At 39.2% G+C, this 144,179-nt stretch overlaps 1 long non-coding RNA gene across 1 annotated transcript; it reads right to left on the bottom strand.

Annotated features, from left to right (window-relative positions):
* Nucleotides 1-73,195: 73,195 nt before the first annotated feature.
* LOC116653426 lies at nt 73,196-136,619 on the bottom strand. The gene is made up of 4 exons (XR_004307242.1): nt 136,580-136,619; nt 125,892-126,012; nt 73,414-73,510; nt 73,196-73,330 (listed from the first exon to the last, which is right to left on the bottom strand). It is a non-coding gene; the product is annotated as an uncharacterized LOC116653426 (long non-coding RNA).
* Nucleotides 136,620-144,179: the final 7,560 nt, after the last annotated feature.

Here is a 144,179-nt window from a genome sequence, read left to right as displayed (position 1 = left end):
GTTATCTCCACAGTGCAATTCCACTCAGGAATGCTTTTGTGGGTACCACTTAGCCATGATCCCAGCTCCACAAGCTGAACACAATATTATTCTCTTCTGCTGCCTAGAAAAGCTGGTAATGAACCAGAAACTGGGCTGACGCAAATCACACAGGATTCTGCCATGTGGAAATAGCAAACATTAATTAGATCACAATAGCTTAAATATTCCTTTTACAAGACTGTAAATTTGTTTATTATTTATTACAGGCAATTTGTTGAGAGAAAATTCAATCACTGAATGTTCAGTGAACCTTGTGTGGCCAATTATGATTATCTGCTATTTCCTCTCATTACTGTCCATTGCATTTTGTTTGCCTTGTCTTCAAAATAAACACCTCTAATAAAATAACTGTTTATTTTTTAAAAACACACACGCACACAAAAAAAACTCCCACCCTAACCACTCAGATTGTTATGACTTTAAAACAGCCTGAAAAATCTCAACTGCATGAATCCTACAACAGGACCCGCAGGTTAAGACTCATAAGGCACATTACACGTTCAGGGATCTAGCTCCAGTCAGAACATAATGCATGATAGAATGTATGAAGTTTATTAATATAGCTATTAATATAGTTACCCCCCTTACAGATAACTGGAAGGAATTGTGGGATCTCTAGATGTCTTGCTTGCTGAGCTCCAGTACTTTAATGGCTTGCAATGAAATCTACAAGTACTTGTTTCCTGGTTCAGAGGTTTTAAGGATTGAAGAAATATAAAAAAAAATAATCCTTCCCTGTAGGAAAATTATGATAATGCCATCATTCTGCTTATGTGCTAAAAGGCTGATGTCATGAGCTTATTTTGTACATGTGTTCCCTGCGCCTGAATTCTGAATTTGTTAGGATCTGCCAACAACTGAAACACATCTATGGAGCTCTGATGAGTATTTCTAGACTCATTCACAGAAAACCAGAAATGTCTCCTAGCTAAGAACAAGGTTTTGTTTGTTTCATGAAAGATTTTACATTTCCAGAGCCCACTTTATGGTGGTTCGCTGCAAGACAAATAGCAACACTGTAAATTTAAGAAGTCCTTTTTTTTTTTTAATCTGTAGTTCCACATTTAGAAATCTTATCAAGGTCACATTGGTTAAATTATACATGACTGACAAGAAAAACATAAATAGCAAACCACAATAACTCAAAAATTAAGAAACTTAACATAGACAAGGGCTTCAGGATCCCAGATGACAGAGAAACAATACGGTCTGAATACACTCAACACAATAGAAACTGGCATGTGACACCAACTTTATTATAGGAGCTATTAATTTGGATCCAGCACTGTCAATGAGCATTATACTAATGAAACCGTCCTCCAAAATGTCCAACTCAGTTAAGGATTTGTGTACAATCTTGTAAGCTGCCCTAATGCTTGCAGCTTGATTTGTTTTACAGTTCCACAGAATTTCAGATACCTTTCTAATGATTCCCTTCTGCAAGAGAATAACATACAGAGTCAAAATCACACATTTTTCCTTATATTTTGAATCATATACAAAACAGCAGTGTAGTTAAAAAACAATTCCTCAACAGTTGAAGGTCACCGAGAGCCAAAACAGCACATCTTTGCACAGCAGTTCAGGGGCATAGCTGAAAACGTGTAATATGCACACAAGAATTCAGCATTTGTGTTTCAAAGAACAAACCGTCAGTTTAGGCGCTGGACAGCACTGTATCTCAGTAGGATTGTTTTACATGCTCAAGATTCACATGGTTTTCCCTGTAAGCATCCCTGAAGTCAGTGTAAATCTTTGCTTTTTAACTCAGAGGGACAACATATAATGCTGCAAGATATACAATTTATAAAGTGTAACAGAACTCTGGTAGTAATAATAGATGTTGAAACTCCTTTTTTATGGATAAAAATACTGAAACCATTTTACAGTGCCAACACTACCTCACTGTTTAACACTCTCTTGTTTTCCAGTAGGATTATCACATGATGACTATGAGGAAAATAAAGACCCATCACTGAGATGGAATGGTTTCCAAGTCACTGTTACAATAAATCTTCCACTGATGGGAGAATCAGGGAATGGATGAATCATTTCTTGGAACTTGTAAACTGCATCTCAGGCAGGAATATGCACAAAACACATATATGGCTGCTGTGGAGAACCCTTTGCTGACAGCCATGTTTTAGAAAAGAGATGGGCTCAGCTGTATCTAACTGCTTCTCACTGACGTTCACTACAGACAGACCTACATCAAACTGGGGAAGTCCTACTGTTCTTGCACAAGCATGCCTTGTTCACAACACATATATTCAATTTATTTACCTTATTTGTTCATTTTGTTCTGCATTGTTTCAACCCTGATTTACTTTCTATTGACACCCAATCTATGTCCAAGAGAGAGGAAAAAAAAGTTTCTCTAAGAATTTAAGCCTACCCACATCAGATGTCAAGTGACTTTTGGAATGAATTGAGTAAATCAGTCCATGATCAGTCTAATCAAAATATGGGTTTCACATAAGAATGAGACTATTGTGATCCTTGGGTCATCAGCGTAGTTTGACTGAAATCTCCCATGTACTTTTCACTGAAAGTTAAGGTTTGATTCCCTTTCACTACATCACCTCCCTATCTCCCTTTCTCTTTTGGTTTCTCTATAGGCTACTTACAATCAAAACAGAAAACAAAAAATGGGAAGGAAGAATGGAATGGAAAGCCCAGCTCTTGGTCTAGAGAGAGCACGTTTCTCTAACTCCACTTCCTCAACAGTATCTCACAGTAAAGATATGTATTATGTGACATTTGGAAAACAACAGAATTCAACTTCACAAACCAAGCAGCTTTGAAACCAACCATTTAAAGCCTGTTGAAACCTGTGGAATCTAGATGGATTATTGGAAGATGTTCTGGCCTCACACGAGATTAGGGATTCTTATTTTACAGTTCCATAAATAAAGGAAGAAACTTTCTCTGCTCCATATAGCAGGTACAGCCACTAAAGGAGTGATAAAGCATGGGTCAATTGCCCAACTCCTGGAAACGCCTTCCTGCTTATTTGTGTCAGCTCCTTCATGGCTCAGGCCACCTCCTGCAGGAACTCTGCTAGTCCAGCTTTCAGAGACCAGGAGCTTTGGTTTATTTAATTAGCAGGAAAAGTGAATTAGTATAAACAGTTGTGGCAAGCCCTCAGGCTCTGGGCCTGAGCAAGAGCCCATGTGATATACCTGAAATCAGCCCTGCTGCTGCTACTACTAACGCTTCTTCACTGAGAAGCCCTTGTTTGCTGGTGACAGGCTGGACCCAGTCAACCACAAATTCCCAAGCAAAACATTGCCATATAAATGAAGCTGATAGCATTTCCTCGTGGCTTGTCACATACTGCTGCATTTCCCTAGCACAGCCAGCTTCCTTGTGTGCTGGATCTCAGCACACATTTGGACCACAGAATGAGGGAGTCTGTACCCTACCCACATTGTGGTATGATGGGGAGTAGCCAGGTGCAACCCAGAAGCCTCCCTGCCCTGGGAGAGGCAGGTCCTGGGCACTTTCTTGGGCAACTGGGAGGCCCATGCATCATTCCACAATATCTCCCTGTGCAAGTCCATGTTCCTGGACCCTATAATCTTGGCTATGCTTCCAGCTCTAACTCATGTCTTCACCTTGCAAATACAATACTCTTACTAGTGCCTCAGGAATAGCGGAGTCTAGGATCATTTCTGACCCATGTTCATTTGTCTTCAGGGAGATGCTGGAGCATAAACATCATTCAACAAGGGTAGCCTTTTCTTCCCTTTCCACAAAGAGGCATTTAGCTAGGCTTGGCAGAAGGAGGTAAGCCTCTGGGAAGACATTATCCTGACAGCAAACACTGGTGACTGGCTTTGTATGTATGAATGTGTATGTTTGGCAGGCTCAAGATGCTAAATAAATATGGGTTATTAATAAAGCGCTAGCTGGAGATGGAAAATAAGATTGAATGCTTCATCTTCCCAGAGCCGTTTCAGGATCTTAGGGGAGAAATAAAGAAAAAAGACAATGGAAAATGGAGAGCCATGGGGGAAGGGCTCGGGGGAAGGGAAACCAATAAAGAAGAAAATAGCAACAAGGAGGAGGCAGTAAATTTGGTTGGCTGTAAAAGAGACTCAAGAAAACAAAGGATAACAAAATAGCACTGGTAGAAACAACACAAACCACCTCTTGACCCCCAAGACTGAAGTCAAGATGTGAAAGATCACTACCTGTAGTGATAGTAGTGTAGTAAAAATACACCATCTTAGCTAAGAACACTTAGAATAGACTAAGAAGGATTGAAAGAGAAGTAATCTGAATATGGAAAAACAAAATGCAAAAGTAAATTCAAGCCTAACACATGCACATAGGAGACCACACCAGAGGAATTCTGAAGTGTTGAGAGCCTCTACAGAAATGGCATTGAGATTGAGGGGTTCTGCTCTATGTTCACCTATCTTGATATCCTTGCCAGCACAACTGTAGGCTGCAGTTGCTGTCCTGTACCACAAGTGAAAGCCTGTACTTAGAAGCATGACAGCATATTTACTTTTCATCTTGCCACTTTCATAGCTCACAAAGTAAACATACCTTGCAACCATGTTTTTGTCACCTTCTGTTAACTTACCATTCACCACATGCATTACTTCTTTGTCAGTACTGTAATGGCACATAGTGACACTAATAATCCAGCTTGCCAAAAATCTAGCATTGCATTAGTCTTAAAACTTCGTCTACATGTATTTCATGCTATGAAGTCTTTACACCCTTGTACCTCCAAGTTAACAGAGGGCTACATTTCTGGGTCAAATAGCAAAGTGCTACACCTGCCTTTATACAGCTGTAAGTCATTGATTTTCACCAAAAAACAAAGCATTTCATCAATTAACTCTCTTGGGCCTAGTTCTCTCCTACTGGTGCTACAATATTCCTAAAACATAAAGACTAAGATCTTAAGAGTTACTGTCATATGTTTGACCAATGCTATAAAGTACTTAAAATTGGAGTGAGTGGACTTAATGGTCCAATTCTATATGCAAATGACTGATTATATGCAGTCTGATTTCCAGAGAGAACAGCCACATTTCCACTGGTTTTAGTGGCAAGCTTATCCATTGTAAGAGATTCAGAATTCTGGTGCTCTACATTTCTTCTTTGCAGTAGAGTCCCTTACTCCAGGGCTTCTGAAGCCTAATCCACTGTTTCTTTTTCTCTCTCACACACACACAGACACAAACGTTTCTGAAAAGCATACCCTTCTTGTGTTTTGACTTGTCTCACCTGGGCTTTGATACATCATCTCCATGCTCCAAAATGAGTAGGAATCTTTCAGGACATCAGCATAAGAAAAATACCACGTCATGAAACTACCTAGCTATTTCCATGTGCTCTTTTCAACATGACTCAGTACCCACATAATACGGGTGTGTTCACTATCTCTTTTTACAGAAATGCAGCCATACTGTTCAATGTGTCTATGTACAGATGATGCACGTGTGTGCATCTGCTACAAGAAAGCACACTGGTCTGACAGTCAATGAAAAATTGATAGATACACACACAGAGAGGCCAGAACACTTGGGAGGCATTGTTTTTGCCTTGCACATTCAGTTATGCATGAGAAAAAAATGCAGCAAACCTACTGCTACTACTATTCACCAGCACCCAGCAAGGACTTGCAAGGGAACCCTACCCAGTATGTAGGATAGCTGGACACTGATTAGCTGTCAGTCTTATTGCGGAGCACTATTACCAGAAGCAGCTTATTGAAAAACAGTTCACACTCCTACCGTGCTGTTCAGACAGAAACAATGTATAATTCCTTTGTCTTCCTCCTCACAGCAGGAATACACGATACTCCTGGAAGGTCAACGTGCGATGTTCAATATGAGGCATATGAGATGGCTTTCAACTTTCGAACTTATTTTAGCATTCATTTCTACTTCTACTACTGATACTTTCTACTCAGGTCACTAACTCAACCTTTTGTGAGAACACTTTAATTAAACTGAAAGCACTGCATGATGCTGCACGTATGGACCTTCACATGGTTCTTAACTGAAAATATATGAATGGATGTTTCTGGTATGGCTTTACAAGCAGAGAAAAATGAGCTGATTTTACAGAATTGAGTGACTTTTTATGTCTTATTATAAGTATTCAGATGGAAATAAAATGTACTGGTATGATATAGCTAGCACTCATTATCTACAGCCAGCTAATTAAGTGGAGGTCATTTGTATCTTCAAATAGTTGTGTATATACTATGTATCACTCAGAAATGTGTTTTTTTCTTAACAACCCCCTTTTGAAGGTGACTTCAAAAGCCAGAAATCAAGACACTGCTCTACACAGTGTGAAGGCAACAATGACAATTTTGCTTTGCTTTATCATTCAAAGAAGGAATTGCCAAAAAAAAAAAAAAAAAAAAAAGCCACTGGAGACTAAAACACTATTAGAGATGTCTAGTAAATTAAAAGCTCAATCCAGCGTATGCTAAGCAAGAGCCTCTGAAGAAGTTACTGCAAGCTGCAAAACTGGCTTGAATTTTTCAGGCAGAACATTTGAAATGTTTCTTCTATAGAAAACAAAACTAGAAAGTCACAGCGCACACAAGCAACAACAAAATCTTGTGACAAAGAGCAAACTACACACTCACTTTCCTCTTTCCTTTCTCAAAAAGACTAATTCTCTCTTCAGCAGGATCAGCTCAAGGCCTCAACACAACTTCGCTAATCTGGCTACTACCAAAGACAAGCATATCCCACAACGTGACATGCAAAGAAAAATTAAGACGACTGCTGATGAATCCCCTGCAACACCTTTCTGCGAGGTATTCCACCCTCCTATAAGCCCAAATTTCAGAAACCTTGTAGCAGATGCTGCCTGCAGTACAATCAAATAATATGTGGCTGGGGATTTCTAGCTGCCACAACTTGTCATGGGATTGCTTGGAGGAGCTTGTAAGTTTGATAAAGACAATAAATACTTCCCTAAATCCATCTCTTTCACATAATTTATACTTAGATTTCATGAGCAGCAGAATCTACAGCCAACAGAACCCAAACCGAACAAAACTCTGAATGCACTTTAATAGAAGTTGTCTAGCTACTGGAATTGAAAACAAGGTGATAAAACTTGGTAGTAGCTGGTCTGTGTTGAATGGGGTTGAATTCATTTCTCAAATCCACGCAGGCTAATACACTGTGGTGTAACACTGTTCTTAGTTACCACTATATTTCCTTATAACATGTTCCAATGTTAAAAATCTATACCTGTTGATATAGATTTCAGATGACATGATGGTGGTGAAGGAAGCATGGTGAGACAAAGAAAAACTTGTGAGAGAATCCTGGCATGGGTGTCAAGCACAGCACAGAAACACCAATCCAGCTAAACTAAGTCTGTGATTGAATTTCTACTCTGCAAGACATTCCACTGAGATCGAAAGGTTACTGTAGGATTTTTACTGGCATGAATTCATTGGTCAGAAGCTCATCTATCCGAAAGACGAAGTATATTAGTGATAATTTTCAGGCAAAATGGAAAAACATAAAGACTTGAATTATGTAATTTCTATCTATCCTATTTTTGACAATTTTCAGATAATTTATTCTGTCCTACAGAGTCAAATTGATGCGTAATAGATTTGAGCACTCATTACAGGCTCTTTGTTCACAGTGCGAATAAAGCATCAGCAGAAATAGTCAACTTTAAAAAAAACAGGGCTTTTCACCCAAAGAAACAGTGCAGGGAGACTCCTGTACATAAACTTACCACCACTCACAGTGGCAACTAATGCAGTAGTGCACAGGACTCCAAGACTGAACCACCAATAGCAACGGAGTGACAACCAACACTGGAAAACCAAAAAGCCCTTAAACCCTGTCCTAAACAGCCAGCAAGTACATTTCTTTCCATGTCTGTATGCAAGCTCCTCTCTGCTACACACCATCAACCAGACCAATGCTCTCAGCCCTTCCTACTCTATCCCACATAGACCCTTATCAGGGCTATACCCCAAACTCCCAAACACACCAATTCAGATTGTTTATGTCAGTATCTCAGTGCCACCTACCCTTCTGCTCTGACATGAAATATATCTGCTCAGCTTGGGCTCCTGATACTGAAAACCTCATCAAACCAGGTCCCTGTCATAGCAGTTTTCCACATGAAGGGTCAAAAAAAGGTAGGATGCAAAAGTGAACCAAAAGATCTTGGAGACAGTGCCTGTGCACTGTTATGGAGAAGGGTGTTAGCTTACTGCGCCAGCAAATATACATCAAGCAACAGAGACTCAGCAGGAAGTGTGCCAAATGTACTCACTCTCACATCAACAACACTGGTAATTTGTACATGAAGTCAGATAAGTTCAAAGACTGCATTCACTGCTCATCGTCCTGATCTTAGTCTCTGGTCTTATATTTACAGTGTCTGATTAAGTGACTGTTAAATAGCCCAAGCTGACTACATAGGCTCAGGAGAACTCTTTCTTAATCTGGAAGCATTAAAGTAATCTCTGCATATGAATTCAAACAATGAAGGGCACGTGCCCAGTACAAACCTATTAAAGCATTGACAGATCCCTTCGCTAAATTATGTCTACTTACATCTGATAAATGATAGGGAAAAACACTTCAGAGGAATATGAAGCAAAGTGACTCTTTCTTTACTGCAGTAATTAAAGTAGTTAACAAAATACATCCCAATCTCTGCTACCAATGAAGGAAATACAAATATAAGGAAGAGAAAATTGTTCGTAAGCAGGAAAAGAAATTGGATCTAAGTCACCCACGGTCAGCTGCTTTTTCCACTAGGATGCTCCTCTTCCTAGGGAAAGCACACCTCTACATGTGATGTTGTCTTCTGACACAGAAATAAAGAAGAAACATTCCCAAGCTCTCTGTAAGAATATCAAAAATATCTTCATAGCATTATTCAAAATATTTTTGTTATCCAAACAAATGAAATCGCTTTTGAATGAACATGAAATGATAAAAGGTTATTAAAAATATTAACAGGGCACCATTCTGGCAATCATTTTTACAAGGTAGGAGAAAGGTCTCATGAAAAAGAAATGAAGGTTTCTGCTAGTAATTGCATCACAAAGGGAACTTGAAGAACAGCTGAGTAACTGGTTTTGGAAACAAATGCTCCACATCTTGCTTTAAGTCCCCACCTGTGAAGACGTGGGGAAGTATTTGTTCTGTTCGTGGAACTGGGTGTTTGATTGTACAATGATTTCCATATGTTTATCACATCTAAACAAGAACGAGTTGGTATGGTACCAAGTGGTTCTGTTTACAATATAATTTAGCCACTACATTTGTTTTTTGGAAAGGACGCTTGCCAGAGGCAAACTAATGCTTTTCAAAATACCTTTCATTCTGACACTGAAAACAAAGGCCCTGCCAGTAGGGAAGGGAAAAATCTAGATTCCTTTTAAAAAATAAAGTAAGGTCAGAACAGCATGAAAAGAATGCTCAATAATGTAAATGGAACTGGCAGTAACTCCAATGCTTAAAGTAGTCTGACACGTCTTGTTATAAGATCTTGCTTTCAATTACTCAAAGCTTTGCCACATTAGCTGGTTTGCCAGAAATTCCTTTGCTGGGTGTCTAACTCAGGCTGTTTGTTTTTGTTGTTTTTCTTCAGGTGGGGCTTCAAAAATAATATGCCATTGTTTCTGAAAATTGGAAACAGATTTTATTACGAAAGCCATGTCTGTTTCCCCCTTTTAAAAGTAAGTAAAGAGACAGATTTGAACAACTTTTTCAATGAGTGACAGTAATATTCTGGAATGAAGCTCAATTTCACATTGATGGCTCAGAAGATAAAATGTTTCCATTGTCTTTACAGGAAAAAACAAGCAAACAAACTCCTCAATGCAACACACTTGGTTAAATCATATAGAGAAATTAGCAACTGTATGGCAGTATCTTCTGAAAGTGTGGAATCAACAGTGAGATTCATTCCTGATAGGTTAAGGAGGCTGTAAAAATGAAAGCTGAAACCCTGATTAGCAGCAAGGGACTAGGACTGAGCATCTGAAAAGAGGAAGTGATGGTTGCAAAAGCTGAAGGTAGATGAGAAGCTTTCAGAAAACTGGTGCAAACAGCCGTAAATGAAAAACTCAAAAGAGCAGAAAAACAGGTGAACCGAAAAACCAGCTTAGGATGGAGAGAAGAAACCAAGGGGCTGGGAGAGAAAACTGCTACAAACATTGCATCACTTCAAAAAATAACTGGGAGTAAACTAACTCTGAGGATCCCAATAGGTCTGAACCAGGAATTGGGTCTGCATTTCGGAGTCTGAATTTATCAGCTATGACAGCCAAATGGTCTCTGCTGTTCATTCAGAAATGTCTGTATAGCACTGAGTCACAGAACTTCAGCTATTTTACAGTGCTACAAGTAATCAAAGCTGTAGAAATGACAAATACTTCTGTTAAAGTCAAGCACTCAAAATCTAGGCAATGCACCCTTAAAGTCATCCATACAGTCTTGATATTTCCCTTTTGTGACTCTACCTTTGCTGAGTAAGGTAGTATTAGCCAGTTTATGTTCTGCAGGTCTTCATGAATCACCACTAGGGACATTCGTCACTGCTATGGCAAACACTGGGGACTTCAGTGAATCCAGGTGACAAGCTTTAAGAAGAAACAGGAACACTAACAACTACAGCTTGATGACAACCACAATACCTCAGTTCCAGAAAGACTCATTTCAAACTAACCCAAAATAAAGTCTTTTCTTTTGATTTTTCACTAACAAAAATATAATCTAAAAGGATGTTTTCCTCATTGAATATACTTGCAAAGTCATGCTGCTCAGCAAAAGTCTGATTCTTGGCACTAACAAGAATGTAATTATGATTGCCCAAGACCTTGAAGAACCAAATCTAAAAGTAAAAGCAGAACCAGGAGCAGATAAGTGTTTAGGTTTGGCAGGTGACAACACGGGATATGCTAAGGAAGCATATCTGTCTCAAAGCCACAATTACTATCAAACAGAGAAAAACAACAACAACAAAAAAGAAACAGGTACAGGACAAGAAGTATTAGTTATCACAAACAACTGTGGTATTGAAGTTACTGCAGACAATGCTGGCATGGCCATTGCACCTTGGAGAGTCCACTAGATATATTCCTTACATAAATCCATGTGACCCTGACTAAAGAACATATCCTCACCTCCCACCCCCTATAATAAACTTGAGACCTCTAACAAAACAGATCAGCATCCACAGAAACCATAACATGCTTTTTGCAGGAAGGTAAGACTAAATATATCACCAGATTCCTAGGGCTGGGCAACAGCAGTAGACTTCTTACACTTTATCCTCTAATCATTTCAAGCTAACATAGTTTATAACAAAGAGCACTTAAGAGTGATTTTGGCACTTAAGTAAATCTGGCATAATGTTTGGAGAGATTCTAAGCATTGTCATGTTTTCTCCAGCTCTTATCCAGCTGGAATGGCCATAGCAGCACATCATATTTGCTGCTGGCTCAGCACAACTAGATGTGGCAGAACTGGAGGTCAATACCAGCAATCAGACACAGCTGCAAATAAACTCCCTACCTATGCTCTGTTCTCTTGGCATCACCAGCAAGAATTTCTGGAAAAGATTATGCAAAATGTTTTACACATATTGGCACGGCGTTTTTGCAGCAGCCCCTGAGCTACAAGAAGAAATAAGCATATATCCGAAATACCGTTCATCACTTGCCACAGTTTCTCTGTGAAAGCCCCAGTTTGAAAGGGGAATATCATGTCACTGGAAACACAATACACATTTTCTCTTATAAAGGGCTGCCCACACTCCTGAGGCAGCTCTCACCCACTGCACATGAAGAAGCAGGTTGATTCCAGCACTGCTGTTGTTGGGAACTATGCAAACATTTAGGCTTCTTTTCTCTCAAGCAAAAATGCTTAATTATTGCAGCGGAAGTAAAGAATAAAATAAAGCCTATTATCAGACAGCTGACATTTACTTAACTGGAGTGCACACCTGCACTGGAAAAAATTCCAGAGATCTGTGAATTGTGAAGGCTGAAACTCAATGGTCTAGAAAAAACACCGGCATAGAAAAAAAGAACAATCTTTCTAAAAGCTATAGTAAATAATCAGAGAGCAGCAAAAAAAGTCTAGGTGACAGAGGGCAGAAGCGTAAGAAGAGAGGAGCACTGGCCAGTAGCAGACCTCAAGAGATATGGTTTAGTGGTTTGCTGTAGCTACGGTAACGGGAGGACAGTTGAACTAGATGATCTCGTAGGTCCTTTCAAACCTTATGATTCTATGATCATTGAGTCCAGCCCCCCGGTAAAGCAGGTTCCCCACAATAGGTCATAGAGGTAGGCATCCAGATGGGTCTTGAGTATCTCCATAGAAGGAAATTCTACAACTTCTCTGGGCAACCAGTGCTGTTACCCTTACTCTATTCCAGGGCTCCATAACCTCAACAGTAAAGAAGTTCTTCCACATGGAGGTTCCTATGTTCAAGTTTTAGGCCACTGCTTCTTGTTCTATCACCACACACCACTGAGAAGAGCCTGGCCACATCCATTTGCCTCTCATGTCACCTTAAATACATATAAACATTAATCAGATCCCCCCTCACTCTTCTTTTCCCCAGGTTGAACAGATCCAGGTTTACTCAGCCTTCCCTCACGCAGGAGATGCTTCTTGCCCTCTTTATCATCTCTGTGGCCCTCTGCTAGACTCCTTCTAGGAGATCATCCTGTTTATTATCTTCATTGATGACCTACATGAGGAGATTGAGCGTACCCTCATTAAGTTTGTAGATGACACCAAGTTGGGAGGTAGTGTGGATCTGCCTAAGGGTAGGGAAGCCCTTCAGAGGGATCTGGATAGGCTGGATCTCTGGGATGAGTTGAATAGGATGAGGTTCAATGAGGCCAAGTTCCAGATCCTGCACTTTGGTCACAATTAACCCCATGCAGCGCTATAGGCTTGGGGTTGAGTGGCTGGATGACTGTGAAGAGGAAAGGGACCTAATTTGCTCATGTTTTAATAATGATGTTGCATAAAAGAGAGAAATCTAGATGAAAACATAAATACAGCTTTCTCTTATTAGAAAAGATACAACAGATGTAGAACTTCTTGATCTGGTTGATTTTTGGACTTCGTGATCTTGAAGGTCTTTATCAATATAAATGGTTCTATCTCTCTGTGATCATCTGGTCAAACCCAGAAATCCTGCTCAGTATTTATAGTTTGTTTGTTTTTTAAAAACTTTTCAACGTATGGTCAAACAATGAATAGAACATGAACCTTCAGCAATTTTTAGAGGAAACATTGTCTGCACCTCCCACAGAACTCTTGCGGTATGCAGAAATAGTAATATTCAACATCCTATTTAGTAAGAGCAGCATCCAGAAAACTAAGGGTAAATAACTAACATTTCATTCATTTACTCATTTTCTTTTAGAAATCGTGTTCCAATGAGAAAACATGCAATAAATTTTAAGTGGAATATATTACACCTTCTAGGACAATAAAATCAAGCACTACATTGTTCAGATTCCTGTTGATTCCCATTCCCACTGGAATACTCACTTTCACTTTTATTTTACACAAAAGAGAATTTATCCAGTAGTTCCACTCACCAACACATAAAGTACTGTTAAGCTCTACCAAAGAAACAAGAACACGCACTGAAGTACAAAATGAAATACAAATCTCATACTGACAGCTGACACACTCAATACAGGACTTTTCATTTCAGAAGCGAAGAAAATAAACAAGGGACATAGTTGCCACATCCTTCCTGCTGATGAAAGGTTTACTTACTGTATGGCTTGTGTCAAACTCTGACCAGCCAAGAGGCAAGCCCAAGGGGATCAGCTGAACTGAACCTCAACTAAAACATGTTCTTTGAATTTTGAGATTTTTTTTGTGATTTTTTTTTTTTTAACATCCAGATTTTAGGCTATTTAATTCTTATTAAAAGAGGAACGATTCTTACATATCCTAATAGCAAAAGAATAACAGAAGAAATCAAACAAGAGAAAAACAGTCAAAGACTGGAAACGATCATTTAAACATAGCATGTCCATGATCCTAAAAACCAAAACAGCTCAACTTTGTCAGCACAAACCTCAGTGACAGCTACATTCTGTTTGACCACAAACTCCTAGAGAAGCAAACACAGATGATGCTACGAAGTTAGTTCTTAAGAAATTTCATTTCAGAAGAAACCTGATGCAGGGTGAGAAGAGGCAAGAAATAGTGAGGTTCAACTTGCTTCTCACCAAGAACTTTCTTTCCTAGCCAAACTTCACTGGGAAGTACACAAAGAAACTCCGTTGCCAGCTAGAGAGGAGGTCTAGCTCTGCTAGACATACATTGTGACCCAAGCCCACAATCCCTCCTCCTGATCCCACTGCCCTCAGAATTACACTTTACACTGCTTGGATGACCATGGTTGAAGCTAACACTCCCTGTTCAGCGTTAGATATTCTGTTGCTTTCATAACCAGCTAGTCTTCTTAGTGTCCCACGTAGAGATCATGAATGTAAGCTTCTCCTGAAGGAGGTCTGGAGTATAAATACACAAGGTGCTTTGCAGTGCTCCCTGTAATTTGGGCATAGTTTAGAAAGATCAGTTTCTCTTACTGAAGCTGAAAGTAGCATCATTTTGAGGTTAAGTATAACTAAAATAGCCTCTGTGGGCTCCACCAGCCCCCCTTTTCATATTTAAAGCTCTAAATAGCTTTAATTCATACAGGAAAATGTAGCATTTTATAAAGACATACAGTTTAGTACCTAGCTAATTTTGCTAGATTTCAAAGAAAATAAGCAAAAGAGCCAAATGGCTTTCAATTCTTTAAGATTTAAAGAAACTAGCAAAACAGACTGCTAAAGTCAACAGGAGTGATGATCACAGGGATTGAGATGTGAAAGAATTTATTTCTATTAAGATGCCTCTCAGGCAAGGCAGAAAATACGCAGGAGTAGGTGCAGCCTTGAGCAGATTTGAATGTATTAAAAAAGAAAGTAGTATACCTAGAGAAAGAAAAAAAACTGACTGATAAGCAAAGTGTAGGGCTTATATGAATATTACCAATGCTCAAGTCAAGCTAGATCTTGAACAAATACTGAAGAAAAACAGTAAGAATACATTAGGTTGCAGAAAGCATGAGAAAGGAGGAAGAAGGCTTTTATCCTGAGAAGGCTGAGTCAAGAATAAACATTGCTCCCAAAACTAAGCAATTACTAGCCTCATTTTCAGAAAGAACACTTGGTCCCAAATGAAGAAAAGAAGATGAGGAAGACAAAAACCTGATTTATAGACCTGATTCAGGTGTGGGGGACAAAGTGGTGAGGCCAAACTCTTTTCAGCAGTGTGTGGAGACAGGACAAGGGGAAATGGTCAGAAACTGGAGCATCGAAAGTACCACACAAACATGTGCAAGAACTTCTTTACGGAGAGGGTGACGGAGCACTGGAACAAGCTGCCCAGAGGAGTTGTGGAGCCTTCTTCTCTGGAGATATTCAAGACCTGTCTGGACACCTACCGGTGCAGCCTGGTATAGGGAACCTGCTTTGGCAGGGGGGTTGGACTCAATGATCTCTAGAGGTCCCATCCAACCCCTACAATTCTGTGATTCTGTGAGGAACTAGCAATGTGCCTTCATAACCCAGAAAACCAACTTCATCCTGGGCTGCATCAAAAGAAGCGCGACGAATTCTTAAGTCTCTGAAAGTTACTGCACAGGTTGAGCCCAGATTTAGTAATGAATAGGAACATAGGATCATGTTTTCCATGATCCTTTAAAACCCCGATCTTGTTACCATACTGGCAAATCCATACAAGAGCCGCAATTAAGTAACATGGATTTTTATCTTGAGAGCTAAATAATACCATTCCAGGTAAAAAGAAATATACATATTTGACTGAAATGGTAAAATCTGCACCACTGATACTCAAAAACAAATGCAACATTACTACATGGGGAAAATAAGACCTTAGATATTGTAGTAGGTGAGAGACACTGTTGTCAATCTCAGTAGCTTTGTTGGGAAAGAGGGAAAAACTGCATACCCTTTTGAGTGTTCTGGAAGGACTGGGGTCTCTAAGTAGACATGTCTGGTGCTTCTGAGGCCCCCTCCAAAGTGGTGCTTTCTGTGAGTGTACTTCAGGCACCATTTATTTAGACATTGTTTGATGATGCCAAATGAACTGTTAGCTGGACAAGTCTTGATTTACACAGATGAACAGAACAGTCTTTCCACTGAGATTTTTGTTGGGTTTACCTGTATTTTTCCTGTTCCAACCCTAAAAAATGATCTTGTCTTATATGTGCCAGTCTCTTAGATTAAGTCCTTTGAAGAGATTACAGAGAAACCAAGTGAATTCAGCCTCTTGTCCTCCTACAGAAACTAATTTAAATAGATGAGATTTCCTTCTCTCTCATCTCTGATGGTGACAGTAGTCTAAAATTCCCTTCTAGGTTCAATGTTTCAAAACCTTGTGAAGGTTTTTTCAGCAGATGCTCATTTTTTTATGATAAAATCTTGGATAACTGCATTTTCTTACAATCACTGAAATGCAGGCATTCTTAAAATTGTACCATTGTAAAACTTACAAATTTTTTTTATTATTTCAAGAAAATTTGACACTAAGTGGAGAGAGGTGGAAGTCTAATCCTGCCGCAGCATGAAAAGAGTGTTATGGCTTTTCTCCTTAACACTGGTACACATGCATAAACAGTGAAACAGCATAAACAAGCGAAACTCTCCTAATTTGGACTATATCCTAGGAACATCATTATTTCCTTTGTGAAAGGTTACTTCTCTCTCTGATTTTTGAGACTTAGCTGTATCCTGTTTTTTTGTTTTTTTTTAAGAAATAATGTTCAACATTTTTAGGGTTTCTCAGAAGAGACAGAGCAAGACTTGGCATCCATAATAACTATCTGACATTGGAAATATCTATGGTTTTTAGCCATGTAACTAACATTGCTTCATTTTCAGACAGTTCTTAATATAAAAGCTAATTTATCAAACTAGGTAACCCATTCAGCTTTACAAGACAAAAAGAAAACTCTACAAACAGACAAATACAAATTCCAGTGTTTTTCCAGTTCAGTAAAAAAAAAAATAATTTAAAAGAAGATATTTTTCATACAATATGCCTTTTGTTTCTTGCAGTTCTCATAACTGAGGAGTATTTCAGTGACCACAAAAAACCCCAAAGCTCCAAAGAAACAAGTAGTAGTCCCACCTCAGCCAACATTGTGCAACTTGCTGTTAGAGGTCCATGCATTTAAATAACCAGGCCTACACACAGAACTTCTGAGATAATGCACTATCATAGAATCATATAATTAGTCCAGTTGGAAAAGACCTTAAAGATTATCGAGTCCAATCACAACCTATCCATACTACCCCAACTCTAGCAACTCTCTGCTAAATCATGCCATGTAGAAATGAATGGGATTTTAAATTTCTGTTTCTTCCCAGCTGGTACATATCATTGCATAACAATTTCCGATTTTCTGGTCTATATACAAGATCATGAATAGTGTGTTAGCATACCTGAAAAAACATCCTGTACTTATAAAGTAATACATCTGGCTTTCAGCTATTCATTTTTCTCACACAACTTGAGATGTCTTTGAAGTGCCCAATAATTTTCAGATCATATACGAGCAAAGGTAATTTCAAATCTGACTGTATTCTGAACTCTGCTTGTCCCAAGTCCCGCTGCCCCTGAAGATACTTTTAATTCTTCAACTCTTTGGCATTTCATATGGCTGCAAGTAACTAAGCTTTTGTAAACAGCCTTTACAAACCAGCAAGACCAGGCACAGGAATGAGTGTCGTCTAGCACAAAATGATCAATTAATACAACTGATTATTTCCAAGTGTGTTGTTCACTGAAGTTTCAATGGTTGAGTATTTTAATTGCAGTTAAGTATATTACAGGAAGTTCAACAAAATACAATAAATAATTTTGCACATCGTTTGATGTTTTGAAAGATTGCACATTGGATCAGCCATGGCATAAATTATATAGCCATAAAACTTGACAGGACACACATTTGGGAATGTCAGTTACACTTCCATGACTTCAGATATGCTTTCAAGGTAAATTTTCTAAGTTGCAAAAAGTCAAAATGCAACAACAGAAAAATTGTGTGCCTATGACCAATGTTTAGACATCTCTGAAATCACAGAAAGACAGAATGGCTTGGGTTGAAAGGGAACATATAGATCATCCAGTTCCAAACCCCTGCTGTAGGCAGGGTTGCCACTCACTAGATCAGGCTATTCAAAACCTGTTCTTCAGCTTCCACATTTCCCTACAGAAAACTGCTTAGTGTCCTTCATTGTCATTTTTCACCCAAACTGACAGAATATCAAGAAGAGTCCCAGAAAGGTGTTACCTGCTCCAGCATTATTCAGCATAATTACTGACAGCATGAACAGAAGGAAACAAAGCACTCTTCTGAAATTCATAGATGATCTCCATGCAGGTAGGGCACAAGCACCCAGAATGACAAAATATAGATCAAAACAACCTAAACAAATAAAAAAGGGACCTTCAATGTATAACATTCAGTTTGCATGGGAAGGCTTCTGTGCACAACACCAGGGGGCTATCAGGTAGAATCTGTGACTGTGAATTATCTCTAAGCAAGTCAGAACAAGCTGCCACAAATAAGACAATCACTGCAGAGAGATGTGAGGAGGTAGTAACCTAAGTAATAACAGAGTGCTCCTAGTCTCAACAAGAAGCATACAGAAGAATAGCTCAGCAGTGTTTGCCTATTCAGACAGGATATGGGCAAGGCAGGAGAATGCCAAAGGAAGACAACAAAAATAACTATGAAAGATGTGAGGAAGGCTTAGCAGGCTCTATATGAAGCATAAGGCCACAGCTAGAGAGAAAGGGTGTTGAAAATATGAAAGGTTACTGCAAAGGGAATTGCCTGTTTACCACCACCATGAGAAAAAGACTGGGGAGTCATGGTCTTACACTGTGTAGATGCATCACACTTCATGGGAAAATTTCCATCTGTAGGTGAGTTAGAATTGCTTAATAAGGATGCCAGAGTTTCAATTCCTGCAGTTTGGAAGGGTGACTTAGGCATATAACAACCAGGAGAGATGCACAGTCCTGTTGAGACAGCTGTACAGAAGAAGCAGGTAACTTGGGCCCATACTTTAGTTCCGTAGCATTTTAACTATGGGCAAATAGGAGCAGAGCTTCAGCAAGAAAGTGGAGGTGAATGCACTCAAAATGACCACACCATAAAACGTGTGAAATTATCTTCTGTTGCTTGCTACGATCTTTAAACTAATACAACTGAGATAAGTAGTCCTACTGAACATCCCTTATTATACAGTCAAACGCTTGCCTAGTTGAGACCACAGCCTTAGTTTATTCTGTTAAATATTTGATCTTTGATAGGATTGAACTGCTGGATCCTTCAAAATTTCTCAAGTTCAGCATGAAAGTGAATTATTCTGGGATGCCTGAGGAAACACAAATACTCAGCTGGAAATAAGCTATCTCAGACAATGCATGGTACTGTTTGCTGTGCCTTATTTGAAAGGCTTTTTAATTAGAACATGATTGTACATGGCATTTCCAATCTATAAGCACCATTTTCTGTCATATGCAACATTTCAGTACTAGCCACTCGATTATTATGCAAAGCCCCATGACTTTTCATCTAGCATGCTTTTAGTTCCACCATTCCACAGTACTGCTCAAATTTTACTTTATATATTTATTTTTCTTTTCTGTTAAGGTTTTCCTAGCTAGATTCTTGTTAAAAAAAAAAGATGAAGGATAACAATGTGAGATATTCAATTTTTTGCTAGTGGTCTGCCTAGTGTTAGGAAATGAAGGTGTCAGTTGAGCTCAGCTAAGGAACCTTGATTCATGACAGTGAGCTCTTAGATACAACTTGGTAAATCCAAGCCGAAGGACCTACCTCAGTAAGATGATGAAAGCTTTCAACTGTCAAACATATAAGGAGCGAGTCCAATGCAGACAACAGAACATGGCTATAGAAATAAATTTGAGCTTTTCATGAGAAAAATATCGTATCTCTTAAGCTAAGTGGGTAATCAGACTGTGCTGAAGTAATCCAGATTCAGCTTTGAACAGGAGTACAGCATCTTTTGAAATACACCCTAAGAGAAAACAGCTTTTATTTTGGATAATATCACTTAAACATCAGTTTCCTGTTCTGTCAGCTGGGCAAGCCACATTATAAAGCAAATATAAAACCTGAGAGTGTTTAATGGCTCATGCTCAGCAACATGTTCCATTTCCCTTTCCACCACTGCATTCCCACCAGGACAACATTCCCCACATTGGTAACAAAGACAAGGCCAGGTTGTCTAAGAGGAGTCCTAATGAATGTCTGTGAAAAGCTGACATAAACCTGGTAAATATCAAAATCCTCTATCTGTAGCTTTCTCTGAAATACAGCACACTCCTCATTCCTTTACCTACAAAGAATTCCTCACAGAGACTTACGTAATGCCTGTACATACAATGCTATACTTCCTTGCTCCTTCGCATCACAGGAATAAATACGTGTCTTACACCAAGATTACACCTTCTTTTTCCATCAGCTTACGAGCCAAGGATCAAATGTCTACATCTGAAAACACCACAATTCTGTCAGTTCAGCCAGCACCTGCTTAGTTCACCTCATCTACTTTACATTTCATTATGCTAATGGACACCCAAACCTTTCCAAGGTGTGCAGTATCTTAAAATACTATTACTCAAATGAATAGTATTAGCATACACAAAACATTTTGCAGAACACGGGGCATAAATTCTGGCAAGTTAGAGTATGTCATTTTAGCTTAACGACATGGACATTTCAGACTCTAGTTTTCAGTAATGGTAGCACCTAGTAGAATACACAAAATATTGATATAATGTTCCCAGATACTGAGAAATCCAGAAGATTAAGGAGTAATTCAAACAGTGTTCTGAATCACTTGACGGGATACAAATATGAGGATGAGTCTTTCATGATGAAGGAACCCCTACCTAATTACATGGTTTCAAACTTAGACTGATCAGAGCGACACAGAAGTGCTCCCAGACAGATGTCACCATAATGGTATTTGCCAGATAGGGGAAAAAGAACATATCAGGGAATTCAGGTAACACATAGCTTCTCTTGCTGGAGCAATGTAAATGGCAGTGGTGGGGTGTGAGAAGGATCGAGGCATAGGTCCACAAGCTTGGCAATACACATAGCTTCCTCCATCTCTACTGTGAACAAACAAACACTTCTCTTTTTTCAAACTCTTTACACAATGGGAGGATTTGGCAAAGAACCAGTTAGGATGATTCAGATTTGTCAGCCAACTACATATTTCTCTCAGAAACATTATTTTTAAGAGCTCAAAACATCTCTAAAAACAGGTTTATTTACAAGTGTGTATTAGACATGAAGATCCAAACTGGGGCCTTGAAAGATGTTTTTCACGTCCTACTTATGTTTCTGGAAATATATCTCTAAGACTGACTCCAGGTCGCTTTCTGTTCAGTAGCTTGCTTAAATCCTCAGACTCGTTCCACCAAAGCCTACAGAGGCATCAAGTTTCCTTTACTGACCATGCTAAAGGTAATCAGCCTACCTAAATACAGTCCCTAGCTTTCAAGCCTTGGCCTCCTTTCTTATTTGGTGATGGGAAAAAGGAACATACCAAAACCAAGTTTCCTGTAACATACAGTGGCGTGCCTAAAGAACAACCAAAACAATGAAAAACATCTCATTCGGTGAACAAAGAGCTATTTGTAACTCAGGTATGTTCTCTTCAGTAGCATCTGATTTTTACCCATAATAAAACATACTGCTTTTTACTTACCGCTGTTTTTTTCCTTCCACCAAGGCATGCCCAGACAAACAGTCCAAATCACTGCATCATGTTATGAAAAGATTACTCAGAAATCTAGTAGCACTTATGTTGTAAGGGTCATTTCTTTACATACAACAAGTATTAATCACCAGCTTCATTGTGTTCAGGAAAAAAAACAACACAGCTAGGTAAACGCTGAGCTGCTAAAGCTCTTATATATAACAAGATGTTAAATACTTCATTTTGTTGAGGGGTGAGAGCTTAATTATTATGGATTTGTAACCCCCCGTGTTTGGCACTTTGGAACAGAATTTATAGCATTTCTTTCACTCACCAAGGAGCCAGTCTGTATCACACACAAGTGTGATACAGAATTACGCCAGTTTATGCCCTCCTCAGCTCTGATCCAAACGTATGAAAAGCCACCTGCACTTTAGCTTATAAAACATTCTCTCGTCATCTATCTAAACATCCTCTAGAAGAACACAGAAGGAAACTACCTTATTCCAAAAACCTAATTCCTTCTGGACTTATCTGCCTGTCCTCTTCAGTATAGTCATTAATGTCTTGGATGAGGACACTAAGTGCACACTCAGTAAGTTTGTAGATGACACCAAGTTGGGAGGAGTGTTGTCAATCTGTCTGGGGATAGGAAGGCCCTACAGAGTGATCCAGACAGGTTGGATAGCTGGGCTGAAGCCAGTGGGATGAAGTTAATCTCGACCAAGTGCCAGGTCCTGCACTTTGGCCACAACAACCCCAAGGAATATTATAGATTTGAGGTAGATGTTGAGAGAGAGATGTTGAGGCCCTGGCGCATGTTCAGAGAAGGACAAGAAGATGGTGAGGGGTCTGGAGCACAACCTTACAATGAGTGGCTGAGAGAAATGGGATTGTTTAGTCTGGAGAAGAAAACATTCAGGGAGACCTTATCAGTCTCTACAATTACCTGAAATGAGGTTGTGGTGAGGTGGGAGTCAGCCTCTTCTCCCATGAAACCAGCAATAGGATTAGAGGGAATGGCTTCAAGTAGCACCCACAGAGGTTTAGGATGTTAGGAAATAATTCTCTAAGAAAGTAGCCAGGAACTTGAATGGGCTTCATGGTAAAATGGTAGAGACACCATCCCCATTTTCCAACTGTGGCAATTCTGTGGTTCTACAACTGGGGGGAATGGCCTTCAGTTTCACCAGAAGAAGTTCAGGTTGTATATTAGGAAAAACGTATTCTCAGACAGAGCCATCAGGCACTGCAATGGGCTGCCTGAGGGGGTGGTTGAGTCTCTGTCCCTGGAAGTGCAAGAAATGTTTAGATGTTTTACTAAGGGACATGGTTTAGCAGGGAAATATTGGTGGTAGCTGGTTGGTTGGACTGGATAATCTTGGTCTTTCCCATCCTTGGTGATTCTATGATTCATTTTGTTGTCTTCACATGTTGAGTATAAGCTCATTTTCAAACATAAGGAGATTAGAGCTATAAGGAAAAAAAAGCACAGAAGGTAAAGTTGCTCTTCAGCTTCCAAGTGAAAAATTTCCACGTAAGGCATGCATCTCAAGATTAAAAACAAACAAAACAAACAAACAAACAACAAAAAAAACCAGTTACTGGCAAAACTACTTGTAAATATTTTTGTTCCCATCTTTTCCTGTGCAACCTCAAGATCCTCAAGTTGTTTCACTGCCCAGCCACAAGATCAATATCATGGCTAATGCTGCTGCTATGGAATCCTGGGTCACGTGCATCTAAGAACACAGCTGTGTTACAATCCACAGAGCTTAACAATGCCAGATATACTTATTTTTGTCAGATAAACTTGCTAATGGTCTTTTCAGAATCAGTAGCAGTTTCTCCTCATCTTCAGTGCTAAATTTCCTATGTTTAATTTTATTTTAATTTCCTATTTCACAGCCTAAGGGCTTCTGCTCCTCCACAGCATTCTCCATACGGGAAAGCTATGCTATACTTGAAAAGGATGAGCAGAGAACTGAATACAGATACCAGTCCACACAAAAGAGGCAGCATTATTTCCTGCGATTGTCAGCTGCCACATCACAAGTTCATACTCTAAATGAGTCTTTAGTATGAAGAGAAGGGAGAAGAATTTCCCTTCCCATCACAACTTAACTCTAGTAAATGGGGCAAAAGACATTGAAAGAAGAGAAAGCAGCACTAGCCTGAATGCTCTCCGCATTCTAGTCTAAATGATTTAATACATGGTTCCTTATCACTCACTTGGAAGACTAATGAACCTCACTACTAGGAAAGGAAGGCAAGAGGTAGGCATGGCTGAACCAGAATCTGCAGGTCAAAATGAAGAGCTAGAGGAAAAAAATATACATATATATACAGGCAGTTGAAGCAGGGACACTTCCCCCACAACGACAGGTTGAGAGAGTTGGGACTGTTCAGCCAGGAGAAGAGGTGGCTCTAAAAGATTTGATAGCAGCTTTCTTTTAAGTTACTCTGCTGCAGCACAGCCAAGGAAAACAATTTTTGACCCTTCCTCCACTTGAAACTCTTGAATTCTGTCTTAGAAACACATTTTCAGATGAAATTTGATATGTCAAAGATGCAGGCAAAAATCTTAAATTCAAATACAAATCATTTGATGTGAAAATATGGTATGGAGCTGACTGTGGCTTCAGATTGCCAAACCTCTATTCTCACCAACAGTCCGGGTTCCTTGAGACACCTCAGTCTTTCCCTATGTGAAGTCCTGGCAGCACACTGGGGGGTAGCTCTTGTCCATTCAGGTTTTCACTCACTGGAACCCCCAAAGGCTGCTCACAATGTTTCCATCACCCAATCCTATACATATATGAGACTGTTCCAACTCAAGTGCAACTCCTTGCACGTGGCCTTGTTGAACCTCATTATGTTCTCATGAGACCACTTCTCAAGCTTATCTACATCTCCAAAATGAGCTGGTCTCTTTTAGGGTTCTTTTTTGTCAAGTCTTTTTTCCTTTCTTTGTGAGAGACAATTTATCACATTTACCAAATGAGCTGTACCACAAGGTAGCAAATGCAGCTCAACTACTTCCAAATGTGACCTTTCGTATACTGATACAATTTACCATCCATATGCAATTTTAAAATCCTTGTGGAACTCCTGCTTCAAAAAGCAAAAGTAAAAAGCATTACCATGACTAGCAATTTGGATGTTCTTTATGGATATACTTCCTACAACAAATACATTCCAGCCTGACTGAATCTGGACCAGCTCCAGATTTACCAAGGAGTCTACACTTACAGATATTTAAAGAGAGAAGAAAAAAAAGTACCTTAAAACATCATGCATTTCCTAGGACTCTTGTTTTGAATCATCAGTGCTTTAGGATGAAGTCTGCCCCTTTTGTCATGTGTTCACACACAGTACCTGCTAAAAGGCATCCCTCTCACCAGTCAGGTTTCCTAAACACTATGGTAATAGAAGCAGTGAAAAACTTCATAAAATTCCAGTCCCTTATGTAGGCATAGCAACTGCTTTGAGACAGATTCTGAAAATCTCTTTTTAATGAGCTTTCATATTTCTGTTTAAAAGTTAAATTACTAGATTGGTGAAGGTTAATGTGTGGATTTAATCCCTGTGGAAAAATGGTCACTGTGGGATGCTACTTCCAAGTAGTACGGGCATATATTATGAGCAGTACTGCTTGGGGATGGCATCAAGACTTTCCTCCTGACGTGTCCAGATGAGTAGTTAATTCAGAGAATAAGTAACTGAGCTCAAAATGCTTTCTTGCTATCACTCTCCATATACCCCATAAAAGTTCCTCTTACTGTTGTAGTTCATCCTCATGGGCTCTGATCTATGTATCTCACAACTACTGCAGCTAGCCATATTGATTGGTTGATACAATGGCTTTAACAAGGTTTCCTCTCCACTTCCAAAGCAAATTTTAATCAATAAAGATCTGCAATTATACTTCACTTCCTGCACCGTATACTTTCCTTAAGAGTGTAACTCCATTTTCAAGGAGCTACCGACTTTATAATTTCTATAGATGTTGTACTCCAAAACAGCAGTGTTCCATTTTCAGAATAGATGTTCTACCATCATCTCCAATTATGACAGACATTCCTATTTGTCCTGACTAGTTCAAGTGTTCTCAGAAGGGCTTCGCACATTTTGGATCAGTCTAGATGTCTCCATGCCCTGACAAATTTAGACTTCATATTTTCCAACTTGCTCTTGTTGCTATTTCCTATCTTAGTCTTACCAACTCTTGTCCCACTTATTTTCTTTTAAAATACTTTCTTAACTTCTCCCTAAAATAACACTTCTCCCATCAGTATCTCCTCTCAGTGTGTCTGTATTTCTTAGCTTTTATCTACCCGCCTGTTTAAAACTCATTTGGGCCTTCTTTTCAGTTCCAAACGTCACCTGCAACATCAGTTCCACGTCAGTTCTCTCTCCTCATACAATCTCCATCTACTCCAGTTTCCTCCTTTTTTTCCTAACAGATATGATGTCCTTCTCCTATGTTATTTGCTTTTACACCATGACCTGAGACTCCCCAGTTCCATCTGTCCCTGCATGTGGCACTGGCAGCATTTCAGAGAATGCTACCACACACTTTCACCTCAAATCTACTACCAGAGTACCTGAGGCCTTACTACTGCATTCAGTAACTTGCCTTTTTCTTTTGCACATGATGAGTACGTGCATGCTGAGAGCACAAGCAGCAGCTGCATTACAACATAACAGCTGTACCTGCCATACAATTCACACATTCAGCTAGTCCTCACAGAGGCATGATTATCTACACATATTATAGTTAAATTCCCAGTTCAATAACCTCCCTCGTAACAGCTGAGATACATGTTCCTGGGCATATACACACAGTGCATTCTCTTCTTCCTAAGCAGAGGAGAATGCACACTCCGGTAGTTGAGACACTGTATTACTTTGTGGGCCATGAGCTACTGAACACTTAATGTAAATATCATCTACTCAGAAGGCAGAGAGCACTAGCACTCAGGATTGTAGCAGTCACACAATGCTCTGCATGAATCAAACACACAACCTGTTAACTTCCCACATGCTATTGGCTCTGCTCCCTGCTCAAAGAATTTGGTTTCCACGTTGGTGCTGCTTTTCTTACAACCACTGCTATTAAGGAATGCCACATGGCCTTGAAACCAGAACTGACATGAAGTGAATATCTCTGAGCCACACATATTTCTAGTCTCCAAGCAACAGAGTAATCAAATCCATGCCCCCCTGCTGTATTTCAAAAGCAGGACATAAATACTGCTTAAATAATACAGGGCTGTGGAAGCAACAACCACATACTCTTTTAGTTTGAAATCAACAGTCCCTTTATCTTCTTTCTTCAAAATAATTAGTCTTTCTAGTGGTGATACCTAAAACTAGACGTCCTCCAGCTTTGCTTTTCCTTTCGTTTAACAGCTGCTCTATTCAGACCCTCTCTGAGGTATGAATATGATTCTTATGTGAAGCGTAACATGCAGAAGGAACACAAGCCTCTCAACTCTGTCAGGGCTTTCCAAAGAAGAAAGAGCTTTTGAAGTCCAGCTCATATCCCCTAATGTTTTCAAACATATACATACAGTAACATTAGCAATTAAATTAGAAAGTATGTCATAGATCAGGTAATATAAAGAAAATATGAACTTCTGAGGCTGATATGGCACTGGGTTCTTACGACAGACCAACATTTAATTCACCAGAGAGAAGTTTGATGAGATTCTTGCTTAATCTTCCTTATCTGCCGAACCAGTAGAATTAAATACTTTGCAGTAGGAACATAACAAAACAAAGCAAACAACAACAACAAAAAAAGCACACAATCATAAATCATGAGATATTGGTTACAGTGGTGGATAGAATCAAAGCAGTGTAAAAAGATGAACTATTTGAATAGCATTCACATGGGGAGATGGAAATGAATCAATTTTCTTGAATGGAGTATTTAGTTCTCAGAAATGTGGGATTATTATATTTAAGGTTTCTCATGTCAGTTAATCAAACAATAAAGGGACGCAAAATCAATAGTCCCTCTACCGATGCAGATTTAAAATACTAAATGTATGTCAACAGTAACAGGGAAGAAATTATGAGTGTAAGATGGCTGATTCAGAAGTTAATAGACAAACAAAAAACTTTTGATGTGATGAGGAACACTTCTTAATTTACCCCTTTTAGACATTAATAGCACTACTGCAGAGCCTTGATAATTTCTTCCAGACAAAATAACAGTCACCTACTTTAGATCATTGCAATTATCACTGGTACCAGATGTTCATTTACACCTTCAGAGACAGAGATTTGTAAACTGAACACTTCTGTGTTATGCTAATCTGATTTTAACACCCTCAACAGGATTCTTATTTCTTTATCTTCCCTATCTTGAAACCTAACGATAATTTTAATCTAGGAATATCACACCAAAAGATCTAGAATAAATTTCAATCTTGGTGTCATTTGCTTGGGTGAGTCAAGTCCCCCAGGGGGCTATATACTAATGCATCAAGGACACCTATACACAGCTGACAAATATAACACTATGTAAAACTTGCAACTTTCTGGATTACAAAGGGTACTAAAATAACACAAAATTTATCTATTACATACCTCAAATGCTTATCCAAAATCTTTGATAACCATAAGGCATAATGGCATTAATTTTTCAAGTAACAGCTAGGAAGCTTAAACCTTAGCTCAAAGACAGAAGTACGTTCTGCAGAGCACTTAAGAATTCAGATTTCCAGGTTTCCCACAGTCTTTGTGTGCTGCAGCACTTCTGAACATTTCATGTTAACCTCCTTTCTGTATGTATAAGTCCTACTCTATTCAGGAACTGTAATCTTGACTGATATCCATACATTCCAAAATCCATCTGATCCTAAATCCATTCAAAACTAAGACCTATGTCATCTTTAATTAATTAATTCCTGGACAGGTACTGAGGCTGCAGTATGCCCTGATGGCCACCCCATTCCAGTGATGACTGTTCTAGAGTTTCTCCATCAGCAAGTTTACAGAATGAGCACTTCAGATTAAGCTCTACTGGAAATGAAGGACACTACCTTCAGAGCTCTCAACAAAATCTTCTTACAAAATCCAGTGTACCACTTCAACACTTTAAAATAAATAAATAATGTTTTCCCCCCTTCACTTATAGAAGTCTGGGGAGGTCTCTTTCTCTGGAGACATTCAAAACCTTCCTGGACACATTCCTGTGTTACCTATCTAAATGCTCCTGCTTCAGCAGGGATTTTGAACTAGATGACCTTTCACGGTCCCTTCCAATCCCTGATATTCTGTGATTCTATGTTACCAATCTTTAAGGATAGAGACCAAATAAGAAACTTTAGAATGGAGTATTTCCAACTTAAAAAAGAAAAGAAAAAAGGAGAGACAAAAACGCAAAAGGAGGAGAGGGATGATGATCAACAGCACCGTCTGAAAGGTACAAGTGCTTGATAACTAAAGAAATAGTTTAATGTAATGTGAAGAATTTCACTACAAATAATGAGGGATATTAAAGTATAGAAAATATAAGCTGAACATCACAGTTGAAAACTAATGCTATGTAACAATCACACAAAGGAAACAGAAGTTTCTCAACTGGCACACCTATTATTAGATCGGATCAAACTTTACAAAGGATAACTCTTCTAACAAGCTCAGCACCCAGCAGCTCCCAGCTCATCTCCTGAAAGCCAGAGAAGCCAATTCTGAAAAATCTATCACTTTATTTACTCAGTGCCTCAGCAGGAACTACAGTAGAGAGACCTGGCCCCAAAACTTACATTACCCTACCCAGATAAGATTCCCTATTCCACCCAGTGTTTTACCTCAAGCGCGATTAAAAATAAAAATGAAACACTCAGTGAATCGCAGCATCTATTTTTTTCTTCCTGTAAAGATGTCAATGAAGGTTGGTAAAAGTAATCAAAAGGAGTGTGATGGACAAAAACAGCTGCTGCTGATTTAGATTAGCTTTACAAAAACATGGTTTTTGCCCCTGTACTCATCATTGGTGAGGCCTCACCTCGAGTACTATGCTCAGTTTTGGGCACCTCAGTACAGAAAAGACATGGAGGTACTGGAGCAGGTCCAGAGAAGGGAAACAAGGCTCCTTAAGGACTTGAAAAATCAGCGCTATGAGGAGAGTCTGAGGGAGCTGGGGCTGTTTAGTCTAGGGAAAACGAGGCTGAGGGGAGACCTTATCGCCCTCTTCCAGTATCTGAAAGGTGCTTACAATGAGAGCGGGGCAGGTCTCTTCTCACTGGTAACAAGTGACAGGACGATGGGAAATGGCCTCAAATTGTGCCAGGGTAAGTTTAGGTTGGGTGTTAGGAAACACTTCTTTACAGAAAGGGTAGATACTGGAATAGGCTCCCCAGGAGGGTGGTTGAATCACCATCCCTGGATGTGTTTAAGAGCCGTTTGGATGTGGTGCTCAGGGTAGTTAGGGCACTATGGTTAGGCTGCAGTTGGACTTGATGATCTTTGAGGTCTTTTCCAACCTGGGTAATTCTATGATTCTATGTTTAGTCAGAACACCATTACAATAGACAATTAAACTGCACTGAAGTTATAATTGCAAATATTTTTTCAATTACAGCAATCCCCAAATATGTATTCCATGTACTTCCTGTACTTCCATGGTTTAAACTAATGTGGATATCTAATATATGACTTCCTAGAGAGCTGTTTAGATGTTTAGATGTGTAAGACATTGTCCTTTTGGCTACATATACAAAGGCAAAGAATCATAGAAAAGATTTTTACTGTAACCAACACATCCCAAAGGCTTCTGTAAAATTATCAACCACTGTAAAGGGTTGAAACCATGAGCACCAAGTCTCACATCCAACCTCTAACAGCAATTAATGCCAGGTACCTCAAAAGAAGATGCACAGAAGACTGCTGGACCAAGATACAAAATGGCATCCTCCCAGCTTGCAATGGACAGATGGTGATTCCTGATAAGATCTTTTTTTTTATCTCTTCCAAAAGTCTGTTTTGTTTAGTATTTTCTCTTGCCAGTATGTAATCTAGTTACCCCTGCAATATCCAAGTTTATTTTTAATTCTATTTACATTTTTCACCAGAAATGTGCTGCACAGGTGAATGCAGAAGAAAAAATGATGCCTTTATGCAGGTTTTCACTATGTTACTGTGGTCCCTTCATCAAGAATTCTTTTGGCCTACCCACAAACTTATGATATAGGGGGAAAAAATATATATTTCCAGAGGTAGACAGAACCTTTCAGAGGAAATCATGAGTGTTTCAGCAGTGAGCTGTCAACTACCATGTATTGCCATCCTAGGGCCCTAACAAGTCTCTGAGAAGAAGAAACTGGGATGCAGGATTCCTTCTGGGTGTCTGCTGGCCTTAGAGAAAGCTGAAACTGAGCAGTTCCTGAAGTCACCAGGCTTATTTAGAGGGGAGGTCTCTGCACAGATGGGGAAGCAAGGTGCTTTCATTTATAACCAAACCTCATGATGCTGAACCATGAGATGGTTTCAACAGCTTGCTACTTCACATTCATTAGGAGTGCACTGAACATGTATCACGCAGGTGCTAATCAAAAAGAGAAGCCAAAGTCCAGTCATTCTTCAGATAAATAGTCATTTAAAATTAAAAAACAAAGAAACAATTAAAAGGCTTTGGCAATAAACGCTTAGCAGATGACGCACTGACAAACCACTACAATTACAAAAATGTATTTTCAGCATAATATGGTTAGCATAATGTTATCCACATGCATTAATGTATTATCAGGGCAGCTGTAAATCACTTTTTATCAATCATTGAACTGTAATAAAATATTCATAAATGGGTTCTTAATATCAAATGCAACTGTGCTAATTTTAAACTGTGGCAAATGCATGGGAATGTGCTTATCTTTTCATTAACAAAAACTTGTGGAGTGTTAATAAATGGCTTTGTTTTAGTTCATGTTCTGCATGCTTCCATTTTCAGTAGTTCTGACTTTTAATGAAATGTTAGTGAACAGTCACTGCATTTTGCTATTGAGTATGCAACAAAGCAGCCCATTTATAAAAGTACTTTAATATTACCATGAATTAGAGCCACCTCTAGGTAAACAGAATACCTGTTTTAAGAGGGTAAAACTCTAAGATCTTGTATGACTGCTCTTTCTACTTGCTCCTCACAATAAGAACCAGTCTGAAACCAATGCATTTTGGGGGAACCACACAAATATTTTTGATGAAATGTGTATGTGCAGAAATACTGTTTTGGCTCTCTCTGCTTTCTCCCACCCACTTTCTGAAAGAAGAACAAGTATGCAAGAACAAAAAATAATCAGTGTAAAATCTGAACAATCACTCTAAAGAGGTGATGTGGCCAAAAATCCATCACCCAAAATGTCTTTTCAAAGGTTCTGTACGATTTCCCATGAAAAGGGACATCTCTATTGAAACCTCAGGAGTCATTGCCCTGATACACTCAAAGAAAAGAGGAAGTTAAGAGACAATTATAATAGCAGCATCTAATAAGGCCTCCCCCGCATCTCTGAATGAAAATCATATAATTGCTTTATAATTTTACAAGGTTAAAATTTCCAGGATATCATTCAATATCAAACAAGAACAAAGCAACCAGACTACTATTAAATGTCCTGTTGGAGGTGCACAACAGTACAAAGATGAATTAAATTAGAGTGAGAACTTCCACATTAAGCTATGACTAACTGCATTCTCCTGTAGAAACCTGCTTAGGTGTAAACAACAGGAGACATGACAGGGTTTTTCTTGTCCTGCCCTCAGCCCAGAAATCTATCCAGGGTTCATAAAGGGTACAAAAGAAAAGAGGACTTAACTGCTATTTACGATGGACTTTATGCAGATGCAAAACTGACCAACTCCCACAGTCACAGAAAGATTGCACAAGACAAAGCATTCAGCCCACTGCACAAATACTTCTATCAAGCCTTCTAGATCAGACACTCATAGCAAAATCACAGTCAGAAAATGAGTTGCCGAGAACTGTCTTTGTTCCTGCCACTATAGCCACAAAACTGCAGCTCTCAGAGTGATTCTGTGCAGTAAACCATCTAATCACAACTTGATTGCAGAGTCCAAACATCATCTAAAAACCTTAAAGTGTTGCAGAGAGCATCATTTTACTTTATAAAACAAATTGCTAAATATCGGTATACTTGATGGGGTGAAACTACTATGCTGGAGAAGTCTGTATTAAACTAGTACTGCTCTCCTAAATGTCAGGTGAAAAACAATCTCATCTCACCATGCAGGCTCAGGAAACTCTCAGCAAGATTGGATATGCTCTGTTGCTAATTTATGTGCATCTGAGTCAACAAAACCATTAGTACTTGCTGGAATTAGGAATTTTTAGTGATTTCTTCAGAGAAGAAAACCTTCCAAAACCACAGCGGATAAAAGGGGATATATATAATGTTGATCTCAATCTAGATCCCTATGGAGAAATGTAGTTTTTGAGACACTCACAGCAGGTTCTTAGAATTCACTGTATCAGCAGCCACATCTCAGGGCCTGACAATGAAGCCTTAGCTGAGGAAGGCACACAAAAAGAGACCCTGCAGCCTGAAGGAAAACTGTTTCTGAAAGAGAACAGGAGGCTGTTGGCAGCCTCCAAACCAGCTGACACGAGACGTTACAGACCTGTGCTCCTCACACAGCCACAGCAGCCCATTCAGCACAACTGAGAGTCTGTCTCTCAGGTTATCAACCATTCCTATTCTGAAGGCCTTCCTTGGTTCATCTTGCTGTGATCAAACTGAACTTGGAGAAAAGGAGACAAGATCATGCTGACAACACTGTCACTGTGTTTCCTTCAGGGACAGCAGCAGTGTGTCACAAAGCCTGCAGATGATGACTGCTTAAATGAAGCCCAGCTCAAACTGTGTAGTCCTGGCAAAATCCACTAGTCTGTTTTGCCTGCCAGCTTCTGGAAGCGTGTCCAATCAACCAGGTATGTCTTACACTGGGCAGTAACAAAATTTGCTGAGCAGATCAAATCTCCTTGTATTTTGCCCTCTGGGGAAGCTTCTCCTATTCTTTTTCATGTCAGCCTCCAGTCATTTCCAAAGGAGGTAGGCAAGGAAAGAATAGATAACATTTATAGCCACCTCATCTGGTTCTCTTGTACTAACTCACCATTCCTTTTTCTTATGCCAGGCAACAATGTTTAGTTATGGTTTTGTTTTTTGTTTGTTTGTTTTTTGTTTTGCTTTTTTTTTGTAACACTGATGAAAAGATGGAGGTGATAAAGAGAACTAACTGTTCCTAGATAAGTTGCTCAACAAGAATTTACATGCAAATGTAATTAACTATACTTAGCTTTGACATCCAGCCCCTGAACTCTTATGAAATGTGAACAGCACTTTGAAAACCTGCAGTAAAGAATCAACTTTGCTTCCCTGTGAAATTAATCCTGATCCTAGAAGACTACACAGCCATGCTCCTCTTGCTCCCGTGCTACACATAAATTATACTCTCCTCAACACTGAGCTGACTGCTTTACTGCACATGACTTTCTAGTTAACCATGAAAAGCATTTCAAGTTTCTTAGCTTTCCTTTGCCGTATATCAAATACACAACCACAGCAAATTCAGCAGGGGTGATGGAGTGAGTTAGATGCTGCTGGTATCTGTAACAGTTGCAGTCCTGCGGCCACTCCCACAGATTACTTCTTCAGAGAAGCTCCACAATGATTTACAGCCCATGGTATTAGTGTAAACCAAAAGCTGTACTGATTGCTTTAATGCAGCAAACAGTGAAAACCCAAACTTTTCAGGCAGCTTCCCAAGAGCTGTAGCTTCTCTGCAGTTGCACAGCATCCTCAAGGTGAGAGACATAATAGCTGGGGACAGCCAGACACACATAATACAAATGTGTTGCAAGCCCAGATGTGCTGTGCCACACTGAACAACTTTCATACAAGCAACCTTACAGCTGAGCAGTTCTAAGAGAAGTCCAGTTTGCCCATGTTCAGTACCTGGTTGGTTGCAATAAACACACAGAAGACACTGAAATGTCAGTGTCAGTATGCATGTGAAAAGCACTAAGAAGGATGTCTGACAGACTTCTTTTTCAGTTACTTTGTCATGATTTTCCTTAGCAACACAAGATAATTGTCTGGGGAAAAAACAGTTGGGCAGAGTCAAGGACATCCTGATCATAAGCCCCAGTAAAAGCCTGATTCACCCCAGAGATTTTTTGACAGCTAACTCAATGCTTCACCATCTTCATGCTTGTTGCGGGGAATGGACAGGAACGATGGGCAGGGAATATACTGTCTACAGCTAAAACATCAGCAGCCATTCATCTTGCAACCAGGAAATTCCCTTTAGAAGCCAAGGAGCGGGAAAATAACTAGTCTTACAATTCATTCTTTTATTACTATTTATTTCTAGTCTGAGATCCTGTTTGTTTGGTTTTTTTTCTAATAGAGTATTATTGTTTTGCTAGAATCACAGAAGTAACTGTCTTCAATTTCCTAAGCAGAACAAAGGGATATTCAGTTTTCCTTTATCCATTTCTGCAGCCTTTGTTAAAGAACTCATTATAGAAACACATCTGAATGAATGACAGTACCTAATGATGTTCTCCATTTAGCAGCAATACACAAGTGAGATTACTTCATTTAATATTTCTGCAGTGGCAGAGCACCCCTGCCACAAAGTTATGCTAACTCAGGCTGCTCTGGTCTTCCCTTGTTATTACAGTGACACTTAAAATGCAAGTCTTAAGTAGACCCTGTAATTATCTGGGGTTTACCTAACTCTATGATAGTTACTCTACTCAGCAAAGATTGCACACCCTTTACATCGCAGAACAGTTTCTACCTCATAGGACAATAAATGACTTGGGAAAAGGTCCCTGTGTACTAAATCAAAGTATAGGGGAAAAAAACAAAACACGAGTCAAACTTAGTATTAAAATAACCCCAAAAATTTGTGACTGATGTTCAGCCACAAATAGTAGTTTTACAGGATAGATTGTATGTTCCAACATTCAGCACTCAAAAACAACTGCAAACAGCTAGTTCATAAGTCTGAGCTAGCAAAATTGTTGCGCATTTTCTGTTTTTTATCTACTGCCAAAGACCTCCTTGCTGATTTGGGCTGGTAACTCCTCTCACTTCTTTTGCCACACTCAGACCTGCATTTCTGCTCAAAAGTAATGCTCCTGCCCAATAGAAAATACCTGCAGATTTTGTAAGCTATTTTATAAATGTGACTTTATGTACTGAACTGCCACCAGCATTTGGAAATCAGAGTGTACAGTCCCTTATGTCTTAGTATATCCAAATACTTTATTCATTAATCTTCCCAGTACATTCCAAAAGCTTCAGAATACAAGAAAAGTGTTCTGAATTTCTCAAGACACTCCTCAACAATGCTGCCACTCTAATGGATTAAACAAGTACCAATATACAAATGTATAATTCTCAGTAATCAAAATAGTTAACAAGTTGGCTTATGAGGAAAGGAGCTTTGAGAAAATGTAGCTTTCGTTTAGTGTTAAGAACAAGTCTGCGCAAATACATACAGAATTCTTCAGAGAAAACAGCATGTTACTGGAAAGGAAGCAAACAGCTGACATATCGTGAGGAATCATACCCTACTTTTCCTGCTTGGATTGTGTCTCACAGCTGGAGTGAAGTCTTGTGCTATAAAGATAATTGCCCACCAGCAAAGAAGTAAGACATATGTAGGCAGCCTCCACTAGCCTTAAACAAATAACCACTGATTTTCCCTTCTCATGATGGAAATACAATGAATTTGCCAAAACTGAGTTTAAAGAAGGTGACAGGAAAGGAGAGGAAAGCAAGACTTCATAGAAAGCCTTGGACATGTTAATGTATTAACCTTCGAAAATTCAAGCTGCTTTTGTTTCTAAAAAGCCCAGAGCTCTGAACACAAGTTATTAGAAACAGAGCAGAGCCAGATCAAGCCGAGTTACACTTACAGTGTGGTAATTTCAGAGCTATTTTCTCACTCAACTAAATATACAGCTTGATTCTCCTCACTCACCTGTTAAGCCATAATCTGCCCCAGGCTAATGCACATGTCACTTGCAAACATACAGGCTCACAGTCCTGGACATGCAAAGGTCACCTTGGGACAACTGGGACAGAGACAGCTGCGCAATTAGAGGCTGGGATGCTACTAGAGGTTATAAGAGATGAGCTCCATGGAAGTCTTCTAGAAAGTCTTCATGGAAAAGATGACATTTAAGAGAAAAATTATCTTCCATAAAAGTCATGTAGACTATTTCCAGTATTGCATTAATTGCATGCTGCGGCACCAGCATTATCACTGTTTCAGTAATTGCCACTTCGCATTTTTCACTTTGACAGAGAACCCCACTTCTCACTCAAGATCACCCCCAGACAAACACTGCCTTATTAACCATACAAATAACAAAATACAGAAGTCGTATGTAACTACTTCATTATATCTGAGCTCACATAGATCTTTAGATCTACTTTCCAGAGATGCAGATCCTGTCTCAAATAACAGAAATGTAACAGCCCCTGTTTTGTACTGGTTCCTTCTACCTTCCTTTCAGAGAAGGGTATGAAAAAAAATGAAATCCAGTCCTCTCTCTTATATGCTGAGCATCACTGCAGTACTCTGGAATCTCTTTTCAATTTAATGTAAAAAAACTGATGAAGTAATATGATTTTCCCTGATTTATGGAGTGGTCAAATAATGGAGGAATACAGATCTAAGAGACACCTTCAATTTCTTTAGAATGAAACAAAGTCACACAGTTATTGTAGCTACACCAAGGTGCATGGTAATGCGCACTCTCCTAAGCCACTTGCCCCAAATCACAGGCAGTTGCAATGACGATAAACACAGCTCCAGGTCATCCGGGTCGCTGTTCCTGTCAGGAGATGTGAAAACATGAGATGGAAGCACTCCTAGAAATTACCCTTCAGGTCTGGTCTTTCAGGCAGTTTAGACTATCTCTAAAACAAGGACAAAGCTAACAGGATCACTAAGGCTCTTGCTGTGAATCCTGTAAGACAGCAACAGTGCGCCACTATAAATGGGTAAACACCTTTTTCCTCAAGTAACTGAATAGTAGACCAATCAATTATCATCTGCTATGGAAATGAAGTTGACACAGGATATGAAACAACGCTGCTAAAAAAAAAGGATAAAGATCTTCCCTATGCTGTGACAGTCTTTTAAGAATCTGCAGGGGGTCGGGGCAAAATCTACTGAACTAAACTTGAGGATTTAATGTTTTCTAAACTCATGTAATATGGCAATTCCAGAGACTACTGCTTCAAAGATAACTTGACAGACTTCAGTAGAAGATAAATGCTGGCATTCAGAAGAAAGGAGATAACTGAAGAGTAACCTGAAAAATAACTTAGGAGCAAGACAAGAATAAAAGAAAGGGTGTGGGCATAAAGAAAATTTCCTGCAACATCCTGTCACTGACAAGTAAAAACTCTCAACAATCTCAAGAGAACCTGCCATGTGTACTCTCTGATTGAGAATGCCAAAAAAGAAAAAAAAAAAAAGGAAAGGAAAGAAAAAAGCCAAGAGTGATTCCAGTAGGACTGGACTCCTGGTACTCACCCAATTGGACAAGATAGACCTTTCTTGCTTTTATCCTTTAAAAAAAATTGAATTTAAATTAAAAGCAAATAAAAAACACCCATATCTCTAGAGATATTGTTTCACTCACAAGGCTCTCTTTAAACTATCCTGTGATCTCACAGCACAGTTTGTTTTAATTCAAAATAAAGCACTTGTGATGATGGAAAGGGCATTAATTTCTGAATAGCATCCAGTACTGTTTCAAATTGTAAACAAATAATATATAAACATGAAGGAAGTATCGCATCATTTTGCTACTACTCATGAGCTAGATTCTCCTTGAAGATAAACAGACTCAAATTTACCAAGGCAGTGAAGCTGAACCCACTTACACTGCATGATACTCAGCTCCTTGTATGGACCTTAACCATCCACAATTTAAAATGCATGCTTTCAAGCAGTACTTGGGAGGAAACACGATGCTGTGTTAAAGCCTGATTTGCCACAGCAGTAGTACTCCTTACTAATAAACCTTTGAGAGACATGCTGAGGACTCCCAGACAACGTCACCTATTCAAACTGACATCTATAATGCCAACCATTTTCCTGAATCATAAACATGGCAGAGAGCCAGTGAACTTGGAACACTAGGAGATTGAGCTTATTGATTTTTAAGCACCAAGGGTTGCAAACACTACCAAACAGAAATGTTTGCAACAAAGAAATTGTTTTGGGGAAGACACAGGAAGCTGAGCAAACAGATCTGCCAAACTAGCACGTATAAGAGAAAACTGGGGAAACAGTACCCAGACAGTAGGCTGTAACAAGTACAAGGTTGTACAAGGCAGCTTCAAACTCCTGAAGGTGAATACAAGACACTTGGCTGCCATTTACTGTCATCTAAGCATACATATGCAGTTCCCATAAGCTGGTTGAAGCGCCACAGTCTGATGAGGATATCAGAATATAACTGCTGATCCAGTTGACTGTAACTGGGGCAGTTCTTTTTCCCTGCATATTTCAGAAAGAAATGAGCCGTAAATAACTCTAGTCATTGTTCTGCACGAGATGTCTTTCAAGCAAAACATAGGTGTGAGCACAGCAGAGTTCCTTTACTACCCTAACAAACCATTTCTTTTTGTCATATCTTTCCAAAGGAAGGAGAAAATTGCAATACATCAGCAGAATCCACAAAACCAAGAAACGTTCTTTGCTTACTGTAATAAGAACAGGATTAATCTGTGTCAAAAGAGAAGATTTATAATTCATAAATTCTCACAAAAAATCATCATCCCCTAATAGTTGTTAGCTTACAGATGACAAGTCTTATTGCTCAAAACTCTCCTGAAATGAGGAATAAGTTGATAGTTAGATCAAGATCTGTTCTGTTTTGCATGCATTGTTTTATACATTAAATAACTACATTTGCTGACAGTATTCTCACAAGAATCGGTCTTTGCACTTCACAGAATGTTGCACCTGTTTTATATAAACACCATGTAATTTTTATTTACTTCTGTTCTCACACACACTCTATTCTTGGCTCAAACCGATTATGTGATATACACTCGAATCTTTCCTGCTAGGTCGATCAATATTTTATTTACAAGTTAACTACCTTATTTACATTGTGGCAGAAGTAAGATGTTTGCTGATACACTGGTGCATAAATAATATGTTGAAGAAGAAGCCTGAATAGGAAATTTTAACTAAAACACTGTCTGTCCCACATAGAGTGCAACTGGTACCTTGAGTAAACAAAATCACAGCGCTAGCATTACTTCACATTGTAACATCTGCTTTAGGGGCCTCACAGACAGCAGCATGCATTAGAAATACTGTAAGCTTTCTACTCTAATTACTGCTCAAGAATAAGCATGCAGAGCTACCCTGGCATTTTCGCTAGCTGTGAAGGGAACAGTTTCCCCATCTTCAGACTCTTATGTTCACAGATCTTCGGTCCTGTATCTGGACAGAGAGGGTATTTTTTGAACAGGTGCTTTTACAAGATGTTATTAATGGGGAAATCTGCTCCCCAGATCAGTAGGTATCTCAGCTGATGAAGAACTCACTTTCATCATGTCTCAAGATAACTCCTGTGAATTACATTCCTCCATGACAGCATATAACTTTGCTTCCCACACCCCACACAATTATTCTTCTTCTGTTGGCCTTCCTGAAGACTTTTGGCTCAAAACTATATCCAGAGCTTGAGAAACCTTCCTCATAAAAACTATTCCCCAAAAGGGTACCTTCTGGTTTCAATTCAAAACTATCTCATTGGAAAATTCCTACTCAGTTGCAATTCTACCACCTGAGAAGACACATAATATAGATATTACTCATATCAGTTCAGTGAGATTACAGAGTCCTTTTACTCCCCAGCTTCCTTCTACTGTAAAGGTCCTTCAACTGCAATTAGGTCACCTCCCAGTCTTCTTTTTGATAAGATAAACAGCTGGAGAGCTATGAAATCTCTGACCTACCAGGCATTTCCTCTAGCCCTTAATCTATTTTTATGGTTGTTTCCAATATCTGCACCAATTTTCCTATTATATATTTAATATACAAATAATATATATATAGTATATATAAAATATGTACTACAAATATTATATATATATTTAGGTATCTAAATAAGAACATAAAACATACCTTCTAAGCAAGTCTTATTACATCAACAGAAATCTAAGGTAAGATTTGTTCAAGCACTCTCATGTTCTAGCTAAACCACTTCCAGTTAAGCATAAAGCAAGGGATGGAATAAGCCTCAGCATGCTGCCCCGTACTCCACAGGCACCCCAGTATGAGGTAATACACCGCTACAGCAGTCTGGATACACATATCATAAATTACTTCTGAAGCATGGAGGACTTGAGCAACAGGGTCTATAAGGTTCAAAAGTATCAGCCTTAGAACTTGGGGGGGGGGGGGGGGGGGGGGGGGGGGAAGGGAGGGCCACGACACACAAAGAAACCCAAGATTCTCATGGGAAGATGTACATTCTCAGAGTAGCCTCACAATATGATAGGGGGTCAAAGAAGCTGTGAAAAATTAAGCACAAATGGCAAGTTCCTCTTCTGGACTTAATTAACTGAAGGCCATCTCTCTTTACGAAGAGAGTTTCTTTCAGGCAACTGCAGTCAGAAGCATTTGCATCTTTTTCTGTCATTCACAAGATGAAGTACCCTGTAATATTTAAATAAGCTGAAAATGAACATCACTATTAACATCCTGTCTTTAAGCATGGAGGAAAATGCAGGCCACAGCACCACGGTGAAATGACCTTTAAAAATCATCTTATGCTGCAGTGGATATGGGCACAATGTCCCAAGGCAGAGCTAAGAATCCTCAGCATTTAAAAGTTAACTGTGGCAAAAGCAATAGGGGAAGAAGAGGAATGTAAGGATAAAAAGCCTCCTGATGGATGAGTTATAAGTGGATTTCCCCAATGCAATTACTTCCCTGCAAATTGGAAAACGTATCTGTATTATGTTCTTGGCTCACAAGACTTTTTATATAAAAGATTATTTAATTAAAGTTAATGTTTGTTTCAACAAAACACTTGTAATGCGATGGAAAGCACAGCAATGACAGCAGAGCAGCAAGGTCCTAGCCTTCAGCAAGTGTGGAATTGCTCAAATGTAACAGCTGTAGGCATAGAAATAAAGGAAATATGTTGTTTACCTTCATAACACCTCAGGTACGCAGGGATCTCCAGCAAGATACCCCTACCTCCACTACCAACCCTTAAATGAGATCTGGGAAGGAGGGAATCCTGGCTCCACTCCCTTCCAGTCATTCAGGTTCACTACATGCACCTGAGGTTTCCTGGGTTGGTACTGCCTTCCCACCAGGTGCTCAACCACTCTTTCAAGCCATTATTTAGCATTTCTGCTACAACACTGTTTTAAATTATAAGAAAAATGTGTCTGAAAAGATGAGGAAAAAAATGTTAGGAACATTTTTATACAACTACAGTAACTTGAATACCCCAGAAGTTTTTCATCAAGTATTTTGTTGGTATAAAATTGCAAGTATGGGCGAAATCCACTGAAGAATTCCATCTGGCTTTTACAGAGGAGGAATAATGGAGCATCAGAACCTGGCTGCAGGCAGGTATAGTAAAGGAGTACGTGGAGGGGAAGATGGCAGGAATGCCAGGAAATGTGATCTAGCAAAGATCAGTAAAACAACAGAGGGAAGCAGCTCTGTGTTTGGACAGTTAAGCAACTCTTGCTGTCCTATAGAAGGTTGAAGAAGAGAGCTGTATAATATCCTCACAAGGATCTAAGGTCCATGCCCTCTCCAGTGCTTCTATTCTATGTCTGCCTGAACTTGTACCCTTCTCAGATGTGAAGGGCCTTCCATTCCCTCACAGACTACTACTGTAAAGGAGAACCTATGTATCTTTTCTTCCAAGCAGTGAGTAAGGCTATAGTTTCAAAGCACAGTAACCAAAACAACTCTGATCCACATCACTTTGAGTCTCTTACAGACTCATCCTCCCCTTTACTCTTACTGATTGTCAGCCACTCTTGTTTTCTTTCTGCATGACGGAAGGTGAAGAAACTTCAGACAATATTTTAGTCTTCTTATTTAGTGCATTAACACAATATCCAGAGTGGCAAAATCAGGGATTAAAATCTCCCTTAAGCTGAGGAAGAATTGACTGGATGTCTCCCAGCCACCTAGCAAGTGTTCTGCACATGAAACCCTCGGGGAAAGTTGGAAAGAATCTAATAGAGCTATGTGTGAAGCAAAAGCAATTACTTGAACTGGGTCAGTCTTGGACACGAGACAAGTCCCAGTTTTACTTCTCTTAAGGCCCTAGGGAAAAAGAAAGCCAATACTTACAGAAGCAGCACCTTTGGTTGCTTGCATTCAGCTTGCAGCTTTTTCTAATGATATTTTTGGGCTCTGATCCCTGAATTGCTGTGAAGTTTTGCTTTCAGCACCTAAAGATATTAGGAGGCTATTTCAGAGACACAAGGAAGCTCAAGGCTCCATGAAGGACATCAGGACTTCAGATTGCTTGGTGCAAAAATCTCTTTTCAAAATAGGGCACAGGCTTCTACAAAGCTCTGGGCAATCAGAAAGTTTTAGCCATCGCAGATCTCTTCTGTACCAAGACCTCAGCAAAGGTAAAAGTCAGCAGAAACCAAAGTTCAATGAATGGCTGAGCCAAATGTCTAGTCCTTTAAATAGTCAATTTAGTGCTATGAAAGATGGCATCTAGTGAACGCCTATTTCTATCCAACGAATCCTGTGATGCTTGAATCTTAATCCATTGTTCAGCAGCTGATTGGAACAAGCTTGAAATGAAATGTTTGAATAAAGCAGAAAAATCAGTCAAAATCTGCTTTCAAGCTTTCTGGCAGTCGGTGCAACCAGAATAAAGCAGAGGGTTACATGAAATTACACTGGAACACCTAAGGAAATTTGCTGCAGCCATGCCAGTTGTAAGCAGATTTCACTAAAGAGACCTCAGCAGGAATAAATGTGCAGGTTTTTTCAGCCTAATGTGGATGGTTTCTGAGTATTGCTGCAAAAAAGTAGCCTTCGTTCCCTTCCTTTCTGTAAAACCCAATTCATACGAGGCAAGCTTAGGGGCTACCACGGCATTTTTTCAGTGAGAATTGTCCAGTGCCTTCAGTTCCCTGAAAACAATAGAAGTTGTTTTTCAACCAACTCTGAGTGCCCAACAAAAGAAATGAACAAACAGAAAAAAAAGCAGCAGCAAAAAACAAAAAAAAACAAACAAAAAACCCAAAAAAACCAACCAAAAAAACAACCCTAAGCAACAAATCCTAAACAGCAATTACACAACAGCTATAGCACAAAAGGAGAACAAATTACAGGAATTTAGGAGGTCCTGTTGCAGCATTCAACAGCTTCTCAACTACAGCACATCTATACTATTTATTGTACAGCGGCATCATATATCCTTCATATGTCCTTTATACTGTTCTTGCCAAACAGCTTTAGGGTCAAATTCACATGTTATTCACACAGTGCCACCAGAATCACAGACCCATAAAGCTGGAAGACCGGGAGAGATTCCTACAGATCATATAGTGAATCCCATAATAAACATAACAAGTTAATTTTACATTCCTTTCTGTTCCAGTTTACCTATCACACCCTCCAAACCTGCCAGTGGTGCTTAGAACTGTTGGCCAAACTCCCATACAGCACCATAGGTGGTGCTAACAGGACAACAGCACCCAGAGGCTGAGTCCTGGACAAGCAATATGTTATTCTGCTAACCTTGATAGTTTCATAGGCCAAAACACAGCCTCTGTCCCTCTACTGCTTGGGGCAGACACCATCACCTAGAGCAAAGCAGTGAATTCTCTGCTAAAAAGATTGGAGAGAGAGAGAGAGATTTAGTTGTGATATTGCAGGCACATTGAAGGGTTGTAAAAGGACTCTGAGACATGGACCTTCCCAGACTCAGCACTCAGGAATCCCAAAAAGAGCAACACCTGTGTGAGACACCACACTTTGGTACAAGAAGGATGCCACAGACCTACTGATGGTACAACATGTATTATTCCAGGACAGCAGACTTGGATAAGCAAAAATTGGCAGCGGCTACCAGCCTGGATACAGTCAGTAGAGGTAACTGACTGACCAACACACCAAATGGCACACATGCATCTTTACCAATCACACAGGAAGATGAGAAAGTAATAGTCCCATTTTCAGGAGTGCCAACAACAGTAACCCACTTGACATCAGTGACAAATCAGACTCTTGAATTTTAAAGGCAGTACCACTTACACAACTCTTTTGTGTATCATTAACAACCTGGAAGCTATTCATCTACATAATTGCAACAGTAGCTCTGTGTCTGAGGATGGGACTTCATCTTTTAGTATCTGACAGTCACAGTTTTCAAATTACTATGTTTTGGGGTTAAATGTAAGTGCTGAAAATTGACAGGAAACCTTGGAGCTATTTCCATCACAGCCTAAGCTCTTTCCACCTTCCACTCAATACACCTGCTCCTGTTTCTTATCCCAGAACAGCACCCCGGCACTAATCTAGCATGAGATCAATATTCCAGTAATCACTCTCAGAAATATTCTTGCTTTTCAACTGCAAAAATACTAATAAAAACGTTAAACCCCAGTATCACAAAATATACCTAGGATAAATAAAATTCAATGTTTCAAACTCCAGATGGTATGAAATTTCAGCATAGATATGAAGTGAGATTAAAATTGAAGTACAATGTAAATCTGAATTAACAACGAATCAGTTAACAGGAGAATAGTGAAGTGATAAATTGTGAGCAGGTGCTAATAGAATCAATCAGCCTTACATGAACATAAGGGAAGAAGTCACAGCAGACCAACAGTGATCACAGAGTAGCCTGTGAGATTCATCTAGAGATACGAAGGAGCAAAAAAATAATCATAGATCAGAATAACATACAAATGTACTTTTGAACTCCCCAAGACTGTAGTTCTAACAGGGGAAGAACAAGTTAAAATTTGATATTCTGATGAACAGCTAGATTTCACATAGGAAGTTTTCATAGGAAATATGAGAATCTACTGTAAATATGCAGCCTACTGTAGGGAACTTGCTGTAGCAGAGGATTTGGATTTGATGATCACCAGAGGTCCCTTCCAAACACTACAATTCTGTGACTCTATGAAATAAAATGGAGGTCTGAAGCCAAGCTGCAGAAGTCAGCAGCAGGACCAGAATGCAAATGTAAGGGCTACGTTCTACAATATATTATATAGTATATAGAATCATAGAATCACCAAGTTTGGAAAAGAGCTAAAAGATCATCCAGTCCAACCATTCACCTATTACCGACAGCTCCCATTAAACCATGTCCCTCAACACAATATCCAATTGCTCCTTGAACACCCCTAGGTTCGGTGACTCCACGACCTCCCCAAGCAGCCCATTCCAGTGCCTCACCACCCTTTCTGAGAAGTAATGTTTCCTAATGTCCAGCTTGAATCTCCCCTGCTGCAGCTTGAAATCGTTCCCTCTAGTCCTAATAGTATAGTATTTATACTACAGATATATACATATATGTACACATACAAACACATTATTTTTAGGAATGTCGCCTACATACTTAAGAGTTAGAGTGCACTCCTTTCCAATAACCATCAGAAGATCACTAAAGGTGATGCAACTCTGAGTTTTATTTTCTTTTTCTGAGTGTAATGGCCACCTGACTTCCAACTTGATTGAAAGAACCATTATTTTCTGCACTTATTATCACATAGCTGCACACATAATTAAGGATTTAAATAATGAATAGATATTAGCAACATGTAAATCATCATCATAGTTTTCCACGAATGGAATCTGGCGGTAACTTCTTGTGAGCCAGAAGCATTAGAAATCAGAGTCATACATTTCTAAATTTCAGACTATCTGCCTCTTACAAATTACTATCAAAACAGTTCTTTTGACTGCTCTTTGATTGTTCTCAATTCAATCTGTTGCACATCTGTTAGCAAAACTTTGTGTCCAAGGGCCTTAAGAGAATATGGGATATATTAGTGCTCGGAATGGTTGAATCATGATTATCCCAACCAAAATTAAATCCCGAGTTAACAATATGTATGTCTATTTCAATTACATTTAGCCAAGGTTAGTTATGAAAAACAATTGCCATCTCAACACTTACTGCTCTCATCCATCTTTTTAAATAAATTCATTACTGAGATATAATTGGAGAGGTTTGCTTAGGCTAGCAATGTAAAGCATTGCATGTCTTAATTCTTTTTGCACTCTTTGCTCTGTTTCCTCCATGGCTTGGAGCTTAGAACAACTGACACCCCAAAAACACTTGCAACAACCAGGCAAGACAACAGAAACTATTCTAAACAGTACACTGCAAAATTTTCTTGTTCTACATTTATAAGTTTTAACACCAGTTTCAGTGAAAGATACTAAATCAGCAGCAAAGGCTAACAGATGCTCTTCTATGTCATTCTGAAATGCTTGGGAATCTGCGATGAGGTTCATAGTGCTACCTTCACAGCTAACTTCATGCACACCTTATCACTTACGAGGAATTAGGTCCTTAAAACTGTGACATACATGACATACCTCTTTTCACAGGTTACACAAAAAGACTAGAAAATCCAGTGCTAGCACAGTAGATCAAGAGAAGATTTGAAGAAGAAGGTCTGAAACTGGAATCTCAGGATTTAATCTACTCTCCCTTTTCTCAGTGCTCCTATTCTGCAGTGTAGGACTGGCTGTGGAGAAGTCTGCTTGGAGAAATTCTACATGACATCCATTTGCATATGTACAGATTCTGTCATTGCCACTGTGTTTCCTTTAACAACCATACTGTCTCAAATTCTGTCTAATCGTTCACATCCAAAGCCTGGATGTAAATCTTTTCCAAAAGCCACATTTCTTATATGTGAGATTATGAAATTTATTTCGGGGAGGGGTGGGGGGGAAAGAACATCAAGTAGACTAGCAATACTTAGAAATTTCTGATCAAGTAATTCAAAATTCAAATAAATTAGTGAGACTTTGAAGTAAGTAGAAGATCTGAATAACTTGGAGTGGAAAGGCGATTCAGTTGTACTGCTTATGGGTGCATGGTCAGTCGAAGACTTTAATATGAAAAAAAGAATTCAGGTACTATAAATAGTTGTTTAAACACATATGGATGTTCTGTGCTTAGCTTTGTTTGCTGTTGTTTTGTCATACTCTTCTGTGAAAACCCCAAACTATGAGTGTAAAGACTTTAAACATAATGAACTTGGAATACCAGAACTACAAGAATGTCCAGAGTACACATAAAACAGTACATATTCTGCAGCACTGGGGGAGGGGGATTTGTCTACAGTGGAGAAAGAACGGGGCAATCAAATGGTAGTATTTCCTCCAAATACTTCCTCAGCTGCCAGCTGGTTTTGGTTCATTGTACTTCCTGACTTTGAGTCACGCTGCCAGCTTTGTAATAACCAAAGGTTCCCTTTTACAAATGCTCACCTAGTCTCCTCAAAACCTTGTGAACATCTTGCATCCACAACACCCTTTGGCAAGCAATTCAAAAGCTGTGCATGCTGCACAAAAAACCTCCTCTCATTAGATGTACCTGAATCCAACAACTGTAAGCTTCATTTGGTTAGATTCTTACAATAGAAGAAACAAAATAAAAGCATCTATATCCACCCTTAAGCTACTTATCATAGCTCCTATTTTGCAAAAATACGTTTTGCAGAAACAAAACCAGCTTAGCAAACTACTCCTTATTCAGAATCTTATCCATACCTCTGATCTTTGCTGTCTTTCTCTGAAACTTTTCTAGCTCTACACAATTGCTTCTGAGAAAGGATGACAAAAACTGCAAATATTTCTCAAGGTATGATGTTGTTACTTCTTTTTGCATAGCACTCAACTATTTTTGCCCTCCTCACTTCACAGCTCTGAGTTGGATGTTTTCATCAAATAGTTTTCAGAGCTGCAAGACTGATGCTTGTCAGTAATGATTCTCTCAGAGACCACTATTGTATATAAGGCATTGTTGTCCTCCAGTGAATCCCTTTACATTTGTCCACGCTGAATTTCATCTGCCATTCTAATACCCATTCACTCCGTTTTGTAAAATCATTCTGTAGATCTTTACGAAGCCTATGCCTCTGCAAACACAAGTAACTTCACATCAGAAGCCACATTTATCACTTGAATGCTTATACCCTTTTCAGAATTGTTTATGAGCGTAACGAGCACCATAGACTTTGCACAGAATCCAGTGATTGCTAAACTTTCATCAAAAGAACCATGAATTTACAGACTCTTTACCTTGCCAACACACACACATGCACAGAGTGCATTCCAAGGATTAACCTCAAATGACAGGGATGCAGTTGGTTTATGCAACTTAGAGCCCTAGCACAAACATCCTGAATAAGGCAACAGTTTTAATTACCATGGCTTATAATGTTTGTAGCTTGTATGCAAGATCACTACTCAAGGAATGGTTTCACCAGTAGTAATGAAACTTCTTAATTAAGTCTCTGTGTGCTTTTCAGAGTGATCTTAAGCTGTTTGGGTTCCAAGATCAACTTCCTAACTATTCTAAGAAATACTGGCATGTGCACTACAGTAGATCAAGACTATCCAAAATGTATTGTAACCATTCTTCATACAAATGTTCATATTCATGTCTCAAGTTGGTCTGGAAAATCATGAGAGGTTCACATTTGGTACATGTGTCCTGTAAAGCTGATCTGCACAGGTGCAGAGAACACACTTGTTCTAATTCTATCAGGGAGGAATCCATTTAAACCACCCCAAACTGCACAGCATCCATGAGTGCTTGGCAAATAATCTGAAGCTCTCTCATCCTCACCAACACAAAATTTCTTGGGGAGACACACAAGAGGTTTGCAGGAAACTAGACACTATAGCGCTACACTCAAATGGTGACTACCCAATTACTTTATATTAATCCCATGAGGTCTTGCCTCTTCTCAGAGCTGGGATAGAATTCTTGAATAAAGTACAGTGACATTTTGTAATGAAGCCCATGAGAACTGATAAAACAGCCCTGAATGTTGTCTGTATTACTTGCTCATACAAAAGTCCTGCCCATCAGTCCAGTAACCCAATGCTACTACTGGCAGTATTACAATTTGGCTTTATATTCTAATGGATGAGCTCAGCTACACAACATCAGAAAAGGAAATAACACCCAGATAAACTATCAGGCTGAGCTAAAGAAAGGAAGACATTAGACACAGGATCACAGTTCATACTGCTTCTTTCCCTGGCACAACTCCCGTAGATGATACACAACAAAATACCAGAGGGAAGTTACGTGATCACGCTCCAAATGTGACACAGGGTTGCTTGCCAATAATATGCTAATTTTAATTAGAAATATCAAAACAAACACTTGCAAAATGTCATTCAATGAGCCAATACTCCATAAGTCCCTGCTGCTAGTTTGGAACTAGGGAGTTAAAAAAAAAATCAAGCCTTTCCAATTCACAGTTAGCTTGTCCTGATTTAGCTAATATTACCACTCTGTTGAGTTTCCGTACATCAAAAAAAGCACACAAGTTGTTGATAGATAACTTCAGATATTCTTTAAAAACAACTGCAAGAATCTACTGATTTTCAAAACACAAGCAAACCTGAATTTTTAGAACAAGGAAATTTGTCTGTAATATAGTCTGTTGTGTTTCTCAGCTTCTACACAGACAAGTCCACCTTCCCCTCTCTGTAAACCCTTCTTAGGTACAGTAGGCATGAGTAGCATCTATACAACCTACTATTTCCTTGTCCCCACACATGCATACCTACTAGAGACAGCAGGACAAATCAAAACATATCTCCTCTATAATCAGGGAGTCTTGGTTGGTATATTATTGTGTTAATGTTATTGGTGCAATGTCATGGCAGCAAATGGCACCTGCTGTAAAAAAACCTCAGCAGCCCCAAAACAGAAGGGTCCTAGCAGAGATCAGTCAAGTCATACAGCTGTTTAATGTCCTCAGACTCCAAGGCACCAATACCAAAAACCTACCAGTACCCTTTTCGGTCCCTGAAGTACCCTCTCCTCACAGTCTATGCCAAAAATGCTTATAGCCTCTGTGCTAGTCACAAAACAGACAGGTGACATTGTACTCACCTAGGCAATGGCTGAAATCTTTCCACATATCTCCCAGCTCAAAGAGTAAAAGAGGTTAAAACACAGAGGAGCAGTTAAACGAAAGTGCCTGAACAATCACAACAATCCGTCTCAAATACCACTAGACAGACAAAAGAAAAAGTTTGGACCATCATTCAGTAAAGATGCTTAGAATATTGAAAGGGTGTAACAGCTTTCTGTATGAATTTTTATTATTCCCTTTGAGTATTCAAAGAATAAATATGAGGTTTCATTTCATTTCAGTGATTTTCACAACGAGGAAGAAAAAAAAAAAATCACAACACACAAAAAAAAAGGTTAGATATTTCAGTTTGTACTATCAAACTGCCTCTAATCCCCAGTTCTGGATGAGGAGCTCTTCATTTGGAGAAAGAAAGGGTCTGCCTTGCATGTAATCTGTTAGATAAAAAACAGACAGGAAACAAAATAGAAGGAAACAAAATTGTCAGCAGCATTTGGTGGACTGAGCATACCAAAGGGAATAATTTGACTACTTAATTTTAAAGTGCTTAGTTAAGAGCTTTAGATAAGTACAGTGGGAAAGGTAATGGTATTTAAGTGCTTTAGAGCAATAAAATTAGGATATAACTAGACATGAAATGAACTGATGTGGAGAATTTTCCTTCCACTGCCCAAGCACTGCAAGACTACTAAAATGAGCACATGGCCAGATTCTAACAGAAATTGTAACTTCCTGGTTTAAAATATATTTATCATAGCTATTTATGAGGTCTAAGCTTAAAAAAATTCTAAATGTCTTAATGATGGATGAACATTTGTTACATGCACCCCCAGATGGCATTCAATCAGGTGAGTAAAACCCCTGTCTTCTCCGTGATCTCCTTACAGACCACAGACAGTGGAGAATAGGAAGTAAGTGAAATTGAGAACATCCCCCACTTCCTATTTTAACTGTTCCGCACCTGCTGTTCCCGCTGATGAGACAAAAATTGAGTGTGAAAAACATAACATTCAAGGAAGGGTAACAGTGCTAATGGTCGCCATTTTCAGAAGTTAGGAACATGGGAGTCGATTTGAAGATTCAGTAGATCTATGAAGAGCTTACTCCTTCAACTGAGTTGACAGAAACCAACAAACAGGTCATGTATTTCATCTCTCTGACAGAATAAGATTGCTCCATTTATTACAAAGGTTGGAAAGTGACCTGGTTAAGTGGCTTGGTTAACGGCTAAGCGTCTTCTAAAGGTGAAACACTGCCTAAAGCAAAACATCATTTAATTTTAATTAGCTTCCAGAATTGTGTTTAATTCTCCTACAAGCTCAGCATTCTCTCTGTACCTGCTTAGCTCTAGTAAAAGAAAAAAAGGTATCACTGTGTTTGGAGAGAAATCTAGTGGTCTGGAAACTGTTTGGCCAGTAACCAGGCTAAGCAGCTCTGCAGACCCACTGATGAAGGAGCCCATCATCGCCTTGCCAAAGGTCTGAAGGATAGGAAACAGACAGAAACTGTGCCAGGGGAGGTTAAGATTGGATATTAAGATTTCCTTCATGGAGGGGGTGATCAAGAATTGGAATGTGCTGTCCAGGGCAGTGGTAGAATCCCAGCCCCTGGATCCAGTTAAGAGACCTGTGGATGTGGTACTATGGGACATGGTTTAGTAATGGTACTCAGTAGGTCAGCTTCATGGTTGGACTTAGTGATCTTGAAATTCTTTTCAAACCTAAGCGATTCCATGATTCTATAACTTATGAAGGATGAGCATGGCCCAGCCTCAGTTCCCTGCTAAGCCTAACTCAGATTTTAGGTCACTTTAATTACAGATATATGGTTCATTTTTTGGGTTGCCTTTTGTGGAGCCAGGAGTTGGGCTTGATGATCCCTCACAACTCATAGTGATATACACATTGTATTCTCAACTAAAATCTTACCTAAAACAAGCTGTAGTTTGCTATTCTTTTTCACTAAGAAAATACAGTTCTTACAGCTGGCATACTTAAATGACTATAATTTCTGAAGAAGTGCAGTCCTGAAACCTCACAGAACCTTGTCATCAATTTGCATGAAGCAAGGAGCATTTAATACCCCACAATACATAAACAAACAATCTTATCTGGATAATTAGCATCTCAGTGACTACTTGCTCAGGTTCAGACAAGATTATTTCCCTGATCATGTCAGGCCACACAAATCCATGAAATAAGCAGAGGCAACACTTTGTCTAAAAACTGCAGTCAGATCACTGCTCAGTTGCAAACCTGTGATTAAAGATGTCCAAGACACATCCTTATCATTACTTGTATTCAGTTTTAAGCATTTTCCTATAAGCAGACCTTCTCTCTCTTATTTTAATTAAAGCTTTTCTTTAAGACATTTCCTCAGATGACTGAAGGAGTATTCCCCAAAGATATTATACTGTTGAACAATAAACTACTTTTGGTACTTTCCCACATTTCTTGCCAATGTAACCATGGAGACCTTGCCAGCTGCTACAACATCCTGAGGAATTTTGCCTCTCACTAGCTTTCCCAATGGCAAAAAAAATCATGCAAAAATGCAGCCACAATGGCTGCAGAATTATTAAGTTATTATTATTAAGTAACAGCATTTGCTATTTGCATAAGAACAGCGTGTAAAGGAAATACACAGATGTGTATTACACCACTGGGTGTATACACCACTGGGTAAATGCACGTACTCTGTCAAAGGTACAAGGCTCAAACCCAAATAATGACATAAAATCATACTTAAATTTTAAAATATTCAATTAGCTGAAACAAAAAACTGTTCACCTGCCTTCAGATGGTGTTACAACGTAACTACTGAAATACAACAACATGGACTTTCAAGTCAAGAAATCTAGAAGCATATTCTAGGATTACACATGACTGATGAAACTATGAACATGAAACACGTTCTGTTTATCATCACCTCCTTCCAGCACCCTTCCTGCAGAATAGGTCAAAAAGCGTAATTCAAGCATGATACCAAGAGAAAAACTAGGAGTGGGAAGCACAGTTTCTACCATTTTCTTTGACTTCATGATGTTTTTCCATTCCTGCTGTTTCCAGTGCTTGAGTAAAGTTCTGATTCGTTAACAAGTTAGAGAAAAAGACTTCTTGAAGTCCTTTCCTTCCCCTCCAATCCTCATTTCTTTGTTTTCTTATCACTTTTTTCTTTCCTCCACGCATTAAGTCTGTGGCCTGTGTAAACAAGAAAGAACTTTCTGCACTACTTGTATAAATCAACAGGAAAAAGCACAGTGGAGATCAAAGCCCTTAGCATTCCAAAACAAGCCAGTCCAGAACAAGCTAGCCATAATGGACAACGAACTGTGTCCATTTCCATAGTACCTCAGCTAAGGCAAACAGCCAACAGTCCATTTATTTTGATGTTGTTTTGTCAACTCTCTGAGAAGAATTTGTTTTCAGCTCCTTTCAGGGAAACCTTATCACATTTCAAGAACAAGAACTCCAGCAGTTTTAACCCATCTTGTTGATTTCACACTCTATTTCAATCTTTAATACTAAAGCCCTCAAAAGCATTCTTCTCAATCACTTCTAAGGACAAAAAAAATAAACAATAGTGGCTGAATACATCTTCCCCTTTATCCCTTTATATTTCAACTGCTACAGTCATTTTTTAGCTTTTCATATTACATTTAGAAGTGAAACGTGGTATTACTGCCTATACACTAAAAGTTCAAATACATACAAGGTTCCTCTATGTCTTCCTGACTCCAATTAATCCATCAGTGCTGTGTCCACACAGCAACAGACAGCCTCTATCATGAACACCTTACACAAGCTAGAGACAAATAGACAAGGTTTATGGAGAAAATGAACCTTTCCCCCCAGACTCCCCACGAAATTGTCTCACCTACATCTCATAGATTCAGTCTTTGACTAGGCACATTTGCTAGCATGATGTGGGGCAACTAATCCTGCTTGGCCTGTGGTGTGTGGTTGAAGAGAACACTCACAACTTCAGACCAATTTAAAACATGTAAGAGTGTCAGAAAAGGGAAAGATCACTATTAACGCCATGAACTTGTCTGAGGCCAATGGCAAACTACAACCTGGCATTGCTGTGCCGTGGATATTGCTGGAGACTAAGGGAAGAGGAGGGCTGCACAGACTGTAAAGAAAAGACTTGTCACAATATGTTGACCCTGCTGAAGAGTCAGTCAGACAACTGTACAGCCTAGGAAAAAAAAATAGGATAGTCTGCCCAACTGAGCCCTACTCCTACCTGCTTTCCATCATTAGCTACAGTGAGCTAGGTCATCGAATATACTGGAATGGCAAAACACTCCTGATAATGCAAGACACTCAACCTTCTAGATTTTCCCCCATTCACACTGAGACTGAGTAGGAGCTACACTGATCCTGGGACCTTAACAGCAAGGGCAAGTCGTTCCCATACAATGCTATCCATGGAATAGCATTGCTTCTTCATTAAGAAGATAGGGCTTGGGATCTATTGCAGGTAGCAAAGTATTTTCTGGAGACCTAGCTTTACTTTCACAGTGACACAGAACTGTCCAGCTTGACAGCAACTCTTCTACTTCAAAGCTCTACAAGGAAGCTGAAGCATATCTGTTAAGTGCACAGTAGCTTGTTTTGTATGGGTGATATTCGGTGAGGATTTTTTGTTGCATTTGACTAAGACATATTTGTCAGACAAGAAAAGGGAGAAGACTACACCTTTCCAAAAACTTGTAAGGAGAAAAAGCCAAACAACAGAACTCAGAAAGGTTCATATCTCAACTAACCATCAGCTTGACTGATGCATTTGCCAACAGGTTTTACACTATGTTAGCAGGCCCTTCACATGAATTGATCAATGTACTCCACTCACAAATTTTGAGTTAGTTCTCTCCCCTAAACTTCTTCCCATCCCAGCCTCCTGAGCTATCAGAAGGCTTGATCATATTCAGAAGCCATTTATGAACCTCACATGATTACTTGCCAGAAATATAGATAAAATTAGGCTATTTATTTTTATGAAAATCAAATATCTCAGGGTAGGGAAAGACTTCATACTGAAAGCCTCAACAATGCTTTAAAAGTGGAAAAGTTCAATCACATACAGGATACATGTATGCTACGGCAGCCAGCAGTAGGTCACCCTTCCAAAGATGTAACAGGGAAGAGAGGGAGGTATGAAAAGTATGGGCTGAGAAATGATCAATAACCTGGAAAAGATGATGAAAAGCTCCTCAAGCATGTTCTCTTGCTCTAGCAGAGTCTTTATTAAAGAGAGAAGACAGAGCATTGAGTAGGAGCAAGTTTTCTCGTAGCATTAGCCCCAGTTCAGCAAGCAAGAGATACTGAGATTTAACACAAATGTCTTTCAAAGATGATCCTGCAATAAGTAAGTACATTATTTCTTTTCCTTCCCCCCTCCCCCCCCCCCCAACTTAGTCATTATTAACATCACTTACTCTATCTACTTAGCATTTAATTAGTATCTTTAACTTGACCCCAGGTAATTCTGTGCTGACAGATCTTCAAATCAAAGCAAATACCAATGAAAGCTATACAGCATGAAAGCTCTGGCAGAGTGGGGCAGCAGGCTGATAAACTGAAAAGTCCCATGGGGGCACGTAACACCCTAAAATCATGAATTTGTTTTCAGTCTAAAGGGTGAAAGCAATACTTTCACTACAAAAATGAATTCTCCCAATCCTGGACAGATACCTGAGCTTTAAAAGGCTGGCAAAGCAATCTACAGTTTTCACAATTGTTAGCTGTGAAGGTAAATTGCTCATTTTTAACTCACCCTGCTAATACTCGAGGAGATTAAAAACTGCTCTGCCATGACTAAGATTTTAATTGAAGTTCATTAGCTTGAATTAAGTACATCCTTTCTTCTCTACTGCACCTATCACCCCTCTCGGTGGTAGCAATGGAAAGATGCCATCCTACTTTGAGAGCATGTGTAAATTGGCTTCTCAAATTGCTCATCAGCAACATGCCAGGATTGCTAATCCCAAGGACAGAAAGCCCAAGGCCAAATGCTTCTGAAAATGCTGCCTGGTACAAGTATGAACATAACTGTTCATTAGAATTAAGGTAAACTGGCACCTTTCGCATTGCCCTCAATTCTTAAGAAGAGGCCTTTCATTTCAAACATCTTATGTTTTGTTTCCCCCAGCATCAGCAGTAATATTAGTGGTGAATCATACCAAGGCCATCTGAGCTTCCTTTATTTAAACAGCAGCTATACAGAACACATTCACTACACACAAGTTTTTTAGTTGCAAAACACTAAGAATTATAATCAGATTTCAAGGGGAAAAATTTTAAAAACCTACTGATTTTAGCACAGTTTTGGCCTTGGAGCCTCCAGGTGATTATCACTGAATTTGCAGCAAATGAACCCCTCATGACTTTGTTCAATTTCCAATCCTATTTTCTACCTGTAGGCTTTCCCCCAGTGATTACTGGGCTACAGTGCTTCAGTTTAATGGCACTCTAGCTTAACAAAACTCTTCATGATCATTAAGAGAAAATTATTGAATTAATTCAGTAACTCAAGAGCATTCAGCTTAACTGATATAAAACCTCAGAATACATGAGCCAAAGTCCATTTAGGAAAGAAAGAAGCTAAAATGCATAACAAGAAATAGGCACAATACAGTTTTAATCGAACCAAAGCATATTAAGATGAAAACACTCTAATGAAGCACTTAATGACTACTTGAAATTATTTTAACAACTGATGACTTCAAAGAGTTTAAAAGATAATTTCCCATCAAAAAAGCTTAATACAAAGTCATACCACATACCCATTAAGTCTAAGAGTACGGGCTGAGTAACTCTACATGACCGCTTCACAGAAGAAGTACGTACTTGCTTTCTAAGCAGAGATGGTGATGTTTCACACCGTATTTTCTTATGCTCACATAATAAACAGAATTTCACTGGAATATAAGGTCATTAGACTTTAGACATCAAGTCCAGATCTAGACTCTCCCTTGTTTCTGTCCAAAACACAAGCTAGGAGATTTCTTTCAACATGACATATAAAAAAATGAAGTCCTTCAGAAGGAAGTACTCCAAGACTTAAAAAAAATAAAATAAAATAAAATAAAAATAAAAAAAAAATCAGAATGGGATATAAAAAGAATCATGAATCCCTAAAATCCTTGAAATACCATGGACTTTGTCAGATCACAGAATCATAGAGCAGCCTGGGTTGAAAAGGACCACAACGGTCACCTAGTTTCACCTCCCCCCCCCCCTCCCGTAATTTGCAAGGTCTCCAACCACCGAGAGCCCCTCGGGGCTCGCCCCCCCGCCTCACCGGGTAAGTGAAAAAACGATCAGATAGAAATACTAAACTAATTCCAGAAATCAACCAGGTTCCATGCTACAGAGAAATCTGTCAATTGATTTAAAACTGAGCTTGTAGAACCCTGGGGATATTCTGAGCATTCATAAATGCTATGCTGTGTTCGTATTTTCTCCTTTCACCTTTTCCATCTCATATGATTATGCAATTCTTATCAGAAAAGTAGAGAAGGCAAAAAACAAACCAAAAAAATCAATAAAATTAAAGGGTGATATGATACCTTCATATAGAAGTCTACAGTATCCTTGAAATAATCAATCCATTTGCTCAAATAAACTCATACCCTTTCATTCTGGCCTGAGCACTAGATAGCAATATCTTATCTATTACCTCCTCCTATATGTGTCTATTCCCCCCTTATTTCTCCAGTAGCTTAAAAAGGTAGAACTCTCCTAGGTCGAAAGTCTACCCACACTTACATAGTCCACCAGGTTCTCTGTTTCTGTAGTAATGGCAAAAAGTGGAAAAATCTGTCCAGCATTACAGTTCATTCTGAAACCCCTACCTAAAATTTTCAGCTACTTCATTTACAACTATGTCAACTCCAGGTAGTTTCCAGCAGGAGCAAAGGTCAAAGTCGCTTGAGATCATCATGGAGACTTGCTCCATGAAACTGCAAGTCCCATATATCTCTCAGCCCAAAAGAAGGACAACTTGCTAATCAGGCCCAACTCTTGCAATTTTCTTGCAATGCAATATATTCCCTTTTGTGCTCCCTCTAGAAATCAGACAGTCCTACCAGTATTCAAATCTCAAGGCTCTCAGTCTTCCTCCTGACTCTTCTGATATTACAAAGGCTCTAAGTCACCTTCTTACTAACCCTAAGGCTTGGAATTCTTCTCTCTGTGGTAAACTCTGCTCTGCTTAGGCAGGCATCCAAGAATATGGACTCCAGGCATCATAAAGTTGGCCCTCAGCTAATATGTCTGCATTATAATTGTTATATTACTTCACAGTATGAGAAATGCTGCTCAGCAATTCAGCTTTTCATCTAAGCTAATCATGTACTAAAGTGGCAATTCTTATACCTGATTCTCAGCAAGACAATTCTTTTACAGATGTTTTCATAGCAAACTGATTTCCCTCGTGTTTCACTGTAGCTACAGTCAGTACCGTTAACTTATTTTCCTTTCTACACAGCAATAAACTGTTGCACATTTTCCTTGGAAGGGAAAAAGATTACTGATTTATATTGCATAACAAAAATGTCTGATACCAGCCATTAATATAAATGAGCAAAGATCACTGCAGAATCTTGATGGAGTCAACACAGACTACTGCAAAATATCAATAGCTTACCAGGCAACAAAGGCAACTTCAGTCTTGTCATTTATTTTCACTATCTTCTGAGTAATTTATTTGCACTGTATAACTACTTAAACTGTATCTTAGGTTATGATGCTTAATGCCTCAGGCTTGCCAATTGTCTGAAATTCACATCAAAAACGTCCTGGATATAGTAGCTATTCATAACATGGTTCCGTGGGAAGTAGTGTTTGGCATTGTTGCAGCTCACAGATGCAAAGGAGAGCTTGCACAGAAGAATGCCTCTCTCAAGCACCAATACAAAAATGCAAGGCTTCAAGATCCTGCAAGTCAAGAGGAAGAGATGATCTTCCAGAAGACTTTTCACTTCAGGCATGCTTGACTGCCTCAAGAAGAATTGTGAAATGGCTCCAGTCGGAAAGGACTTCAAAGATGATCTAGTACTAACCCCTCTGCCACAGCCAGGGTTGGCACCCAGGAGATCAGGCTACCCAGGGTTCCATTCAACTTGGCCTTGAACTCTTCACTGACTGTCTAAAAAAGGCTACAATGGTTTCCATTGGAAGCTTGGATTTCTCTGGTATCTCACCGAAAAGACACTGATTTGAACTGCACTTGCTGCTAAGACAAGGCATCTTCTCAACACAAGCTAGGCTATTTAAATCCTGTGTGGAGCTGCTATGCTAGAACAGTACAGAGCACCAAAGATGTGGGGCCAAGTCCATGTATTATATGTGATTCAGTTAAATATTTGTAACATAATGATGTAGGGTTAATTCTCTGTATTAACAGGTTCATTGTAGGCTTACAAGGAAACAGTCAAGAAGATAATGGAATTAATGCTTACAGATAAAGTACTTCCCAACAAGCAGGGCAGGAGGCAAGTAAACAGAGCCTGCATTCAGTCAAATAGACCTGACTAACTGGTATGGAGATCCAAACTGCATAAACAGGGAGAATGCTACAGGCCAGCAAACCCCTGCTCAAGCCTCAGACAACACTAGTATTTTCACAAGTTTCTAGGAGATAGCAAGTCTTAGAACAGATGGAAGTCTATGCGTAAAACTGTTTTGTTGTTTGGTTTTGGGTTTTTTTGCAAGTTTCTTTCTGACAGGCTAACCCATTTCTCTTTCTATAAAGATTTCATGCTGTTTAGTTGCACCATCAACACCAGTTAAAGCTTTCGAAAAAAACCTGTGCATTGCCCACTAAGCAGTCACCACTGATCCACACAACGCGTTTCTCTAGGGAAAAATCCACCACAAGACTTTCATACCCTTTGGCTACCCTCCAGTGCGCATATACTCAGATAAGAGGCGCATGTCACTGCTGTAGCTTACTTTAACTGAAAGGAGACTCCTCATACCTTCCATTCAGTCTACTTTTTTTCAAAGTAATGTTGGTCACAGCCTCACGCATACCCTGGGCTTTGTAGAATTAAAGAAAATGCATATATCATAAAAATGTGTCCCCTTTGGGAATTAAATTCACTAAAATTGACATACCATGAATGAAGCATGCAAAGAACAGAATAAGGCCTTTTGTTCTTCTAGTTTTATAACACTACAGCTTCAAAACTGTTTTGTAAAGTTACGATTTACATGCACTAAGTCAAAGAAGTTGACTGATTTTGTTATAGTGCGCTACTTTCATGCTCTATATCCCAAGGTAGCAGTAAAGTATAAATTCACAGTATCTGCACCTGTTGTCCCAAATAACATCCCAACCCACAAGGCAACTTAAGCAAGATCTGAGAAAGGTTTTGGAGATGGATTTCCATTGTCTGTGAAGAAAGTGGCACATCTAGAGAAGAGAAAAACAGGACCAGTGGTTACATGAAGAGAAAAGGCAGCTATTCATGACAGGGAATCCACAAAAATGAGATCAGTAAGAAAGTAAGTACAATTTATTCTGCTACTTACACCAACTGGCCTGTCCTGCTGTAGCTGAGGTGAACTTATTGAGGTGAAGTTTTCTGTGCCCAGAAAAAAAGCACTGCCTTCAAAACATCTTTATGATTGTTTCTTTGGGAGTTTGTTTGGGTTTGTGTTTTGAACTAGTTAATATATGTGGATGCAGCATTTGAATAAGCAGCTTCCACTTAGATACCTAGAAAACAGACAAAATTCCTTGAAGCTGAACTTCCCATGACACCAGAGGAAACACAAATACAAAAATTTGGCCCATTATGTCCTCATACAGGTTTAAGATTTTGTGTTATCAGCATTTCACAAACCAATATTGAAGGTAGAATCACTGCCCAGTAACAATCCCTGTTAAAGAGGCAAATCAAAGGAGAAAATAACAAGGTGAGCAAGACCAGAAATTTAGCTGTAGAAGAAAGCAGGAGTTCAATGTTTCCCAACAGGAAGCTGTGGGGATATACCCAGACTCAATGCCTTTGTTTCCAAGTAGAGACATAGAGATCATATATCAGTATGTACCAGATCCATCACTGGATATTGTCATCACCATGAAAATCAGTAGGGGAAATTACTTGTCCACAGAATACCTTAAAGATGTTAAATTGTAAGCAAAAGATGTAGTTGAGTATGCAGTATTCCCTCATATAACAATATTTTCCTGAAAAGGAGCAGTAAGCTTGAGAGTACTGAGTCCTCTCTCTACCTTACTTCACAAATACTAGTCCAAGAATGTTTTTGTTCTAGTAAACGTGTCTCTGTTCTTTGCACTTTCAAGGTTTGTAGGACAATCTGCCTAATTTGCAGGGAAAAGCCTGAAGACACAATTCTGAAGACTGAAAAGTCAGATGAAAAATAAATACCAAAATGGTTCAGTGGGGAAAGACCTTACTGTTGGTTACTATTCTATGTGAATCATGTTCTTCTGATGATGAAGAACAGAGAGGGAAGAAATAAAAGGCTTGATGAAAACACCTGAAAGCCCTGACTAGACAGTAATACCCAAACATATGTCTCCAGTAACATAACAAAAAGCCAGGTGCATCCCCATCCTGACCCATACTGGTCAGAACTCTCTATCAAAGCCCTGGAGTTCATCTGGGAGCACTGTCCTGAAGGAATAGCATATAACAGCCAAGTACTATGTGGCCAGCAAAAGGTGAAGATGGTGAGACTAGCTACGATTTCTATAAAGGTACAACATACTGTTTAAAAAAAAAAAAGCAAAACACCTCATCTCTACTTATTAACCAATGTATGGGGTGGGATTTTTGTTGTTGTTGTTTATTTTGGTGACTGGGTTTGAGGGCTTGGGGTTGTTTTGTGTGTGTGTGTGTGTGTGCTTTAAGATAAATGGTGAATTACAGTCCAAGAAACAATTTGGATTGTGCGAGATACTGCCAGTACCCTTACTACCATTTGCTTTTTCAGTACTTTAACTCTGAAAAATCTTTAAGCTATTCAATGGAGCTCATTATTTACTGTCCAATCATGTTTGGTACTTTACGGATCCATCCTCTCATTTCAAGAGCTCGTTTCTCAAGACAGTAGATGTCAGCAGCTGAAATTTCAAAAGCCATCTCAGCCAGGACAACCCAACTGCATTTGGTCTAGTAGTTAAGAGAAATTCCCTCTCTCTGAGCTCATTCACCAAAACAAACTGATTATTCAGAAATACTTTGTTTATCAGTTCCACTGAAGTAACAAAATCACACAGATTAAGCTATTTAAAAAAACACAAAATCTGCTTTTCCCAGTATAAAAAACTGTTGGTTTTTTGTTGTTGCTTGTTGTTGTTTTTTTACTAAAACATTAATAAGCTATTATACGATCTATTGCCCCAAGATTATGTTTTCTAAATCACATAAAATTCAGAAAATTAGGATACTACTGAAAACTACTTCTGTCCTGATCAACTTTGCTTTTGAAAAGGTTCTGGTTTTGCTGTAGAACATTTATATTTTAACCTAAAAACCTGCTCACTAGCACTCAGCACTACCATGTAACTATAATTTTGCATCAAAGAAACTCAGAACTATATTTGGAAAGGACAAGCAAGAGTTAAACATACGCACCATTTATTGAGGAAAAAGTATAATTTTTTTTTCTTTAGAGAAGAAAGTATAATTGCCAAGCATTGATAAATTGTGTAAGGAACGCTATTGATGATTCATACCAGTAGAACTTGCTGCTAAATAAACTCTGACCTTGATACTCAAGAGACCCACTTAGAACATTCTGCAAGACAATGATATATTTCTCTCCAATAACCTTTGTGAGCAGCCTGCCTCTTCAGCTTCTTGAAACAAGCTAGTTCCAATTAAAGAGGAGAAGTGGAACTGTTTCATACATTTGTTTTAGTGACAGGATATGCAGGGGTTATGATGTCATCGTGACAAGAATATTGGGCAAGAAAAACTGGGTATAGGCTTTCTTCAAACAGGCATTGTTTCAACACCGCATTAAATTCTTTTTTTTTTTTTTTATGAAAAAGAAAAGAAAAGCAGTCAGAAGAAGGGAGAAGGACAGAGAATGATGTAGAAATGATGTAGCTTAGAGCTGAAAGGAGGTAGATGTGTTAACATTCCTTCTCAGTGCACTCTCTGCAGAAAGAGACAAGTTATTTCATCATTCTCACAGTTCAGTTTCTCAGCTGCAATGTGGAGTACAAACTTTCACCAATTTCTAGCCTTTTAGATCTTCCTCATGACATACTCACATACAACAAAATTTGGGATTAAACTGCTGGGGGGTGATGGTGGGGTAGCTCTCAGTGAAAGAACAATCCACAGGTAAGACAACCACAAGATGGCATAGCCTTCATGGACAACTATCTCTACAAGAAATCTGAAGTCCTTCCTGCTGAAGGCAAGAAAGGCACAGAGGAGAATATCAGAAACACACCAGTAGATGTCAAACCTTTTCAGCTCAGTTTCTGAATGTGAGAGAAGCAAAATGTTGAAAGGGAGCCATCAGGAAACTGGAGGAAAGATCTCACACTACTCATCTATTGGTCATGCTTTACTGTTAGTGGCATCCTTTACCACAAAATATTGAAACTGTGTCCAAATAGCAAAACTACCTGTGAAATTAATTACCAAACAAGTTGCTTGTCTCATCCACAGCTTTCTATTGTAAACACTGTCCAACTTGGCACGCACGTATCCACAAAGTGCCTGAAAACCATACACGTTTAATGTGACAGACACTTAACTAGCACCAAGAGATCATTAATCACATGTGTCTGACAAGAGAAATGAAAGAAAGAGCACCTCTGAGAGACATTCCTAAGAAACAAAGAGTACAAATAACAAAGCAACATCCCCTGTGAAAAGAAAGCATCATTTGCAGGGTTGCATCTCACTTCAATTGAAGATATTGTACAATTTTCTATTGACTTAGTGGAAGTTAAACTGAGACTGATGACTGAAATGTTATTTCCATAGAATACTCTTCATCTAGATAATAAGATTCATGTACCTAGGAAATGTTTTACTTTAATTTATAGCAAACCTGCACAGATTTGTTTTTGTCTCCACGAACACTTTTTTCTTTTTCCTTCTCCCATAACATTTTCTCTCCTCTCTCTTCTTCCGTACACACATAAGCAGAGTAGAGTTGCAATTGCAGGCAGAAACCTGATTTCACCTACGGAGCTCCTTCTTTCCCAAACAGAAAAATGGAAGATAGTGCTAATACTAAGAAGAAATTCTGAGCTACAAAGGTTCATGGCATTGAGTGACATGTTTAGTGGGCAAGATAGTGATGGGTTGATGCTTGGTCTTGGTGATCTTTCCCAACCTTGATGATTCTATGATTCTAATACAAAAAACATCCCAAAAAAATCTTGAAACAGACCTTCAAAACAAAACATCAATGGCAAAGAAATAAACCATCTACAAACCTAAAGAACAGAGCAAGAAATGTTCAGAGTGGCACCAATGTCTAGAGTCAGTTTTCCTTTTCACCTGAAAAATTAGTCTAAAAAAGCCTTACTGCATGTGTTTAGGACCTTCAGTAAGAAGCTCCTATGCATCCAAGCTGTGAAACAAAGTCTTCATTCTAGAGCTTCTGGCAATCTAGGCTTATGACTCAAATTTCAGCTGGAATAGACTTGTTCAGTGTTGAGCAGGAAGCCCATACAGCAAGTAGAAGACACGTGCAAATGTACTCACGGAAAGGAGCAGCCAAGAAAATGTGACAATTTGCTCAGAGGGAGTAAGGAACAAGAGAAGAAATGACAGTGATGGAATAGGACAGCCTATAGGGGACGTTTCATAAAGGTAACATCAAAGAGAGATTAGTATGTTTGAAAGCAAAGGAAGAAGACAGTGACTGGTAGAGTGCAGCAGTGAAAAAATGAAGAAAAGAGCACAGCTAGTGAGGACATGGAACAAGCAGAGTCAAAGGATTCATTTTCAACCTGGTGTATACTGAAAGGAAGTCTCAAAACATTTATCTTTTCCTGTGAGGGAAACTATTCTCCATTCACATTTAAAGGAAAAGTAAACCTGGTGTGGACTCAGTTTTGAAATTTCCCAGGATGGGAAACTTCAAGTTGGCTTCTTGTTTTTAAAACCTGAATGGCATCGGGTTACATCTATTACTATCAGCTAATGATGACAGAAATCAACCCAAAAATTAATGAAAAAAAAAATCCTCTGAATTATGGCATTTCCTTTGAGTCACTTTTGCCTGCACCACTGCCTGCAAATGGGATATGATTTAGCAGAAGGTTGTTAGAGTTAGGGTACTATAGTTAGGCTGTGGTTGGACTTGGTGATCTTTGACGTCTTCTCCAACCTGGGTAATTCTATGATTCTATGATTCCCACTGCACATCAACTCATTAGCATTTCTGCTTTTACTTTCAGTTCCTTCTCAGAGCTTTGGAAATGTATTTTAAGAGATAAAACTAAAATAAAACCCTTCACCACTTACCAAGCTACTTGTGTTTAAGACCAGTCCTGCTATTGCCATTAAAAATAAACAGCAATTTCAGATATTTGTAGTGGATCCCACTGTTACTGTACTTGTTCAAGTTAACTAAGTTAAATATTTCTCAAACAAGCACACAGAGACGAAAAGGACTATTTAAAGACACCAACTGCTTGTCTTACAAGTAAAAATGCAATATGTATAAACAAGACTAAGCAGTAAATAAAAATTTATTCCTAATCCCACCCTTACATTCACAGAAAAAGTAACCTCAGGTAGCTGAATGCTGGATCCCTCTCCTCTACTTTAGAAATATTGTGCCTGTTAAAGAAAAACACAGCAAGATATTTCATTATAAAATGGAGCTGGTAAATTCAAGTCCAAGCTATAAGCTTTGCTAGAAGAGGTGTGGTCCCACTGATCTCTTCACACCTAAAAGCTGTTACAACAGACGCTAATGGCAGAACATTCTCTCCTGCCTTCCAGATCTAATCATAGAAATCACAGAATCATAGAACCACTCCTAGAACCAACCACAACCAAACCATACTACCCTAACTCTAACAGCCCTCTGCTAAATCATGTTCCTGAGTTTTTAAACAGTTTTTAAACGCATCTAGGGGTGGTGACTCAACCACCTTCCTGGGGAGCCTATTCCAGTGCTTAACAACCCTTTTGGTAAATAAACCTAGCCTGATATCCAACCTAAAGTAATGCAAATCAAGGCCATTTCCCCTCATCCTGTCACCAGTGAGAACAACCCCACTCTCATTGTAAGCACCTTTCAGATATTGGAAGAGAGTAATAAGGTCTCCTCTCAGCCTCGTTTTCCCCAGACTAAACAGCCCCAGCTCCCTCAGCCTCTCCTCATAGGGCATATTTTCCAAGCCCTTCACAAGCCTCGTTGCCCTTCTTTGCACCTGCTCCAGTACCTCCATGACCTTTCTGTACCGAGATGCCCAAAACTGAATACAGTACTCAAGGTGAGGCCTCACCAATGCCAAGTACAGGGGCAGGATGACTTCCCTAGTCCTGCTCACCATATCATTCCTGATGCAAGCTAGGATGCCATTGGCTGTACTCAGCCCATACTCAGCCAACTGTCCATCAGTACACCAAGGTTTCATCAGGCAGGTTTCCAGCCACAGCTATCTTTCTCAGAAGACTCAAATAAGTTCACCTGATTTGTCACTAACCCTTGCTTTACAAACTGAAGTAGCCAGTTTCCACAGAAACTTATGTTTACAAGGAATCTGATACTTGAAAAGGAGTACATATAATGTACAGAAACTTAGTATTTGATATAGGTTTTGGGGGTAATTTTCTGTGTACTTAAAGAGGTTGTGCACTTTCCATTTCTCTCAAGTAGGGGCTATATTTCTTACATACTGAAAGATTTTGTACTCATGCACACAAAACACATCTCAAACTCAGAACCAAGCTGAGACCAAATTTGAGTCTCTGGCTCCCAGCAGTCCTGTTAAAACTCTGTGTTCATTTTAGAACGCAAAGCTACAAGGCATTATTTTTTTCCCCACTCATCATATATTACACTTCTATTATCATAGTAACAATTATTCTCCACTACCTACCATATATATAATCTCAGAAAATATTAGTAACTATGCATTAGATGGGTCTGATCCATGGAAGTTAACGGGAGTTCTTCCCACTTTGGAAAAGATGCAGTAAAATCAAAATAGAAAATAACCTACTTTTAAATTAAAAATGCAATGCCAAATGCTTATGAGCAGCACAAACAATTTAATGCGAGAATGAAGAAAGATCAAACTACCCGCTAGAAAAGTCACTGTGACATAGGAAAGGGCACACACAAAGTGTTGGTAAAGTAAAAAAGGAAAAAAATCTTACTGCCAATAAAGCTACACCATTATTACAGCCAACCTGATTAAAGAATAGAAGCCTTCTCCAAAGGTAATAGCAATGTTTAAATTCTTTAACAGAAAACAAACAAACAAAAATACACAAATGCCTATTTCCCATGAGACAAGGATTCCCCAGAGTCCCATCAGAAAAATATGGCAATTTGTTGGGTCTGGTTTACAAGCCAGCTGCCTTACACTGTATTACTGACAGAAACTGGCTGCTTCTGTTCTTCCTCCAGTTGCTCAGGTAAGCAGGTGCCACCTGTTATGCAGCCTTCTTCCAGGAGAAGGAAGCAAATGAGACCTTCCAGTACAGATTTCCAGTACAGATTCCCAGAAACAATGTGATTCTGTAGGTGTGAAATTTGCTATGTGAAAATCATCTGCCTAGGAAAATGTCAAGAAGATGCCTAATGAATCTGGGGCAAAGACTAAAGATACATGTCCCATAGAAGAACTTCAACTACACTTCAGGGGGACTTCAAAATCATTAATCCTATGTACATTAAAACCAAAATCTTTCACTAGTTGTGTCAGGTGAGTACAGTGACCAGAACATACACCACATACACAAACATTTCAAATTAAATACTTTAAAAAAACCCACAATTTGCTCTGAACTTTGGCCTTTCCTCCAACTACAAGTTCAACGGATCTACAGACCAAAAAAACTTGACTCACTGACTACTACTGTATTTTCAAAAAAGCTCCTGCAATCAGCATTAATCACATCCAGGTCACCTGGTTCCACAGATTGACAAGTACCTGCCAGATATGTTCACTGCAGAATACAATGCAATGCATTCAGCTAAGGAACAAATGTCTCGGTGGCAGCTTTAACACACACCCACTGTACTCACCTCAGCTGCCTAGTGTAAGAAATGAGTATTAAATAAAGGTTACATTAATTCATACATATATAATGGGTACAAGATTGCCATACTGGTGTCTAAAAGGGGAGCTAAAACTATCTTTTAAGTCACATCTGTCTTCACAAAAAGCATTCAAGTTTGCTAACCCAAACACAGCAGGATGCAAAAGTAAAAACGACACCAGATAATTGGTAAGATACAAAGAAACTTCTACTTTGACAAAAACTTAATTAGAATTTCCTATCTGAAAGGATCAGAACAAAGCAGGAGATCTTAGAGCCATTATGATACCATGGAAAAACTTTAAAGGGGTGATTCTTATCACATCCTTCCACTGACTTAACAGGAAGCATTCCAGTTTATAATCTAACATTTTGCAATAAAAATGTTACAACTTCAAGGCAGTGAATACCTTAATATTTTTCAGTGGGTGTGGAAGGAGGAATGTAGCAGAGTGCTGGACCTCTTAATTTAACACAATATAAAAATGATTATACGTAAAACAACAGGAATCTATAGAGATAAAACAAAGAGGCATGATGCAGTTAATTACAGAGATTATATTAAGAGTGCTGACATTATTGGTGATAATATTGTAAGATATAAATCATGCCCTAGTTTATTTCAACAGAGGAGTAGTCTAATATAAGCAAATCATCTCTCACTGGACTTGAAAGTATTTTTCATTTCCCAAAGCACTGCCTCAATCCTTCAGATCTCTTTAAGGGAAAAACAAAATTGGTACGGGGAAAGCTGGTCAAAACAGCACTGATAGCCTAGGAAATGTTAGAGGACTGGAGCTGGGGGAAGTTTAGAGAGCTTTCATTTGCTTTTTTGCATTTGTTTCAGCTTGAATCAAACACCAACTTCTTCATTCCTCTCAGAAAAAGCAAGATGTCCACACCAATTTCAGTTCCATGTGAGCACACATGGTGAGTCTAGAGGCTCTGTCCCAGCTGTATCAACCTCACTGAGGTCTGATACCAACTCTTAGAGCTTCCTGCCCTTCAGGAGGGAAGCCTGAAGGCCTGGATGCAGAATTAAACAGTTCAAATGAAGCAAGGTCTCTTTGTCTTACAAATTTACTTTCAGCAGAAGCCATAAAACTTAGAGAAGGCAGCATGGACAGCAATGACAAACAAGGACATTTGTTGGCAATATCAGACAGTTTTGAAGTGGCTGTGTAGAAAGCGGTCAGCCCCTTCTGACTGGTTTTACATTCACACTAATGAGGCCATACATAGACATTTGGTAATGTTCTGTCCTAGAAAGATGGCAGTCCACAGAGACTAGTTTCCACTGCAGCTGGAGCTTTATAGTCTCTAGGAGTACTCAACCAGACAGATGCCTTCCTTTATAAATTTCTTTCCTTCTAGGAGGGAACATGGTAACAAAACCAGTGACATGAAAAAATATGTAACTATGGAAACACACCATTCATCAGTAGGCTCTGTAACAGAAGACAGAATAAGTTCAGAGAAAAGCACAATAACTTGATCATAAGAAAAACTACATTTGGAGAGAAGACAAAGTACAGTACCCACAGCTGCCATGCTCCAGAGAGCCAACACAGGGAGAACTCAGTAGAGAAAAATGTACCTACTCTCCTTGCTGGAATGAAGGCTAGAAACAGAAAGCTTCATCCAAGCACCACAACAAGGAGCCTTACAATACATAACAAAAAGTCTTGGTGATGAGTCAGATAACACAAGGAAAAACCTCAAGAGTACGGTTCTGCTCTTGTATCATGCCAAAACAGTACCAATACTAAATTAGGTTCCTCCAAATTAACTTCATGACCTAACTTCTGACCACTTGCCTCATTAGGGAACAAACTCTAACTTCAGAGTTATCATCCCTCAAACTGCAATAAGAATTGCAATAATCCTCATGATAATACAAATCACATTGTTCACAAAACTGGTGGATGGGAATAAATTGCTGTAGTGAGTAGAACACTCATTGAAAAAAAAAAAAAAAAAGAAAAGGAAAAAGTACATCCAGAAAAAAAGAAGAGAAAGATACTGACTCGGCACACTCTGTTAGGCTTCCTTTGTCAGCCATGTTTTCCTGTCCTGCCTGACTAAAAATATCTATTTTTTCTCATTACAGAGGGATGAGACAAGACTTCATAATTATTCATTAGATTCAAACATAAAATAAATTGATCTTTGCACATCTTAGCACTTCAACATTAAATACATGGAGACATGTGGTTAAATCAATATTCTCAAAGGAGACAACAGTCTCTAATAGCTGGCTTTAACAATCATAATTTTGCAACCCACTGTGCTTTGAACATAGAAATGAATTAACTATGGAAAAGGCAAGTCCCCTCAGGAAGAAGGTCAACATCAGTATACCAAAGTCTTTTTTCAGCTGTGGAATATGAAGTCAAAGGTTTATTGGCAGTGTTTACAAAAGGAGGAGGCACCTAAATCCCATGATCCCACTGGCTTTCAGTCCATACTTACAAACCTAAATGCCTAGTTCACTTCTGAAATGCCTATATATTTGTATACACTACGTATTTATATATACATTGTATTTGTATTCATTTAATGGCCCAACATGAAATTTTATGATTCACGTAGCAATGCAGAAGGTAAGTAACAGTTTCCTTAGCCACAGTGCTACCAGAATTGCTTTCCTATGAGTAATTTTAGAAGCTTATCTAACTTCTGAGTTCACACAAGCTCCTGACAACACTACTTCTGCCTCACTGGCACTGCAGTAACATGGCCTGATCCCCACACTATGCTGAGCCCAGCCATGTTGGCTTAGTAGTCAGGCATTAGCCCTTTTTGACATCCTAATGGTAATGTCTATATAGCATGTAAGCACTTCATGTCTCTTAAATATTTCATAAAGGGAAACACACCTTGAGTGAAGAGCAACCAAATCCTGGAGGTCTGTGGGTATTAAATGAGAACATATTGCAGATGTCACTCTTTACAGACTGAGCCTCCTCAGGGCAATCAAAAGGAACATGTCTGGGTGTTGGGGAGTGATGAAATAGCTACATGTGTGTCAAGGACCATCAAAAGGGGCTTCAGGGCCCTGGGATGACAGCAGAAAGAATTGAATGCACAGATCATCTTTTCTTCTCTGCCTCCTGTATTGGGTAAGGACACAGAAACAAACCAAAGGATCTTATCTTTAAATACGTGGCTTTGTGGCTGGTGCCACCATTAGAACTTCGCCCTTTCTGACAATCAAATAGCCTACACAGCACCAGGTTTTTGGGCACCAGATGGGGTCCCTAGAGAACAGCTAGCAGACTTATTTGGAGGACTTTTAACTAGGGTCTGAAGGGGGATGGTGAGCCTTCCCACGATAATGTGTAGGATGGCATAGCCAGACTAGAGGGACATGGTGCTAGCAGAGGCCCTCGACCTGATGCCATGGGAGGTGCTGGCAATATTGATGCATATACAACATCCTACAACAGTGAGGCAGTGGCTGCTGCGACAACAGGAGAAATCAATGACAAAACTGAAGAGAAATACCTAAAAAGGAATTAAGGAGTCATCCTCTAAGAAAGGGACAAGATCAGCTGCCAAGCTGGAGTGCCTCTGTACCAACGCACACAGCTTTGGAAACAAATAGGAGGAGCTGGAAGCCACCATGCTACTAGAAAACCATGACGTAGTTGCCATCACTGAAACCTGGTGGGATGATTCCCATGACTGGAATGTGGCTATTGATGGCTACAAGCTGTTCAGAAGGGACAGGCAAGGAAGGAGGGAAGGCTGCGTTGTTATCTACATAACAAAAGAAGTAAAATGTGAAGAGCTGTCCTTAAAGAATAGTCATGAGTAAGTTAAAAGCCTACAGGTAAGAGAGACCAAGGCAAAAAAGGGAACCTTGTGACTGCTATCTACTATAGGCTACCTGATCAAGCCAAGCTTGTCAATGAAGTCTTCTAACTCCAGCTACATGAGGCACTGGAATCACAAGTGCTCATCCTGCTGGGAATTCCACACATTTGCTAGAAAAGTAGTGCAGTGAGCTGCAGGCAATCCAGGAGGCTCCTGGAATGAATTAAGAATAACTTCTCAAGTCATGTAATACATGGTTCTACCAGGGAGAAAGCAATACTGGACCTGTTGCTCACCAATGCAAATGAACTTCTTTGTGACATCAGAATTGAATGCTGCCTCGCTGTACTGGTCATTCTATGGTGAGTTCATCCTCCCGAGGGATGTGAGAGACTGTAAAATTAGGGAAAAAAAGTTTTAGGAAAGCTTATTTCCAGCTAATCCTGGGAAACTATCCTAATAGGCAGAGCTGGCAGATCTCTGCGCCTTTCCTCAGGGTGCAAGAGTTCTCCATTCAAGTGAAGGAAGTCGGGAAATAAAGGCAAGAGACTGGCATGGCTGGCCTGCTGGTCAAACTGAAGAGCAAGAAGAAAATGCACAGGCAGTGGAAACAGGGACAGGTAACATGGAAAGAGTATAAGGAATCTTCTAGGCTGTGTAGGTGTGAGGTCAGGAAAGCCAAGCCTCAACTTCAACTAAACTTGGAAAAGGGTGCCAAGAAGAACAAGAAAAACTTCTACAGGTACCAAAATCAGAAAAGTAAAGTCCAGAAGGGTGTGTCCTCCTTAACAAGTGACATAAGCAATCTGCTAACAACAGACAAGGTGAAGGCTGAGGTACAACTTTTTCACGTCAGTTTTTTCTGATAACTGCTCATTACACAGTCCTTGAATTGGTTTGGAAGGAGGGGACTGAGGAAACAATGTTCCTCTCACTATGAGCAAAAATCAGGGATCATGACCACATACCTAAGGAATCTGAATATTCACAAGTCTATGGGTCCCAATGAGATGCATCCCAAAGTCCCAAGTGAACTGGCTAATGTAGCTGCCAAGCCATTCTCCAGAACCTCCATGTCCCTTCTGTACTGAGGTGACCAAAACTGAATACAGTACTTGAGGTGAGGCCTCACAAATGCCAAGTACAGAGGCAGGGGAATTGGACTAGATGACCTTTAATGGTCCCTTCCATCTGAGATACCTATGATTCTAGTTATGGTGTCACATTCCTAATTTCACAGTAGTCCCTTGTAGAAGGGACCTGCTATGCACCTCAACTGATTAACAAACCAATTCCGTCCCCTACAGTCACATGAAGTAGAAATGCTGATTGTAAACTGAAGTGTTGAATCTTTTTTTTTTTTTTTTTTTTGTCGCATCTCCACATAAATTATGCATTCAAGTCTGGAACTTTACTCACAGAGGCTAATCTATTGGTTTCTTGCTAGGCAATTCAGGCCCAATCTCCAGTTTTAATAACTATCAGTGTGTGACATTTTTTGGATCAGAATGTGAGCAGATTTAATGATAATGACAATGGAGCAAGGAAATCCAAACAACTATTCCAGGATAGAAACACCATTACTGAAATATTAGGCTTTTTCAAAGCCACCAAGAACAATAAAGGACACAAAGGGCTGAGAAGATTGTAGAACTGAGCACTTCTACTACACATCCTAAGGGAAAAAATTACACACCATTTTCCACAAAGAAACATATTAGCGAACAAAACATAACCCACAAAAGTGACATCTGTGAAGATTTTTTTACCATAGCAGAGGAAATAAAATTTTTTTTCTAGCTGATAAACTGCTGCATCCTTTAACTCAGGGGACTATTGTACTATGATGTACAGGACCTTGTCATTCTTCCCAGCATTACGTTTGTCTTGGGGCTACCTTTTTCCTTTGTCTTCTGTTTCTCTATTATGGCCCTCTCTACTACCCAAGACAGAACTATGCTCAAATACAGCATCAGGATACCACAGAAAACTATTTCTAGGTTTCACAGAAACACAACACCAGAAAAGTAGGAAGAGTCGCTCATAGCAGCATCCTCAAAGAAAGCACTTGGCTTCCCTAGGGCTTGTTCCTGTGCTTGACCAGTTAAGACAAGCAAGATCACAGTGGCAGAGAAACCAGCAAAGGTCTGCACATAATGCCACTTTTAAATTATCAGTACCACAACTGAAGTTTTCTAGGCTACTTTGTAAATGTTTATGTTAGTATAACCTCCCTAAGATTCTGTGCTTGCTGAAATTAAAACACATGGAAAACATGCCAGTTCAAAACTCACCCTCAAAAAAGTGACATTATTATAAACTAATAACTTAATTGCTTTGTTTAATACTTAACTCCAGCTTTCTGAGATCACATATTCTTGGAAAGAATGTGAGCATTTGAAGAATTAGATACAATGCCAGGGTTGGCTGTGCCAAGAATTACAAAAACTACATATTAAATGCACTATCTTATAGAAATATCTGCCCTGTAAAATTGAAGCTGAACAATATGGCTGCATGAAAAGAGGTTTGTGCTTGCAGCAAGCAGTAGTAGCCAAGAGTAAAGCAGTAGTATCACATTTTCAGGTTCAAATTAACAGTCATATTACATATTCTCTAAATATCCATCTTCTAAGTGCAGGTTGGTCCTGCATACGTTTGATTTTGTGATCCTTAACAGAGCTGATAAAGTTTCCCAATACATCCTAAGCCTACATAATGCATTCCCTTGCTTTCAGTTGAAATTGCTGGAGACGTTCTGGTGCCTGGTAGCAAATGAAAACAGCAGAGAAAGATCTCGCAGAAGGATCCTAATGCAATGTCAGGGACATTTGCAAAAATCACATTTATGAAGGGAATGCGACACCACTTGTTCAATGTGATTGAGCTATTGCAGAGATTCATACTAATTAATAACTGGGATAGCTAAAGGGGAAAAATCCTTTTCAGGCACATTTACAGGCGTAGCAGGAATATGCATGGGAAATTGTGCTTTCCTTCTGTGTGTGCAAAAAAAGTCAATTGTGAGGCTGTCACTTGCATTACTGATCAGCAACTGGACTAACAGTGTAACGCTGCTCTGCCAAAGTTTGAAAGCCTACCCTAGCCTTAAATAGATAAAGCCCTTCTATGAGTTTCTCCTGCAGAAGCAGAGATCAAAGCTGAAAAATCATAGCAAATATCAGGCTCTGAGCTATAGTGACAGCTGGAATAATCTGTTCAGTATTTAAAATATTTTAAAATTCACTGCTATTTTTGGAGATCCTGATTTTTGTCATCCTTAAGCAACATGAAAAGAAATATGCAGATCAACTTCCTACCATTAATGCAGATGAGATCTATTTTTTTATTTTTTAAATCAATAACAATTAGTTTGAGAAGTACCTTCCAAAATCTTCCAGAGTACTTTTGAGTTTTAAGTCCTCCTCCCATAAAGCTGTATTCATATGTGAAATAGTAAGCTTACAAACAGCAATGCTGCACACTGCAGGAACACTAATGATGCAATTCCCATCACATTCCTACATGGAAAATACACCCCCTTCCTCCAGTGACTGGAAATCCAGTAGGCATTGGCAAAAAAAGCCAAGTGCACTTTAATGAGTGCTGTAAGAAAAGAGCAGGAAAACATCAATGAGGAACAGAGAAATAATGCTTCCTATGAAAGATAAATGCACAAGCAACAAGATGACTCAGTCCTGTATGTTAGTTTAGCAAGCTGCATAGAGACCTACAGTCTTCAAACAGCCTAGACTGATTAGAACTAGTTCCAGAATCTCCCAAATTCAAACAAAAGTATTTCTACTGATTTCATTGGCTAATTATTCCATAATCAGAGCGATACCAACTGAATCCGAGTTACTGGATTAAAAAACAAACAAACAAAAAAAACCCAACAACTATAAGAGTTGACACAGGATGTAAGTAGACCAAATTCTGAAGTGTTCCAATTACGGTTCTGATAGAAATGTCTCATATCTTGACACTAGTAGGACAATTCAACTTAGTCCAACTAACCACACAGGTTCTCAATATCAGTCACTCTACTCATTGTCTGTTGCTGCCTATACGGACTTCCTTTGATATTCCCTTCTGGCAGTTCTTTTAGACCACAGGATTCATACATATTTCTTGTATTAAGATTTCCTCATGACATCCTGAACCAGGACATTTCTTTTTCCAGGTGCCAACTACTACTCTAAAACAACCTGTAGAGATTTTGATTAAGGAAAAAAGAAACACAACAGTGTTCTCTCAAAATGTCTGTGCCTTGAGGTACAGCAATTGAAAATGCTTGATTATGTAGCAGCACAAGTATCTCAGGGTTTATAGTATTTTATTGCTAAGTATGCTGGCAAATTGGATTTTAAATACATCTCAAATTGGTCATGGGGTGCGCTGAGGATGGGGTAGTCCCTATTCTGTTGTTTCTTCCTCCTCCTTCCCCTTCCTTGTTTGATCACCTTCTAGCAAAAGAAAAGAGTACTACATACTATTTTCCCAGGTGAGGACACTGAACATAGGTTTGTTTATCATGGTCCCAGGCAAAATGAATATGCCAAATATACTTAACTCAAGACCAATTTGAGGCATCATTCTGCTACAGGGAAGCATGTGACTATCCCAGAAAAGATCAGTATATGCTTCAGCAGCTTTCCAACACCAGGGTTTTAAGGATATAATTGGGAACAATTTTCTTGCCCATATTCATAGAATCATAGAATTACCCAGGTTGGAAAAGGCCTTGAAGATCAAGTCCAACTGCAAGCATATGTCCTAATTTGCCAAAGATACTTTCTATTTCGGTACGCATTTCAGTTCATAGTAAGTTAAATGTGATCTTTCTGAAGATTGTTTTTTAATTTCTTTTTCCTCCAAAGAAATGCAGCCTTCCTGCATCCAGGCACACACACGCATTGATATCATTATTCAAGTGGAAAGATGTTGCTCAAGTTATTGATTTAACTCAGGTGAAGCAGGATCTCCTAATCCAACATGAACTGCATCATCAGCTGCCAGAAACTGAGAAGCGGACATCCCCAACTTGATTTCAATCACTGATTGCTTTCAGGGCATGAGGGGATTCTTTTGCACAAGAATTAACTGTGGTGGAAGACTCCACGTAAGACTGAACCTTTGAACTAATTTTATATGCAGGAAGTGAATACGCAGGAAGAGCACATATTTGCTGGAGTAGAATCTTCCTTCACCTTACTCCAGCAAAAGGCCACTACTTCAAGGATCACCAGCTTCCTGGAGGAAAGAAGAGGGCTATGCATGTTACAGTGCACAAAGATACACTCAACAGAGCATTCCATTTGGTTTCCATCTGAAAAAACTCTAAGGTAAGAACATGCATCTCCCCAAGCATAAACACTGACATTTTTTTAAAATGTACTTGAGAATGGTTACAACCACGTTCCTGGGCCTCCTATGGTGGCAGTGATCAGGATGAAATAGCATCAGTGACATGAACAGTATGACAGCATTATATAAGGGATTATGAAGCATTTTCAAAACCACTTTGATACAACATTAACAGTCAGCAAGAAAAGCTTTGTTTAATATTTCAACAAGTTTAAAAGTTAAACACTTTTTTTTCCTCTGATGTAGTACCAAGACAGGCAAAAGGCTTCACGCATCTCCTTCTTTTTCTACAATGTAGGACTATGGAAGAGATTTTTTTGAAAAACAGCCTTACATTCTCACAAGATACCCAACATCAGCAGACGATTTGACTCGCAGCTGTTTCCAAAGCATTTCTTTGTGTATTGCTTTCCCTGTCATTTTCAGAATGCGATCTGAGTGTAGTCAAATTGAAACAATTTTATGGAGTCTGAATGAGACTGAGAACCCATATCTAGCTCTGATATCTTCTGGGACTTGGGCAGAATGATGGATAAAATTGATTTCCTTACAAATCTGCTGTTTTCAAGTGAGAAAAGCTTACTCTCTCACTTTAAGCATAAAGTCAGAATAGTTAGAAGGATAAGACTTAATTTTAATATTCACTGCTCCCTGGAAATAGGAGTCAAGAAAATTTACTTGAGTGATAATTCAGCTAATTCCCTGCTTAGAAATTGTGAAGTTATAAGTAAATATGTGTGAACACAAGAGAACTGTGGTTCCTTTAAGAGATGTTATTTCTCTATAGTCACAGTGTCAAAACAGAGTAAATATTTAATTTACATACGATGCTGCATGCTCCTCTGAATATCTTCATATTTCTGTAGCTCAAGGCATACTTCCGGTTCACAAGTGATTCCTGCTCTTCTCCCACTGTTATGTATTTTCAAAATCAAAGCAAAGACTTACTCTGAAAATGCACAGACTTCTAAAGGGATAATTAAGCTCAAATGGAAGCTCCACACCACTTCCTACAAACACCATACAGATGAGAACAGTTAATTATGGATTTAGTATCTGTGGCCTCAACTAATGTATGAATGACAGTGAAGAGTACTCTGGTCAAGGTATTTTTCAACAAATGTATTTGGTTTTTTCTCAGAACAGAATACTATAGGTTCAGTGGGAAGGAACACAGAAAGATCATTGAGTCCAGCTGCCTGAAAACTTCACAGATAATGAAAAATTAAAGCACAGTGCTGACAGTGTTATCTAAATGTCTCCTGAACATCTGACAGGCACAGGGCATCAACTTCCTCGCTAGGAAGCTTATACCAGTGTTAGACCATCCTCACAGTAACAAAATTCTTCTTAGCACCTAATTCTGAACCTCCCCTGTTGCAGCTTTATGCTCTTTAGCATTTATTCATCAGTTTCCAGACAAAGGAAAATGGCATCTTCCTCTCTAATTCCCCTCCTCAAAAAGTTGTAGGGAACAATGATACCACTTTGCCTCCTTTTTTCACTGGACTAGATAAACCAAGTCCCATTCCCTACAACTACTACTGCTGAGTCAGTTTGTCACCCAGTATAACATGAACACCATTTTCTCATAGTTGGACAATTCATCCAGAAGGAGGATGTGTGGGACTGTGTTAAAAGCCTTACTAAAATCCAAAAAAGATCACATCTACCATCTTTCCTTCACCCACTAAACACACAATCTCATTGTTAAGGAGATCACTATACTAAGGATGGATTTTCCCTTGGATGAATACATGTTTATTATGCCTGGTAACTGTTTTGCTCATTAAATGCCCATCAGTATCACTCAGAATAACCTTCTTCATATTTTTTCCAGTCACTGAGGTTTGGACTAATACAGCTGTAGCTTCCTCATCTTTCTTCTCTCATATTCTTCTTGTAAACTGGTATAACACTGGCTAGCTTCCAGTACATCAGGACCTCATCACATTCCCAAAACTGATTCCCTTGTTCCAGAGAAAAAGTGCATATTCATTCACAATTTCAGCTATATGAAAGACAGCGTCTACTTCAGAACAACATTTTAAAGCAATCTGGTAAAAAGTATCACATCTTAAACTATTAAAGCAATCTGGTAAAAATATCACATCTTAAACTATTAAAATTGGCTTCCCATCAAGTCTTCCATTGTAATGAGAGTAACACACTGATTAATTATATTTTCCGTTATTATTCTGAGTAATAATCAACCAATAAAGCTATTTCATCAATAAAAGAAACTACAGCACTTTCGCTGTCAGCAGACATATTGCCATACAGGGACTCAAAGAATCATTCATACCCCTGTTCAAAACAATCATAGTGTCAAAGAATCCTTAGAGCTAGAAGGTAACTTTGAAGGTAATCTTAGTCAAACTCCCCTGCAATGAACAGAGACATTCATAGCAAATAAGGTTGCTCAGAGCCCCTCCAGCCTGATCTTGAGTGTCTCCAGGGACAGGGCACACACCACATCTCTGGGCAACCTGTTTCAGTGCTTCACCAACCTCACTGTTGAAGTCTTTTTCCTTATATCCAACCTAAATCTACCCTCTTAAAGTCTGAATCTGTCCTCTGTGAGTTTGAAACTTAAGTTTGTCATGTCTGAAAAACTGATTCTCACATTGGCACATATCTGACAAAGTAAATTAGCACTGTTAAAGTAATGCACACAGAATCTTAGTGAAGACAAACTGTGAATACTGGAACTGAGACATAAGTTCTGTAGAAAGAGAGGCTTCTCTGAGAATCTAGGCCCTACCAAGGATTAGGGAATGCAATTATAAACGTTTCATAAACGTTTCCTTGCCATTTGCACAGGGCAGCTCAGCTCCATATTTTCAAATGCCTCTGTCATACTTTATTCTTGCACTCTATGAATCAAAATTATCAGTCACAAAATCATTACTGCATTGCCGTACAATTAACTAAGTTTAGATAATTTGGGTAATGACTGCTATATTATTAAGGTATCTTTAATAAAAGAAGTTAAGTGAACAGCACGTTTCCTGCTGAAATTTTAATACAATTTATGCAGTTTTTAATGGTGCATTAAATCATCCAGTATTTAACTCTGGCACTATGATAGACTCAGCTTCACAATGGAATGCAGACAGGAGTGTCACCAAAAGCTGAAACATGCATATGTTAAAAAATAATGCTATAGGACCAAGTTTTAAAGTTATTTTCTTCCTATAAAACTGAGCTCTAGTAGAATAAGAATCCCAGATCAAGATACTGGATAACACCAAGAGTTATGGAGTGTTCCTTTTTTCTATTCTTCTCCTGTCTGTACATCTTCAAATATCTTCCATTTTCTACAAATTGAGTTTCTTTTCACCACAGCCTAGGTAAGACAAATGTAACAACATAACATATTAAGCTCTGTGTTATTTGGCACCTGCTACAAGTCATACCAACGCCTTTGGCTTCCTGTATCATTTGAGTATATCATTCCAGTAGTCAGAGGAAGCAAAGATCAGGCATCAAGTGTATTCTCAGCCACTGGCATGAGTACCTGGCACTTACAAAAAAGAAGCACACGCTGTACAGAAACAGCAATATTTGTATAATCTCACCCTTCACGCTACCTAACTTGGTTAGTGTCAAAGTAGGAACATCAAGTGTTTCAGCACAAACTTCAGCTCAGCACACCCAGAGATCACATTATTTCTGATCAGCTCCAGAAGTTGCCCCATTTTAGATAAGAGTCAGATCCAGATGGCTTCTAAAGGGAGCCACTGCTGGCCTGAGCTGCACCATACAATCACAGAATCATAGAATGGCTTAGGTTGGAAGGGACTCCAAGGATCACCACGTTCACAGGCAGGGCCAACAACCTCAAGATCTGGTACTGGATCATTTTGCTCAGCACCCCATCCAACCTGGTATAGAACACCTCCAGGGACAGAGCATCCAGAACCTCACCAGTCCTTCTGTGAAGAACTTCCCCCAGACATCCAATCTAAACTTAAAAATTAAGCTCTGAGCTTAAAACTGTTTTCCCTACTCATATCACTACCTGAATAAGAAGTTGATTCCCCTCCTTTTTATATTTTTTTTAATTTTATTTTTTTTTAAACACTGCAAGGCTGCAATGAGGTCTCCTCACAGCCTTGTCTTCTCTTCAGGCTGAACAAGCCCAGCTCACTCAGCCTGTCTTCTTAGGGAGGTGCTCCAACCCTCTGATCATTTTCATAACCCTTATCTGGACCTTCTCCAACAGCTCCATATCTTCCCTGTACAGGGGGCCCCAGACCTGGATGTAGTACTCCTGATAGGGCCTCACAAGGGCAGATTACAGAGGGACAATCACTTCCCTGTCCCTGTTGGCCACCCCTCTTCTGATGGTGTCCAGGATACCATTTGCTTTCCCAGCAAGAGCACACTGCCAGCTTACATTCTATAGGGCCCACAAATCCTTCTCTGCAAGGCTTCTCTTAAAGAGTTCTTCTCCCAGCCTGTATATGCGTATGACCCAAGTGTAAAACTCTGCAGTTTGCTATGTTTAACATCATCAGGTTCACATGAACCCACATTTCAAGCTTGTTGAGGTCCTGTAAAGAAATGCTAAGCCCTCCTCAAAACTATGAATTTCCTTACACTGCATGACCGTATGCATTAAATACCACAATGTTTAATGCAGCCAAATATAACCCATCCACTTGAGCAAGGGCCAAACACAGAGATGTTTAGGTGCCAAGCAGTTGCTTATTTATCAGGTGTCTGAATACATTATTAAAAAATACTCGCAGTAGTTAACTAGAGGGGCTACAGATTTCACCTGGAGCTCTGAAAAATCAAGCTTTCCCCTCCTGAACAACATACTTTGTATTTTCCTCCTAGGAAGTTCAACAGAAAATGTCAGTGATCTCCTGCTACAAAAACAAAGAACAACAAAAATAAAAAACTTAGACATTCTAAATGTACAGAATGCACTGAGAGAATCTATAATTATTTATTCATTTTCATTTCTTATTTTTAATGCTTTGATTTCTCAGAATCATCGCATAAGTTTTCTGGCATAATAATTATAAATACTTCATGATAGTGTATGGATATAGAAATTCTATTTGAAGTTTTGATGAGTCTGCAATGAAATGTTCACGAATTGTGTTTTTACTCCTGCGAGGACTTGGATGTCACAGTCATCTTGAAAAGATAAAACTCCTGCATTATTTCCCACTTTCCTCATTATTTATCATTCCCTTTCTCAGCTCAGAGTGTCATTTCCCAGCAGAAAATTCCACTGTTGGTTTTAATGTGACACATACACTTAAAAACTAGAAGGAACTGAGGAAGGTTCAGCCAGACAAAGAACATATTCTTGGCAAGACTGCGCGAGAAGAAAAAAGCTTATTGTAGAACCAGTAACAACAAGAAAATGACATGCTGGAAACTACCTGTATCACCATCAAGTAGAGAACATTCAACAGCACAACACTATGATGTAGTCCACTCTGCACACAATTCTGTTGAAAAAAAATTGTAATTTCCAAGCCCAAACTGCCACCCACAAAGGCTTATACTTCTGTTTCCTCCATTCTTTCTGCTAGTCTCTTGTGGCTCTAAGACAGGGTTCTTTCAATACATGTCACATAAAACCCCAAACAAGCACTCATGTTAGTTGCAACTCCTGAAAAAACAACTGTAAAGCTAGCAGCAAGGCAAGGCACATTTCCATTTCTCAATTTCAAGATGAAGCTATATATGCTACACCTTAAACTGCAGTATATCACCTTTGCACAGCAAAGGGCATGCAATGATACTGAAAATACAACTCATCTTTAAGGAGCACCAGAATAGAAAAATAGAGCATAACAGCGCAATTAGCGTAAAAGCAATGGACAGGTAATGTGGACCAAGTAACTTACAGAAAGTAAGAGAAAAAACAATACAGAGAAAAAACAATATAGAGAAAGTGAATTCCTACCCATTTGTCACATAAATGCATACAGCAATTAATTCTATAATGCACGGCTTATAATTCAAGGTTAATAGAAACTTAGATGTTAACAATGAGCCCTCTCGTAGAGAAGTAAGTCACCTAACAGAGAACAAGGTCTTCCTTAGCTGAAGGAGCAGCACAGGAAGAAGGCAGCAGGCTTTGTTTTTTTCAGAGATCAGATGGACCATGTTCAGCATGGTCAGAACATATACATACCAATCAGGATGTACAGCTTAACGTGCTCTAGAGAGGTGACTCCCCCATGAACAAGGAAATCCATTTACTGAATTGAATACATAGTCACCCAACTCAGTGCAGGAGCAGACTCTTTATAGTCATCGTCAAAGTTTTTAGATGAATTGAGAAGTTGCAGTGCAGCCCCCCTTCTTTCCCTTACCACATTCGCACTAACCCAATCATGCCACTAAGCAACCCTTTCACATCACACAAAAGTTCTGAAGCAGGTAATCTGGAAGTACGAGGAAAACAGTCTTCTGAAGTAGAAGTATCAAAAGCATTGGCAGCAATGAAGTGTAGTGAAAGGAAATGTTATCTTAAATAAGCACAATGGTGAGAAGCATTTCAGTAAAAGGAAAAGCACCTCAGCTTTATTTCAGCTCCTCACATCACATCAGTAATTCTGAAGAAGAAGCTAAAGAGTATCTATAACCAGCTGTATCTTTATACTCAATTGAAGCTCTTATTACAATTGCGACCTCAGCTTTGAAGTTCATATTTATATTTTACACAGCACTTGTGATCTGTTTACGAAGCTGACATTTTCAATTCAAGTTCCACAAAATATGAAGACAGAAAGAGACAGCGTACAATTAACTACAGAAATTTTCAAGCAGCCCACATAAGCAACATAAGTGAAAGGGCTACTGAAATTACCAGAGTTCAATTAGTTCAATTGCTCAAAATAATAATGATTCCAAACAAATAACAAACCACAATAACAAGCAGCCTTATGAAATAACATCTCCTTCCCTGAGCAGATCCCCTGCTTAACTTTGCATTTCAGGTTAACTCAGGAAAACACATCAGTCACTTTTAAACTAAAATAATAAAAGCAGTTTCTACTTCAAAATCTTCATTAGTATACATTACATCCATTTCTAACACAGTCGCAGTACTGACATTTTTAGATTTTCATGATACTGAATGTCAAGCTCAGAAAGAAGTAAAAGCCACAATGAGATGTTTCCTTTTGAAAACATTGTTCAAAAAATAAAAGGCAGAACTACTGATGAAAATGGTGATAAAGCAGCCAAATCGTTATAAGACTAAGTATTATTATGCAGAATAGTGAAAGGAAAGCTATATAAAAAAGGCTTTTAAAATCACATAGTTCCAAACTACACTGTGACTGGTGAATTTCTTATGTGATGACTTCTCCCTGTCTGAGTCAGGAAAATCACACGTGCAATCCCACATGCATAAAAGGATGGAAAATCAGAGGCAATTTTTCCCTACAGAGAATCTGATCCATTGGACCCTTACATAATGCACAGCACTGAAAGCGCAGAGGATATCCAGAAGTGTCATTCATGACATTTTTCCACTGCCACATCTTTAAAAGGACTACATAACAAGATTACATAAACAGGGACACACACATGCATGGACACAAGCCTCTGCTGCTACTGAGGCATATGCTCCCTTTTACATTCTTTATTACACATAAAATATAAAAACACTAGTGCCAAGTTTTCAAATAGCCACCACTGCCAATAAGCTTTTTCCATTTGATCATTAATAAAACCAGAAGTAGTACTGGAGTAAATGCCATTTTCATCTCTTTTTAAAAATACTTTCTACTTGATGCATTGTATTTTGATACATCTCAGATGAATTAAGCAGAGACTGGCAACTACACATGGCAATCTGATTAATGACATATAATATGATTTATGGGCTTCACTTTCATACACTGGGTCAGGCTGATTTTTTAATATACTCCTACAGATGCAAACGAGTACCACATTAAGTTCTGCCTGGTTCAAAAAATTTCCCATTGAGATCAAAAGGACCAAACATTTTCATTTAATAACGACTGTGTAAGGTTTGGGGATTAGAAATTATTTGTTTTTAAGGCGGGCCAAATACCATCCAACAGAATTTTCAGGGAATCAGATAGCAGCCCTGAAGTGTACATCTAGGCAACTGAAGCCTACAGAAGATTCAAGCATTTTCAGATTTGGTGGTTCTATGTGTCTACTTATCAGCCTGCACCAAAGACCAGCGACATCAATTTTATACAGAGGGCTGTGTCAAAACCTCAGCTGTAGATTTTCACACATTTGCACTGAGCAACAGAGCTGAAGAATGTGTAAGCCACACAAAGATGCAATTCCCATTCAGTCTGCAACAAGATAACCTTCCCAAGATATGGAGGCAGAACCGCCATAATTGCAAGTTTCTTTGAATTTGTTTCTCCCTAAAGGATGTAATAACTGAAGAAACTACACAGTCCAACTAACTTCCCCAACACTGCACCACTTTTAACAACTGCTTATACTACACACACAGAGGAGCCTGACTTGAATCAATGAAGTGTTTCCTTATATCACTGGTTGTCTCAAATGATGATGATCAACCAATTAGAAGCCATAACTTGTGCTTATTGGTTTGTTTCTTTGTTGTTGTTTGTTGTTTTTTTTTTTTGCCATGAGATACTGTCTAGATTTTGTTGTTGTTCTATTTTACAGTTCTGCAGAACTGAATAAGAAACTTGTCTTCAAACTAGCTAAAACTGCAATATTACTTAGGAGTTTTCTATTGGTGCTAGTACTGCTTCTTTTCATGTCAAACAATGAACAGAATTAGGCCATTACTAAAAACTTTGAAAATCCAGCTCACTAATGACTACTTGGATCACCCAGCTTCTTTCTCATTAAAAGTTTCAGAAATAATACAAGAAAGTAAGCTAAAAAAGACACTAGGAACACAGCAGCAAATTATTTGCTAGAATTCTAAAAACTTATAGCCAGACTCTACAAGCAGGCAGCAGAAGAAAACAAGGTTCTAGCATGGAACTACAGCATTTAATTTACATATTTTTCCAATAAACGTGCTTTGGTCAATTGCTGATATTTCTATATTAAAGAGGCAAAATATTGCAATATCCTTGCATTACCTTTGTAAACATACCTGCAAAAAGGTTTTTATTGCATCTCTTCCCCTTACCGTTTTAAATAACATTTGAATCTCTCTGATGGTAAAGACAATTCAAATTGCTAAGCTTAATTATAAGGAATTAAAGTCAGGGATTAGTTTATTGCTAAGTATACAAAGTAATTATTATTGATGTTAAGAAGGATATATGATTGCAAAAAAAGCTCCTATTGCATTGCTGCTGGCAGCACCGGCAACAGATAATCAAAATTGTGTCTTCAGGGTTCAGTGGCACCACAAACATACAGAATACTTTTTTAAAGTTTGTTTTTTCTATGCTTCTGGTTTTTCTTTGTTTTGTGGACCAATACAAGAAAGAAGGGAAGAGTCTTATTTATCTCACTTCATTGGGGAATATGAGTAACCAGTAAGACTCAAACAAACCTTCAGAACAGAGAAGGTTTCGTCCCAGGACTTAACGCTCCAACAGTTAAAACAGTGAACTCCCAGAGATGCTCAGAATTTTAGTCAAGACGGTTTCAAGTTTCTCAATTTTTCCTTGACAAAGCAGTGCAGAGTTTGCAGTTTGCAGCATGAAATAAAACCTTCTCTAGGCGAATTCATTCTCACATTGTGAATTACAGTTGCTCATCCAATGATCAGGCTGCATTTTTGTCTTTGCATCAATTCCGGATGCTTCTGTCTAGTTCTATTACAGATGATCGGTTTGGTGTAGAAAATCACATCAGAGGAGTCTCCAGACTAAACTAGGTAATCACATTATTGTATCAGTGGTCTCTTCTCACCCTCAAAAATAGGCCACATGACACTGAAGCAACTGTATTTCTGATCCCTTGCTGGTGAAATGACACAAAACACAAAAACACATCCCTTCCTCCTTTGTCTTAACTCTTCAATTAGCAGCTAAGCTCTTTTTCCAGTTTAATACCTATCATTAATACAGTTCTTTGCTATACTTATTTGGTCTTTCTCCACTTCCTTTCTGTCAGAAAACCAAGATATTAGATAGGCAAACCAAATAGTCTCTATACAAGCCCTGTCTTTTGGGCTGACCACTAAGAGCTGTGATCTATTGCTGTCTGGAAGTGCCTAGTTTAATTGAAGGATAAAGAGACATGGACAACTGAAATTTAGTACAGATGCAAGAAGCAACATCTGGAATGTGTCAGCAAGACAAAAAAGTTGGAGAGCTGGACAAACAAGAAGGTACTATGATGCCAGTGTTTTGCAGAGGGTATCACCTCAGCAATCTGAAGTTCTCTTCCATTCGAAAAATCTTTCCTTATCCCCATTACAACAAGAAGTAGCAATCCAAAAATCAGACTTTCCATCCTGATGAGCTACTAGAATGTTTGCAATTTCAATAAATCCATTATATTATTACCCACACTTCCTTTAGATCAACTATGTGTCGGCACAATGCTGACATGCCCTTAACTGATTTTAAGCAAAGTTGCTGGACTTCTCCTCTCCTTATCCATACTAGCTACATGTACCTATCATATTCACGTAAATAGGGTCATTTTATAACTCCCTCTGTAAAAAGAAATCCCTATGAATCCTGACAGAAATTATATATGTTAATATTCCAATACAAAACCAAAAGTGCATCATTATTATATACTCACATGGGAAAACAAACGCAGAATTAAGCATGAGGTTATTTGCTTTGTGTGCTCTCACAGCAGGTAATGCTGCAGCTCACTGCTCTGTAATATACTGCGGGAATAGTTCAAAAACAGGAATGATACTTCAGCTCAACTGTTCATCATAAACTCATTTGTCTGTAAAAAATATTTGTCTGGAATGCATAACAACAAATGATGGTAAGCTACTTGATGGCACAAGCATTATATAGCTCTTACAGATATTTTTCTCCATGAATAACGAAGAGATTGCCTAATAAAGATTTCCAAATATGGAGAAGGAAAAGAACCTGCAATCAAATAGTTTTAATATTTATGAAACATTAAAAGATTAGTTTTCATTTGGGTCTTCCAAATGAGTTTAATGCTAAACAAAATCTCATTTTCTTTAAGATTCTTTAACTGCTTCTGGAAGTTCCACTCTAGCTACACCATTTGTTAAATAGCAACAACAAAAAATCCTGTTTAATGCAAGCATCTGAGGTATTTTATTTCTAAACACTTTCCCCCCACTTACTGCTATCAGCTACCTCAAAACTACACCTCTCCTGTTACGGGAGAAGAAACACTACAGATCACTGCATTCAGAAGCAGATGATAAAAGAGAAAAGTCCTAAATACTTGGTCCATTTCCCATTCCCTGATGCTGAGCACAAGTCCATTGAACTGTTTTTCACTGTAGTTTAAACTTCTTGGGAGCCTGTGAAACAACCTGAACGATGTCTCTGCCATCCACAGGCCTATTCTTGCCACAGAAAGCTGAAATAGAAACTCAGAACAGCTACTGGACATCAGTTATAGTCAGCAGTTGCGTTTTTTTTTCCTCTTTCTTTTCAATTTCCTCTTTCTTTTCAATTCAGCCTGATCAAAAAAATATGCCAGATCAGCAACAACAGCATTACTCAGGGGCAAAGAAAACTAACTGGAAAAAGGCTTCTTGCAAGAAAAAAAGAAACAGGATTTTGGAGAGCAGATCCCTTCTGTACTTTATGGGAAACTAAGCAAGTCAGTAAAGCTCAAAAGGAAGAAGGAATCATACGTCTTGCAAATTCAGCAAGGAATTCTCACTGCAGTTTCTCACAAACCTATCCAAGCTTTGGAATCAGTATGCCTACAAGGGAGAACTTGTGGTGTCCCAATACAGGCTGGCATGCCTCAAAGACTGTAGAAGTACATTACAAACCATGGAACTGTACATCTGTGTTTTCTACCACAGATGGTATTAATAAAAGAACTAATAGATAACAACCATCTGTGAGAAGAATAACACCAGTCTATTACTAGTCTGTGATTCAAGGAAGGCCAAGTAATCTAAAGTACTTGGTTTTGATCAGGGTATTTCCTTTTGTGGACTACACAGCTGGTCTACAAGTTTTAAGAATGATTTTTTGGGGAGGGCAAGAGCACACACAACACAGCAGGACAGCTCTATTCGATCTCTTTCCAGAATGCCTTTGTCTTCTAGCTCATCACCGACAGTAAAGACTGCAGTACATGCAAACTTGTTTAACATGGCAAGCACCTGGTAACACAGTTTTAAGAACTCTTTCACTAGACCTGAATATTACTTGTTACACATTTAAAAGGAAAACGCTGGGAAGTTTTGAAGCTTCCTAATGACACTCTGTAGACCCCACGTTACCAGGGTTACGTTGAAGAATGAAGTTGCAACCCACTATAAAATATGGTTTGTTGAATCACTAACAGTAGATCTGTGACCTTCAAACGTACATTATCCAGAGTCACAAAACACAGTGCACCCAAGATGAGGAAGCCAGGAGGAATGATTACCATCTCCTTCATGTGATCTTTTTTCAAGTCACCATGCATGGCCCAAGCTCTTAATTACCAGATCTGTCAGATCCTTAGCAGCTATTTGTCAGAGTTCAGAGAGCTAGTTCACGTGATAATGAAGTTGTAGTATTGCTTAATTACCCGCCCAGCCAAAAGAATGTGCTTTACTCTTAGCTTCTTGTCAGGTTTTACTTAGCAGAAGCAACCATATATTTTGAATTAAGTTTACCATTATTGCTAAGCTTGCTTTCTTTCTGCCAATGAATGAACAAAATGGATCAATTTAACTATCAAAACAACTTGTAAAGGGACAGCAGAATCATCAAAATCGCAGTTCCAGCACAGAGCAGGACACTCCATCTGCTTACATACACCAAAAAAGATGAAAAGCCAAGAGGTGGGGAAGCAAAACGCTTTCCAAACAGAAAATGAAATGTCAAGCCTTTGGATAGCCACTTCCAAATGGACAAGTATTCCCACATCCTGGCAACTTGCACATGGAAATATGCCTAATTACCTTCACCTGACCACACTTAGAAAGTGTGAAGTACATGCACAGAGCATCTAGACTGTAGGCAAATGCACATACTTTGCTATAAAAAATGTTCTCTCTGTCCCTGGCATAAGTATAAAGGTGATAGAATCACCCAATCAACAGAAGAAGTGAATGCACTTCACAGGGAGAACTATTCTTACTGTAAATTTCCAGAGGGAATTAACCAATTTTCCGCACTATGATAGAATCAGCATATTGTAGATTGAACCTGTAGATAATGTCAAAGCAGAAGAGGTGCTTTCAGATTTGTGTGTCGGCTGAATCTCAAACATAAAAGGCTGCCTCACTTCCGTTTGCTCTGCTTTTTTATTTTTCAGTATACACATTATTGGAACATAATGCAGTTGCAATAAGCAGTTCAGCCCAACTGATGACAGAAGTGAAAATATCCCTTAAATCTTATATGATTCAGTACTTGACAACAACTGACCTCCCTCCCGTCAACATGAGTGACCATGAAAGATCAGGAAGGCCATGAGATCATGGCCATATTCAAAGAACTTTTTGAGCATAGGCACTGCTTAAAATAATAATACTGTTATTGCTATCCCACAATTTAGTCTTGAATATGATTACTTTATACAGAAAAAAGGTTGGCAGAGAACTGACAGGAAAATAAGGGTAAATAGAAAATAGCTAGGAAAGAGTTCAAAATTCAAATCCCACTTTCCTACACACAATTACCATATATACTTCAATGTCTGCTGCAGTGTTCAGAAAAATGACATAATGCCCTTCTTTCTGAATAGTTTTTTGTTGTTTTTTTTTTTTGAAATGGGTAGATTTAATGACATAAAGTATTAATTGAATGGATTTCATAGAAGAGCAAGCATGAGTGAATAGAAGAAATGACGGTACTGAGCTACTCCAGTAGGAAGCTATGACTTCAATCTAATAGACAAGTAACCTTAATAACACTGCTGAAATGGGGTACCAATTTCCCACTTTTCATCCTGTTCTCAGTGGTACAGACCACTGCAGCTTCTTATCTTGAGGACAAGATACAGGACACATGCAGTTTTGTAGAACTGGAAATAACATGTTGCACCTAAACCTTAAGAGGCTTCAAAGAATAATAATAATCACAAAATAAAGGTTAAATCTATATGGATGACACAGCCATCCAAGAAGCACTTGGAGCTTGTAGCCACAGCTCCAGTATGAAACACACTAGGACTGATTTCTCATATAATCTTACGTACAGTGGGTCCAAAAAAACCCTTGAAAATTTGTTTCAGTTATTAACTACCTGATCTTTCAAAAGGAAGCTACGCTTTCAACTTGTAGTCACTGTATATTGCTGTGCATTCATTTAATAGCCAGATATCTGTGATCACATCCTTCAAAATTCTAAATTGGTATTGCCAGACCATGAACAAATTGATCTACTTTTCTTTGAAAAAATAGAATACATCATAAAGGGTGCTTATAAGAAATAGCTCAATTTTCAGAATCTCAATTAGCCTCCTTGCAGTTCTCCTCAATTTTCTCACTCCTACTTAAACTACGGACATGAAAATTAGAGAGACATTCCATTAGCAGTCATGTCAGCACTAAAGCACAAATTATCTAAATACTGTACTACTATTGTGAATTGGTCTTTATGCATTCAGAATTCACATACATCTCTCCATTCATAATCACAGTAGAGGATCCATCATTCAGCATCATATCTATAACCCATTACAGTGCTTAGCTCCATCCTAGGAAGATAGTACCCTAGGACTGTGGTCACCTGGTCACCAACCACACGGATGCGGAGCACTGTTTGCCTTCTCACTGATCATTTCAGAGCACATAGTACCCATGTGTTTTAGTAAACAGCATGCAGGCTATGCTGACTTTGTCCTTCTTAAAAATTTATTCACTACTCATCTTAACACCATCTATAAAGATCATCAGTAGTGGTGTTTTAGGTTGATTTGTTGAAAGCACCACAGTGAAAGCTAAGTCAGAGATAACCATCCAGGTCCCTGCTATACACACTGGTACTTCTGCCATGATCCTTGATTCACTGTTTCAAGATGAAAGAGATCAGATACAGCCAGCATGGGTTTATGAAAGCAGGTCCTCACCCGATCAATCTGATCTCCTTCTATGACAAGATGACCCACTTAGTAGGTGAGGGAAGGGCTATGGACCTTTTACATTAACAAGGCATTTGACCCCATTCCCCCACAGTATTTTGGTGAAATAGCTGTTCATGGCTTAGTCAGGTACAGTTTTCTACAGTTTTCTCAGAGAACAACTGGATGGCTGGGGTCAAAGAATCATTCTGAACAGAGTTAAATGCAGTTGTCAGGTATTAGAGAGAGATCTGACAAATATTTTTATCAGTGATCTGTATAAGGGAATCACATACACCCTCAGTGATTCCAGGGATCACAGCAAGTTGAGTAGGACTGTTGAACTGCTTGAGGGCAGGAAGGCTCTGCAAACAGAGTTGGATAGGCCAGATCAATGGATTCGACCCAGTCACATGGTATTCAAAAAAGGCTCCACACCAATTGCTGCACTGCAGTCACAACAACCCCATATAACAGTACAGGCTCACAGAAGAGTGACTGGAAAATTATGGGACATGGTTTAGCAATGGAACTCCATAGGACACATAGTTGGATTCTGTGAGTCTTTTCCAATCAAAATGATTTCTATGATTCTACTGTGGTTTCACGTGGACCATAGCAATTTTGCATTTTTTTCTGTTCAAGTAAAATGTCATGCAACAGCATCTCTGTAATACATCTCTTCTGCAAAACAGGTAATAGAAGTATTTTTCTGCTTCACAGAGATATGAGTGTCTGTATAGAAGCAGTGTCATACTGTGACATTAACAAGCATAGATATCTGTATTTAAACTAAGACCATTCAACTTTCTTACCCCCAAAAAAACAGAAAGCTGAGAAGCAGCTACTGCTTTAGCACAAGACTTCAGAGTGAAGAGATCTGTATTTCTGAAAAGTCAGATTCTGTGAACAGTTCTGGAGAGAGCTCAAGGAGTACTAAGGATACAACAGTTCATAGTCAAAAAGAAGTAGGCAAAGACCTGGTCTTGTCAGAGGGAAGTGAATGTCAAAACCAAGGTAGAAAAAATAAATAGGTAGTGGGTTGTGGTAGATCCATACTAAGCAGCAATGAGCCAGTGGAAAATTTTCTGGTTGAAAAAAAAATAAATTCCAAGCCTGGAATCTTGGAATCATCTACTTTCCAGTAAGCCATAGCCTGCCCAAACCACTTGGTGCTATTACCTGATGAAGCCACATCTTTCAACTGGAACTTTCAGAGAGAATCCTTACCAAGATGCCCTGTTTATTGCTGTTAAGATGAAGTTCCAAACACGCTCACTACCTCACAGCTCCCTTTGTCCTCCAAGAGGAAGCTCTTCTTCACTGTTCTCAGCAGAAGCACCTATAAGCACTTTCAAAACTACAGCCCATCATCTCAAAACCCCTTCAATTTGCAGGATCAAAAATAACTTTCACAATGAATAGCTTTGCAGTCAAGAGGAATGTAATTTACACCAGTGCTGGATAAATTATTTACTCGTGCATTTATTTTAAGCCTTAATGCTTCTAACAAGCAAAGCAATAAGGATCTCTCTATAAATGCTGATGAATCGTTTTAGTAACCAGAGATAAAACAGTACACATGCTAATAAAAAAAAGACAATGTTTTTTTCCTGCAGAACTGTACACCAATTGTTTACCAAAAGAGCATGATTAAAAACTATGCACAACCATGTGAGGTAATTAATATGTGTACCCTCCATGAGACAGGCAGATTCATCCTCTCAGAGCAGCAGTATTTCCAGAGCAAAAGTTCAAAATGCTGTAACAAAGCTCTCTAGAATGAGCATTATGTTAGTTACATTACCTGCTTGATTTGCTGGCAGGCAACGGACTCTATGATCTCAAACTGAAAAAGAAAGCATGAATAGCCCCCTGACACGAGTCAAGTACAAGCAGGAAGTCCAAGTTAGCATGTGAGCGAAAGCCTTCACAGTTGGTGGTCACAATAACAAATAATTTGATTAAGGAGATGTTAATGTACACCAGAAGATACAAAGGTAGAAGACTACACTAGTAACAGTAAAGACTCAACTATTTTTCCTTCCTGGGGATACAGCTGATTTCTCCCTTCCTCACAGCAATTTCCATCTAACTAGCCTTGATTAATAGAGGATTGTCTTGTAGAACTATGCACAGCCTCACAGAGTTGCAGCATTGAAAAGCACCTTGAAAGACTGCCTAAGCCATTCCTATCCTCTGCAGAAATGTGCCCAGGCTTTTCCTACAAAGCCTCCGCTACCTGCAGCACTGCCTCATATCCAGGCATTCCAGGGCTTTTAACTACTCTTACTATTAAGAAGTGTCACATAACAAACCCGTTACTTGATGATCCTTGGGGTTTCTTCCAGCCCAAGCCATACTATGATTCTATGATTATCTAAATAGTCTTTTTTGAAGTTTAGGCATATCACCTATCAGCAAAGCAGCCTTTTCCATACCTACAAAGAGTCAGGGGTCTCCTTCAATTTTCCCTCTGCAGGAAAGATCCTTCCATTTACCAACAGCAGAACGTTACTTCTTTACAGTAAGACAAACTAAACACCAAAAGCTCCACTAGCTAATACGTTCTAAAGCAAACTGACTACATAAAAATAGGCTGTAAGGGAAAGAACTTGGCATTTGAAGGAAGACATTCAAGCTGAGTAACCCATCAGAAGCGTTACAGTTCCTATAGACAATATATAAGGAGGGGCTCAACCAAGCAAGTTAATTCTCAGAATATTGTTTTCACTTTCCCTTTCTAAGGGTCTTAGCCACATAAGTCTTTTGCTGAATATACTTTATCTGTGTACTCAGGAACCTTATCACAGATTAGACATCAAATTGTCATTTCAGTAAGCATGCAAATTGTAAACTGATATTTGATCCCAGTTAGTGTCAACTGCTTATCTTTGGAGCATCCTGATTATCCTCAAACAAGTAGAAATATCATCTCTGTTATGATCCACACGTCTTACATTTACAGAGCACTTCAGAAAATCCTAAGCCAATATTTACTCAATAAACTGTCTTTGTTTCTACTCATTTCCTTCTACAAATTCCAATATAGCTACTTCAAAAGCAAGTTTATATTTAATTTTTTCAAGCCAGAAAATATACGATGAAGGGGCAGCAATGAGGGGAGACAACACTGTTATTTCAGCATTCTAGTGCACAATATGCTGGCGCCATGAATAAGCATAATAATCCTTTCCTGCTCTTATTGTAAAAGGACTCGGCACCAGCCTATGCAAATGGACTGTAATTACTCTTGTAACCTACAATGACCTCAGACATCAGTATCTGGTGGAAAAATCCACAGAGCAAGTAGCTGTGATTTTTCTAACTTGACATATTCCTGTTTGCTAAGGATTTTTTTATTTTTAAATTGAAAACTTCTCTGGTGTGAGAGAGATGTTTTAATCACGTATCAATCTCCAACTTAAAGATGTAAAGCAGGGAAAAAATGAATTGTGAAACTAAAATACTTCTATGTGATGAATTCTCAGCTATTACCATTCAGGAAGAATTATGAGGAAAGATTTAGACATGTAGTTACCTTTTTTAAAATTAAGTAATATGTCTTCTGAACATCTTGCCTTTTGTTATCAACTAGCAAAATAATCCATGGCACACTGTCTGCACACTATCTCTTGTGATGTGAATAAGGAGAGCTATGATTTTAGACTTTCAGACGGGCTTCCAAAAAAATTAAAATCATTACCTTCACAATTAGCTCTGTAAAAGATGGGTACATAGATTTTTGCCACGTTGCATAAGACAATCTTTCTTTGGGCAAGAAATCAATGTGTGACATTCTCCGCTCCTCTCCTATATCACTTTAAAATTACTTGGCAAACTGTCTCCCAGCATAATTTGCAGCGAGAGGGTCACAGTCAATCCTAGAAGCTTGGGAAAATTCCACTAGCAGGGCCCATGTTTTCATTAATCATGAAGCAGTGTTGAGGATCTACTTTTCTCCTTCATTGTTCTACAGCGCCTCTGCCATCTTTAACTAAGCTTTATTTCGCTGTGAGTGATGAGACTTAACTTGATGTCTCCACATGGTATTTGAAACACCCTTCACCAAGATGGGTGAAGACAGACATCCACTCAGAAACAAGACAACTCCTGTAGTCCTGTTTCCCAATGTAATTATAAGTCCATATTTTCACTTATTTGAAAAGTAGAAGGGCCAAAATGTTCAATATGTTCCAACATGTATTCTGGAACAAAAGAATCTGATTACCATAAACACAAAGGGGACTGTAGAACTCCCTGAGGCTGTCACTCTGATAAAACAGCTGTTGCTTTAAGGAAGCCAGACTTCTGTCATAAACTGAGATTCTCCAGGACTTTTTTTAAATTGATTTTCTCTCTCACACAACAGGACATCATGAGAGTGACCTGGAACTGATCAACAATAAAGCAAACAAACAAAAATTAGTAGTCATTTGTCAACAGAAGACCAAAGAAACTCAGAAAAATGCAGAAGAGTTGATAAGGCCGTCATCCCCCTCTCATACTCTTATTGCATCTTTACACATTTCCCACAGCAGATGAACAAAGCTGAACCTTACACTACGAAGAAACCATCCTGACTAACGAAGGCACGATCTTACTGCTCTCACTTAGGCTAAAACCAAGAAAGATTAAATATAGTGTGACTGTACTTCAGTGCAGGTGCTTCCAAATCCTCTTGCCACTCCATCCACCTTTAATCCGTTTTACAGCATTTGTGTGGCAGCAAGCTCAAAGATCTAAGTATGGATGAGGCAAGCAAGTACCAATACACTGCAATAAGATAACAAATACAGAAAGCTGCAAGGAGCAAGCAAAGCATGTCAGAAGAAATAGTGCATCATGTTAAGAACTGCTCTGGGTTTACAGCCACTGCAGAGCAGCGCTATTCAACCAGATCATACAGCTCATGACAAACATCTGGAATACCAGCGATCCTTAGAGTCTTTTTGACCTAGCACACAACAATATATTTTCAAATCATTTTTAAAAACATAAATCTTGAGATAAAATACAGAGACATTACCTTAGCATTCAAAACCCACTTTCCCAAACTAAGGAATAACTGGATGAGAACTCCTGGGAAACTGACCTCAGGGACACAGGAATGGAACAGAGCTTTTTAAGTCCACCTCTCTGAGAATACAAAAGCTTCCCCCCTCCCCCCCCCCAGCATAATAAATAAATCATGCAAATGTGTAGGGAAACTAGCATGACTGAACAAGAACCTGCTGCTCAAGTTCCTTGCCTTGGTCTTCACCAGAAGTCAAGCTTCCTACACTTCTCACATTGCTGAAATTCTAGACAGGGAGAAATGAAGCAAAATCTCTCCCATTTTAAGAACAGAGGAAGTTTGAGACTGCATGTGTAAAAGTCTATGGAGCTGGACAACACATCCCAAGGTCGGCCAGCAAAGCTTCAGCAAGGACAGATGGTATCTGACAAATATGGTGGCCTTTTATAATGGAGCAACAGCGTGGTGGACAACAAAAGGGCAACTGTTGTCATATACCTGGACTTGTGCAAGGCCTTTGACACAGTTCTGCACCACATCCTTATCTCTAAATTGGATAGCTATGGATTTAAGGTCTGAGATTAACAGTGGATAAATAATTACTTGGGTGATCACTGCCAAAGGGCGTTTATGGCAAGGTGTCTAGGTGGAGGCCAGTCACAAGTGGCGTCTCCCAATCTGGGACCAGCACTCATCAATATCTTTACCAGTAACATAAACAATGGGATTAAGAGCACTGTCAGCAATCTTCCCAGTGACACTAAGCTGACTGATACAGTTGATAAAATAGAGGAACGGATGCCATACAGAGGGACATGGACAAGCTTGAGAAGACCAGGAGAAGATATCACTGAGATAAGCCCTGTGGAGAAGGACTTGGGGATTCTGGTGAATGAAAGGCTTGATGCTAGCCAACAACATGTTCTTACAACCCAAAATGCCATCTGTGTCCTGCACTGCATCAAAAGAGGGCTGACCAGCAGAGAGAGGGAGGTGTTGTTCCCATCTGTTGCACCCTCATGAGATGCTACCTGGAGTACTGCACCCAGGTCTGGGAACCCCAACACAAGAACATGGAGCTGATGGAGCAAGTCCAGAGGATGGCTGCAAAGATGATGAGAAGGATGGAGTATCTTTTCTATGAAGACAGGCTGAGAACTGGGCTTTGTGCAACCTGGTGAAAAGAAGACTCCAGCCTTCCAATATTTAAAGGGACCTTATAAACAAGAGATAACAGACTTTTTGCATGGACTGGTAGTAAGAGGATAAGGGGAAACTACTTTAAAAAATAAAGAAAAATAATAGAAAAATAGGGAGATTTAGGCTAGGTGTTAGTAGGAAATTCTCTATTCAGAAGATAGTGAGGCATTGGTACAGGCTGCCCTGAAACATATGCCTCATTCCTGGAGGTGTTCAAGGCCAGGCTGGATGGGGTACCAGGCAGCCTGATCTAATAGCAACCCTGCCCACAGCAGAAGGGGGTTGGAATCTTTAACGTCTCTTCCTACTCAAGCCATTCTACATTAATGATTACCTATACTAAAAAAAAAAAAGTTAAGGGCTTATGACTCCTCTCTCAAGACCCCCTTTAGAGGCAGCATTTCCGAAACATCTAAATAGTTTAAAAACCGGACAACTTATAGTACACAGACTTTGATAAGAGCTAGGAGGCTTTAAAAAAGCCTAGATTCTTCTGAAAATCCCACCATCTGTTTTGATCACTATGAACAATTTTCTGTGGTTAAATTGCCTCATCAAAAGTAGGCCACTAACTGGCACTGTGGAAATGGCACTGCACATCAATCATTTCAAATCACTGTGCTAATGTTTCTATTCAATTTATGTAACTATTCTCAGCATAGAAGCCTCTGTTGATATGAACAAAGTAATGCCAAGTAATCATAAATTTTTGGGAAGGAAGATAAACAGATACCTAGGAATTTATGTTAATCCTGGTGAGAATGACACATTGACACAGCAGTGAGCAGAGGATATTTTCTTGCCATTTGACTATTTGTTCCTGAGAAACACAGCAGCAACTCTGTTTGCAGATGTTAGCTTGATTTATTTAAATCTCATCACCTGTGATGCACGCTTACAGAAAGTTCTTATTTGGAATAATGAGCAGATGAAGTAATTCAGTATGGAATAAACTGTAAATAGTGCTAGATTCTCATGGAGACATAAAAGAGCAAAAGGATAGAGAGAACAAGTTCTCATGAAACTGAGCAAATGCATTATTCAGTTACCTGTTATTTAATTTATCTGCTGCCATTCCCTGCCTCTCCCCAGCAACATTTCAGAAGCTCATGAACTGCTAAAGAATCCAAGATACCAGATAGAAGTTGCCAGGAGTCAGGGACCCAAACACCTTGAAAGATTTGGGTGGTTAGGTTTATCTGCTTATATGTTCAGAATAATTTCATTTTAAACATGTGTAAAAACCTTTCAAAATAGGATTAAGCATTTATCTTCAAATGACACTTGAAAACTAGGTCCATGCTCTGAACAAAAGACCAAGCAGAGTATTTTTCCAATAATATTCTTATTGTTCTTCCTAGGTTGGATACTCACCAGAGAACTCAAGTAAAAACCCAAGTAATAACCTATCCATCACTTATAGCTTTCAAAAATCATATCTTGTCAGAGGGCAAGCAAAAGAACCAAGGCACAACAAAGCATCACCTCCTTACTCTCTGCAGTGGACATACTTCCTTAAATTATCTAGAAAGCACATGACCAGAGCTACACTGACTACTTATACTTGGTGCCAAATTTTAGGGATAAATTGCTCAATACCAATTACTTAGTTTAATTCAGATACTATATAAGTAGTATCACTGATTCAGAGTTAAAAAACATGCTTCAACAACATGAGCCAAAAGATCTCCAAATTTTGTAGTATTTTAACACAATCATCATGAGGAGAGCTACAAGAATCTCACTTGGTCACAAAGACAATGAAAGTGATTCCATTTTGACCCAGAAGGGAGAAAAAAAATGATTCTATTAAAATACAGCATTCAGACTAGGCTGGTTTCTTGTGTTCTAGGTTCATGTCCTAACAGACAAGCCTAGTTCATAGACTATTTTAACTTCTCTCTGGGCCAGTAACATAGTAGCTTTGTTTTTTACATTAGACAAAGATAGGAAACTCGCATTGCTTACTCTTGTAAGCAGATTTGCAAGAGGAAGGACAAAGAAGAAAAAACTCTAGCCTTTGCTCTGAGCCACATAAACCAGAACTCTAAGACCTAACTCCAACAGGGCAGAGAAACATCCTAACTTATGAGCTGTTTGATGTGAAGGTATCAAAAAATTTCCATCACAATCTGGGGCACATTGCCAAATCCCCAGAGTGAATTTCACCATTCTGAAAAATATCAACAGTATTTGCAGCAACCACAGAAGTAAGATGAAAAATCATTAATAGCAGCTTGCAGTTCTGCATCAAGTCCAATCTCTTCTGAGCAATTACACTTACTCTAATAGGGTCAACTCGGTGGCAAGGGGCAAGATGCTGTGTCTTCTTTCTTGTTAAGTAAACCACTAAACAAGTCAGAAAATGCAGAACACATACATATATAAGAGGAATTCAGGCACCCTCCATATTTTTAAGTCTTTAAGATAAACTGTAGAGAGAGAAAACTCATCATTTTCTATGCATCTGTATCTTGTCAGCAAAGCTGTCCAAGAGCCTACAAAAAAACTATGATGCTTATGTATGCCCTTCACAAAGCCTTATGAGAGGCTTTTAAAACACAGCAGGGAGAACCACCAGAAATGATGAAGCAATTAAACATTTAGTATCTGGTGTTGAAACAAGAAAAATACCCTTACTGAAATCGGCAGTAGGACTTCTGGGCTCAACTGTCAGTGTCAGGAAGCCACAATTTCATTAGGAGTAAAGTTGAAATTAAAATTAAACCACTTTTTTTCCTCACTGACACGATGATAGCTTTTGACCTTCCTGTTTCCATCCACATAGGTACGCAGCTGCAAGTGGTTTTCCTTCCTAATCATCCTTGCAAAACACTTGCAGGATGATTTCCTTGGTATTGGCTGGCATTTGAATAGCACTATTTCAGTTCCTTTTCACATGCTCAGTCTGTATAATTAGATTAGGTGAGTATCTTTATGGAGAATTCTCTAAAGCCACCTTTTCATCCCCGGCTATCCTTAGTGCTTACAGGCAAATTCTGTTACAAGGTAAAGGCTAAGGGAGCTATTGATTATAGCACTATCACCACCAATATCACCTTCAGAAGTGTGAGATGTTAGCTGGTCACAGAACAAAGTAGACAGGATTGCTTCTAATATGCTTAAACATGCATGTGCATAGAAGGACTGTTGAGCAAGCAGCATTTATCTGCAGAACTACCAGCTGTGCTGGAAACTAATGAACACTAGGCAAAAGTCTGAAGGAGTATAAATTAATTAGATCAAGACAATGGAGAAACTGAGGCACCCAAAGAAAAGGTGTTATATACCTGTCTCAAGGTGTTCTACACACCTGTCTCACTTTGGCCTTTTGTTCCAAGATCCTTTTGCATGAAGCAGAGCACACACTGTCATTAGTCACCTGAAAATGACCCTAAAATCTGAAGAAACATGGGTATCTTGGGTTAAGAAGGAAGTCTGGAAACAACTGGCTCCTTAACCTGCTGACTTCATTCAATATTTTAGGTAAACACCAGTAAGTTACTGTTAAGTAAGCTACTATTCCACATGTTTTCTTAGACTTTTTTCCACAGAACACATTTTTTTAACTCATTCAAGGAAGTGCTTCTTTCCTGAGGGGCCTGTCACCACTGCAAGGGATTGTGGCATCTCACTAATACACATTAAATTGGTATTATCACCATTACACAGATGAAGAGCTGTGGTAGCTAAACTAAGGTGGGAAGCACATCGTAATTACTGCCACCAACATTCAAACACTAAAGATTTTTTATTTTAGTCTTCAGAGCAATCAAGACCTTGCAACTCTTTGTATACCCATAACACAGCTATTTTCACACCAACTGTAAAAACTACTGACCACTAAACTCAATAATCCAGCTACTATGCACTCTGAATTAATTAAAATCTAATGAATAATACTACACTGCAGCTTTTTACCTACTGGGTGGAATCTGAATGCGTGAAAACTTTTGTCACAACATCCCAAAAACCAGAACTAGTGCACCAGCCGAGCTCTGCTTTGAGTAAGGACTACTTAATGTCTTATCAGCAAATAACTGGGAGTTATTTTTCCCAGTACTTAATGACACTAGATAAGGTTAACACTTGCTCAGTAGGCAGCTAACGGATATGAAGGCTGTTTCGCTCTTCAGGGGTCAGAGCCAGATCATCCAGAAACACTTGGTTACCTTTGCATACCTTCACACTCATGAAAATTAGCTCTGCAGCTATGTCAGTGTGTGAACCTACCAAGAGGTGGCACTGGAAGGACACCTTTTAGAAGAAGCCAAGCAAACTTCTGCCCCAGACAAAGGTGATAAGAATCACCTTGCACATAGGAAAAAAAAAAAGCCCATGATTCATCTGTTTCATCATGAAACTGAAGGCAGCACTTCCATGTCATTCTGCAAGAACATCACACCAAAATTAGTTACACAAGAAAGCAACAAGCACATAAACCAAGGAATTAAGCACTCTTTCACTGTTATTTCTCTTTAAACACAAACACTAAGAAAGTCTAGCTTCAATCACATTTGTTTCACTCAAATCTATATATGTACCATAAGACTGTTCTGGTATTTAAAACGCTGCTGATAATAGATTTAAAAGGGCCAACAAAATATACAAACTTGTTTATTTTGAAGCTGTTTTGACCTTGGAACTCTTTACAAATCAATTTCTAAGGTCACCAGTTTGCTTTTAATGAATTTAAATCTCCTACACAGAGATGCACATCTCCCACAGGAAAAAAAATATACGTATATAAATATAATATATACATATCTATATAAGGATTGCAAATCATGGTTTTGGGAGAGTACCTGTAATACAGCATATAGCAGGGCATTCATACTCGTAGCATGCACAAATTATCAACACAGCATCTAAATTAAATTTTAGACACTTTGTTTAAAAAGCATTTCAATAATCTCTAAAGAAAAATGTATCAACAATTCTGAATCAACTTACTAGAAATTTGTATTCTATGGGAAGCATCAGAGCCAACTTTTTCTTTCCGGCTGGTAAAGAACAATTCTCATCTTACCCTCATTTTCCACCAAAGGAAAGCAGCATTTCATGCTCAGATTATTTTTTTTTTTAATTTTTTTTTTTTGGCTTGTTTATAATCATTCCAACAAAACAATTTACCACAACATATTTATGTCCCATTCCTGAGAGAATTTATACACAATTTTTAGTTCTTTGTAAACAAGCTGCTGCAGTTAATGAATCTACTCATAAGTAAAGCTAAGTGTGTACATTTGCATGACTGGAGTCTAAAATCAAGTTACTCAGGAAAAAAATTGGCCATGTACAGTCTAATCACATATAATATCAGGTCCACATCCACAGTATCTGGTGCAATTTGAATAGCTCATTTTAAGCAGTTTATTTCTATATTAAGGTTATGTGTGCTGACTCGTGTGCAGTGGCGCAGCTGGACTTTTTCCCATATTACAAAATGGAAATAAAAATATGCATTTCATTGCAGCTGACATCTAATGTAAGGCTGGTCACGAGAAAAAAAAATGCAAATGTCTTTACAATTGATTATTAAATACTGAGAAAAGTATTAAGTGACTGCAGAGTTTTGCAGTTCATCATAAGAAATAATTCAATTACTAGATAGAGTAATTTTAATACTAGCACATGAAAACTGCAATGGCAGACTTTGGACTTGATGTGAATTCTTCATAATCTACACCTAAATTATACCTCCATGTGTGCCAAACCATGCTTAAAACTGTTTCAATTAGATAGGAACAGATTTGATGCTGGGTTAATTTGGTTGGTTGGGTTTTGCTTGGTTTTATTTTGCATCCAATGGACATCCCCATGGAAAGACAAAAAAAAATAATTAAGATCCAGTACAAAAAACTAAAATAAAATGCTTCCTAAGTATTTGTATGGCAAGCAGATGGAAACTCATTTCTTTCCCCTGCAGGAAAACAACAACAATAAAAACAACATCTGAGAAACAAGTTCAACTCACCAATTTGTTCCAACAAAATGTTATCTGAATCTGACACATTTCAATTACTTATGTAATCAAATCATAAATGAAAATCATCCAGCATTCAAAATACCTCTAATGTTCCAAGTCAAAATATATTCTTTATAGAGAAGGCTAACTCACATCATTACTGCTCAAATTGATTACCACAAACTGTTCCTATAATTAGATACAACTAACGTAATTTAAGGAAGAGAAAACTATTATTTGAAACTTAGAACTAAGTAATTTTGTTGCCTTCCAGTCAGTTACCATGCAGGAAACGTGCTACCTTGCTAATTGATTATTATTTGAAACATCACACAATCTAATTCTGAAGACACTTTTTTAATGTGGTACCTTCCAAATATATTTCAAAATAACAAATCTGGTGAGTTTTTGCTGAAGAAAAAAAAGCACACAACTCCTCCTGTTAGTAGAGAGCACAAGCTCCCTACTAACCAGTAAGCCCAAGGCACTATAGTTTCTGATCTGTGGGCTGAAGGCCTCACATGAACAAAGGCAGGCACACTAAACACATAAACTTAGTTTATCTCAGTTTTCAAGCCATGAAATACAAGCCCAATTTACAACAACACTTCATATTGAGCATGACTCACCCACCTACAAGTAAATAGTCTGAGACCACCCACTTTTATGAAAGTCACCGAGTAGCGTTTTCTAGCTAATAAACTTGCCAGCATAACACATTTTAGACTATTGATATCACACTAAAGTACCTCAATGACTGTTTTTCTCACTACTTACAACAGCAGCAGCACTCTCAGGGGTGTGTTTGCAACCTTCATCTTAGGATAAGTACTGTATGCACACCCTTCATCCCACACAGAGAAATGGAAAGTCATGTTACAAAGACGATCATCATAGCATCATCTGAGTTCTTGTAAAGGCACATGCTCATGTTAAAAGGCAGTACTATGGAACCAAGAGAAATAGTTACTTATTAAAAGTTAATAGCACACCCATATTCATTCTATGGAAGTTAACAGGAAAAAAAAAAACCAACAAATCGATTTCTAACTTTCTTCTAAATAGCAAGTGCCAAAAAGTCAATTGCTTTAAGGTGATCTCAGTTTGGCATTGGGCAAACCATACAATTACAATTCTCTTTTACCCATGTGACCCAGTTTAAGGTCTAGGACATGATACTTTCTGACAGATACAGCATTCCCTTTTTACCTTGAAAGTGGGAACACCTGACTATTCAAAAAAGTAAAGTCACTGAGGTGGGTAGCACCAATACTGAAATATTTGATGCAGTCTGAGCTTCAGCAGGATTTCTCAACTGACTCACAATTTGGTATATTGCAGGCAAAAGCTCTGAGCAAACACCCCTGTCTGCTGTCAGGTCCAAACCTAAAGCCTGCTAGTTCAAGCGTGAACCTCTGTTATGCTAAGCCTTAATACCAAAGAGACGGACAAACAAGAAGGTGGGTGGCTATGTGTGAGAACTGCAGGTGAGAAATAAAGACTCGCCCCCATGATGTACATTATTACTGTCAAAATGGACATAATCATGCATGTGGGGATCAATTACAAAGCTCAGAAACATATCCTTGACCTTCTCCAATTTCAATATATTTAAAAGTAGTTGTTTCTATTGATATATCAAGAATGTATTTTCAGAAGAGAGCAAGTAAAATATAACACCCTGAATGAGATTCTGAATGAGATTCTGCATCCATGAGGACAGAATCGTAACATTAAGCACCTCAGTACAACAGATAAAAGTACCACTCCCCTGCAGTGGGAAGTCAGTCATTGCTGTCAGGACAAAGTATCTACAGCGGACACAGCCGGTATCTCCTGGAAGCCAAGATTTGGTTGCTCAATATTTGTCAACAGTTCTCCTCCATGACCAAGTTCACAAATAACAAGGTAAGAAACATATCTATAAGGTCGTAGGTTCACGTTATGTGTTAAGCAGTTAAGTGGACACAGAAAATCCCAGTTGTCTTCTCTCAGAGAAGGAAAGAAACAACAGGTAGGCACAGAGCAGTGATGATCATGTAGGCATCATTGAAGAGATCACCACAGAGTCCACACTAACACATCACTGCCACTTTGTTGCCTGGGTCAACTTGTGAAAAGATGCTTACTCAGCTCCACAAGCTCTTGGAAGAATTTTACCTCCATTTAAACCATTTTGAAGGTAGTCCTGTCTTCCCCCCAAAAAAACCTCTCAATTCTACCACAAGAATAAGTTGGCAACACACATTGGTATGCAGAATATAACCAGAACACTGTGCAATAAGAAAATATAATTAGAGCAGGGCGTGGAAAAGAAGCAGATCTGTCCACTGGGAGAAGAAAAGCAAACTGGCATCAAAGGAGAAAACACTTTCAGTAAACTGAGAATTGTTTTTGTTCCAATATTTCATTTGGTGATGTTACTGTTCAAATTCTTAGGAACTGCCACTTGTCAACTTTTAAAGCACTTTACCAACAGTGTTGGAACATTAACCTTAATGTAACTGAAGGTTGCTACACACACACAAATCCCTGCCCAAAAACAGATATTGCAGTTAGCAATTAAATGCAAAGAAGAAAAGACAGATGTAGAGAAACCAGTATTATGCTTTTATAGCTCCCATGTTGATATTCAATAGTGAATGTTGAGTTTTAGTGGACACATCATTGGTTTGTTAATAGCAGCAGTTATAAAAGCCTTAATGAAGCTCCATGTGCACCCTGACCATGTGAAATAAAATCCCATAATCTTGTTTCACCACCCTGAAAATATATGTAATATGCTGTTACTTTCAATTATTATTTTGCTGTGGAATCAGGTTCATATTTGGTTTACCTCTTCCTGTCACTAGCTATTTCTTCCATTGTTTTAACATTCTGAATTATTAAGGGTCAATGCATAACAGCTCTCAGATTTGGTGGTCAGAATACTGCAATGATTCCCTTGTGTTCATCTTTGCTCTCTGAGCACTTGCAACGAAAACTGCCCTCAAATTCAGTGTTTGTGTTTATGAGGCTGCGGTATCAGCTAAGTAAGCTCAGAGTGCAGTTCTGGTGATATACCATATTAGGAAGCTAGTATCAAAGACATCCAGAGCTTTCCATACCCATCTTTTTACTATGTAACTCAGGAACAAACATTTTTTTCCTGTCAGTCCCTCTCTGGGAGACAGTTCATTAAAAAAGCATCAGAAATTGCTTGCTCTTTTGGTGATGGATTTTGTGCTCATAAGAAGTGACAGATAATGTTGGTAGCTGCTGTTCAGTCTTTGGGATGTTCATCTGCCCAAGAAGCCATCCCAATTCCCAGTTCACCAGTCAGGTTTATAAATCGTGCAGCAGCAAGTTGTGTTAAATGGAAACACTACAGTGTTCATTGCCACAAAACACCATCTCCGAGCCTTTGACACTAGTGATTTAATAAGTTCTTCTCCATGCTGTTGCCACAGGGTTTTAAATAGACCTACCTTACAGACTATCATCAAATGAGACACGGGGCACTAAACTGCCTGCTGTCTGAAAACGGCCAGCATTCAAACCACTTGTAATAACCACTTGTAATAACATATGGCCATTAAAAAATAAAAAAAATGCAATGCCTTCATCTCATTCCACTTTGCTGGCAATTGTACACAACCATCCAGTTACAGCATCAGCTATAGAAAGTAAAGATCACAGTTGAACTTCATAAGATAGTTCACAGAATCTGGTGGCACAGTAAAGGTCATCATATATGTACACTGGAATAGTTACTAACAACATAAACGTCCTTATACCTAGATTCTTCCTTCCAATTCACAACAGGCCTAACATTCCATATGTTCCTCTTCTGACAAGTCCAACTAGTTTCAGAGCACGTAACATGTCTTTCAAGAAGACAACTGCACACAACCCACCTCAAAGTCATCTTGACAAAGCCTGACTTGATTTTTAACAGTGGTGAGAAAGATTCATTATTTTATGCACAGAGACAAACACTCATTTCCAAGGAAAAAATAATGTGCAAAACAGAATGTCTCATTTTAGTTTCACAAATCTCTATGATGGACTAGTTCAGAGTTATGATAGCCTTGAGATGCCCAAGGTCTACCAAACAGATTTCAGGGCCCTGGGAAGATTATTAAAGGAATCAAGAGCATAATCAGTGTTTTCTTCAATCCCTTCTGTAACAGAGAGAAAGGGAAAGAAACAGTTGAGTCCAGGCCATCACTGCTGGCTCCAACACTGATGCCTCCACAAGAATTTTGGGTTTTATCATCACAGAAAAGTCTTCAAGATGAGATATATGCTGGGGTCTAAAAGGACCTATTTGTCTCAATGAGGGAAATGTTTCTTGGTCCAGACCCAGTCAAAATAGATTGAGAGGGTTTTAAACCAGGATCAATGAGGGAACATTTCATGATGTTAAGACAACAGGTGGTACACAGCATCATCTGAGTATAGCAAGGCTAACAAGGTGCATCTATGTTGCTCCAGTGGGCAGAGGTGGCAGATTCAGGAGCACATCTGAAATGCTTGTATACCGTCACACAGAGTACGAAGAACTAACAGGATGAACTCTGGTCCTGTTCCAGAACTATGATACTATCAGTGTTAGTGAGATCTGGTGGGAGAAGTCCCACAGCTGGAGTGCTGGGATGGAGGGCTACTGGATAGTCAGAAAGGACAGGTGGGACCTGTGAGGTAGAGATGTTGGACTGTTCATACAGAAGAGATGTGCATTTTGAGAAGTCTTGTGTTAAACTTGCCCCACAGCTGGATCTCTGAACAAAGAATATTCAAAGGGACTCAGACCCACTCAAGGGGAAAGCCATCGTGCCTTTCTTTGCACATCAGAATTAATGTCTAGCAATGGATACACAAGTATATATTTCTGGTACTAACTCATTCTGTATCAGAACATGGGTAGTAGAAAGTTAGGTTCTCACAGTAGTAGTTTGTAGTCTCCATTGCAAAACCATTGTTACTCTTGATTTATTCCTCAGGAAGCTAGGCTCCCATCATAGGATATAAAGGCTAGCTATGCTCATTCAACCTTACCTGAGAATGCCACATAGTAATGTCTGGGTTTTTTTTAATCTCTCAAAATTCAATAGGAATTGTGAAATGCTGTTTTTTTTCTCCTTTACAGCTTGAACACTAGAATGCAGGCACCCACAAGTTACTCTTCATTCATCCACTAACAGCACAGCAAAATTTTGAGCTGATGCCACAAAGACTAGAAGCTGTAATCCAGTCTACTCCATAAAACCTAAAAGGTATCAACTTCAAAGTAAGCACTCAATTTATCCAGAACTATGGAGTGTACAACTTCACACATCCAGACATCTGTGAGCCAACCTAAAAGCTACACATTGCAGCGTACTGCAGTGTTTTCTGAACTAAGATTATTTTTATGAACACGGTACTAGTGGCTAGCAGAATCGCCTATGAACTCAAACAGGATGCACAACACTAAATCATATATCATCTGTAGTGGGAATCATAGAACTGGAAGGGTACTCACCAAGACACTGTACCTGCCTCATAAACAGCAAATAGTAGTAGAAGCATTTAGTTTACTTGCACACAGTTTACTGTACCGTTGAAAACAAACAAAAAAAAAGCAGTTTTTTGAAAGATTACATTAGCTGAATATTGAAGAGGGTACCTTTCTGCCTTGTTCCAGAGTTGGCCCCTGCATCTCATGTTACTTTTTAGAAAAGGAGGGACTGTTCCTTCCCTAAGGGTACCTTAGGAGTGCTCTGTAGAGCGAGGCTGATGAAAGACCAGAAGATCAAGCCTAGAGCCTGACTGTGGTGCACAGTACAATTTCACTTAAATCATGGAAACGATGAAAAGAAATTTGATTTTATAAGAGACTGTACTTAGTCTGGATGGGATGAAGCTCATTTTCCCCACAGGAGCACATGTAGTGCTGTGCATTGCACCTGTAGCTAGAGCAGCATTGATACTGCAGTGACACTGATGCTATTGTTGGCACATCACAGCTTTCTCTCTAACTCCCCCACCCTACCCCCTCCAAAAACCAGCGGGCTAGGGGTTGGCAAGAAGCAGGGAAGGATACAGTCAGGAAACTGACTTAAACTGTATGGCATTATGCTCAGCTATAAATAAATTGAACTAAAAACAAATAAATTGATATGAAATTTGAGTTCTGCCAATACATAGACCACACATGTATGCAAAACTGTTGATCACAGCCTGACCATCTGATTAACCACCTGAGGCAAGCAATGAGTCAGCTACAGGAACACAGCGGAAGGTAATTCAGCTGTGCTGTCAGAAAGGGTGGAGCTCCCAGATCTCCTTTAAGGGCTGACTACCACTAAGGCAGGGTCTCTTTCTCTCAAGATCACTCCTGTGTGGAGTTTACTGCAAACCTCCATCATTGGTGAGCATTTTCCATTTATCAGAGATTATCTTTCTATCGCAATAATCTTTCAGAAGAAACATCTGCTTAACCTTTGTTTACCTATCAACTGTATAATTGTGTAACTGTACAATGTACTTTGAGTGTTTACAGTAAGGAAGCTTCTCCTAGTATCAAGCATAGATCTTTATTGCTTCCAATTAGGTTAAATACTACTTCTTGGCTTAGCCTCAAAAGGAGAAAAAAATTTAATTGCCCTTCACTTGAAAGCACTTTGTACATTGGAAGAGATCTAATTTTTAGACTAAGCAATCAGTTTCTTTTTCTTAAAGGTAAAACTCAGTAACATTTACAGCTTATCATTCTTGTTAAAAATGGTAAGCAGTCACTGTGGGACTCTGAGATCAACCTACACTTTCTTGGAATACTAAGGCTACCTAAATCAGTAGTCTAACTGGGTTCCTACTCCTGTCAAATAAAAGAATAAGTACCTCACTTGACTATTAATGTATCCCAAAATACTAACAACCATCTTTTCTGCAACAGTATTGCCTTGTTGACTCTACTACATACTCCAATACACCAGAAAGATTGCTCCCCTACAGCTGCCTGAGATTCCAAGGGATTGCTTGTGTCTGAACCGAAACCAAATAACAGAAAGCTCTTAGGTTCAGACCAGCAGGGGAGATTCAGGCTTGACATTAGGAAATATTACTTCTCAGAAAGGGTGTTCAGGCACTGGAATGGACTACCCAGGGAGGTGGTGAAGTCACCGATCCTGGGGGTGTTTCAAGGAACAACTGGAAGTTGTGTTGAGGGACATGGTTTAGTGGGAGCTATTGGTAATAGGTGAATGGTTGGACTGGGTGATCTTTTAGGTCTTTTCCAACTTTGGTGATTCTATGAATACAAAATATGAGCTTTAAGTACCATAGTGTATGACTTGCTATGACTGCTACTGGTAGCAAGACTAAGAGAACTGGAACTGAAGGACTAGACAAGATTCTTAAGCCTTCACATGTCTAGCTCTTTTCTGTGCTCACGTGTTCTGTCAGGGTGCAGCTAAATATAAGAGGCAGACTGCTGCAGGAGCTCCTGGATAGTAATAGATGGAAGACAATCAGATTTATATACACATGAAACAGACCTTATTTCTACAGTGATATCTAATAGGAGGCAAGTTACTATTTTCAACACTTGCTAAGGTCAGTAGGCAACAGAATACAAGTTCAGTTTATTTTTACAATCTTTTATCCATTTAACACCTAACTGATAATGATTTTTAGGTCACTTAATCCCTGGACTGGTCTTAGCTAAATTAAGATTGAATGAAAAGTATTTTCTATTCAGAAACACACTTCCCTGTACCACTGTCATGCAGAAGAGAAACTTAATTGAGGGAAGCATAATTACTATCATGAAAAATCCTGTCCAAAATTTCCAGAGGCATAACAGGATAGAAAAGTTATAAACTTCAGCAGTGATAATTACAACTAATGGAGAAAATAGAAGCACTCCTTGGACTAACCAGCACCATCAGATCATTGCTATTAACAGGACACAACCACAGAGAAAAATGAAGACGTTTCCACTGTTCTTCATCATATGGTGCATGAATTCTTCAGTCCACAGGAGATGCAGGATATCAATCATCATTTTGTCCATAATTCTTTTATCAGAGGAGCTTTAATTAATACACATAGCTAACTCCCAGGTAAGTGCAGCACACATCATCAGTATCTGACCCATGTCAGTCCTGACTAGCAAGTTTTCTTCAAGCTCTAAGCTTCCAGAAGTCTGATAACTCACACACAAACAACAAAGAACAGTATTTTCCAGCGATGGAGGTGGAGGAAAAGCAGGGGGGGGGGGGGGGGAAACAAAACAACCCACCAAAATACCAACCTACCTGTGTGAATGCAATTTTAAGTATCAACAAGTCCTTCAGCCCAGTCATTTATAATTCCAACCATTCCTGATCATTGATTGCTCCTAAATGACATGGCATACAGTGCAATTGATAACAAATTATCTCCCTTCATCTCACCTTGACAGGAAAAGAGGGATCTCACTAAGTCAGTCTAGAAAACACATGTATATCCTTAAAATTGAAGCCTTCTTGCTTAAATTTTTATAACCTCTGAAGCAATTCTGCCAATCCCTTAGTTTGATTAAAAAATAATAATAAAAACGTGCACACACATCAGAAACAGGCCACTAAAGTTAAGCACTGAAAACCTTAAATGGATATGGGAAATACAAATCAGATTTGAATAATTCAGTGACCAATGCATAACCGTAGCAGCATGCATTTCCAAAGGGTAAGCATATAGCACTTAAAAGAACAGAGGAAAGGAATGAGAATAAAGAACCAAAACAAGACTGTCATGCTCATACTTGGTAGCAGAGACTCCAGCACTCATCTCTAGAGCTGAGCTACAGCCAAAGAAAGTGCCTTTCCTTCCAGCCCCATACCCTCAAAAATCCTGAGTTTGCTTCCTGAGAACCAAGACCACCTTATGGTTGACACAGACATTTGCACACATGAGCAGCTTGATCTCACACAAAACTATGGGGTGGGACAAGACTGATTTTTCTAAAGAGCTTAACCAAAAACTTTTCAGGCTTAAAATGATCAGAAACTGGAATGTATGAACCAAAGCTGAAGTAGAAACATGTATCTGCATCTATGACCTGGAAATGCATTTCTTGGAGCTGTGGATGGCTGTACAACTAGGTAGAAGCCAACATACTACAACTCTTCACAGTGCAAATTCCTTGTTTCTGACACTAAAGTCTACAACTTCTACATAGTGTTCCCAGTTTTCTTTCAGCTCATACATGAGGCATTTCATTTTTCCTGTCCATCTTCCTCTGCCATGCACGCTCACAGTTTCCACTTCTTAGCCTTGACAGGGGTTCAATTAAATGTGCCTCAGTGCCCATCTCTGCAATGCACAAAAGCAATTGAATACCATAAGAAAAAGTTACTCTGAACCTATTCACATTATTAAAAGCCACCTGACTGCCTTTTGAACTTCTTTTTTCTCCCTCTAAAAAAAGATGACCAGCACAGACAAATGTCCTTCAGAATTCCTTCTGCTTTTGTCATTAAAAAGCCATTATCAAAGGAGATCTGAACATATTATTTCTGCAGTTATATTACAGACACTCAACTTACCCAAGAAATGGAAGACAGCACTCAAATCCTCTTGAGAAAAAACAAAAACATCAACAACAAAACACCAAAACCAGCCACATGCACACGCTACAGCACCCACCACATCTGTATTCTTTGACAACTCCGAAGAAAATAGCTGATTTCCAACCTGCAAAGGCAGTCATGAGGAAAACAAAATTCAGCTCTTTTACCATGAACTGGATTCCTCTCCTTTTTAATAAAAGGAATCAGAAAATAGGAGAAACCAATTTCTATGGAAATAAGTGTTCCTTCCCATCACTGTTATATACCAAACATTTCCCAGAGTTCTCATCAGTCTGAGAACAGAGCCAACACCCAGTAGACTCAGAAAGGAACTAGGAATTTCTTCATTATGCCTCAAATCAGAGTCAGTACTAGAGACTCTGTACTGTTGCCTAACTCCTTTTAACCCTCTGAGCACACACTTGAGCAAGATGACTTAACATCAGCAGTTTCACTAGAGAATCATAAAATGGCTTGGGTTGGAAGGAATGCAACCCCTCTGCTGATGGCAGAGCTGCCAAACACTAGACCAGACTGCCCAGGGCCCCATCCAGCACTGAATGCCTCCAGGAACTGAGCATTCACAACTACATCAAACAACCTATTCTGGTACCTTACCACTGTCCAAGTAAAGAATTTCTACTTATCCTGTAACCTAGACCTCCCCTCTTTTAGATTGGAGCCATTCATCCTTGTCCTGCCACTATCTGCTCCATCTTGCTCAGTATCATCTTGCATCTGTTACCCTCCTGCTCAAAAGCTCCGCTCACATACTGGATGGCTGCAATAAGGTCTGGGAAGAGTCTTCTCCAAGCTGAGCAAGTCCAGCTCCTTCAACCTTTCTTCATAAAAGAGGTGCTCTCCAATCCTTCAATCAGCCCCTTGGTCCTCCTCTCAATTCAAGAGTTCCTGCATACTCTTAGAAACTCTAGAATAAACAGTGCCATTGCCAATGCAATTTACAAAGATAAGTTATTTTTACTTAAAATCAAGGAGAAATTAGGGTTCAGTATTCTACAGAATAAAACTTCATGGAACTCCTACTACTACATGCACTTTGAACAACCTCCTTGCTCAAAAACAAGCTGCCAAAAATACAGCTAAGTGACATTGCATAGAGGGAAAGTCACAGAAGCACAAAATGACCTGGGTTGGAAGGGACCTCAAGGATCATGAAGTTCCAACTACCCTGCCTGGCAGGGCCACCAAACTTCCACAAGTTGCATTCACATTGAAAAAAAAAAAAAAAAAGAAAATGAATGTAACTAAAAGGCTGGCAAAGAGCAAAGTGGAAAATTCATTATTAACTAATCACCTAATGCCATATTCAGAAGCTCCATAAAAGCACACTAGAATGCTCCAGTTCAGTTTCCAACCAGAGAATCTGTAGTGGAGGTGATTCAGCTTCCTGTCCTGTAGTTTAGATACCAATTTCCCAGTTGCTCCATTCGAGTTATGGTTGACACTGCAGGCTGAACCCTCACAGCTGAAACAAGGTTAAATGTTTAGAAGCCAGAAAGCACAGTATGTCTGGATCATCATATGTCTGCCCCATTTAAAGGACTCTCCAGTAGCAGATATTAAATCTCCAAAAAGCCATTTACAAGTGCTACTAAGCATTACACAGTGCTCTCTTTCAACAGGAGCTAAAGATGCTATTTTTTGGCTCCTGCCTGGAGCACTGCACTCTCATCCCCATTTTCAGAGAAATTTGAAGGATGCATATTTCTCACAGAAGACAATAAAAAGCTACGCTGTGGGGACCCTGCCAGCAGCAACTGCTGGAAGAACTCAGCATAGGAAGGACTCTAAGGGGCAAGGCGACAGTTGCTTTGGTCCTCCTGTGTGTGACTTGATAATTACAAATGTAAAACAATTACCAACATACCCAAGAATGCCTTAATATCATGTCCAAGCTTACCACTCCTCTGACAGACCTGAATCTCTTATAACAAACAAATGCCAAACAACCGCAATTATTTCTGATTATCCAAGCTATGTATTTTAGTCTGAATTTGGCATATCCCCAAGTCTTTTCCTCTTAAATAGTTGCTTGTCTTCTCTCATAAAATAAATCCCTTGATCTCTTTGTTTCTTGGTTGGCAAGTAGATATAACTGCTGGGGTTACTTTCAGCCTCCAGATGTGACCAGTAGAGTTGACAGAGTTGATACATAGCTCTTAACCTTTTCTCTGTGAATCTAAGGAGATTTTAAACTACTGTTTTTGTAATAGCCTGTGTGAGAAAGTCTTTAGCTATCTCCTTCCCAGGCTCACTGCTCAAATGCTCAAAATAAAGTCATTCTCCAATATAATTTCAATACAGATATCTTTAAATCTACCCTTTAGGAACCCCCTGCATCAGTCAAGACCATAATTGTACACCGCTGGGCACAATTCTTCTTGTCATTCCTATTAAAAACGGTAGCTCAGAGTTAAAACGACATCGGTAATTAGCCATTCTGTATCTCAGAATAAAGGGATTCTCTTTAAGAATCTACATGTTCTGCCAAATATTTAGGAAGCTGGATTTCTTTTTAACTTGAAGAATATCAGTCACTATCCAAGACTAGCTAGCATTAACAAACTAAGATGACAAGAAAGCTCCCTGGCCTTTCCACTCAACATAATAATCCTCACCCGTTCTTTATCACTTGTTCATTGGTTGTTCAAAATAGTTTCTGAGCAGAGCTTCACATAGCTATAGAGTTGGACAAAACATAGCACTAGATACAGAAATACAAGTCAAATTACCTGGGCTGGAATGATAAATTGTCTATATGCGTCTTGTCTGAACACTCATTTCCAAAACAGCAATTTATTTTCTCTTTAAGATGTACAACTTATACCATTTATATTTGAAATGCAAATGGAATATGCTTTATATTATTTACTAGTGAATTGTTTCAGAAAAAAAGCATCCCGACTTCTAAACTAATGCCATGAGTTTTATGAGGGATTACATAGAATCACAGAATGGTTTAGGTTGTAAGGGTCTCAAAGATCATCAAGTTCCAGCCCCCCTTCTACAGGCAGAGTTGCCAACCACCAGATCAGGTACTAGATGGATTTAACACTAATACTTCTATCAATACAGTTATAAATCAATCATCTTGAAAAGAAAAAACAAGGATCTCCCCACAAATAAATGATCCTCCATCCAAGGAAAAAAGAGAACAAATCAGCAGATGTAACTGAGACAAATCTTAGCTCAACATCCTTCTCAGGCAGAAAGGGACTTGGGTAAACTCAGATTCAGCGGCAAAGCACCTATTTGTATCCACAAAATAGCTATCAATCATCCTGATATTTTTGTTTCTTCCATCAGTTAAGCCAAACCAGTACAATAAGGAGCTAGCTGTTAGGCAGAAAGAAAGGAAAACTATCTCCTAAGGCCTGCAAATCAGCAAACCACACAGCACCAATGGTGAAGTCCCAATGCACTGATGAAGGATCACTGCCCCATAGAAAAGGAATGGATTTAAGCATATTATTAAATATTTTGTTAAACTTCAGCCTGACTGTCTGAAATCTATAAACAGAGAGTTTAAGCCATTTCAAACATGTTTCACAACTTTATCACCGTAACCCCTCATGTAAGTTACATCACTTAGTTCACGTGACTGAGCTCCAGACGCCACATACACAGCTGTCTCTGGAAAGAAAGACTATGTTGGGGAAGACCTAGTGAACAAGACAGCAGAACAAAGGGAAGATGTGGGGCATTAGAAAGAAATAGCACAGATGTTGTTACATATACACAATACAGCCACCACCCAGCTGTTTATTACACAAAAGTTTTATGCAATCTATAATGGGTTTACTTTATAACCTTCTCTTTCCTTAAGTATTCTCATAGAGCAATCACAATCCCCTTATAATACCAGAAGAGAATCCAGTTTCTCTCACAGAAGCCACAGTCCAGAGAAGGATTTACTTTCTGTTTTGTCCCCATTACCTCTTACGGTACTCTTTGTATTTCTTCAGAAATTTTAATTGGGACTATAATTAGCTCCTACCTCCCTGCCATCACATGCCTTTCCCCAGCTTCGTTTATGAAGTGCTAGATCCTAACAATATTAACATTCTCCTCTGGAACCTCTTGAGATCCTAGCAGTAATTTCATGCATCAATAATGTTTTACTGAAAATAAACAGACATAAAACATGGCTAACTTGGGAATAATCAAGAAATTGCACATGTCCTGATGTTCAGCCAAACTGCCTAGTGACCTCTGTAATTACGTCATTCATTTACATATCCCCATCCAGCCCAATTTCCTTCTTCATGATGGAAAGCATACCTGTCTAGCTAAGCAGACTGAAAAGGTGTGACCGACAAAAGCAATGAAACCTAATGAGACAGAACCCAGATGCCATAAAGGCTTAGACTCATTGGATTGTTTTCATGTAAGGGTTGACGATCAAATTCCAGGACTACAGCAGGAAAGTGTTATTTATTCTGGCACAGTTCTCATTTATACTTTTTAAAGAATTCATACCACCTCTTATGTTTTCACTGCTACAGGCCAACCTCTGCCACATCATTCTAGACAGAACTACTATCCAAAATAACTACACGCTTTCAAAGCTCTGACATTTCCATATCCATAGCCCTCCTTCTCAACAGGCAAAATGGGAACCTTTGTCATATGCTAATAAATGGGCAAATGCCAGAAGAGGGATATATTAAAATTAATTAAAATAAAAATCAGAGTTTAATCCTTCAAACATCAAGATATATTTAGAAGAAAAAGACAATTTCCATCTGCATTACATACACTAATCTCTCCATCAGCAAAACATTCCTGCAGTCCCTTACAGCATAAACACCTGGTAGTCCTTCTCCAAATTATAAACACATTATAGACACATCCGCACTTGGGGGGGGAGGGGAAACCAGCTTTTAGCCCCAAGAGAACCTTGCATTCCTAGTTATATTCTTTATTGCAACAGGAACCAGAGGGCTTCAAATCACTGAAGGAGTGAAAGAGATTTCACAGGGAAACATGGAATCTCCGCTATTACTGAGTTTTTGGAACCTCATCTTGAGTATTGTGCACAGTTTGGAGCACCACAATATAAGGAGAACATCATAGGACTATTAGAGAGCATCCAAAGAAGGGTTTTGAAGATGGTGAAAAGTTCTTGACCTTGTTCTTACTAACAAGGAAGGGCTGGTTGGGGATGTGAAGGTTGGGAGCAGCTCAGGATGCAGCAATTGTGAGATGGCTGAGTTCAAGACCTCATACAGAAGAAGCAAAGCAACAAGTAGGATTGCTACCCCAGACTTCAGGAGAGCTAACTTTGACCTCTTTAAAGACTTATTTGGAGTTATCTCATGGTCTAGAACATAAAGCAAGGGGGACCATGAAAGCTTGACACTTAAACTCTACTTCCTCTAAGCTCACTGAATGCCTTCTCTGCTTTGGTCATTAATGTAACAAGCCCTCAAGAATCCCAAGCATAAGAATCCCAGATCCTGGAGGTAAGAGAGACAGCCTGGGGAAAGGAAGACTTCCTGTTGGTCAAGGAGAATTTGGTCAGAGAACATCTAGCCAAAAAAAAATAAAATAAAATAAATGGATATAGATCCATGAACCCCAACAAGAAGCGCCCGTGTGTGCTAAGAGAGCTGGTAGAGGTGATTATTGAACTGCTATCATCTTTGAAAGGCCTTGACAAACAAGAAAAGTACCTGGAGACTGGAGAATACAGTGTCACTTTATTCTTCAAAAAGGGTAAAAAGGATGATCCAGGAGGACAACTGGTGGGCCATGAGTCAGTGTGCCCTTGTGGCCAAGAAGGCCACTGGTATCTTGGGGTGCATTTAAGAGAAAAAAAAAGAAACACTGCCAGCAGGTCAAGGGAGGTGACTCTCCCTCTCTACTCTGCCCTCATGAGGCCACATTTAGAATATTATGTCCAGTTCTGGACTCCCCAGTTTGAAAGGAAAAAAAAAAAAACCAAAAAAACCAACAACAACAAAAAACCAAAAAACCCACAGATCTTCTAGAAGGAGTCCAGCAGAGGAACACACAGGACTAAAGGGCCTGGAACATCTCCCATACAGGGAAAGGCTGAGTAACCCGGGTCTGTTCAGCCTGAGGAAAAAACAACTGAGAGGGCAACCAATTAATGTTTAAGATTTATCTAAAAGGAATGGGAGGCAAATGGATGAGGCCAGGCTCTTCTCAGTGGTGCATCGTAACAGGACAAGGAGCAATGGCTAAAAACCTGAACATAGGAAGTTCCATATAAACACATGGAAGAACTTTACCATAAGAGGGACAGAGCACAGGGACAGGTTGTCCAGAGAGGTTGTGGAGTCTTGTTCTATGGAGATACTCAAGACACATCTGGACACCCACCTACGCATCCTATTGTAGGGAACCTGTTTAAGCAGCAGGGTTGGACTGAATGATCTCCTGAAAACATTTCCAACCCCTACAATTCTCTGTGACTCAGATTCTTGCAAAGACCTAGAGGACAAGTCATATGAAGTTCATTGGTTTGTTTGACCCAGAGGAGACTAAGAAGAGACCTCACCACAGCCTACAGCTCTCTCATAAGGGGGAGGGAAGGGAAGAGCGCAAACCTGGGTCAGATGGATGAGAGGAAGATTACTCAGCAAAGGTTAATTGGGCACTGAAACAGACTCTCCTGGGCAGAGGTCATGACACCAAACCTGCAAGTTTAATTCTTAGGTAGACCTGCAAAGAGTCAGGAGTTGGATTCAATCTTTGTAGGCCCCTTGCAACTTGGCATATCCAATGAAACATGCACAAAAAAAGTGCATCTTTCTCAGGTCATGGAAATTGAGTGCTTGGCCTTCAAAATTCATCCTTAAGAAGCTTTTTTGGTGTGATTTAATTTCAGAAGAAACTTTGAAAACAACTAGGAGGTCAAGTGAATCTTAGAGTACCTTTCTTTCTTTGCTGAACGATCTTAGATGAAAAAAGTTTAAAGGTTAATTTTCCAAGTATTAAGTGAAGTGTCTCATAGTTACATTTTAGATGGTGTGCTTCAGCAACAGCAGGTCACCTCCAACATGCAGATTTCTTTTATTTTTACAAGCACAGCCCCAAGTTCTTGATAACTGCTGGTGAAAATGCATAGCTAATGGTGGTGACTACATAGGAAAAAAAATAGTCACTTGTAACTGAGAAGATGCCCTATCAAACAACACTAGCAATTGCATAATTTATCTAATTCACAAACTCCAATCGCAAACATCGTACATAAATTTCATCAAGATAACAAACTACAGTGAGTAAAATAAAAGCACAGAAGTGTAATTATACAGTTTCAACAGTTGCTCTTGTCAGGGCTGTAGAAAGTCCCTACATGAATCTGAAACCTCACTCAGTTGTGCCACATTCAGCCTAAGAACCACTTCCCATACCAAAGCTCTTCAATCCCAGATTCAAGGTGAAGTCCTGCCAAAGGCTAAGTGCTTCAGGAAAAGGTGTTAAAATATCCTCACATCCTAGCCTTCACAGATTCATGCTCACTCTTATTTGCAAGAAACGTTCTCTTTTTAGACCTACCAGTATCATTAAATACTATCATTCTTGGTATTAAAGACAAATCTCTAATCCATCATTCCAGTACTAAGGACTGAGACACATCTGAGCTCCCCTTCCTTGCTGAGCAGCAGGTGTGAATGAAGCAGAAGCAGATATGTCACATCACATGTGAAAAGAACAGAAGTAGTTAGATAAATGTGGCCCAACAGACAATGGGCTAAAGAAAGACTCTAAAAGATGAGAGTTATCTCTGTCAGAGACTTTGCAGTGTCCCTGATCCAACTGCTTATCGTCTTTCCCCTATCATAGCAGCTCAGATCGAAGCTTGCCCAGCAATGAAAAACATCTATTTACTTGGCATAAAGAGTAAGAGACCCTCATCTTAATTTGATCCTCTTGGCACCACTGTAATTATAAACAACAATAATCAAGGGAAATGATCAAATAACTAGTGTGAAAAAAAAACACTGAAATGCATCTTATAAATTATTCAAGCAGTCACAGTTATTAACAGCTTCCTACATTATTGAAAGTAAGCCAACAATAATTTTTTGTTTTAAATAATTTCCATCCATTACCATCACTTAAGACAAAACTGCAGTGGCATATTGAACCTCAGAGAGGACATCACTACTGCTAAATGTTGCTTTTGGACAGAAAGCCTTGCAAGGAAATTCTTACCCTGCAAGGATTTGCAAAGTCATAATAATATTTCTGTGTCCATATTAAATGTTATAGGCTTTTTTTTATTACCCAATATAAATATGGGACCTCTATTACTTGCCATACTATCTTAAAATAATTCCAAGGTTGTGCTGTCATACCTAAACCCTAGAAATTTGTAACCTTAATTCAAACACTGGAAATGTAACAACGTGCAACAAAAGAAACAATGTAACACCAAGTACAGTTTTCTACTACAATAAACTGGAGAGTGGCTGAGCAGAAAATTCATCTCGTGTTTTAATACATATCAGTTGTGTTATGCATCAGTAGTCCATAAGCAGAGATCAGACCTCTATCAAATGCTTGAATGATAATGTCTCCCGAAGCCATTTCTAAAGAGTCAAAAGACAACAGCAATGGCTTTCTGAAGTCAATTGTTCAGTTCTCTAAAGTTGATGCAACAAAGGAAACTAGTTTCACTCACATTCACTTTGTACTAAATACATCCAGTCTTGGCTCCTGATCCTCTGCACTGCATTTTATCAAAGTATTTCTACAAGATTTAACTTCTGCACTGATAGAGAACAGTAAGAGAAAGCAGACATATCTCCTTAGCTGCCAGGAAGTAGGAGCAGAGAAATTCCTTGTACTTCACATTACTAAGACTTCAAAAAGGGCAGCAACAACACACATCATGACGACTCTGTCTACCAGCCTGTTTGTTAGATCTTAGTTTTTTTGCACAATAACTCATGACTTAATCCAACAGACAGTCAAGCACACCACTTGCTCACTCCCCCTCATTGGGATGGGGGACAGAAAATGAAAAATATAAAACAGTAAATAAAGGGATATTAGTAATAGTACATGTAAGTACGTATATAGAACCAAAATGACGCAGACTTCTCTCGTAAAACAGTCTAGAACACCGATAAGAAAATGCTACACATTAAGTCACTGTATCATATCAAACTATAACTCCACTTAGCAGGAAAACAACAGGGCTTACAGAGATAGGAGAGAATCTGCTACCAAGCACCAGGTTCAGCCTGTAACATATAGCATAGAAGTCCTGGACTACAAAGATCAATAAAGCAGTGGCTTTACTGAATGCACCAGTCTACCTATGTTACACATTTCACACTATGAAACAGTGAGAGCCGCATCCCACTGAGATCTGTGTCTAAGCATATATTAGGAGACCTCTCATTTATCTAACCTTCTCCAAAATAGACACAGTTTAAAGAACCAGAAAGGTCAAAGTTTGAACAACAGCAGTTTAACAAAATTGCATACTCAAAGTTGTTGGTTGCTGCACTAGGGATGCCTCCGCTTTTCCAGGCAGCATAGGTTTCATAGTTGAAAGTAAAACATACTTGAATAGGACCTCAGAGAATGCTGTCTCTGCCTCCATCCCAACACTGGAAGAGTGCAATTTTGTTGTTCTTCGTTATCATGAAAGAACCAAAGCACCAAGTCCTGACCATCCATCAACAGACATAACACAAGAAGTGAAGCACAGACCAATGGCTTGTGGAAAATACCTCTGCTTAAGGAAATAGCTGAGAACAACCACATTAATCTATGTGGCTATTGTCTTGCATCAGAAAGGGTGCTGCTTCAGGAGTAGCACAAGATAGGGCTCTGAACTAATACCACTACTTCCTGTATAGTCAAACACCTGACAGAGCATAAAGAACTGCAGAAAATTAAACAAACCATTGGCAGAGACTTGTTAGCAAATATACTATTACCAGTACCAAAAATTACTAAAGGTTCAGAGCTGGCAACATTGCTGTACTGACACATGAATTACAAATATCCAAGTAGCACATAACTATACCACCCTTTCACACTCAATAACCAAGCTGTATTTCAGAAATACAACAGAATTACAGATCTTACAATTTTCAGCCTTAGTACCATTACCACTTTGTGGCATGAAAAGGCTAGCAGCAAGTCAGTAGCTCCAGACATTACATTTACATCTTTATCACATTTAGCAACCAGCAAGTTCTGCTGGATCTTTAACAATACACCTCTCACTTTCTGAAAACGCAGGTTGGAATACCCAGTCATGGAAGATCATGTACAACTGCTGCTGCTGCCCAGAGACTGCAGTTTCACACCAGAAAAGAAAACAAATTTACACAGCCAAATATTCAGGACAAGCATTCTTACCAATTCCAGCCTGATCCCATCTATGACTGGATCTCAGCTACAGAATTAAACTAATTCAATTAGAGTTCAGCATTCCTCTAAGAAACAACGAATGCAATGACTGGAAAATTACCATCTTACCTTCAGAGCAAGATAAAGACAGTGCACAGTTGAAGATGTATAAAAACGGATTCCAAAAAGCACAATCAACAGGAAACAGTTCTGCAAGTGCTCTCTGAGCTCAGGCTGAGACAGGGATTCTCTATAAAGACAAACAAACAAAACATTATCATGAAATCATACCCAATGAGAACACGTAGAAAGCAAGAAGTAATCAAGGCAAATTCATCCATAGTCAGAAAGCTTTATAATTATTCATCATTTGATTAGGAAAGCATATCCATGTTCCTTTTTCTCATGGTTGTTCAGATTACATAACACATACCTTATTCTTTGCATGCAGGAAGAAAACCACATATAGAATCACAGAATTGTAGGGGTTGGAAGGGACCTCTAGAGATCGAGTTTTGGGAGGGAATCAACTCTTCCTACAAGCACAGTATTTTCTGTAATGTTAATAAACATTTGTACATCAAGGTTTTACCTCTTACAATTACAATACCTCCTTACTTTCTGGCCAGCATAAGTTCAGTTAAAAAACCTAATTTCATTGAACACATTTGGACAGGTACAAAAACGGAGACATCTTAAGTGTCCCACAAATGAATGTTTATGTTATGCTTTTAACAACAAACACTCCAGAAAGTGATCTTTGAAGTGCAAACAAATCAAAAGACCAATCAACACTTCATTAGAAATAAATACAGCTAGTCAAAACTCCCCAAAGTAATTCTGCTTGCTCTTCCTTCACATGTCTTCGGCTAGACCTCCTATGCTCTCTGGGTCACTGCAAACTCTGCATGAGACCTGTGGTTCCTACACAGGACACATGCCCATCCTACACAGCAGAAGCCAAATTGCACCTTCAGTCCCTGTGCTCTGCAGAGCCCGATCTTTTTAACAACCCAAATCTTTCTATCCTTCTCTCAAATATCAACTCTCCTTGAAGAAACTAAGTCATGCATGCAAGAAAAATCTATGTATATGTTTGTATAAGTGAGCTCTGACTCAAGGGAAAGGAAATAAAGAGTGGGATTTTCTGGGAGGTCTACCACAGATCTGAACAGGAAAAAAAGAGTTAAGCCAGTATCGGACACATTCTCAGAAGTAACTGCAAAGTGTAGCAGTACTAAAGCCAAAACAGCTCAATAAACATCAGGAAAATAATTTCAAAATAAAAAACAAACACCTCAACCGTTTGTGCTGTCAGTTCTTCAAAGAAAAGTCAACTAGACCTGAAGGCAAACATGCATTCTAAAGCCTCCTCAGAAAAAGTTACAGCAGCAGAATCTGGGAATTTCTCATATGTATGATCAAACTGCTAGCAGTACATCTCAAAGATGACTCACGACTACATGGAAACAGCAGCATATCTCACACAGCAGCTTTTGCCCTTGCATCATCATTAAATCTCTCCAGTTTCAAGTGAGAAGTCTGAGCACAGAAGCATTCATCATTCAGATGAGGTCCTTCCTCCAAAAAGTAGATGCCTGGCCTGTTTACCATAATCACATTCTGTAGAATGGGAAGATGATGCCCTTGTACATAAGGATGGCAAAAGGTAAGTATTTCACTTCCTAATTAAATGGTCTTGGAAGAGCATTTGGAGGTGTGGAATGAGCTCTAGCACATACATCCTTACCCTCATTAAGAAACAAAAAAGGTATGTTATGAAATAAACATGTAGAGAAAGATCATCCTGCATCAAGGGCAGCCCTGCTACTGCATGCCTAAGGGGCAAGTCTCACAAACTCAGGTCTTCAACTTTACTACACCCAATGGCGTGTCCCTATGCTGCGCATCACATCTACTTGAAACCTCTTTGTGAACAAAAGCACTTAATCACTAGAGCAATTCAGCCCCTCAGTCTTCTAACACAGCTTTTGACCAATCTCTCACCTGCACTTTAAAGTGATAAAGCCCTTCCTTCTCTATGACACTCAACGGCATTCAAGATTAGTTTATAGTAAGTGGAAATTAAAGATTAGCTCTCAGTCAAAAATAGTGGTTCACAGTTCTACACACAGCTTGCAAACATACTCTGGAAATGCAAGATCCTAAATAACAGATGATACTGCAAAATGAGTGGATGCCACATGGCGACATACAAAGCCGTCAAAGAAAGAAGATATTTTGTAAAAAGTAAATAAAAATGTAGTACCGAAAAGTGACTATATTTATTTCATACCCCCGTAGGATTTGGTTTCATTCCCAAATGTTGCTATACCAATAAATCCTCCTTCCTTCTGAAGTTACAGCAACACAAAGGATAGAGGAAATGACACATAAACAATCTGCGTGTTGACAAGAAGGCAATTTTGTAATATGTTGTTATTTATGGGCAACACTTAAGCAGATGGAAGATGCATCAAAATGAGTTTCATTTAGAACATGCAGGCCATGAAGAAGTCTCTGCAGGAGTAGAGCATCACAGGAAAATACGAGGAACTTCACAACTATAACTGCATTACTACATCTAAAAGAAAGAAGATGCAGCACAGAAAGGGTCTCTGAAGTAAAAAGAGTATAGAGTGAGGCCTTACCCAGTGGTGCACCTAACCATGAAGAGCCTTCTCACTTCTTAAAGAAGCAACTGGTAGAGAGGGCTATCAGTAATGCTGAAAGCCTCACCAGTATAGATAGATATCCATCATTTTACTTAGTCCCTCCCCCCCCCCCCCATACAGCCTTTGCTTTTCCAACTGTAGGCCCTAACTCACAGTCACAATAGTGAATGCAGCCTTTACTACATGCACAGCTGACTGAAATTGTATTCATTACTCCACTTTGTGAGTTTCCAGAGCCTTCAGGAGGAGGAAAGAACAGGCTGACCTAACAGTCCAATGAGCAATTTCCACCCAAACTCTGAGCAACACAGCACGAAGCTCCCCGTGAATGCACTCACTTTAGCTGCATTGCTCTCCACTGCATTAGCTCATGCTTGAAAAGGGGAAATAAATTAGCAAGGGAAAAATATTTATGCCTCCTCCTCTCCCTCCCCACTATTTCATTTGATTCTAAATCAATTTGGAAGCCTCGCTGGCATCAGAACCCTGAAGTGCTGACAGCCACAGGGAGCTTTTAATAACTGAGAGTCCAGCTCTCAATTTTTCTCTCTATTGGCAAGGCCCCTTAGTCATACCACGGGACACAAGAGGGAGCAAAGCAGTTTCAGAATCACAGTCTTCTTCTAATAACCAATTTCATTCCCTGATAAAAGCTGAATTTTAAGAGTTTCCCACACACTAATGAGGCATCCACACACACTGCTTGGATAATAACCATCTCACCCCCTCTCCTCCCACACCCTCTGGCAATCTACCTCCTTACCTCATATGATCATGTTTACTAGAGGTTTGCCTTGTAGCTTGATATCCCAGTTATATGTTGTGAGTGTACTTTTCTGTCTTCTTTTGCTAATTACAGGCTCATTAGACAATCTTGACTGCATTTGGCCAGAAACAGAAGTCCTCAAAAAGTCTATGCTTTTTGCAGGAATTGGTGGCAAAGAGAGTTTAGGACACTGGCTAAGGAAAGACTGTACCATTAGTGCTCCCCGAATAGGCATCAGAGAACCCACACAGGTGTCTCTCAAGAAACAAACCCACAAGAAACAAGTGTGCATCTCTGCCTCCTTCTAAGCTATGCCTTCTTTTTTATAGTCTTCCTTCAGCTTCATTCAAGTTCCATGAAACAAAACACAAACTTGCCTGTCTGGCAAAGCACTTCACACAGTGTTATGAGGGTGTGGGAAGCAACAGCAAGAAGCCAAAAGCAGCGTGCCCAAAACAGGCAGCATCACAGAAGGACACTGAAATCAAGTCAGGCTCCTTCCACCTCACGTAACAAACATCAGAACGTGTAACAAAGCAATGACACTAAAGCAAAGAACCCTGAATTGCTCTCCTTTCCCAGCAACTCCCTCTCGTTCCTGGAGCATGTGGAAACAATGGGGCGAGAACAGGCCCATTGTGACTGAAACAGTCACAGTAAATACGGTGGGGTATAAGCCACAATGAGGGTCTCTTTGAAGCAGTGCAGGTGGCTCAAATGCAGAACAAGTTTCAGTTTCAAAACATATTTCTGAAGGTGCTGTGAGCTCCGTTATGCTGCTAACTGCCAGACAACACTCTCCATGTGACTATAAAATCAGCTACCAAGTAATACAGGTTTAAAATATAGCGTTTGTCTGTGCTTGCAAGCTCAAATTAAATTTAGCTGATAAGCACAGCTAGGGGTTAAAAGCCAGAAGAAATGAAAATAGTCAAAGAAGCTTAAAATGTACTATTTTGACCCTTCATTTCGAAGTACTTCTCTCTCCTCCCGAGCATCTACACTTGGTAAACATCGTTATTTTCTTTCACCTTTCACTAACAAACATTTTTTCACCTATTCTACAGGTTTCCATAGGCAGAGTAGCTCAGCTTTCAGCTTCACAAAAACAAATGCACTCACGCAACACAAGAAAAGTTCTCCCTTTCAGATCAATAGGAAAAGGGGTAAGTTTCTGGAGAAAAGAAATCTGAAACACCCGGAGTTTCTTTTCTATGGCTCTTCACAGCTTTGCATAGTTAAACTGCAGATCAGGCTTGAATGCTTGGTAAAAATGGAGGTTTTAGACCTTCAAGGTCTGAAGCCTATGAGGATTTTCTATGGCTTAACAGAGCCAGCCGAACACAGCACTGAGACTACAGATACAAACATACCTACACATTCACTACAGTCACTCTAACCTGCCTAAGATTAAACAAAGAGTAAAAAAAAATACTATTTCACTTCTTCCATAGTTTTGCCAGTCCAAAGAAAGCAGAGCACAGCTAACATAGCAAAGGTGAGAATACCGTAAAAGATGCCGTTTGCATTAGAAAAGGCAGACTCGTACCCTCCAGCTTCTGGGAGCACAAGAAACGACCGTCTGGGGCACGAGAGCCACCGACCTCCCCTTTGATGCATCACAAAGGGCCGGCACCTGCCGCGGGCTGGGAGGGGCCGGGAAACTTCTAGAAACCAGTTGCGTCTCCCCCTATGCGAATGACGGCACGAGCCATTCGGATGCAAAAACTAAAGGGCGGAGTTCTTTGCTCTTCCCATCCACTCGACCACAAGTCTGGCTGTTTCCTATCATTGTTTCAGATGCCATTTAATGCCTTTCTGGCTAGTGACGCCAGGGCAGCTGCCTTAGCCTCCAAAAGTCATACACAGCTGTAACACAATGGAGGTGCACCATTACCAGAGTAGCAAGGTCCTAGGCTGCAGCAAGCAAGGCACAGAAACAAAGGAAAGAACTTGCCTACCTTCAGAAAGACTCAGGTACAGAGATATCCTTGCTTCCACTGCCAGCCTTTAAATGAGGTCTTGGAAGGGGTGGATCCTGGCTCCATCCCACTTGGTCACTCAGTTGCACTGCATGCTCCTGAGCTCCCCTGGGTTGCCCCTGCCTTCCCACCAGCTGGCCAATCACTGCTTCAAACCACGACTCAGCATTTCCACAGCAACAGCTCACTGGAAGCATCAGTGCCCTTACTATATATTACATCCTTGTTGGTCCACCTCTACTGCCTTCCTTATCCATGACAACGTGGGTAACAGAACATTACAAATTCGCTGGGTCCTGCTAAGCACATGCTTATTTTACTACCAAGCACCAAAACAAAATGCCAAAACAGTCCACATGAAGTGACTCACCACACAGTTTCAACCGCTGTCACCACTGATGGTAATGGAGCAGGTTCACTGACTCAGATTGCCTTGAGATCTGAAATCACAGGTACAGAAGAGGCATCTGCAGCTCTAGAGGGTCATCCTAGGTCTTTCACAGCACCTCAATCATCCTCTAAACCTCTCTTACACTGACCTAGCCTGTGCTTCCTGACCCAGTCTTACCCATAAAAGCACACATGAATGTAATGAAAGAAGATTCACTAGAAGAGCTTAGGAAGCAGCAGAGGAAGATATAAAGAACTAGAGATTCAAGGACATAAAGAAGAAAAAAAAGATTGGTGAGAAATGGTGAAGGGAAAACAAAGCTGGGAAGGTCACATATGGTTTTATAATGAAATGGAAGAAGGAGATGAAAGGTGGATTGCCAACAGCTCTGTAATGATCTGCCTCTGCTGTTTATCTAAGTGATAACACTCTAACTGGTATCAACACTTAGGTCAGCACTAAATAGATTAGGAACTCCCCACAGGGAGTGTGCAACACAGACGCATGCAGAAACTGAGGAAAAGGGGCTCAGGATGAGAACAAAAAAGGAAGAATAGGATCCCACCGTGTTAGCAGTCGTGTTCCTTTGTGACTATACGTGCTCAGTAAAGTGCTGTTAGCTTTCTTCTCAGTCTTGGAGAGTGGGAAAGTCCATACCTATGCAACCATGACAACAGCACACAAATACAGATTGTCTGCACAGTAAAATATGCACCTTAATAAGCAACAAAAGGCCAAAAAAATAAAAGATAAAATAATCCTGTAAGTTTAAAGCTTGAAACTCTTCAGTCACTGGATCACCAGTCAGAAGCTGACCACCACTATCGGTTTGGAAAAGCCTCAGAGGTTAGTTCACATTTCTAGCAATTTCGGTATATCTACAAAAAAAGAAAACAACACAGTAAGACTAAGCAGTAATTTCTGAGTTTTAAAACTACTGATGTTTTTCTGTACTAGCATTGTAGCTTCAGACTGACGTAAGCCTTCACATCTGAAATAACTGCATTTTTTCCATTCACCACCATCTGCTGCCAGGAAAAAAAAAGTGTCAAAAAAAACACTAATATCACTCAGATTCATTTGAATGCTGTTGGAAAACTAAGAGCCACCTTTCCCAAGGTAGTGACACCACATCGACTGCATCCCCTCAGGCTACTAAAGAGCATCTGTGAAACCTCAGCATAGACTCATAGTCCCACTACTAATGTCTGCTCAAATCCAGCAGAACCCAGTGCATCAGGCTGTAAAAAAAAGCTTGGCATTAGGGAGAGGTCTATAAACCTGGTCAAATAGATGTCAGAAAGAATTTCGTGTAGAGTCCTGTTGGAACAACTTTGCTGTTCTGTCTGTAATGACTAATTATTACAGATATTACTATTGTGTTAGCACCTAGAAGCTCCAGGCAAAATCAGGACCACAGTAAATTTTTATCACACTGAGACAGAATCTCTCCTACCAACCTCCCTAGTTGAAAGCCTGACCTGTTTCAGCAGAGCCAGGATACAATCCTGAGCAAAGCAAGCGGCAAAAAGCCACACAATACACTAAGTCTACAGGGGAACTCACTGCTGGACTTCAGATTTGCACTGATACATCTCCTGGAAGAGCACCTTCCTCTGCAAGACATAGTTAGTATGTCAGTAGGCTGATCTCTGTGACGGCAGCTTTACAGAAGGGCAGCACTGTGGCAGTACAGGTGATTCTCCTGGGCACATGCAGACAGGTAGCTAACGCCAGATAACCATACAGCCTTTCACACCACAAGAGCTTCTCAGCAGGGAAGCTCCAGTGTCACTGCACATATCCTCCATTCTCTTGGTTTGTCTGAAAGCTGATGGCACTAACCTTCAGAGCTCTGCATGAGGACTCTTATGGCCTGGTAAAGAAAAGAAACAACCTGCAGGTCATCAGCTGTGGATCAGCTGCGAGAGATGTATCTCTCAGTATCAGAGAGCTGTAATCTGTGACCACTTCAGAGGTGTAACCGTATACTCCTGTTCAAAGTGGGGTTTGCCTTTACTGGGCCACACATAAAGGCTGATGCATTGGCTTGTGCAACAGAATGATTATTTCAGCTGAAGCTGTAACTTTTACAGAACAAGCCCTGTTGTCACCAATCCACCACAAGATGCTTTACTTTACAGCATCTCTGAAGAGTGAGGGTTACCATGGCTTCAAGTCTTCTGTGTTACTACTCTTAAAAATCACAGCATCCACTAAAAATCTACCATCAGTTTCTGTGTTTCTCAAGGGATTGGAAGTTCATGCTTTATGGCAGTAATTACACTTTTTTTTCCCTACCATTGGTACAATATACAAACCAGAAAAGGTACCATGCACAAAACTGCACTTATAGTTTTTCAAGTCACCATGATTCATTCTCATGCCTTGTAATCCTTCCAGATTAAAAAAAGAAAAGTGACATCCTTCTCTGTAAAGTAAAGCTAAGCACATGGCGATCATTACTGACTACACAAAGGGCAGATTGTTGTTACTATGACAATACAGTGAAAAAATGAAAGGGTGACTTCTCAATCTGTTCCTCCCCACTTCACATTTGAGGCACAAGCTTACTCAAAAGGATCACATCTTTTAAAGAAAGAGAATGGCTGGAGGGATATACAAGGCATTACTTGCAAGACCAGGAGATTAAAGTTCAGGAGCTCAAGGAGGGATTTTCAAAACAGCTTAGCTTTGTCATAACTACACTTTTAACACATCAGTGATAAAACTCCCATTGTCTACAAAGTATGAAATGCTGCTGTTTTCCTTGGTGAAAGAGAATTAGCAGCACTGGATTTTTAAAATGCCAAGCAGTTTTGAAGTTGTTTGGTACCAAAAAAAAAAAAACAACAAAAAAAACCCCCATGTTTTAGAATTTCTTACATGTTTTAATCACAAAAGTTTGGAGTCTAACAGTCACCTGCCTTAAGACAGGACACTGACTGCTAAGTCAGTCTTCAACTGATAACTCATAAAATCCTGAAAGCCAGTGACCTTCAGTGGGGACTGTAGCAATTCTCTGCAGCTTATCCTCTTCTGTTTTTTCCCCTCAGCTTCACAAGGCTGATGCCTGTTTCCGCACTTCAGAAGAAATCTCTGAATGGGAACAGAATGCGATGCTACCCAGGTAGATGGCAAAGGACAAAACAGAAGCAGGTTAAGTGAACAACTTGGAAACAAATTTCTTTATCCTCTGTATCCCTGTGAAGTGTTTTCACTTGCTTTCCAACTCCAGGGCTGAACAAACTGTACCCAGTGCTGATTCTTTGGGAAAAAAAAAAATATATATATATATATATACACATCTCCAAGATGCAAAAAATACCACCAAAAAACATTAAACCAACCAACCCAACCAAAAATACCCACACAACTGGGAAAAAAACAGAAGCACACTGACAGCACTAAGTAGCCTACTGAAGGGTTGATGAAAGTCTTTTAATGGCAATGTGGTAGAAAGAAGACCAAGTAGAAATTGATTGGAACAAAGCTCTGCTGCTCCCAGCTGTACATCCTACTACACCAAGATGGGAAACCTCAACCAGCACACAAAAAAATAACATAATTGGGAAGTTTCTGCTCCTGGAATACTAAGACAGTTCTGCCAGCTGCAAACAACTCTGTGCTCGAGCAGCTCTAACAACTGCAGCAAAGCTTCTTCACTTGCACCCAGGTTCACACATACAGGTAGATTTCAAAAAGCATGGCTTAAGCAGATGGCTCTGATGCTCTGCAGCCTCAAAAACAGAGTCCACTACTGAGGATGATCCATAAGCTTGGGTCAAGCAATACCTGTGACCTGTTGTTGCCTAAGAGGTTACTTCTGAACAGCAAGGAATCCTTTAGCAAAGGCCTCCTTTCGTTCCTCTCTGCAGTTTTCCTTATGCCATTTCCAGCTTCCCAATCAGCCCTTAAAGTTTTTTATTTGTTTGTTTAAAATGAAATGAGCCTAAGGCTGTGCTTGGTTTCTGCATATTTTATTTGATCATGCTGTACTTCAAGTATTACATCCCTTCAGTGATGTCAGGTCTCGGCAGCTCTGCTGGAGCTCTAACACACAGAGAGGATAGATTCATCACTTCTTGTACTTTCAAAGGAATTTTTCTCTTCTTTCACTGAGAATTATGCAGGAAGCTCAAGCAGAACCTTCATATATTCTGCAGAGACCTTTAATTATAAGTTTCTAGGATGTATCCAGCTACTATATTGTACCATCCAAAGTCAAAGTAAGAGAACTTGGTGCCCTCTTGCTCTGCCACTCATACAATAAATTAGCATTGGATGCCTTCCCTAAAGGAATGCATCATCTTTAACCATGAAGTGTGCATGTTTCCAGACTCATCCATGCAGGTCTCTTGTTCTCACCCTAACCACAGCCTTGCTTAGCTTTTCCAATTAAATTAATTAGACCTCATCTACATGCGATATGAGATCCTTTTAGTTTGACTCCAGTGGGAAAAAAGAAGTTTACCTCACACTGCACAAACTCAGAGGACAAATTTGGCTTCGATAATTTCCTGTACAAAATCAAGAGCCACTCCTGACAGCAGTCCTTGTCAATTTACTGCTCAGGCTAAATCCTCGTCTTACCTTTCAGGGCATACAGGCAAAAAATCCACAGTCAACAGAACAGACCTTGCTTTGTTGGTCCTCAGCTCCAGGTCTGTCTGACAATACTACATTCACTTTGCACATTAACTCAAATAGCAAGCTGAAAATCCATCTACTCTAGAGAAGGGGAGCTGAAGAAGGGCTTTGACCTTCAGGCCCAAAGGGATCAAGCAAGGACACACTTGTTTATTGCTGCCTGAACACACTCCTCAACCAAGAACTGTCACAATAACAGATCAGAAAAAAACATGCTCTGAAAGAAGTTGATCTCAGGCAGCAGACATCTTTGTAATGTGGAATAATACAAAAATGGTAATAGATATTGTAAGATGAAATAATACAAAGGTAGTAACTGATATTCAAAAGATCAATCATAGGGAAAAACTCACCAACATGAATGCCTTCAGTCCACTGGGAAACACTGAGGCAATCACCACCAGGGAGCAATCTCAAAGAGATGCTGCCTTAGTGGTGGTCAGCCCTTAAATAAGGTCTAGAAGGAGGTGGGGTCAAGCTCCACCCCTTCCGGGAGCACAGCTAAATTACTCTCACCTGTGCTCCCACAGCTGACCCTACACTTGCCTCAGCTGATTAATCAGAGGTTCAGGCTGTGATTACTAATTTCCCATACATGTGTTTATCTCCTTCTAAGCTCAAAGGCTTTTAACTCTTGCTCTGTAAAACATACAGAGCTAAAGCCTATGGTCATTACCTTCACTTAATCACTAGATCATACAATGCTTGTGAAGAGGAATGAATCAACAAATCACAGGCACAGCCAGCACCAAGAAACAAAAGTAGTTTCAACTGTCAAGGCCAACTTCTGTTAAGTTTCTAGTAGCTGGATGAAGAAAGCTGCAATTCTGGGAACAGGGATACAGAGCACCTGCAGTTTTCTAGCAAAACAACAGGACGTTTAAAATACAATGAAGCTTGAGCAAAGACATGAAGAACAATTCTTTTTTTGTGGGGGTGTGATGATCTTGGAACAAATCAAAATAAAGAGAAAAGCTGTCCTATACCCTTAGAAAGTTTCGGCTCCAGTGAGAAGCTGCTTCAACTTTGGAGGCAGTAACAGTCACTTCAACAGCAAGCTGCAGAGAGACTAATATTAAAGCACCACACGTTAAGCCAAACTTCCAGGAGTTCTTTGCAAGAGCATGAAAACGCAATAGAACAGGTACCCACATATGGCAAAGAAATCAAGGGTCTTTAAGTAATGTCTGTAGGCTACAGAGATGAACTTAGGAAAGGCAAAACACCAAGAAGCTATAGAAGAAGCTTGAGAGAAAAGAAAAAAAGAAGAAGAAAATGCCCAGACACTGCAGGATGCAGAAATGACACTATTATCCAGTGTATGTATTGTTCAAACACACCTTCATTTGTATCAACAAACCTATGTGTGTATTTCAGTTACCTAGTGGCATACGTCGAGAAGAAGAAAGCTTTGTTCATTCCGATCAACTGAAACTACATAGGAGGTACAGAGATACTTAGGAAGCTGAATCTTATATTTTAGAGACTGAAGAGCTTTTTCCTTTTGAAAACTTCAGCCTCAGCATTAGAACACATCCTATGTTTTGTACATAGCATGAGGTGGTGGGCATTCAGTATTTTCTCCTGCTGCTGGGACAACTACAAACACCTTGTTTGTGTGCTTTCAAACAAGCACTGCTTCTGAAATCACCCAGTACTATTGCTGAATTTCTAACAGGATGAAGGGAGGGACAATAGGAGCTCCTAGATTTCACTAGAAATAGCAGCTGCATGGTGCTCTCTCTGGAGAGGAATATTCAGCTGTTCTGTATCATGCTTGACATCAGCTGACCACCAGCAAGATGAGGTGAAGTAATTAGTATGGGCATTGCCCTAACTACTTCATAGCCTCTGCCGTAAAAAGTCTGGAAGGAAGTTTAAGTTGTTTATACTGTAGAACAACCTGAGAAGAGGTTAAAAAAAAAAGCCCCAAAAACATAGTTTCATCATTTCTGCTACTTACAAAACTGTTTATTCCAAGTTGCACATCCACAAATAAGATTTCAGTGAAAGGTTTGATGAGCTGTTTTATTTGGATAATTCTAGGCAAATAGTGCACTGCTAGAGGTACCCAATTCCTTACAGGCTCAATTTGTTTGGTTGTGAGTTGAAATGACCCAAAATTAATTTCCTTTTTACATTATTGAAAAATTTCATTCTGTATTTCAAGAGGAAGTAACTGCTGATATGGGGATGAGATTCTGCATCTTGCAGGCATAACAGAAAGATGAGCTGTATCCTTTGGGAACAGAGCACACCTGCAAAAGTAGCATTCACAGCATTCCCCCCACCCACCCACACTTTGCTCACAGCTTCATTGAGAAGCTTCCTACATCCTCACAACCACATAAAATAAATGTTTTTCTTCCACTTTACACTCTTAATTCATTAATTTGTCTTATTTTGCTTCATATGGTTTCTTCATTTCGCTCCTGCCTCTACTTGTCGGGTGAGTTTCTTCCAAAAGTTCAGCATTATTCGAGTTTCCTCAGGAATGGGAAATTTCATCTGCTCTTGCATAGGTTCCCAGACCTTACTGCTCAAAACCTAGCAGCAGTGTTTTTATTAAGAAAAACAAAACTCGGTTGGAAAGTTAGCTGTTTCATTAATAGAAATAAAAGCACCACTGGTTTGGCAGCATTAGAACAGAACTGTGGCTAAAAAGCTTATCTATATAAAGAGTGGGAATGTTATGGAATTACATTGTTGCCATTGCAGAGTCAGATTTCACACTAGGTTGGCCGCTGCATCCAGAGATTAACTATTTTCTCATTTTATGTATTTTATAGAGACTCAAGCTGCACCTCTTAGGGGTTTCACCATGAGATACAAGAAACCTTTCTTTCCAGTTTATTAGAAAAGGTGAATAAATCTAGTTGTAACAATAAACACAGGGAGAAAAAATACTGGTTGGTGAGAGCTAGACACGGCTAAAATTCTGAATAAGAAGTAAAATATAAGTTATTCTCAATACCTGAGATAAAACTAAATTTCAGCACCGCACCCTGTAGGTTAGTCTGCAAGACCTGCCAGACTAAGCTTTCCCTGATCCAGTTTCTGATTCTGATACATAATGCAGCATCTCATCACATCTAGTGGTGGGTTGCTCCACTAGTGGATGAACAGCATAAAATATGGGACTGGATCTGAACTTAGCCTCATAGTCTTGAAATTCCTTTGGGAGTCCAGAACTACCTGATAAGTCTCTCACTTTCCCTCAGCTCCAGTTGTAGCCATCCAAACATACAGAAATTCAATTCCAATGTAAGTCAGTGTTACCTGAAGACAGTGAAAACAACTTTCTTTGTTTGGTTGATTGTAGCTTTGAACACTCTAGAGATGCCATGCTTGTCTGCATTTGCAAGGTACACTTTAGCATACTTAATTCAGAGATGATGTGTAATAAGTAGGGAAATAATTATTCCTTACAAATTAGCAATGAATGATTTTGACTTCAGGGAGAAAAATATGACCGTAAGAGAAAACCTGGTTACAAATGCTGTGATGTAACAACAATCTCAGAGAGCACAATGTCCTTTCCCAGAGTAATTACTTCCCATTTTCATCTGAGGGAATAATAATTGATTCATGGTGCTTGATTAAGAGGATTCTACCATACATGCTACTTAATATTACAAATACTTAGCAAACCTTTATGGCAACTTTTTATTCATAGGTAAAACTCTCTTTGCTCATCCATGAAAAAACAGCGCCATTACCTACCAGGTAAAGCATGGGAGATGCTATTAGTTTTTATGATAGAAAAACACTTCTCTCCACCAGTACATTTGATTTTTCAATTAAGATTTGAAATTCTTCATTGGAAACCATTGCTGCCAGTACTCTTTTAATTAAGCAATATCAAGAGTTCCATAGTTTCTGTGTTCTGCACATTAAACCAGCTGTGCACTTATGTATTTTGTTTATTTCATCTTTTCACTGTATGGGCTGGTGCTTCAGAAGAACTAAAATGTGCGGAGCAGCACCATAAGAAAAGACATGATGCTTTAAGGTTGGTCCTCTAAGCCAGAGAGTAGAATTAATTTGACATCAGCTCTGTCAAATGAGGTATGCGTTTTATCTGTATGTGGGAGATGGATGTATGCTATTTATTTTATTATTATATGAGACTCCTGATTTTATTAGGATCATTTTGCAGGTTTTCAAGGAGGATTGCTCTTTCGCCAGTATTATTGTTCAGTGCCCTCTGGAAGCTGGTAGGGGGAGCTATTATCACAAGATGTCAAATGTCAATAATGCAGAGACCGATTTTTCAGACACATCCTCTGCAGGGCAGAGGTAGATACAACAAATTTGGTGCCCAGTCAGTACTGGGACATTCTGACATTCATTACAGGATAAGCAGTAGTGAGACTGCCACAATGAGAGGGAAGTTTTTCAGTGAAGCGGAGCAGGCTGAATTGATGCTCAGAAACACTGACAAGTATTACATCTAATTAGTATGGCTGTGCAAATGATGTAATGAGGCATTTGAGAATGAAACTAATAGCAGCTGGATAAAAGATTATTAATCAACGTGTCTGCCATCTATCAGAGGCCCAAAAGAAGGCTGTACAAGACACTTCTCTTGTTGTATGCATCAGAAAAGTCTAGATATAGAAATATACACTGAGATAAGATGGTACAAACAGATGTCGGAACAACCAGTTAAAGGGAGTAGATGAGCAGCTGCAGAGTGGAAAGCTGAAAACAGATAAGTCCTTATATCTCTTTCACTTTGGACCATGCTGCCCATGGCTTGGAAAGCCAGCTGCCACTTTGGCATCAGTCTGCCTGGTGTCCAGCTTTGCTTCCTTTGGCTTGAGTAGAACCTCTGATTTGCCTAGATAAGTATTATCATCAGAGGAGATAAGAAAACTGCCAGGTTCTCTCTTTGTCCCATTCCAATATACCACCATTATCTTTTTGAGATGGTATTAAAAACACAGAGGGAGCTTTTCATTTTCAGAGTTATGGTTTCAGGCTGTCTGCAAATTTGGGAAGAAATCTTAGACTTAGCTCATATTGATTGTTGTTGTTGTTATTTTCAGGCTTCCAGCACAGACTTGGGAGCTGGGAACTTGTACCTCATCAAGGTGGTACAGAAACAGCACTATAATCCCATAACTGCAGAAGCTGGAACCAAACTTGAGCCTGACCGCTAGGACGTAAGCATGTCTAAGGATTCAATTTTTCACATATTATTTTACAGCAATTATTGTCACAATTAAAGAAAGCAGAGGATAAAGCATGAACTTTGCACATAAGTCTGCTCAGTGAGGATGGTGAAATCTGCTGTTTTGCCAGAAATTTCAAAGCAGCAACAGTGTCAGTATTTACTCACTAACCACAGGAGATGGCGAAAAGCTCAAACAACATCTCATTGCTCCATGAGTCAAAACAGATCCTAAGTTATTTAGTGAGGGAGTAAATATCTCTAATAATATTAAAGAAGTTAGACTAACTCCTATTAAGGTTTACTCAGTGGGCAATGACCAGACCTAGCTAGTTATTTAAGGATCTAATTCATACCTAATGATCGCAGAGAATAACAATCTCATTGTAAGAGGCAATCTGACGCTTTTTCACTCTTATCTTTTCTGCACATTTGTAGTTACCAAGAAAGGATCTGCCTTTGATCATTTTTCCTGTGCTGCCCTTATAAGTCATTTCATTAAAAGACCAGAGAGTTTCCTGGATTAATGGCCATTTGTCATTTCCCCAAATCAATTTTGCCTCCAGTCTGTTGAGACTTCACAAACATCTCCACAAATGCTTTTCAGAATTACAGTAGTTAGGAAGGTTTGCTCAGAAGAACTTTTGTCTTTAAAACAACAACAACAAAACACCAGAACAGCTGCTGATGCTTTTTTTTTTTTTTTTTTAAAGTTGTATCTTAATTGAATTTTTCATTTTAAAAATGAAAGAAAAATATTGATTGACTTTTGTTCTGTCTGCATCTCTGACAAGTCTTCATTAGTTCAACTTTTCTACTTGAATATTTCTGTTGAATTGTCTCCAGAGCCTGGGCTCAGCCCATCTGGTACTGTTGAGCTCTTTACTGTTTCATTTATCTGTCTCCAACAGCTGTTTTTCAGGTTCAATCCTGACCTGTGGACTTCTTTGGAAAGAGCGCTGTATTTCAATAAAATCAGTGCCACACTAAAAACTCTTTCTTCATAGGGAAGACTTCACCACTTGCATTGTCTCGAAGAAGTACAGCCATTCTAGTTGCTTGTGAATTAAATTCTCTCCTTTATATCACTGGAGGGCTGAAGTTTAGTAGCTGTGATTTTCTTCAGCATTATCAGTTATCTAGAGATGGTATTAAAGCCATCCTAGGAATTAATATGGACTTCAGTGTTCAGCAGGGATATGGTTTTTGTTGTTTTTTTTCCCCCAAATATTAGAAAAGTTTTAGTTCTTCATGGCACAAGATGAGGGAAGTCCATTCCCATTCTATGCCAAGGCTGCTTCTTGCAACTCCAGAACAATTGCTAAGAGGTACAACAAATTTAACACAAACCTTTACACAGAGATTTCATACCATTTTAAACCAAGCCAAGTGGGAACAGCTGTTTGCAAGGTTCGATAGTGATAGGACAAGGGGGAATGGTTTTAAACTAAGACAGGGGAGGTTTAGGTTAGATGTTAGGAGGAAGTTTTTCACACAGAGGGTTGTGACACACTGGAACAGGTTGCCTCTCTCTGAACTCATCTCTGAATATCAAGTGACAGTTATGCAGTCTGGTCTGTGTAAGTGAAGATATGGAGCCTGGAGACTATGCAAGCAATTCCTGTTGCTAACAGGGTAAGATTATGCACGCTACTGCTAGCAAGTTGTAGCGGGACATTACAAGTTGTCCCACTAGCCCTTTTTAGTGAGTCCATGCTAGAGCTGGACCTACAGACTCAACACATTCAATGTGAATTGACTCTGTTGAAAAATGAGGCTGTCAGGGGTTTGCTCAGGGTCAGTCACAGCATTGTGTAAGCCACAATACTGCACTCTGGTCATCTCATTAGATACCTCCATCCAGTACAACCCAATTTGTAAATGTGGTTGTATTGCTTTGATTTTTAATCTTTTTTAATAGTAATTCACCTAAGTGACTCCCATCCAATTGACAGGCATATGCAGGTCTCACTTCATTTAACTGAGGCACTTCCGTTCAATCAGCATTCCATTCTTTTCAATGAAACCTTCCAGAAGTGGGCTGCCCAGGATGAAATTGTGATAATAAATGCCAGACTTTTTGAAAGAGTTCTGAAATGCCTGAATGGCAAGACAGAAGGCAGCAGAGAGCTGCCTGCATAAGAGCTCCCCTCGCACCCAAAGTGGTCTAGCTACCAAGCATCTGAATGAAACAATAAATACTACTTTACACAGATCCAAAAAAGCAGGCGATCCAACGAAATGTTCCTCCCAGCTGAATGGGCATTTCCCAGGACTTGTTGATTTTATGACCTCATCTGTGCCCTTAGCTCTCAGCAAAACAGTGCTGAAAGCTCCTCATTTAAAGCAGGCCATAGCAAACAGAGATTTACCATCTATCCAAAGCTTGTATAAATTTACTGCGGGCAAAAGCTCAACAAAAGCTTATAAAAGTGGGACCTGTGGCTTCCAAATTAAGCCCATTTTCTCTAATTAGGCTCCTTTTTCACAGCTTTCCCTTTTCCTCCACTCAAAAAATAAAAAAATAGCAATTGCAATACTGTGGAGGCCATAAAAGCCATCTGCTTTTACTGAGCAGGGACCTGACAAATTAAAATCTTGCTGGAAGAGAAGTAGAAACTTAGAAACTTCTAGCTCAATTACAAGGCAGACAAGGGAAACCACGCATTCTGGTTGACTTGGATGTAGTTGTCAGAAACCTGATACATTTGCCTAGCATTAATTTCCATCTGGTTATATTCTGATAGAATCTATCCTCTTTTTGGACAAAAATTCCC

Source organism: Coturnix japonica, chromosome 4 (genome assembly GCF_001577835.2).
Source record: "Coturnix japonica isolate 7356 chromosome 4, Coturnix japonica 2.1, whole genome shotgun sequence".
Lineage (NCBI taxonomy): Eukaryota > Metazoa > Chordata > Aves > Galliformes > Phasianidae > Coturnix > Coturnix japonica.
Note: the sequence above shows the minus strand (reverse complement) of the source record. Positions and strands in the feature narration are given on the sequence as shown.